Below are 129,687 nucleotides of genomic sequence, written 5' to 3' on the forward strand. Positions count from 1 at the left end.
AGGATGTTATCGAGCTTCGTGTTCCAAGCTCGAGGAGCTTGCCTCAACCCGTACAAGGCCTTTGACAACTTGTAAACTTTTGCCTCCTCGCCCTTCTTTTCGTATCCTTCGGGCTGTGAAACGAACACAACTTCTTTCAATTCACCATGCAGAAAAGCCGTTTTCACTTCAAGATGGTGGATTTCCCACCCGTTAGATGCGGCTAATGCGATTAGTAGCCTAACAGTCCCGATTCGGGTTACTGGAGCGAAAACATCATCAAAATCGATCCCGGGTTGTTGCACGTAACCCTTTGCAATCAACCGAGCTTTGTACTTGTTTATCGTTCCATCCGCATTTCTTTTAACTTTGAATACCCACTTCAACCCGATACATTTAGCACCCATTGGAAGTTCAACTAACTTCCACGTCTCGTTTTTATTTATCGAATCGATCTCGGCAATCATGGCACGAACCCATTCTTGGTTCGACTTAGCCTCAAAGTAGCTACTCGGTTCACCACTTGCTGCTAAGAGTAATTGCTCATAATCAGAACTAACCCGTAGTACGTAATCTTCTTACAACCTTCTTGGTAAAACCGAAACTCGGGTTGAACGCCTAAGACCCGTTTGGGCCTTGCTTTCACCCAAATGGACTTGCGACCCATTACTCATCAACTGAACTTGCGAGTGGGCTGAGGAAGCAGGCTCGTTATGACTCGGCTCAACGGAACCACTGGACTCGGGTTAAACCGATGATGGAGTTTCGGAGCTTGGGCTATTCGGGTTGCTTCCAGACGTGTCTTCCAAAGTGGGTTCGATTTGACCAGTTCCGTTGTCAACCGCACCCCCCAAACCAGAGTAAACATACCCGGCTCATAGTCATTCATCTCGACTTTCTTTACCCAGTTCCACCCTCTATTTTCTTCAAACACAACATCCCGCTAAAACAATTTTCCGGGTGCTCGGGTCGTAAAGACGGTAAGCTTTTGAACCCGTCTCCGACCCGAGATAAATGAGCTGTCTCGACCTGTCATCAAGTTTCTTTAGGTGTACACTATCAACCGTAGCATACGCCACACACCCAAATACTCGAACGTGCTCAATAATCGGTTTCTTTTCCTTGAAACGTTCATAGGGCTTTTGATCGACTAGGGCTCGGGTTGGGACCCGATTAATTAAGAATATCGAATGTCGGACCACTTCTCCCCATATATAATTCAGAACCTGCATCGCCTTTAGAATACTCCGCACCATCCCCATTAAAGTTCGGTTTCGTCTTTTACCACGCCATTTTATTGTGGCATGTACGGAGCGGTTAAATGCCGAATAATTCCACTTTCATCGCAGAACCGATTAAAATCATGTGAAGTGAATTCTCCTCCCCTATCGGTTCGGAGAGTTTTCATTGGTAAACCCGCCTCCGTCTCGATTAGGGCTTTAAACCTCTTAAAACTTTCAAACGCTTCACCTTTCTCCTTCAATAAAAATGTCCACATATATCGTGAGTAATCGTCTATAATAACAAAGACACACCTATTACCGGAGATAGTGGATGGGGTTATCGGACCACACAAATCGCCATGAACCAACTCCAAAGGTCGGGATGGTCTAAACGAGGTTGTGGCCGGAAAAGTATGACCGGTTTCCCGTCATATGATTACTCACCCCATTATCCAAATACCATACATCATCTTCGATCGGTTCAGTCTCATATTTCTTCGGTATTAGGTTTTTTTTCATTTAAGAACACAACTTGATGCATATACGCTGCATCATCATTATTTTCACGAGCTTCGGTTTTGTTTGCTTCTTGAATCTTACGAACTCGATCAGGGAAACTAGATGCAAAGTGACCCAAGTTGTCACATCAGTAACATAGAATCTTTGACCGATCCTTTTTCACCTTTTCTTTTCCCTGACTTGATGACCCTTGTTCGGTACTAGGGCTTCGGTCTTGGCCATTAGTTCGGCCTTGACCACGACCTCAACCTCGACCTCCTCGTCCTCGCCCCCTACTAGATTCAAAATTCCTATGTTTAGATGAATCATAATTACCGAATAAAAGTTTACCTTGGTCACCCCCTTTAATATCTTCTTCTCGGATTCGCTCCTCATAGGCCCGAAGTCAGCCTACAACATCTTCAAATCCTGTCTTATTGAGATCCAACACTTGCTCAAGCGAAGCAACCATCTGAATATACTTCGACCTCGGGAGAATTTTGAGAAACGTCTTTACCAACCTCGCTTCATCTATAACTTCGCCAAGATGCACAATGTTTTAAAAACCGGTTTAAAAAATAATATATCTTGTTTCTCGTCAGTTTTAAAAAAACAGTCCAAAAGTTTACACTTTTGAATATTAATTGTTGGGTTAAAAGTAATTTTGATAAAATATGGGCTGCAAATAATAAAAGTTTCTTGGACATAAAACCGGTTTGCTGGTAAAAGCCGGTATTTTAGAAAAAAACAGTAAGTACGATGTTCTAGCAAACTGGCCAAAAATACCGGGCTCAAAATATCATGCTGCTTTGCGAAATCCGGTTTAACCGGTTCAACCGACCAATTTGAACCGGTTTTTAAAACACTGCTAATTGATGATTTGATTTTAAAAAAAAAAAGGTTAATTTAGCAAAATATCTTAAACTATATTGTTAACTTTCATGAATTGTAAGTTTAATTTGTAATATATTATACTAGTTTTTATCCTTCGTATTCCGGGGTTGTTTTACGTTATTCGTTTCTAATATTTATTATTTTTTTGGATTTCAATTTTATTCATTATAAGGAAGTTAATAATATACTTAGGTTTGATGATGAAAGGGCTTTACAAATAAATGAGATGTTATAACCCGTTTAAGGGCTATCCGTGTTTGGTGAGACACATACTCGTGAATTCGAGCCAAATGCATGAGAAACATCCGTTTACAAATAATGCAATCTGTTGGCTTGAAAGGATGTGAAGAGCAACCAATAAGCTTTTAAAAGTTTTGTTTATATTCTTTAAGATTTAATGATACAACCAACCATATAAAAGTGGTAGGAGAGAGTAGATGTGGTTAATGAACATATATGCTAGCTTCAGTTTTAGTTCAAAATCGGTTCAAAGTCAAACGAGTCAGGTTGACTCAACACGTTTATTCTTAAGAAGATGAAATTTGAGCTCGAGCCAGCCGTTTATTTTAAAGAATCTTAGAATAAAATTTACCACCAAAGTTATAGATTCACACACATGCCAAACCCACTTACGAGACCAAAAAAATATACTATTATGAAACCAACTTGGTTTCCTAAACTTATATTGGAATGTTCGTAAAGGAAAATTAAACAACACTGTTTTGTAGGCTGCTTTTTTTTCTTTTTTTTTTTAAAGAAAATCAAATTAAATGATAAACAAGATATTATTAAATTAATTTATGACATGTTACGACTACATTTTTTTTGTTACACGATAACAAGTGATTTTGTGTGGTTAAACCATCACGTGCGATTACATTCATAACTGCTTGTGATCACAGTGATATTTTATGTGTATGTATGCTAATATCTGAAGTACCATCCCGCCGCCTTTGTGAAGGGTTCGTTAACGTAGTAACAAGCTCTTCAACCGATGGAAGGTGGGGCCATTCACTACAACAACCAATTAAACCTTTTCTTTTCTTTCTTTTTTACAATATCATAACGGTTATCATATTTTATTTAAATACACGTGTGTATATATATATATATATATATATATATATATATATATATAAATTTCATATATAATTCTTTATCAAAGTAAAGTACTTAACAGAATATCCATTTCCGTTTATTTGTGGTCGAAGGTTTATCCCTCTCGCAGGAGAGAACATATTTTGTTTTCATTTGTTCTTTTGTATTTAGAAGGAAACAAACTCCTATTATTCTAATGAACAATTGGACCAAGTTATGATTATAAATATCATATACTAAACTTGAAACTCATCATATATACATAACTTCAAGTTTTCTTTTTACTAGACCAATAAGAAAAATGGTCCTAAGTGACACGTCAGTTCAACCAGATTATGACTGTAAAGCGGAGCTTAGGGCGTTTGATGAAACCAAACTGGTGTCAAAGGACTTGTTGATTCTGGTGTAACGGAGGTCCCTCGAATATTCCATCTACATTCACCTGAAAACCATAGCTCCGAACAACCACAACTAACTCTTTCAACCAAAGACTTGGAAGGAATAAACGAAGATCCTATACGGCGAAAGGAGGTGATCAGGTAAGTGAAGAACACGTTGGAGAGTTGGGGATTCTTTCAAATGGTGAATCATGGAATTAATATTAATGATTTGGAGGAGATGCTAAAAGGAGTGAGGGATTTTCATGAGCAAGACATAAACAATTTGTTTCTTATTTCATAATAATCTCAAAAGTAATCACCAAAGTTATATATGTGAATGCAAAACAATAAATAAGGAAAATATATTAAATTATTTCATTCTATACTCCCCCGCAAGTTGGAGCATGGAGATTACAAATGCCCAACTTGTCCAGTAGCAACCGCAACTGTTTAGCACCAAGAGCCTTCGTGAGCAAGTCAGCAATCTGTTCTTTAGTATCAATGCATAATGGCTCAATATCCTTCGACTCCACATGTTCTCTAACGAAATAACAATCCATTTCAACATGCTTCGTGCGCTCATGAAAAACTGGGTTATTTGTTATATGTTTGACAGCTACATTATCACAAAATAATTGTGTCGGGCCGGTTTGGGAGACATCCAAATATTTCAAGAGCCATCGAACCCATAAAACTTCACTGACTGTTGATGCCATAGCCCGGTATTCAGCTTTAGCGGAAGACCTGGATACAACAGATTGCCATTTCGATTTCCAAGAAATAGGAGCCCCTCCTAGAAGTAAAACATAACTGGTTCGTGATCGTCTTGTATCTTGACAACCAAGCCAATTTGAATCGGTATACCCAATGAGATTCACCCCACCACTATTTGGAAGTAAACTTCCTTGACCATGAGTGGACTTCAAGTACCTGAGAACTCTTGTAGCTGCTTCCATATGATTCTGTCGAGGATCAGCAACGAATTGACTAAGAACGTTGACAGAATAAGTGATGTAAGGTCTGGTGGCTTGTAATAAAGAAGCCGGCCCACTAACCGTCGATACTGGCCAGCATCAACACGCACTTCTTCATCGTCTTTATCAAGTTTGGTGTCCTGTGCCATAGGAAAAGCACTTGGTTTACAACCCAACATACCATTATCTTCCAAAATGTCCATCACATACTTTCTCAGACTGAGGACAAGACCATCTTTGGTTCGTGCTACTTCGATTCCTAGAAAGTATTTCAGAACACCCAAGTCTTTGATGCTGAATTTTCTGTCAAGAAAACTCTTTGTTTCTTTAATTTTCTTTGATTTGTTGCCCACTAAAATAACATCATCTACATAAATAAGAGCTGCCACAAATGTACTTGATGTTTTAAAAATAAAAAAGTGAATGATCAGGCTTAGATTGTTCAAAGCCAAACTCGAGTAGAGCCGTTGTAAACTTTTGATACCAATTTCTAGATGCCTGTTTTAGCCCATAAAGAGATTTCTTTAGCTTGCAAACCTTTGTATCTTTCCCTTTGTCAAAACCTTGTGAAATCTTCATGTAAATTTCTTCGTCCAAGTCACCGTGCAAAAATGCATTATTGACATCCAATTGATGTATTATCCAGTTCTTCTTTACTGCAACTGTCAAAAGTGTAAGAATGGTGACAAGTTTTGCCACTGGGGCAAAGGTTTCATGAAAGTCAATTCCTTCCATTTGAGTAAAACCTTTTGCTACCAACCTTGCTTTATATCTTTCTATCTCCCCGTTTGGTTTGTATTTTAATTTGTACACCCACTTCGAATCTATTGCTCGTTTTCCTTCCGGTAGATCCTCAAGGGTCCACATACCAATAGTCTCAAGTGCCTTTATTTCTTTCTTCATTGCCTCTATCCAATTTTTATCCTGAACTGCTTGCTTAAAAGTATTTGGCTCATCATTTAACTGATGGCCGTTAAAAAACCTTTATACGAATCAGAAAATTTATCGTAAGAAATAAAATTGGCAATAAGGTATATCGTCGAGAACTGCTGGCTAGACTTAGGTGAAGTTTGATCGATAGATGGTGGGAGATTCACAACATAGTCTTTGAATCGAGCGGGGCGAGTTCGTGTTCGTTTTTCTCTGGTGGGCTCTTCATGTTCTGTTTCTGATTGGGCTGTGGGTTCGGTCACATTGGCTTGCCCAATGTTTTCATTTTCGACTGTGGGTTCTGCCACTTGGGTCGACCCTTCATTTTGTGACATATTGTCATAGTTTGTATCACTTTGCATGATAACATCATCTTCATGCATATTCTCGTTCATCTCATTATTTAGTCTATCGGTTTTTGGCCCATTTTCTTCATGTATGTTGCTCGTGTTTTAATGTGGAATTTGATCATCATAATACCATGTTGGAAACTCAAAAATTTCGGGTTCATCTTCCTCTTGATCAGTTTGTGGGTCATGAGGAAATGTGTTTTCAACAAACCTCACGTTTCTAGACACAATTATCTTGTCATTCTTTACATCATAAATCTTATAACCCTTGGTACCCCGTGGATAACCCAAAAATATTCCTAGTCTCCCCCGTTCCTCAAACTTGTTACCTCTCGTTTCAACGTTACGGTAATATGCAAGGCACCCAAAAACCTTTAAATTTTCATAATCCGGTTTTGTCCATAAACGATCTCATAAGGGGTCTTGTTTTCAATGGCTTCTGAAGGAAGCCGATTTATACCATAGGCTGCCGTCATGATGCATTCTCCCCAAAAACGGGTGGGCAACGTAGCTTCAAATCTCATAGCCCTTGCCGTTTCGAGGAGATGACGGTGTTTACGCTCCACTACTCCATTTTGTTATGGGGTATGTGGGCAGGTGGTCTCTAGAAGAATACCATGCTCGGTGTAAAATTTGAGCATTCTGTTCGAGGTAAATTCATCTCCATTGTCACTTCTAATTCTCTTAACAATCTTATTAAACTGTGTGTTGATCATTTTATGAAAACCAATTAAACAATCACTCGCTTTAGCCTTGTGTTTTAAAAGGAATAACCACACAGACCAACTAAAATCATCAACTATGGTTAAGAAATAGTTGGCACCTGTAAGTGAAGGAGTTCTATACCTTCCCCAAATATCACAATATAAAATCTCAAACAACTTTTCGTCTTTATTGAACTTATTGAAAAGGTAATCTGGTAAATTTGGCTCTATTGCAAGAATCACAAAGTATACCGTTTGTTCCGAAAGCGTCTTTTTTAACAAAATCCAAAAGACAAAGTTTTCCATACGAAGCTGTCCAAGACGCTTATGCCATAAATCATTAACAATCGTCATTGCTTTTTGCGCACTTCCCACCATGCTTATTTGATAGAGTCCTTGCTTGCATTTACCTACCCCAATCAACCTCCTCGAGTTCAAGGTATGCATAACACAAAATTCAGGGAAAAACGTTACAGCACACTGCAAATCATTCGCTAAATGAATGACAGATAACAGATTGCAATTAAATGATGGAACATGTAAAACATTCTTAATTCGTATTCCGTTGGGTAGAATGCATAACCCTCTTCCTTCCACTGGAATGGATGAACCATTGGGTATAGTAATGGGCAACTCACATGTGTTTTTCCGATTATTATTGAACCAATCAAGCCTATAAATTATATGATCAGTAGCACCCGAATCCACAACCCATTTGCTACTAGTGTCGAATTTACCTTGTATGTTGGCGATGGGTGGGACTTCGGTTTTAACCGAAGCTTCTTTAGTAGCAAATATTCCAAGAAATTGTTGATATTGTTTGTTATTCAAACCAGGAAGGGATTTTTACATATTTCCCCTTCCTAAACCTTTAAATTACATATTTCCTCAAAATACAAGTTTTTAATGCAAAATGTACAATTCTCTTTAAACATGGTTTGGAGAAATATGTAATTTCAAAGTTTAAGAAGAGGAAATATGTAAATGCCCCAACCATAAATAGGACTATTCTTGGCTTCATTGTGAGACATGTTGCCATAGTAATTTTTTTTTTTAACGAAGTAGAATAAACAATTTATTCTTTCTACTTTGATTTCTGGCACAACCAACAAACATCACTGTCTTCAATAATTGTGATTCATCTTCTCCCTCAAAGAATTCAACTTTAGCAGGCTTGTAAAAGAAAAAAACTTCACTTCACAACCGACAATTGTTTTGCTTGTCAATTTCCGTTTGCATGTCCGGACCAAATCAGATCTGGGTTTTCTTGGAAAAGAACAGTGTCGGTGGTTTGTTTTGAATAGGGTTTTCCGACGACAACAAAACGGTGGTTGTATATCTCGGTAACAATAAGAGAGCTTATATATGCGCAGCTGCAAATCTTGAAGCAACCGGTTGTATGACAGCCGGAGCTCCGGCGGCGGCGAGTTTAGGGTTTAGATTGGTTTGAGCAATGGAATACCTGCTCTGATACCATAAACAATTTGTTTCTTATTTCATAATAATCACCAAAGTTATATATGTGAATGCAAAACAATAAATAAGGAATATATATTAAATTATTTCATTCTATAAGACATGTAGGTGAAGAAGTAGTGGTACACTGGTACACGGGATTTGAGCGGAAAGACTAGGCGTACCTTAGTAACTTTGACTTATACGTTGCGCCGGTGACTAACTGGCGAGACACTTTCTACTGCTTCATGGCTCCGAACTCTCCCCAACCACACGAGTTGCCGCCACCTTGCAGGTTTTACTTATTAATCCACTCTTTCAATAGGGGTGAGCAATAATAAAACTGTTAACGGAACCGAACCAAAAACAAAACAAAATCGAACCGAAATTAACCGATATTTTTTTTAATCGATATATTCGAATTAATCAAAAAGCGTTATCGGTTATTTTTCCACCGGTTAACAGAAATTAACCAAACTGAACCAAACAATTCGTACTTTTATATTTTTCTAACTTTCATTCCTCCATTTAATGTATTTAATTTTTACACCATAATTTCAAGTATATATACATCCGCTGCATGTACTTCTAAGTGAAAATTTTAGCCCAAATATGATATTGGTTATTAAACGAGATTAACTGAACTAACCTGAAAACTGAAAAATTAACCGAATAAACCGAACCGATTCATCGAAACTGATTGGTTGAGGCTATTAACCAAACGGAACCGAATCATAGTACCATACACACCCTAGTTTTCTATCAAACCAGTATATGGCTATATGCTATACATATACCATCAAATCACAGCACACCAATAAAAGATTAAAATGACCAAGTAGGATTTTTGGAGTTATCAATCAAATCAAGATATGTTACATGTGTGTAAACCATTACATACTCTGATCAATATAGACGTTTTAGGTTATAGGAAAATTGGAAATAAATAATCCTACCTTTTATGTATTGGCCGATAATAATCCCATCATTAAAAATCACTAGCAATGGACCCACCTTTTAACTATTTTTGTCTCACTAGTCCTCCATTAAAAATACTTAACGTCGTTATGTTTTTTCTCTAATTTCAAACTGATGTTTTAAGGATTTTGATCGGAAGAACGATACGAGTCGACCGATGTAAAACTTATCTCCTATATAAATCTCCATGACGCGGGTACGAGGCTTTTAAAATTCAAATCCAGAAAGGTTAAAGGAAGCGCATAGCAAACAGAAGAGTTATGCAGATCGACATCGTCGGACTCTTGAGTTCAAAGTCGGGGACCATGTGTTCTTAAAAGTTTCACCTTGTCGCGGTGTGCGTAGATTTGGAATAAAAGGGAAGCTCAGCCCTCGGTATATCGGCCCGTTTGAGATTCTTGAAAGAGTTGGAGAAGTTTCTTACCGACTAGCACTACCGCCCCAACTTTCTCACGTCCATAACGTCTTCCACGTATCTTTACTGAGGGGATACAACTATCACCCGTTGCATGTCATTAGTTATCCGCTTCACACGATCCAAGAAGACTTATCGTATGAAGAAGAACCAGAAGCTATATTGGATCGCCAAGAAAGAGTAATGAGGAGGAAAGTCATCCCGTTCGTTAAAGTCCTATGGAAGAATCATTCCGAACGAGAAGCTACTTGGGAAACAGAAGAAACGATTCGTTCATTGTACCCTAATCTATTTGAAAAATAGATTCCTTGTTAGGAGCAACAGTGAACCTTGTTTTCTTGTTAAATGTACTAATATTCCCTTTTCAGTTGCTCTTTGTGATCATTTATGTCCAATCTACCAATTTCGAGGACGAAATTCTTTTAAGGGGTAGGAGTTGAAACACCCGGAAAATTTGACATATATAAAATGTATAAATAAAAAAAAAATATAAAATGTTTAAAATAATAATAATGTTTGAAAAGATATAAAATAAATAAGTAACAAAAATAATCTTGAAAATAAGAAATTTAAAAATTTCTTTGGACGTGTTGGTTGACATAAAATAATAATAAATAAATAAAAAGGAAAAAGAAATAAAAAAAATGGATTAATTAAATAATATATTATGTATAGAAAGATGCATGTAGTACGAACTGATATTAAAATAAAATAATAATATACTTACATCTAGAAGATTGGAAAAGAAATTTTTTGCACACAATCACTCAAAATCGTCCCTGCCGAAATCAGCCAAGTAGAAGGTTCACATACTGGCTATAAATTTAGAACATAGCTCCTTTCTCATCTCAATCTCCCTCACCTCACACTTCTTTATCTGTACTCTAATATTATCATTTTTCCGACAACAAGCGAGATACCGACAAAGAAACCAACGACACCGTTCGCTATCTCCACCAATTACCGCAGCAACCGACCACAAGGAGTGCGAAGACGCCGACACCATTTTTCATATCTACGCACACATTCTTAACTGAGGTAACCAAATTAAAGCTTTAACTTTTACTTTAAGATTCGTATGAACATATAAACCACTATACTTGATTAAGCTGAATTAATCGGAATAGTAAGGTTCTGAACATGGGAAATGTTTATGAAGATGATGATGTGTACATGAGTATAATGAAAAAAAAAGAAAAAAAAACTACCTCATAATAACACAAATATTAATGTATATATCACCATATACTTATACTTGGTATATTATTTGTGTTTCCTAGACAACGTTTCTTTTATATACTTTAAAATAAAATATCCAAGTCATTATTTTAATAAACTTGTAAGAATATAGTTTTTGGATGCTACGTGCGTTAAAACAAAAAGGTCATTAATTAAAAGATCTAATATGGTTTCAATATATTTTTGTTTGTTAAAATAAGTTACAGATTATTCTCAAAACAATAATAATAATAATAATAATAATAACAACGTGATTAAAACAAAATTGTAACAAAGGTGTTATAATCATTTGAAATATAAGGACTTTACTCTCTGGACTAATACACCAGTAGACATAAAGGTTAAAAGTATATATATATATATATATATATATATATATATATATATATATATATATATATATATATATATATATATAACCAAAACATAAACTACTTGTAGGATAGCATAATAACCCCCTGACATCATAGTGGATCATCTTGAAACGGATTCTTACCCCTCCCCTTGTTATTATCGTGCTCGATTGTTTAAACCCTATTGATGTTTCGCGTTCTTTTGGAACTCCTAAACGTCTTTGGAATATTAATCGGATCCAAATTTATTTTGCTTCAAGATCCGGTTATGGTCGTTTGAACTCAAATATAGATTTATATTGCATGCATGCGATAATTTTTAGTTTGTACTCAATATCGCATGTTGCGTTACTTGTTACACGGTATAGATATTTGTTGGCATTGTTTTTACTTTGAGAGCGTTACCTTTATTTGCTTATACTCTGGTACCCTGAGTTCTACGCTTCCTGTGGAGTGTCCCCCAGGCGCAACATTGTGGCATTGATGTTGTGTGCTCCTTCTGTGACAGAGAGATTAGTTCACGGCGTCTCTTAAGGGCAAGTGTGGCCCACAGCTATTAGGAGGCGTATGGATCGATCCTAGGATTATATGTATTTGATATTTGTGGATGGTCGGTGTATGCCAACACCCACCATTGCACTATTGGGTACATAGTTTGCAACCTATGTAGCCCCACTGGTATGTTATATGTTTCGGCTCAAGGGTATCATCTATATGATACGATTTACTTTATTGGCTTGCATACTTGCATCGTATCATTTTACATCATGACATATTATATTTGTTTTATATTGTTATAAATAAATTGTTACTTAATTATTGTTGATCTTTTACTTAATCAGTGATAATCTTTTACTTGAGCCTTTTATCCGTACTGGGCATTCGGCTCATTTTGTAAATCTTTTTTTTCATAGCAGGTTTACAGGTTACTCCGGGTGGGGGGTGAAGAGATAGAAAAAAAAAGAATTGAGCTCTAGAATTTAAATGAAAAATGTTAGCCATTTTTGTAGCATACTTTAGTTCACTCACCTAGATTTGACAATTATATAATATGCAACAAATAATTAATCCTACGGCCCTGTACTTTTGACATTTAATAGTAGAAATCTCTTTATGTTGGGTGTTACATATGGTTTTCAACCTTGGCTTCATTACTCGTTAGGTAAACCATGTTTCCCTTTCTTCTTCTTCTTCATCTCATAAGCTATTTTTGTGTCAGGAGTTCGATTTTGGGGTGTTTGGTTTGTGCCCCAGGCGGTGTTTTTAGCGGCTGAGGTTGGTTAAACGGTGTGGCTCTATGTTCATACTTTATTCATGAAACAAGAGCTGCATCTACAAACCCAAAACTGTTCTTGTTAGTTGAAGGCTATGGTATCGAATTAAGGATTGTTTTTGGACCTGTAGCATCAATGTAAGTCTTCCAAACTAATTATTGGTGTTATACCTATTTATTTGTTTATTTATTTTTGGATTTTTAGTATCTGGTGCTTATTGCAATCGCTAATCCATTGCAGATCCAAGGCTATAATTGTTGTTTATGGGTTGAGATTGTGCCTGCTGTGATTTAAGAACCAACACATCAAGGTAAGGTTTCAATTTAAATTCATTATATTTCTGATTACTAGAGTTATAAGTGATTGAGAAATTAAAAAATATTTTATGGTAATTATCATGTTTGTCGAAAGCTAACCGGAACAAAAACAAAATTCAAGAAAAATCAGATACACCGGCCAAGTAGAGGGTGCATGAAACTTCCATTTATGACACATATTGACAATCATATGATATTACGGGTTGAATAATTGACTCATTTACTTTTCTCAAATAAGGCTATTCGCGAGCCGAGTCAAAGAAACCTTGGGATTGGCTCATTTTAAACCGAGCTATCTTGGATCGGCTCAGTGTTGAAACAAAGCTGAAAATTTGACTTGAGCTTGGCTCGGTTTTGAACTAAGCTGGCTCGGTTTAGTGGTGAAACTGAGCTAAAAGTTTGACTTGTGCTTAGCTCAGTTTTGAACTAAGCTGGCTTGGCTTTGTTTGGCTCAGTTTAAAAAAAACAATCAGATAAATTTCAACCGAATACAAAATAAGCTCAAAACAAGTTCAACGAATACAAAAAGGCTTTTATGTATAATTGCAGTGAAGGTTCTACATCTTTTAATGTTTGTGAATTATTATTAGTTGTTTGAGTTTCTAATAACTGGTTAAAACACAGGGTTGTCATAACGTTGTGCGGAACACTAATAACAGTATTTCAGCTTCTGTGGCTAAAGAAATTGCTTCAAAACTTGAGGGAGATATGATTAATAATCTATGAACAAGTGGATTTCATCAATGGTGTCCCCTATGTTAGGTACCAGCTTCTAATCTAAACCGTTCTTAAAAATTATAAGTGCTCAACGGGCTGTATTAGTGGGTTGCGAGGTTGAACCCTGACACGAACTTGGAAATGTTACATCACAAGTTGATGATGCGAACTTGAAAATCATGTAAGATATGTGAACCCAAACATGGCATGAAAATACTTGAGGGAGATATGATTAATCTATGAAAAAGTGGATTTCATCAATGGTGTCCCCTATGTTAGGTACCAGCTTCTAATCTAAACCGTTCTTAAAAGTTATAAGTGCTCAACGGGCTGTATTAGTGGGTTGCGAGGTTGAACCCTGACACGAACTTGGAAATGTTACATCACAAGTTGATGATGCGAACTTGAAAATCATGTAAGACATGTGAACCCGAACATGGCATGAAAATACTTGTATTTATGAACACGACCTGTTTTTTGTTAAAATGATTTGTTTTTGTTTTTGCATATTAGTACTATAAAGTCAGAAATTTACGACGAGAAATACAAATCAATGCAAAAAAATGATTATTAGATTACATAAGTTGATTTTAGCCTTTTAATTTTTAAAGTTTGGCATAAAACAGTCAATTAAAAAATGAAATTCTACAGGTGTTCATGAATTTTAAGGGACTGGTAGGTTGTGGTCATATTAGGGGCATATTGGTCATACTGAAATGTAAGGGACTGGGAAAGGTTCTGGGCTTCTGGTCAATTTTGAATTTTAGATCAACTTTTTATGGGTCAGAACTATTTTTTGAGATTGTTGAGTTTTTTAGTCAACTTTAGATATAAGCTATTGATTATTCTACACAAAATATGTTTCAGAAAAATGAAATATGCGATCATGTGGTTTTAAGCGTTACAGAAGCAAAGTTTCATGCTTGTTACAACTCAGTCCACTTTTTTCTTCAAACTATATAGTTCTTAAATTTGGTTGGTTGTTGATGTATAACGTGTTTGCTATAATTGTTCTTGTTGTTGATTTTGTTGTTGTTGTAATTATTATTATTATTATTATTATTATTATTATTATTATTATTATTTGTTTTTCAGCCATGCATTGTTTGATATGGATGAAATCAAGTTTTTCAAGATTTAGTCTCACAGGTTGGGAAAACACGCGAGACAAAATTGGAACACGCATGTAGTCTCTCTACCTCTCTAAGTTCATTTGCTTCATAAGAAAATTGAAAAAAAAGTGATTTTTTATTTAACTTCTGTTTTACATTCTCATTTTGGTCATTATTGTTTTCTTCATGCTCGCAGACTAATAGGTGTTTGGCTGAGATTTGATACATAATGATATGTTGGATGGAAGTGATAACAAAAGAGGTAAAACTTTTTAATACATAGATATGTTTCATGATTAATGATCTCAAGCCCGAGCTCGAGCCTAAGAGTAAGCTCGTTTGAAAAATTACTAACGAGCCAAGCTCGAAACAAGCTAAGCTTAGAATTACTAGCATGATATATTTTTTTCATTTATTCCCTTAAAATGAGTCGGCGACAATATCTGCAGTAAGCATAGATTTGGCTAGCGGGTCCTATAGTTAGTTTGGGTTAAATTTGCTACTGATCGGGTCAGATTTTAATCTAGGGGTAATTAAGTCAATATGACACATTACTTGTTAACAGATTTATATTGGCAACAAAGGGCAATGTCGAAAATTCAAAGCTCTAAGTGCAGATTTTTAGTTAACTAAATGGGGGGCGATTATTCCCAAAACAATCTGGTTTTGTTGGTTCTTTGCAAATGAATAGTCTCTTGCAATTTTTAGGGGTTGCTTGCGCCACTCAAGCCTATACCATGATTATGATGATTTTTTTTTAGGAATTTAAATAAGATGCAGTACCAAGCACATAGAATATCTAGAAAGCTTTAGTTAAATATTGACATATCTTATTAATTTGCTATTAATATATTATATTTTGTTTGTTTTGAACAAATTTGTGTATTTAGTGAACATCTTTGTTTTCATTTTGGCAGGGCAATGAATTTTACATGCGGCAACGACAAGTGTGGCATCCTGTTTTAGTCGCCTTTTTGTGTTTTGTTCGTGATAAGATGAATGATATAGTTACTACATATACTATATACATTTTTTTACGTGTATGTAACTTACATATATTACGTATGTGTAAAAAAAAATTGAAAAAAAAAAATCGTTACACTGAGTTCTTTCTAGTTCTTAAAACTCAAAGGGGTTCTTATTTGAAATCTCCCCTATATATATATATATATATATATGGGACGGTTCAGTGGAGAAATGAAATTAGAGTGAGAAGTTGGAGAAGTCAATTTGAACCATTGATCATTTGTAATCAATGGCATACAATAGAAATGACCAATGTTTTAAAAACCGGTTTTTTACTCGTATCGGATCGGGCTAAAAAATGGTACAACCGGTTGAACCGAGTTATACCGGGAGGTTCAACCGGTTGAATAGTTTACCTTATAATTCTTATAATTACAACTTTAACTCCAAAAATAACCCAAAAGTAAATGATTTCATAATAAAAAATAATCCAAAAGTTAATCCATATTAAAAAATTAATACAAAAGCACTCAATTTTATTAAAACAGTCCTAAAGTTTATATCTTTGAATATTAATTGTTGGGCTAAAAGTAATTTTGATAAAATATGTGTTGCAAATATCAAAAATTTCTTGGACATAAAACCGGTTTGCCGGTAAAAACCGGTATTTTAGAAAAAACCACCGGTACGATGTTCTAGCGAACCGGTCAAAAATACCGGACTCAAAATACCGGACTGCTGTGTGAAATCCGGTTTAACCGGCCGGTTTGAACCGGTTTTTAAAACACTAGAAATGACAAAATTGTAATAACCAACACCTATTTATAACATAATTTAAGACAAAAGGGTATTCATGTCTTTTTAATATAGCCTTAATTAAATTAAAGAAACTGTTCCCGCTCAAATCATTTCTTAAAATACTACTTTAATATGCTACAACTTACTGTTTTTAAATCATCGGTTAAATATACTATATTAATAAACTTATGCTAGTCAAATTTTAAATAATTCTTACTAGTCAAATTTTGTGGCTGATTTTTATTAACAATTCATTGTTTTTTTTATACATATTGGTGTAACGTCAATTTAATTTGTATATATTATGAAATGTAAACATATATGGAAAATATTACATATAATTTTTTTATGTAGTGTTTAAATGCAAAATGTGTATTATGTTATGTGTAGGTTGGATATATGTTAATTTGAATATATATGTAGGTGTTTATCTGTAAATTATCTATTTTGTGTTTATCTGGAAATTAAGTATATATATTGTTAAGTGTAGGTTGTGTACGGTTTACTTATAGTTTATTATTGTTTTACTAATATTATGTTATATGTAGGTTATTAAGTTATTTAGTATATATTATGCTATTAGGCTCTTTAGTATATATTATGTGTAGATTGTCTAGTATTTGCTATACGTAGGTTTTTTTTTGTCTATTGTTTGTGAGTTTTTATCAACAAATTGAGTATATATATTGTTATGTATAGGTTGTGTAGGTTTTAATTTGAGTATATATTATGTTATGTGTAGGCTGTATGTGTAGGTTTTCATTTAAGTATATATTATATTATGTGTAGGTTATGTAGGTCTTAATTTGTAGTATAAATTATGTTATGTGTGGATTGTGCATTATATGTTATGCTATGTGTAGGTTGTGTAGTATATATATTTATGTTATGTGTTGGTTGAATCTTGTTTTATATGTAGTCTTTAACGTTGCTCGTACATTAATAGATGTTTTTCTTGAAATCAGTAACTTGAATGTGTTGTCAAGGATTTGATGATTTCATCATACGTTGTGTATTAAATGTTGGCTATGGAAACTAAAAACATAAATCAAAATATATAATAATATTAGACATGGAATTTTATCTTTAAAGGTAAATTACTTAGACTAAATTATTAATGATTTTTTAAAAGATACGGCTTCAATAGAAATCATAATAAGAAATTTAAATACATTCGTTTGAATAGAATGATATTAAAATATAGAATTAAAGCCAACTAGTGCAATTTAATAAAGAATATTAGAAATTATGTGTAACCTTTCAAATAATTATTAGTTACCTATGTATAAACAAAAGACTTTTTACTAATGTACCCCTATGATTAAAATAAAACAAAAAAGAAGAGATAAATTATGATTGGTTGGATCCACTTCTCATACTAATATGATTTTTCCATTGAACTCAACCCTATACACACACACGCACGCACTAGGTTTTATCTCTTGTATTACGGGGGTTGTTTTACATTTTTCGCTTTTTAATATTTATTTTTCAGATTTTAATTTTCTTTATTTTAAGAAAGTTAATAATATATTAAGGGCGCGTTCGTTTTACAGAATGAAATTGAATTGTAATTGGAGTTTGCATAGGATTTGAAATTGGAAGGAATTAGATTTGAAATCTGAACATTCCGATAGGAATTGGAATTGGAAAGAATTGAAATCCAATTCCATTCTTAATGTATTCGTTTGACAAATAAATTGTAATCTATCACCACAAATGAATTAAAATCGTTTTTTAACGATGATAACGGTGGAAACATTTTAGTTGTTTTAGATTTTTTGTTATTTATTTATATTTTGCGTTATTATTTTTAGTGGTTTTCTATTAATTAAGATAAAAAAACCACTCAAAAAAAATTCAAAAATAATAATAATAAAAAATTCATAACTCAAAATATAAATTAAAAAAAAAAGTAAAAACACTAAATTGTTTTATTCGTTATCCTCGCTAAAAAAAATAAACTTGAGAAAAGATTCTAGTGAATTCACTTGAAATCCTTTTAATTTTGGAAGGATTTGGAATCTCCTTATTTAAAGGAATTTTAAGGAATTGAATTCCAATAACAATTCTTTGACAACCAAACACACCAAAATAGATTAAGATTCCAATTCCAACGAAACAAACATGCCATGTCATGGGATTTTAATTCCAATTTCTTTGAATTCCCACGAATTCTGTGAAACGAACGCGCCCTTAGGGTTTGATGATGAAAGGGGTTTCACAAATAAATGATAAGGTATAACCCATTTAAAAGGTATCTGGATTTAGTGACCCATGGTGGATTATTTTTTTTTACTATAAAATTGTTTCTTAAAATTATAAAGAATATATATATATATATATATATATATATATATATATATATATATATATCGAATATTAATTTTAGTATATCCCTATTTTATAGGATTTTCATATCAAACATTTGATATGATTAATTTTTAATTTAATGAGATGTTATAACCCATTTAAAAGATCTGGGTTTGGCGAGACACCCATGAATTAGGGTCAAATGAATGAGAATCCTTCATTTACAAATAAAGCAATTTGATGGCTTGAAAGAATTTAGTGAGCAGCCATAGGGCTTTAAAGGTTTCATTTATATTATACTTGATTTTATCCCCCGTATTACGGGGGTTGTTTTACATTATTCGTTTTTAATATTTATATATGTATATTTTGATTTTAATTTTATTTATTGTAAGAAAGTTAATAATTAATATACTTGAGGTTTGATGATAAAATGATTTCACAAATAAATGATATGTTATAATCAGGTTTAAAAGCTATCTAGGTTTGGTGATACCCATTACCCGTTTTCTTTATTATAAAATTATTTTTTTAATTATAAATAATATCTTCTTTTTAAATAAAATAGGATATTAATTTTTAGTATATCCCTATTTTATAGGATTTTCAAATCAAATATTTTATAAGATTAATTTTTAATATAATGAGATTATATAACCCGTTTAAGAGATATCTGGGTTTGGTGAGACCTTTACCCGTGAATTCGGGTCAAATGCGTGAGAAACCTTCATTTTCAAATAAAGCAATCTGATGGCTTGAAAGAATGGTTGTTTTACATTTTTCGTTTTTTAATATTTATTTTTTGGATTTTAATTTTCTTTATTGTAAGAAAGTTAATAATATATACTTATGGTTTAATGATGAAAGGGTTTTATACATAAATGATATGTTATAACCCGTTTAAAAGCTATCTGGATTTGGTGACCCAGGACCCGCTTATGCTTTTTACTATAAAATTGTTTATTAATTATAAATAATATCTTTTTTCTTTTTAAATTGGATATTAAATTTTAGTATATCCCTATTTTATAGGATTTTCATATCAAATAATTGGTAAGATTAATTTTTAATTTAATGAGATGTCATAACCCCTTTAAGAGCTATCTGGTTTTGGTAAGACTCATACCCATGAATTTGGGTTAAATCAATGAGAGACCTCCATTTAAAAATCAAGCAATCTGGTGGCTTCCATAAAAGGGGGGAGCGACCACATTACGACACATAGGATTTTAGGGGTTTCGTTTATATATATTATAGATTATATATATATGGGAGATTTCAAATGAGAACCACTTTGAGTTTTAAGAACTCAAGGCAACAATTTTTCTTTTTTGAATTTTTTACACATACTTAATATATGTAGGTTACATATACGTAAAAATATTACATAATTTTTTGCGAACCGAGTCGACTTATTACGTATGTGTAACGGTCGTTTAAATTTTTGTAATCACATACATCTTTATTCTCTCTCCTACTTTAATTTTTTAATCACATTTAATCTCAACCGCATAATATAATCTACTTAATTAAATGTGTGGTCAAGAATAAAGTTCTTAAGTTCTTAAAACTCAATAAGGTTCTCAAAATATCCCTCCTATATATATATACATATATATACAGGATCAAATACATTTTATTCTTAACATGAGAACAGTGAGAACCAATTTGCTGTTATTATTAGGTTTATTTTTATAGGTGTTTGCTGTTATTTTTTGTTCGTATTTGCTAATTTTCGATTATGAAACGTTATAAGTATTTGCTAATTTATATTTTGTTGTTATTATTAGATTTTTCCTTTTGCTGTTATAAGTATTGCGAGAAGACAATTGAGCAGATCACAAATTTTCTTTTATTATTTGTTTTTATATATAGATAGGGGTATACTAGTAAAAAAATGGTTTGTTTTATATATGGCAGGTAATAATTCATGAAGAGTTACATATTAATTTATATTAACTTAGATTTTTTTTTATTTATTTAAATCTTTGGTTAATGTGTATGCCTATGATTTGAGAGTTTGATTCCATCGGTTGAATTGGGAATACGCCAATATCAAAATTAATTTGATATAGGTTATTGATTATGTTCTTGTTTGTCTCATGCATCAAACAAAACATACTCAATATAAAAATTAACACATAAAAGAAAACATACTACACAACATATATGAAACTCATACGTACGCCATACAGTTTATGAATGTATGTATTTACATAATTACATAGGCATGTACATACGTAGACACGTAGGTACCTACGCACGTAGGGACATACGTACGTAGGCATGTAGGTATATCCGCATATAGGGACGGGGGTAGGTACGCACCTTTGTATGTATATATGTGTGTATGTGCATACGTAGGTACATACGTACCTACGTATGTATGTGTTTACGTACGTACTTACATTTCATATGGTTACAAGAGGTTTTTACCAGTTTCGTCACTGTACTTGAAGAAACACTAATCGACCCCGGGCAGATTACGGATAATCTGGGGGTTAAATAGATGTTTCCCACGAGGGGTTAGACCCGGAAAAGATGGTTCTTCTGATAACCTGCAAAACAGACACCGTGAGCTCGTCACTGAGAAGGGGGGGGGTACCTCCTTGTGACCACCCTCCGGCGTGAGAATCAGACTAGATTGCTCTTGAATATAAGTGTATATTAAGATATTGCTAGAGCAGATATCAGGTATAAGATGTAAGATACAAGATAAGATGAGATGATCATACCATTTGGGGTATTTATAGCCGAAGGTAGGTTTCCAAGAGGGTATAGCCGGTTGAATAGTATTCCTGTTCTACCAACTGTGGCCTACGCACGTGCCATGCTGGTAGTTGGTGGGTAGGCAGCGGCTGACAGTGACCTGGCCTGCTGTGTACTATTCCTTTTCCACCAACTGCAGGCTATGCACGTGGTATGACAGGAGTTGGTGAGTAGGTAGCGGCTAATAGTGACATACAGTACAAGAGCATGCTGCTCGCCATACTGTTGTCAATGGGCTGTTGTATCTCTGGTCAGATCTTTTGCCCATACCTCGTCAGGTACAGTACAAAAGATCTTCCAGTATCGTACGGACTGGCTCATTTGGGTGGGAGTATTCCCCCTCCCGCCTTTGTGCGGGATTGTTCCCGGCTTTGCTCATTCCTTCAGGTGACTACTGAATTATTGAGAGATAAGTGCCTTGTGCGTGTAGCCTTGCTGCGCGGGTGGCCTTACCTGATGGCTTGTATCCGCAGCTGCGGGAACAGGCGGAGTACTTCACCATTGGGAGGCATTTCCTGCGGGAACAGCTTGCGTACTGCGCGTAAGGACGTCACGTCTCTGAGCATGGTGGGTCCTGCGGATCCAGTTGGTTTCTGCGCAGACGTCTCTCTTCAAGGTGAGTCCTGTGGGTCCAACTGAGCTCTGCTGGGACCTACCTCTTCAAGTCCCCCCAGTCCAATGTTCTTCTCATGAGTGTTTAATAAGTGACGTGAACTTTTGGACTTAAGCAAAGGGTTTTTGAAAAGGGTTTAGTTTTAAGGTTTTCCATGGGGATTCTTCCCGCGGAAGTCCTTATGTCACTTGCAGAAATTCCCGACTTTCCTGCTTGATCTTTGGGTATGATGCGGGTAGGTCTGTAACCTCCTCGCAAGTCAGGAGCGTTGAGTCACACTTGTGTGGATTCTCCATGAGGTTTTGGTAGTTTTGAACATAGTGATCAATTATGTTAAAACCACCAATTCCATCTTGAAGCTTCAAACAATGTAGTTCTCGACGTTCCCGCTATGCGGGGATGTTATTCCCGTTTCCGCAAGCATTGCCCAGAAGATCCTTCTTGGTTTCAATTCCCTGCGGAGCGCTAGGTATGTGAAGGGTTTTGCCTTTACACTGTACCCGCACTCGTCTTATGGTTACTTTACTTCCAAGGTATTCCTGGCGTCAATTCCCTGCGGGTGCTAAGTATGTGAAGGGTTTTGCCTTAACACTGTACCCGCACCCGTCTTATAGTTACTTGGTCGCCGAGGTATTCTTGGCTTCAATTCCCTGCAGGTGCTAAGTATGTGAAGGGTTTTGCCTTAACACTGTACTCGCACCTGTCTTACAGTTACTTGGTTGCCAAGGTAAGGGGTATTTTCCCGCTTACTTTTGAATCTTTTTGAAATTTTGAAATTCGAAGAGTTGGTGAAAGGATAAGAACAGTCCAAACTGTTGAAACGTCGTCCGACGGTTTCTTCTGACTGTGTCAGGACGTGCAGGAAGTTATGGTGACGTGACAGTACATGGTCATTCCAGACGCTTTTTCAGACGCGTGGGCGCGATTTTTCGGGCGCGTGGCCGCGAAATTAATGGCACGCGTCCTTTCAACAGCTGTTGCCAGCTTGCACTTTGCCACGTGTCATAGTTTCATTGCACCTGCGATTTCTCTCTCTTCCGCATTAAATTCATCGCATTAATTGCGATGAGTATATAAAGGGGGAGAGGGTCTTGTAATTCACACTTTCACTCTTCTCTTCTTGTAAACGATTTCCGGCGAATACTTTCTGCCAAGCATTCTCCTGAAATCACTCTTCTTTACCTCCAAACCATGTCTTCTACCTACGATTATGAAGCTGCTGCCGAAGAATCTGACGTGCACGTCGAGATCCCGACGTCTACGTCTGATAAAGACGATAAGAGCACTGCTGGCGAATGCCAGTGTGCTCTTCCGGCCGACCTCTATCGGTACGTCGTCCGGAAGTTCATGCTCGAGTCGTTCGAGCCTGAGTTTCCGGAGCCACACCAGACGGTGTACGATGCCCCCCAGGGCAAGATAGGGGTCTACGCTGCATTCTTCGTTTATGGGAATCTCAGGTTCCCATTGACGAAGTTTGTATACCGTGTCTTGGAGAGGCACGGCGTGCATCTGACGGAGGTACACCCGATGGCGATCGCCAAGATCCGCCACTTTGAGTGGGTGTGCCTCATTCTGGGCGTGGAGCCCCATGCTGACCGGTTGATGACGTTCTATTCTTGGAGGTGCATCCAGGGGTGGTACACCTTGGTCAATCGGATCAAGGGGTTGAAGATCTGCGCTACCGAGCGCAGTCTTCGGTCGTGGAAGCGTGAGTTTTTTTATATCTCCGCTCGCGTCATCCCCCTTGCGATGACCTTTAAGAATGGGAGAGCACTCCCCGCCCTTCATGCCCTCAACTACCAGGAGGCGCAGTGGTTCTCCAAGATCTCCCAGGTCCAGACTCCGGTATACCGTTTTGCGGAGTCTGGGATGGTGATGCTTGGGATGAGCCGGGTGTGGAAGGAGGCGTCACAGGTTCCTATCGTCCTCGAATACGGTTTGAACTCTGTCCCTTACGGTATGCTCTGTCTTCTTTGTTTATATAGGTTTGTCTTCTAACTGTTTCTTTTGTTTCAGAGGGGAACGACTTGCAATCGCTCCTGCATCCGCGGGAGGCTGATAGTCCCGCTCGGATGGGTACTCGTGCTCTAGATGAGAACGAGTTGCCCATCCTTGAACAGACGGCGGATCGGTTCGTGGAGGTCTACCCGCTAGGCCACGAGATCCTGAGCGCCAGGCGGCCAGGTAAGGAGTTATTCAACCCTCGACCCCTCAATGCTGAAACCTCTGCTGGAATTCCTCTAATCTTGTGTTCTGATGAGGAATCCGCAGATGGTCCTCCGTTGGTGCGGAAGAAGAAGGCTGCCGGCGGGAAGGGGAAGGCGAAGGTTGCCTCCACTGCCGATCCGGTGCCTCGGTCTGATTCAGAGACTGACAGCGAAGAGGTGGCGGGGAACCCTGGTGGTGATAAGACCACTGCTCCGGAGGCTGAGACGACCGTCACCTCCGAGCAGCCCAGGACAACGACGGTGAGCGGCGTGAAGAGGCCGGCTCCATCGGGTTCGTCCCCGCCTGTTCGCACTTTTAGGCTCAAGAAAACCCGTAAGTATAAACTTTACTTTTTTAACTTCATATCTTTCCGCCATTATACTTATATCTTCTTTGTACAGGCGTGGATGCTACCGCATTCCAGGGTGGAGCAGGGAGGAGCACCTCCGGACCCATGACGGTAGGCTTGGTCAACCTACCTGAGGCGGTGACCCAGGCGACTGCGCCTGCTTCAGTTGGTTCAGTTGCTCACCCAGTTGAGCCAACTGTTCCAACTGTGATGACATCTCCGCCGGCTGTCAGTGCCATATTTACTGAATCTTTCACTGAGCCGGCGGTGACTATTTCTGCGGGCTTCTCCGCAGCGGCGACCACGGTTGTGAGTTCACCTCCGGTGAGTTCACCTCCGTTGGTTTCTACCGCGGCGGCCTCCATGCCTCCTCCGACGTCGGCGGCTGCGGCCGATCCTTCAGGTATGCTTGGGGCTTCTCGCCAACCTCTGCCTCCTTCCCATCTGCCTGACCTCTTGGATGGATTTCCCTTGGGTTCAGGTGATGGGTTTGGCGGCTATCGGCCTGTTGTCGACCCTACAGGTGCGTAGGGTTCTTTTGGCCTCTTTTTTTTTTTTTTTTTTTTTTCTAACTGCTTTTTGTTTTTTGCAGTGTCGGATTCCAATGAAGTGTATGTTCCACGATGGAACATCCGCCGAGGAACAACCCTTCGCACGCCTGTGGAGTGCGTGGAGTGGGCTCGTCACGCAGCTCCCAGTGGTGCGTTGGGGGAAGCCATGGCTAGCTACCAGGAGGGTAGGCTAACCAATGAGCTTCGGGTTCTCCTGGCCCGGATGCAGCCGCGCGTCGAGCTGCTCTGTCGTGAAAACGACAAGTTAAAAGCAGCTCGCATCCAAGAAGTAGCTCAGGCGCGGGCTGTCCGGGAGGAGAATAGGAGGCTTACCGCAGTGGCTGCGGAAAAGGAGAAGGCCTTCAAGGCCCTCGAGGTTGAAGTTCAGGCCCGGCTCGAGGCCCGTTCCAAGGCTGCCCAAGCTGTTAACGAACAGCTTCGGCTGGCTAAGGAAACTGCACGGAACGCAACCGAGAGGGCCACCAAGGCTGAAGCTGTTGCTGAGCCTTTACGCCTCGAGAATGAGGAACTTAAAGCCAAACTAGAGGCGCTCCAACAGGCTCATGATGCCTTGGCGATGGAAGACGCCAAGAAGCTCCAAGAGATCTTGGACCAGAGGGGGGTGCTTGACCATACTGAGCGGAAGCTAAAGGGCGTTGAAGAGGCTGCGGCTAAAGAAGTGTTGCTTGCCAACCTTAACAAAAGTGAAGCCGAACGCGCCCGTAACCAAGCTCAAGCTGCCCTCCAGGAAGCTCTGGTTACCAAGGAATGGCTTCTTCGAGAAGCGTTGTCTCAGGTAAGCTTAGCTTCATAATGTCTTCACGCTTTTCTTTGTAAATAGAAAAGGTTTTGATACTTGTATATTTATTTTGTAGGTTGTGCATCGAGTCTTCACGGACACATCATACGACGATGCCATGAGCGCAGCCCTCAACGCTTCTCATGAGGATGGGGAAAAGGCCGGCTTCCTGCTTGGTCTAGGGTTCGTTGAGAAAGGCATCCCGCCTTCCAACTTCCCTTTGTATGATGTGGATACTGAAGCTGTTTATGACCAAGCAGTGAATCAGTATGCCGCCTTCCCGCATCCGGTGGTGGAGAAGGTGAACGAAGTTGCTGCTGCTGATGATGGGCTAGCTATCCTTAAAGCTTTCCTTGAACCGCCACGCTGATGGTGCTGGTCCAAGTGGAAGTGGTTCTGAAGCTTGATCCTGAAGATCCCTTCCCACTGTTAGGATAGGTTTAGCTTGTATAGATTTATATTTTTGTAGGCGGGTAGTTACCCGGCCATTCTTGTAATGAATATTATGAAATATAAATCTTTGTGCGGGTAAGCCCGCTACTTTCACTGGATGACTTGCTTTATAAACGTTATATGACTTGCTCATGCATACTTTAGTTTAAATTAGCAATTTTCCAAGTGTTTAGAATAAGTTAACCTTTGAACGTGGTAGATAATAGGTTGAAGTTTTGCTTCCTCCTTCGTGATTGTGCGGGTAGGACCGTCACTTGCACTTAGTAGGATGGCTAAACTTTACCTATATCTGACCTGCGTGGAGGTTTTCCTCATCTTTTTAGAAATTTTCTAAGTGTTTAGAATAAGTTAACCTTTGAACGTGGTAGATAATAGGTTGAAGTTTTGCTTCATCTTTCGTGATTGTGCGGATAGGACCGTCACTTGCACTTAGTAGGATGGCTAAACTATACCTATATCTGACCTGCGTGGAGGTTTTCCTCATCCTTCTGTTAGAAATTTTCTAAAGTATTTTGAATAAGTTAACCGTTCGACGCGCGGTAGTCAATAGGTTCGGTTTCCTCTCATGATTTGTGCGGTTAGGACCGGCACTTTCATTTAGTTGGATGACTAAAGTTTACCTATGACTGACCTGCGTGAAGGTTTGTCGTTTTTTTGGGTTTATGCGGGTTTTGCCGCCTTCCCCACGCAACGACTTTCCACGTAATTATGCGGTACGGGCATCAGTGTTGAATAAATTAACCGTTCGACGCGGTTGTTAATAGGTTAGTGTTCAGTTTCCTCTATCATGATTCGTGCGGATAGACCGGCACTTTCATTTAGTGGGATGACTGAACTTTACCTTTAACTGACCTGCGTGAAGGTTTGCCGTTTTTTGGGTTTATGCGGGTTTTGCCGCCTTCCCCACGCAACGACTTTCCACGTAATTATGCGGTGAAAACCGGCATATCCGTGTGGAAAGTTCATAAGTATAAATGTAAGATCATCAGCATCGATGTTCTAAGGAGAATCATTTCCATTAGAAGTGGCTCTGGGCCTTTTCTTTACAAATTTGGAATTAATCTACATGCAAACTGTGTAATTGAGCTCCCTTCCATGTTGTTGGGATGGGAGTGCCATCGAGCCGATATGCACCTGGTTCGGGATCTCGTTGTTTACGCAGTATGTAGTCTCCAACATTGAAGCTGCAATTTTATTCGTGTTTTCCCCAACTGGGGTTCTACACGCGTCAGCCTGCTCAGCGTTCGTTACGCCACGAGGTGCGCGAGCGTCCCATCTCTGACAAATGCTTCGACGATGTCCTTTACGTCTGTGCATTCTTCAGTGTTGTGGCCTTTTGTCCTGTGAAAGTCACAGTATTTGCTCCGATCAGCATTGTGACGATGTCGGATTATTGGAGCCTTTGGCCATGGGAGCTCCTCAGTGGCGAATATCTCGGTGACGCTTTTGGTGAGTGGCGTCCATCTGGAGTTCTGGTTCGACTGTACGTTATCCATTCCGCCTAACCGATGTTGCAAGCCGGATGAGGTGTCAAAGTTTACCATTGACTGCCAAATGCCTAGCTTCCGCTTTTTGTTTAGTCGGGCGGTAAGGACGTTGTCTTTTCTTGTTTTCTGGGTGTAGAGGTTTGTGCTCTGGGGGAGATCTCTACCCAGTTGCTTCTCCGTTTCCGCAAAGCGTTTAGCTGCTGTCATGATGGCATCCCATGTGGATGGCATGCCATCTTTACCCGTTAAGGTGCGGATGAGCTCTGGGTCGTTCGCGTCCTGGATGAAAGCAGCGCGAACAAGATCTTCGCTAATATTACCCAGACTTAGCTTCTTTGAGTTGAAGCGAGTGATGAAGTCTGGCAAAGATTCATCTTCCTCTCGAATGCATTTGAGGATTGTCCATTGCTCTTCGGTATACTTTCTTTGTTGGCTGAAGTGTTGGCTAAATTTCTGCTGGAAGTCTTCCCAATCGTAGATGTGGTGGACCGGTAGACGATCGAACCACGCTCTAGCTGCCCCAACAAGCGTCATTTGGAACATGTAACACCACGTAGGTTCCGTCCAACTACTGACGGTTGCCCCCGCTATGAACCTGTTCAAATGATCGTCTGGATCAGATATACCATCGTAAGTGCCGATGTTGGACATCTGTTTGGCACTTTTCAGGACGATTGCTTCCGCAATGTCCCTTGCAAATTTGGACGTTCCCGCCTTTGCAGCAGTTGGTGTAAATGTTTTGGAGAAGTCACGTGGGTTTCCACCTGCGTTTTTTGGTTTGAAGGTTTCTCCAAAACGCCTTCTCGGTTGGGAGTCCGTTTCCTTACGCTTCCCTTTCGCCCTATGACGAGGGTTTGCGTCACTATCGGATTCCTCCGAATCATTGTCCCAGTACTCTCCGAATTCCTCAGGCTGTTGGAGTGAACGTAAGCGTTCATCCAACTCAGCTTGGAATTCTTTTTGACGTGCTTCCGCCCACGCTTTAACTTCATCGAGTGTTTGGCGGGGGAGCCTCGTTCGTTGTCTCTCTAACTGGGTATCGGTGAATCACAGTGAGCGATTATTTACTGCACTTGCCCCAGCTTGGGTAACTGGGGTAGTGTTCGTAAAATTTACTGCACTTGCCCCGGCTTGGGTAACCGGGGTAGTGTTCGTAAAAACTGTGTAGTCTTCGGTATTCCCCTCAGTAGCTGGGGTTGTGGTTACCGGAGTTTCTTTAACCATCTTTCCAGAAGTTTGAAAAAACTGAAAAGAAATGAAGTTCTAGCTTTTATGCACGGATGGCGCCAATGAAGAAACACTAATCGACCCCGGGCAGATTACGGATAATCTGGGGGTTAAATAGATGTTTTCCACGAGGGGTTAGACCCGGCAAAGATGGTTCTTCTGATAACCTGCAAAACAGACACCGTGAGCTCGTCACTGAGAAGGGGGGGTACCTCCTTGTGACCACCCTCCGGCATGAGAATCAGACTAGATTGCTCTTGAATATAAGTGTATATTAAGAGATTGCTAGAGCAGATATCAGGTATAAGATGTAAGATACAAGATAAGATGAGATGATCATACCATTTGGGGTATTTATAGCCGAAGGTAGGTTTCCAAGAGGGTATAGCCGGTTGAATAGTATTCCTGTTCTACCAACTGTGGCCTACGCACGTGCCATGCTGGTAGTTGGTGGGTAGGCAGCGGCTGACAGTGACCTGGCCTGCTGTGTACTATTCCTTTTCCACCAACTGCAGGCTATGCACGTGGTATGACAGGAGTTGGTGAGTAGGTAGCGGCTAATAGTGACATACAGTACAAGAGCATGCTGCTCGCCATACTGTTGTCAATGGGCTGTTGTATCTCTGGTCAGATCTTTTGCCCATACCTCGTCAGGTACAGTACAAAAGATCTTCCAGTATCGTACGGACTGGCTCATTTGGGCGGGAGTATTCCCCCTCCCGCCTTTGTGCGGGATTGTTCCCGGCTTTGCTCATTCCTTCAGGTGACTACTGAATTATTGAGAGCTAAGTGCCTTGTGCGTGTAGCCTTGCTGCGCGGGTGGCCTTCCCTGATGGCTTGTATCCGCAGCTGCGGGAACAGGCGGAGTACTTCACCATTGGGAGGCATTTCCTGCGGGAACAGCTTGCGTACTGCGCGTAAGGACGTCACGTCTCTGAGCATGGTGGGTCCTGCGGATCCAGTTGGTTTTTGCGCAGACGTCTCTCTTCAAGGTGAGTCCTGTGGGTCCAACTGAGCTCTGCTGGGACCTACCTCTTCAGTACTCTTGTAAATAACAAGATATTCATCATCCATAAGATTTGATGAAACATTTGTAAACCTTCAAAATGATACTACACCAAAAATATTAGATGATTTTCAAAAGAGAAATTTAATTGTGACTTTAATGGGAAGATTTAGTTAACTAGTTAAGTAATTATGAGTTACACATTTGTTTTTAATGCTGGTACATAAAAATTACTAACATACCCTTTTTGGTATTAAAGTACATTAAAATGATGAAAATAAATTACAAGAGTGTCGTTTTAAATAATGACCATTGATCAAACAAAATCAATGGATGAGATTCGCTTCTCGCTGTAATACCACTTCTCACAAGATCTATCCCCATATACACACACACACACACACTTTTATTGGGGAGGGATAATTTAAGAACCTTTTTGAGTTGTAAGAACTTTAAGAACCTGATATGAACCACACATTTAATTAATTGGGTATTAAATTTGTGGTTATGAATAAAACATAATAAAATATTAAAAGATGAAAGAGAAAATATAATATTAAATAGGAAAATATATAAAAGTAAAAAAAAACGACAATAAAAAGACAAAAAAATATTTCAAATCATAGTTATTTATCACTTTTTCTAATTCTATTACAGATTATACTCTTTTTTTTATTTTAATATTGTTTTTTACTTTCAATATTAATTTTTTGAAATTTGATTATTACTTAAGTATTTTTTTTAGAATTTCATACTTTTTCATCACTTTCTCTTTCTTTGAAATCATTTTGGAAGATTTTCGATGATCCATTTTATACCTTATTGCTCTCTACACAAATGTTAGGAATTACATACACAAACACATAACTTACCAAACTATACAAATTACATAAATGACCTAAATTACAAAAATACACAAATTACATAAACTACACAAATTACCTAAATTACATACCAATTACACAAACCACTCAAATTACGATAATTTCCCAACCATGAAATACAAAAATTATATAAACTACCAATTGATAAATTACCAATTACATATACTACACAACGTACATGAATTATACAACAAAAAATGCGCATATTACATAAAATAAAAATTATACAAGTTACATACATTACTTAAATATGTACGTAAATTAAATACATTACAAATTACTCAAACTACCCAAATTATAAAAATTATACACGTTATATACACTGCACATATAAGTAAATTACATAAATTAAATATGTATTACAAATTACAAATTATTAGATTACATGAATGCAACTTATTATAGAAGTTATAAAATAATATATTAATGTAAAATTAAGGATATGTATAAATAATACTGGTAAAATGATATGTATATGAATAAAATAATACATGTAAATAATCACACTCATCAAAGTTTTATACATGAATATAAAATAAAAAAAAAGCATAATTTAATTATTATTAATGATTACAAGGTAACTAGCTAGCTCAAAGCCGCGCGTTATGACAGACATAAAGTTTTTCAGTTTTAATGTATTTGTTATAGAAACGAAAGATAATACCTAAAAGTATAGTCACATCATAAATAGAAGGGTATCAAAGCATGTTTGTTAATAGTCGTAGCATAAACAAATTGTATCGAAGCATGTTCGTTTTATAGTTTATTTTATTATGTAATGCTCAAATTCACGCTACCAAACTCACATGATGTTATAGGCATCAAACAAAAAATATAACTTATTTGATTAATTTGTTAGTTAATTAAGTAAAAAATTAAGAAAAGGCGTAAAAAACATAAAACAAAATTTAAAAAGTATAAAAAATAAAGTAAAAAACAAAAATCAAGGAGAAAATAAAAATATTTGATAAATTTTAATTCATGGAATAAAAAAACGTTTTATTTAACTATAGATATACTTATTTTTCAAATTACTTAATTAATAAATATTTTTTAAATTAAACAAATATACTAAATAAATACAAACAAATTACACAATTTACATAAATTAATATATATTTTTATATGAAACAAATTATACTAGCATATATACACACAAATTACAAAAATTAGATCAAAGATATATAACTACATCAAAACATTAATAACATTAATCATATGTAGCCCATTACACAAATATTTCTTAACTTATACATCAAACATACAAACTAAACACATTTCATATTACATGTATGAAAAAAATCATATCAAAGATTAGTTTTTTACATACTACTCAATATAGGACAAAGTAATTTCGTAGACTTATTATTCTAAGTTCTTCACTTATTTAAAATTTTTAAGTTTAAAAGTTTTATGTTAAAACAAATCTATAATGTAACCCAAATAAAAAATAATCGTAATTATAATTGTACCATAAGTAATTAACTGTATATAAAAAAATCATCTATAATGAAGCCATCAAGTAACGAGTGTAGATTTTTATTTTAAAGAAAATATAAAGAGAGAAAAGACATACATGTTTGTGTTTGAATATTAAATAGAGGAGAGAGACAAATTAATGTGATACCTAAAATATATCTTTATAATATTTTAAAAACTAGATGATGTGTTTTAATTTAGTCCACTAGTTAAGATTTTAAGTTCTTACGACTCATATTAGTTTTCAATTGAAATCAACCCCACTTTTCTTTTATAATATTATAAAGGAAAACAAAACTTATTATTGTGATGAACAATTCGAATACGTTACGGTTATAGATATCTACACTAAAATTTGTAATAGATTATTGATATATTAGGCTTTTTCTCTAGACGACAATAAAAATGGTCCTCAATGATACATATGACCAGAAAGCGGAACTCCATCTGCCTTCATTAGAAAACCTCAACTTGTTAAGTTTTATTGGTAATTAATCAGCTTTATTTATTAAAACCCGATTCAATAATATGACAAATAATAATTGATCTAATTAATTAATAAATGTACATCAAAACAAAAATGGGACACTTTAATGAATCCTGACAGGATCCGAATACAAAATCATATGAGAACAGTAATAATAAAAAATTTATTATTAACTACTGATGAGATAAATAATAATTCGAGTAATGGATAACCGGTTGAGACATCGAGGTTCAAACAAATGATGCAAGGTGACGAACCGAACGAGCAAGCGACGGTGGTATGCCTAAGCAGCGCCGATAGTGGTTGTCCCGTGGCAGCGACCGTATCTGGGTGGCGTCTAGTAGCAGCAAGCTAGCGGCGCCTTGGAGAAGCACGGACGGTGGGCGATTGTTGTGCAGCGTTCGCCGATAGTAGGAATGTGTTTACCGGTTTCCTTCTTGTGTTTCAAGAATGTGTAGATTTTCAATCATTATATGATTTATATTGATAGATTATAATTATCAATAATAAAACTTAAACGGGTCCCAAAGTCTAACTCGTTTCTGTAACATCCGTACTTTTGAGAGTAATAAATAAAAGGAAATTTATTATTAACTGTGTATCGTTAGTTTAATTGTGTGCGTATTTAGGTTTGGAATAAGATTTTGGTTGGAATGGGAATGGGTGGTGGGGCCCTTAGACCCCCTATATATATCCCATCTTCTTCTCCATTCCATTTATTTACACAATGCCCACACTCAAGAAACACACACACTTTCTCTCTAAAACCCGAATCCAAATCCGAGCTAAAGAAGGACGGATCTAGTGTATAAACGCCATCAAACACCAAGAATCACGTCCAGATCCTCGAGTTGTTTCAGATCTGAACCAAACCCGAGAACAAAAGGTGAGTTGGTTTAAAAAGGCTAAGTTTTATGGTTAGAATCGATATGCAAACTGATAGAACAATAGATCGGGTTGTAGGACGTAAGAAAAACATAAACTTGGTAAGTTATAACCTCACGGGGGTGTTATAGGACAAAAGATAATGTTTGGACCATGAAAAACACGGGTATACAAAGTTGGTACGACCTGAAACCCATACAAAGAGTAGAATCGGGTCTTAAGGAAGAATCTCAGAGGAAAATGGCCTTAAAATGGTAAAAACAAAGTAAAAAGGGGGTTTTCGCATGAAAGAGGGCTTAGCATCGCATGCCATGCGAAATCCAAGAATTTCGCATTGCACGCCATGCGAAGCGAAATCAGCATGCGAAGCGAAATCTCATGCGAAGCGAAATTCTCATGCGAAATTCCATGCGAAATTTCATGAAATCCATGTTAATCCATTTTCTGATGCGAAATGGCCAGCCAGGGGCTCTGCCCCTTGGACCCTGCTAGGGGCTGCCGCCCCTAGACTCCGCTACCAGGAGCGCTGCCCCCGGACCCCCGTTAGTTGAGGGTTTCATTAACTTAGATGTAGGAAGTAGTAGTAATGGATAATTGACACGCGCAATGTATTGTATAGTTAGCCGTGCACAACTAAGGGCATTACCATTAACGGCGAGAGAAACCGACTCCAGGTGAGTTCTAGCCCCTTTATCTGTTATGTTTTCGGGGCTGTGTGCATACTCCTATATTGTTACATAATGATTGTATGAACGAGTATGTATATATATATTTATAACTAGAAGATATGTAAAGTATGCACGTATGATAAAGGTATGGTTATTCGAGACAGAAGGGACCAGACCCTTATAATATCTGAGATGTTAGGGACCAAACCCTCATAATATCTGAGATGATAGGGACCAGACCCTTATAATATCTGTGATGTTAGGGACCAGAACCTTATAATATCTGTGATATTAGGGACCAGACCCTTATAATATCTGTGATGTTTAAGATAGAATAGCTTATGGTATACCATAAGGTTTTATGAAAGAAAGTATGTAAGAACGTATGCATGTATGTAAAGTATGTATGAAAGAAGTGATAGTAAATAAGGTATGAATACATATCTCCGGACACGTATGAGTATGGTATGAATGTAATGTATGTTAATTAATTAACTAGAACTCACTCAGCGTAGCTGACTTTTAGTATGCATATGGCACGAGCTAAAGAGACTGTCATCCATGAAGAAGTGTCATGACTATTTTATGTTAATATTTATGAAAAGACAACTTGTATGTAAAGACATGATTTGATGTTTTGTAATGTAATGCATGAAGTTTTAATTATTCCGCGAAAGTTTTTATTAACTCTGATTTTAGAACTGTGTTTATGAGTAAATCCAACACCAAAGTAGGGTTACCGGGAACGGGGTCTTACAGTTTCAACTCTCAATAAATAACTAATCTCATCAATCATGTGTTATTGCCGGTTAAACCATTTAAGCATATTTTAGTTCATTGCCCAATGTGTAACTCTCACGGGTCGTAACTCGGTCGCCTGCGATAAATTAACCAAACCGACCCATAATATCCAACACAGCTCCCAACAAACACAATTAACTCTTCCGGACATAGACTTTGAAGGAATCAATGAAGATCCTATACGACAAAAGGAGGTGATTAGGCAAGTGAAGGCTTCGTTTGAGGGGCTGGGGTTCTTTTAATTGATGAATGATGGGATCTCGGTTAGTGTTTTGGAGGAGATTTTAAAAGGAGTGATGGATTTTTATGAGCAAGACACGGAGGTTAAATAGCAATGGTACACAAGGGATCAGAGTGGGAAGACGAGGTTGGTGAATAAAGCAACTTTGATTTATACATTGCACTGTGACTAACTGGCGAGACACCTTCTACTGCACCATGGATCCTAATCCTCCCCAATCGCACGAGTTGCCAACGTCTTGCAGGTTTTACATTTTTTTCATCTATTTGGGAAAACGGAAAATTATCAAAATAGGCATGTTTGACCAAATTATCTTCAAAATAGTAAAGAAAGATAAACTCAACCAAATAGTATACCCAATAGAATTTCAATGTATAACCCAAATGAGCACCTCAAGGCACCAAGATAGTAAGGACAAAATGAGTTGGCACCTCTATTATCATCGCATGTATCTTAACTAGGCTACAAGGGAGCCTAAACATGTATAAATGAGCTAGCCAAGTGTCTTGTCTGCCAAGGCTCTAAAGATGCCTGACATGCTCTGCCACGACACCTTTCTAAACTAGACAGACTAGGCACAAGTGTAGCCCTTATTATTACGTTTAGACACATGTGTTGTCACACCCCAACCTAAGGCGGAAATGTCGGGGTGTGATCCGATTGCTCACAGCTCGAAGATACTTTCATATATAAAATGTGACAATATCTAATTAATTATTTTATTCAAATAATACACACCATATCCAAGTAAAGCAAACAATATAAGTACATGAATGTAAACTCAAATAATATTTTCTTGTTTATATCCTAAGGTCTTGTCTACGTGTCCAACTTCAGTCTTCAATACAAGCAATCTGCATATGCGTAGAAAATGGAGTTTTGTCAACAAATGAATGAGTAGAACTCCAGTAGCCTTAAATTTCGTTATGAAAATAAAAGTCTTCTGGACCGAACATTGAATCCGACCAGAAGTATGAGAAAACGTAAAGTCAAACTGGTTGACTGTTTTGCCCTTTAACGGGTTTTAAGTGAATTGACCAGTCAACACCCTTCAACCACTAAAATTGATTGAAGGTTATTGACTAGGGAATATGTATGAACGACTCCTATGTTTACAACTTACCCGGAAAGTGAAAGAATCGATGAGAAACGGAAGTCAAAGGTCTTAAAGCAAGCAAAGTCAACGAACAAGTCTTGTATCTTCAACGAATATGCAAAAACCAAGAGAATACGAGCTGAGCAGAGGGTATGACGGCTGTGAGGCTCCTCTAGGGTTTGTGTAAAAGTTTTATGGCAGGAGATTAAGGCTTGTTTATATAGGAAAAGTAATAACGACCTAAATATGGGTTTTTTACTCGTTTAAGCAAGAATGTATGATTTTAAGGAAAAAATCATTGAAAGATTTATAAAGATCTGATCTTGGGCAAGGGAAAACGAATTAGGAGTTGTATTTTAGTTATATTATGATTACTTGTTCCTTAATAAACTCAAACATGCCTAAAATAATCGATTTTATACCAAAACGAGCTAAGAGAACGAAATCGGCTTGCGATTCTGATCAGGTCAGCCACCGCGATGCGCGGCCACAAGGAGTGGAGCCCGTCGTGCGGCGCTCGGGAGGTTAGGAGGGGGATGTTTCAACTTTTGGCATATTTGGTCCTTGTGTATGATTAATGGTCATTTATTGAACTAGTTTTGTTATAAATAGGAATTGAACGTAAGTTAAAGCGCAAGGACCTAAAGGGAACATAAAGAGAACTAAATAACTAATAAATATTTGTTTTTGATTAATCATTAAAGTTCTAAAATATTTACGGTTGGGTCATACGTAACGAATGCGGGTTTGGAAAATCTGGAATGTTACATGTGTAGCCCCCAACTGAGACATTTGTGACTAATATGGTGTTGTCAACACACTTTTGCATGGAATTCCGTCCTTCGGTTGACATAGAAAAACCCTTAGATTTATAGACCTGGTCTTATCCTTCAGTTGACTTAATTTTATTTAATTCAAACAACTTTTTATTCAGCAAACTAATTAAAATCATAAGTATTATTTTTGAAACTAGGTTAAAACTAAGACAAGAGAGAAAAAGAATCATGCCTTGTAGAACTGTGACACGAGCCACAACCGCCTATCTATTTATTAGATACATATAATTTTCTAGTTTGTAATAAATGTTTTAACTTTTAACCATGAGAACTAGAATATGATGCAACAAAAAGTATAGTCATTAGATATATTATTTGATGGGAATTTTGTTACATATATATTTTGTTGGAGTATTCAAAACAAGTGATGAAACTGATGGTATAATGATATGAATATATATTTTATTTGATGGGACTTTTGTTACATGTATATATTTTTTTTGTTGGAGTATTCAAAACAACTGATGAAACTGATGGTATAAGGATATGAATGATAAAGAACAATTGGATAAAATATTTTCTTATAATTAACCAAAGGAAGGAGGCTCTTTAAATAGAGCTCATACAACGGTCTGACAAACGACTACCAATTATTCAGCTTTACCCTAACAACCTTGACTAGAACAAAAGAAAAGACTTATTCAAATTCAAAGATAAGAAGGAAAAATAGCACGTGCATGCAAAGCTTGAATCATATTTCATCACCCTCCCTTGATTCAAGTTTCATAACTCCTAGCCAGTGTCTATAGGACACATACTTCTCACGAACCCCAATGCCTTTGTCAACATATCAGCCAATTGTTCATTAGTCTTGCAATACTTTAAAGCAACCTGATCTTGATTCAACATCTCATGAATTAAGTGATACTCCAGCTCAATATGTTTAGACCTACTATGCATCACCGGATTTTTACTCAAACGAATAGTGGACCTGCTATCACAATAAAGCACCGTTGCTTGAGTTTGCTTTATTCCAAGGTCCTCTAGCACTCTTCTTAACCACAAAGCTTGACAAGTAGCAACTGTAGCTGGCTATGTATTCAGCTTCAGTGCTAGATAATGCAACCGTGAATAGTTCGTTTGAACTCCAAGTAACAGCTCCACTATCAAGGGTAAACACACAAGCTAAAATACTCTTTCTATCATCTGGATAGTTTGCCCAATCACTGTTAGAAAAACCAATCAACTCAATCTCGAATCCTTTTGCATACCAAATCCCAAACTTGAGAGTACCCGCCACGTATTTTAGGACTCTTCTTGCAGCTCCATAGTGAAACTTAGACGGAGATTGCATAAACCTTGAGATCATGCTCACCGCATAAGCAAGATCAGGTCGAGTATGGGTTAGGTAAATCAACCCACCACAAGGCTTCTATAAGTAACTTCATTACACTTATCAGCTCCATCTTCAATTTGCAATTTCTCACTTGAGTTCATTGGTGTGTTTTCAAGATTACAATTTGTCATGCCAAACTTTGAGATTAGGCTCCTTGCATACTTATCCTGACTCAATAACAAACTCTCCCTGGTTTGTTTCACTTCTAAGCCAATAAAGAACCTAAGTAACCCCAGATCTGTTATATCAAAGGCTTTTTTCATTCCTTCTTTAAAATCTGCAATCAACTCAACAGAAGAGCAAGTGCGAATTATATCATCAACATATAAGCAAATGTACATAACCTCTTCGTTGGATTCATTCTTAACATATAGAGTGGGCTCATTCTCACTTCTCTTGTACCCATTATTGATGAAGTAGCTATCAATCTTGGAATACAAAGCTCTGGGAGCTTGCTTTAGGCCATACAAAGCCTTTTTGAGTTTATACACATGGTTCTCCTTTCCTTGAATTTCAAAACCATATGGTTGTTCAACATAAATTTCTTCATTTAACTCCCCATTCAAAAAGGCTGATTTAACATCTAATTGGTGTACCTTCCATCCTCTTTGAGCAACCACACTCAACACCTCTTTAACAGTTTCAAATCTTGCCACAGGTGCAAATGTTTCCAAGTAATCAATTCCAGGAAGTTGAGTATATGATGGTTGGGTAAAAGTTAGTTAGTTTTATATATTAATTAGTTAATTTTAGGTAAATAAATGAATGAATATTGGTACTTCAAGCGTTGTTATGTGTTTTCAGGGACTCAGAAGTTGTGGAGCTTATTGGGAATATTTACGAGCTTGGAATGAAGATTTGGAAGTGAGAGATTGGAAGTGCAAGCATCATGAGGCAGTAAAGAGAAGAAAATATTTGTTTTTGTGATTTTGCATCTTCGGGAGATGCGAGGATGCTGGACATGCAACTTCGCGCGACGCGAAGTTGTAACATTCTGAGCCCGAATATTTTGTCTGTCGCGCGACGCGAAGATGAAGCCCATGGAAACTTCGCACGACGCGAACCGCCTTAAAACTGAAAAAATATAGGTTTTCTTTATATAAACCCATTAACCTCACCATTCGGATTATTACGACTTCCAGAGGCAAAAGAGGCTGATTGGGGCGACTTTCTACCATTCCATAGCTTCCGGTTCATCTTGGGGTTTGATTGTTCATCAAAGATAAGTTTTTTGACATCATGATCATGTTCGGCTAAATTTTCGTGTTCATTTTAGGCTAGGGTTTGTGTTTTCCAACCTAAAATCAGATTTATTATGCTTAATGATTATGAACTTGATTTGATTTATTGGTTTTATCTTGTTCAACTTAGTACTTGATTGTTTAAACAATTTATATTTTCGATAATTGATTACTGCATCACTTGTTTGGTTTTAGTCATCAACACTTAGGGTTCGGCTCTTGTGTCATTGAATTTATAATCATCAACTATTGTCACCTAATTAGTTTTCACAAAATATAAATTGGTAATTAGGTAGATCGAGTTCAATTGTGTCAACAATTCGGTTAGGGTATCGTTTGTCATCACAATCAAACTAATAGGTCTAGTAGTTACTGCGTAATCAAGACAATTAAATCTGGAATTAAGTTGAATATCACATTACCCGAACCTAGAATGAATACTTTTCATTAATATTGTTTACAAATCGTTTTAAAGTAATCGTTTAATTTTAATTAAATCTTTTTCTAAAATTGCTTGACATCGACTGTCCGCCTTAGTTTAATAATTAATTTAGTAACATTAAATTAGCACTTTCCTTGAGTTCCTATGGAGACGACCTTACTTACCCGTACTAGTTTATAGGTATTTAAGTCTTTAATTAATTGTTTTTGAGTAGACCGTGACAGCCTACGTCAAAATGGCGTCGCTTCCAGGGACTCAACGTGCTTAGTGCTAGTTTAGCTTAGTGTAAATTAGCGTAATTTAGTTTAAATTTTAGTTTATTTTCTTTTCTTCGTTGATTTTACAATGGGTGTGCCTGTTTGGTGTGTGTAGTTAATATTTTAGGTTAATGCATACGAGATTTTCCCGAGACAAGGGGGTGTTGCAATTTGATCCTGAGATTGAGAAAGCCGCAAGAAGAAACCGAGAAAATCAAAGAAAAGGTGAATCTTCAAGGCCAAGAAGTAGACATGAATCACCAGGAGAATAACCCATATCCAATCCCACATGTGTTTCAACCCGACAATCTTAACCCACCGCCTAATCAAGAACAACCCATTCCATAAAACCCTCCACTCAATAACCTACCACCATTAAACCAACCCAACCAACCACTAAACCAACATATTCACCAAAACCGCAAAGTTCAAAGACTGTATCACCTAAGAGATAATCGTTCCATAAGATCTGAACCGCAGCACAATCGGGTCGAGTTCGAGTACGAAAGGGTAGCTAATCGACGGAGGTTATTCGATTAGTTTGACGAGTTTGTGGATGAAGAGATGGAAGATGTGCGAGGGGGTCTATATCATGCAAGACAACAAAAAAAACCCCACCCCCAATCGAACACCCGAACAAGTTCAACAACCGAGAAACCGCCGAGCCCAAATGAGACAAGAGATTCCTGAGCCGCAATTTCCCGATTATGAGTTTGACGATGGGGTCCTGAGGGCATTCGTCCCACCACCTGTTCGAGGAGTTCAAAGTCACTTCATTCCACAAGTTGCCACGAACCCGCTTCCCATTGTTATCCCGGTTAGAGAAGGAAGAACGTTTTCGATAAGACAAAGCAACCTGACCAGGATGCATACTTTTCGTGGGAAGGCATCCGAAGAGCCATACCTACACTTGAGCGAATTTAATGCTATTTGTGCCACCATCTCAAGTCAAGGGTTCACTGCCGATGAAGTCAAGCTAGTGATTTTTGAGTTCAACCTCAAAGATCTAGCGAAGCAGTGGCTCTTATCTTTACCATCAGCGAGCATTTATAGGTGGCAAGATCTGGCTCAACAGTTTCTGGATGAGTATTACACACCACAAAGAACATCCGAGGCCCGAACCTCCATCAGAAATTTTCAGCAAGGATCGGGCGAAACATTCCATGAAGCTTTCACGAGATTCAAGAGGTTACTAAGGACTTGTCCTCACCAAGGGATAGCACTATGGGAACTAATCAAAGCAACGGGCTATCGAGCGACGATGTGCGCAATCTTCAGTCGACTACAAATGGGTTGTTTTTTTACCAATGATGAGAACGAAGATTGGCAACATTTAGAGCGGCATGCAATGAACTCGAATAGACAAGTTCAGTCGAACCGCATGATTAAAAGGGCGGTTGTGAAAGTCGTGGATAGTGGTGAGTCAGATGATCGTATGGCTAGGTTGGAGAAAAAGTTGGATCAATTGATGGGTATGGGTACAAAAGAAAAAGGCAAGTCGGGAAAAGCTTATCTCGTGTGTGAAGGTTGTGGAGGAATAGGCCATGTTGTGGCAAGTTGTGGAGTGATATTGGAAGACGAAGAAGAGGAAGAAGAGGAGGTGAATTTCGTTCAGGGTGAGAAAAGGTACAAAAATGGTAACATGAATTCAAACACATATCACCTGGGCCTCCGAAACCACCCCAATTTCAGTTATGGAAACCCGAACACGTAATAAAACCCGAACTTTCAAGGTAATTCGCAAAAAAACAGGATATCAGTCAAATCAGCGTCCATATGGGAACCAGAGGGGTGGCGGTCAAAGCAGGTATAATCAAAGAGAGTTTGGGGGTTACAACAAGAGTTATCAGCAGGGTCAGCAAAGTCAAGGGGCAGCTCAAGGGCAAGGAAGTTCTTCGGGTAACAAGGAAGTCTCAATTAAGGATGTGATGGACTTTCTGAAGCAGATGAAGACAGATTAGGAGGCTCAGAATAAAAGTGTAAATCAAAAGACTGGAGCTCCAAGAGAAAGCCAATGCTGCGAGGGACAAACAGGTGAGCCAGCTTGCTGAAGAAGTGGCTAGTTTTAAGAGAATTCCATCCAAGTTACCAAGTGATACCTTGAAGAACCCGAGCCATCAGAGTAGCAGCTCTTCGAACGGTAAAAATTCCCAAGTCAACCAAGTAAGTATAACGTAGGCTGTCGCGATCTACTCAAAAACAATTAATTAAAGACTTAAATACCTATACACTAGTACGGGTAAGTAAGGTCGTCTCCATAGGAACTCAAGGAAAGTGCTAATTTAATACTACTAAATTAATTATTAACTAAGTCGGACAGACGATGTCAAGTGGTATTTAGAAAAGATGAATTAAAACTAAACGATTACTTAGAAAAACTTTATGAACAATATCAATAAAAAGGTATTCATTCTAGGTTCGGTTAATGTGGATTTCAACTCAATCCCAGATTCAATTATCTTGATTACGCAGTAGTTACTAAACCTAGTAGTTTGATTGTGATGGCAAACAATACCCTAACCGAATTGATGACACAATTGAACTCAGTTTACCTAATTACCAACTTATGTTTGTTAAAACCAATTAAAAGATAATATTTGATGATTAATAGTTCAACGACATAAGAGACTAACCCTAAGTGTTTATGAACAAAACCAAACAAGTGATGTATTAACTAATAATCCCAAACACAAATTGTTTAAATAATCAAGCAAGAATTAAGCAAGATCAAAGCAATAACTCAATCAAGCTCATAAACATTAAGCATATGACTCTGGTCAGAAGTTAAAATACACAAAAACCTAGCCTAGAATGAACATGGGAACTTACCCGAGCATCAACATATCGATTAAAACACTTATCTTGATGAACATGCGAACAATGATGGAATCGGAAGCTTCGGGATGGCTGAAATTCGTCCTTGGGAACCTCAGCTGCCTCTGGAAGTCGTGATATGCCGAATGGTGAGGTTAATGGGTTTATATAAGGCAAAACCTATATTTTCTCGGTTTTAGGTCAGTTCGCGTCGCGCTAAGCTGCCATGGGTCTAATCTTCGCATCGCGCTAAGGATAAAATAGTCGGGCTCAGTAAATTGAACTTCGCGTCGCGTGAAGTTGCATGTCCAGCATCTTTGCATCACGTGAAGATGCAAACAAACTTCATATTCGTATTCGTCTCATTGAGAAACCTGAAATTCATATATTATGAATTCCGTAACTCATTTTCTAGGCTAAGATATGCCCTACTTTCCTGGTAACCCGTCTTGTTCAGTTTTCGCTTCGGCTTCAGGTTTCTCATCCAATCCTTTCCAGAATCCTTCTTAACCATCAATATATGTTCCCCCATGCTTCCATCTTCTCGAGGCTTGCTTAACCTTAATCTGGATGGCTCTGAATTAGCTCGTTTAAGCTCCTTAACTTCTAATGTCTTGAAAACACATAACAATACTTGAAGTACCAATGTTCATTCATTTATTAACCTAAATATAACTAATTAATATATAATAATAACTAAATTTTACCCAACCATCACATCCCCACACTTATCCTTTTTCTTTCCGAAAAAGACTTTGCAATGAAATCAGAATCAGAGATTATTTTTACAAAATGTTTCTTAGATTATCTTAATTAAGCACAAGAACACAAAAACCGTGATTGCCGATATTGTTGTCACTTAAACCCAACCGCTGATAGTTCAAACCTCCAATCATGTTAAGATTTAGTTCAAGTTAACATTCAGTCTAAATGTCTCACACCTAAAATCACAAATCCACCTAATTTGTTTCAGGCATGTCAAAGCAAAGATAAAATCATAATGATTATTTCTACCAGTGTAACCTAAAAACTTGTAGTTATCAAAATTTAATTTATTAGACAATACAGATGAATTAATTGAGCTTTTTGCATCTTAATCATAATTTAGACCTCACCCATGGATGTTCCCACCGTGGTTGCTAGCCCAGTGAGAAGCATGAAAGCTATTGGTCCTTTTTCATTAACGTTTATTAATCCTCACCCAGGGGCCTATCATTCAAGCTGCCAACTCGAAAGAAAACACATATTAGAATTTTATTTATTTTATTCTGGTCCTCATCTATAGATGTCATCTCCAAGTCACTATCCCAGAAGGAGACACATTAAATTATTGGATCCTTTTTACTATTGTACATACTTTTCATGCTCATTGCTTAATATGCCAATAAAATTAAATTTTAAGATTTACAAGGCTTTCCCTATACTGGTACTTATCCATTACCTTATGCATATTAGTTTTTCTATTTTCCTAGGTTGAGAACCCACAAGACTTCCTGATATTAATTTTATAGCTATATTTATTACATTTTTAGAAGCCTTTCACTACCAGCTGGGCCTATCGACACATCTCAAATTAAGTGTGTTACCATTTTTATTTATCTCATACATATAATAATTTTGAAAAACAACCCCCAATTTTTCTATCAGTTTCCATTATTGTGCAAAAATCTTAATTCAAGAACATTAAAACTTTTAAACTTTCCAATTTCTCCCCCTATCCCCACACTTGAGGCAAATATTGTCCTCGATGTTTAAAAATGTAACAAATAAAATAGGGATGGGGTTAAAATTCACTTTGACAATTTTAAAAACCAGGCCTAATGTGATGGTGGTTATTTATTATACATTCATAAAATTACACTTTTAACACAAAAACTAATAAAACAAATAAGGTTATGAAAACGAAATCACTTGATAGAAAAGAAAACTCCCATGTGCAACTCTCGTGCCCTCGGTGATCTCTCGGTGAACTCACCTCTCCAACTCTCAAAACAAAAATCTGCAAACTCTCAAATATGTAGAAGCATGCTTCTCACAAGTGTTAAAAATATAGGTCTTTTAAACCATTTGCAAAAATCATTCATTTTAAATTACCAATTAATATTAATTAACTTCATAACCAAATTTGTAAAACTAGTAAAAAATGTTAAAAGACCTAACTCACTTTCGTAGGAATCACGATTGCATTTAGCATATGCAACAAGCCCTTTAAACCCCCCCCCCTCCCCGGTAGCCCGGGTTGACGAGTATGGTCTCGTGAGGGTTTATAGTGAACTGCACCCACAAAGTTCAACTAAAACAAAAATATACACGTACCTGAATACAAGGCCAGATTGCCTCCCAATTAGCGCTAAGTTTTTGTTAAGGTCTTCAGCCGGACCGTTACCTCATTTTGCGTTTACGGTAGTCTAAGTGGACACTTTCCTACTGAGTTTCCTCTAAAAGCTTGGTAGTTGATATGCCTCGGTTCCTCTTCTTCTTTCCTGCTAAGTATGTTTTATGAATCCATACACGCTGACGTGAATGCACTTTTGCCCTTAGAATTTCTCATATACGCCCGGTGGTTAACAAGTCGAGCACACCCACTTTTGCTTTTGTTTGAACAACCCAACTTTGATCGAAAACGAGTTGAACATTTACCCACCGAGTTCCCGGAGTATGCTCGGTAGTTGAGGTGCATATGCCCTCCTTCTTCCTTGTGGTTGGCATATCAATATAAACAATATAGGCCCATTTCACCATGTTTTGTTCAGTGTCTTCCAAACTCACTTTCCTTTTCCTTGAACTTGAACCATCTCCCCAATCTTCATTTATGCGTGTGACCAAAATGGGAGAACGATTGGAATTCACCTCGGCTACTTTAATCACCAGTTCTTTAAAGGTTGCTATGTCTTCAATAGGGTATAAACTTTCAACTTCATGCCCTAAATGATCTGAACTGTGTCCCTCAATATCATCATCTTCAACCACAACCGCAACATTCATTGGCTCATTAGTAATTGACGGATTTGGTGTGGTATTAATCTCCACAACCTCTTCCTCCATTTCGTGCTCTGAAAGTCCCTGGACCTCATCTATCACTTCATCATCCACCACGAAATCACTAGCCAACTTCTCTCGTTCTCGTTTAATTTGGGCCACCTCTTCTAATAGTTGACTCATTAGTTCATCTTGGTCCGCATTAGATGTTTCCTGAAGCTCTAACATTTGATTTATAGCCTTACTCTGAGCTTCTTGATCTCTCTTCATCTCCTTCAGAAAATTCATAACGTCTTTCATAAACTTTTCATTGTTACTGGAGGAATCTTCTTGATCTTGCTGATAATTCCTTTGATAAGTACCACCATGATTATAATATTGAGGGACTTCTTCGTATATAGGTTGGGGGTACTCATCATAATAGTAGTCTTCCTCCTCTCGGTAACTTATAAAAGTTAGCGTCTCAGGCCCATCACTATCATATTCACTTGACTCAGGTTATATGAAGGTGGTCCATGGTATGTAAATGAATGGTAAGGATCAACATCTTTCACAAACTCGTATCCCTCATGTGGGTCATAAACCCAACTCCTTGTCATTGTGAGTTACCTACACACATGAAACACAGATATACCAAGCGTAAAATCAAACAAATAAAACTAAAAACTAAAACAAAACAAAACAAAACAAAACAAAATAAAACAAAACACTAAACTAGCACTTTGCGCGTTGAGTCCCCGGAAACGGTGCCATTTGACGTAGGCTTTCGCGGTCTACTCAAAAACAATTAATTAAAATCTTAAATACCTATACACTAGTATGGGTAAGTAAGGTCGTTTCCACAGGAACTCAAGAAAGTGCTAATTTAAAACTACTAAATTAATTTTTAAATAAGTTGGATGGACAATGTCAAGCAGTTTTTAGAAAAGATGAATTAAAACTAAACGATTACTTAGAAAAACTTTGTAGACAATATTAATAAAAAGGTATTCATTCTAGGTTCGGTTAATGTGATATTTCAACTTAATCCCAGATTCAATTATCTTGATTACGTAGTAGTTACTAAACCTAGTAGTTTGATTGTTATGGCAAACAATACCCTAACCGAATTGATGACACAATTGAACTCAGTTTACCTAATTACCAACTTATGTTTGTTAAAACCAATTAAAAGACAATATTTGATGATTAATAGTTCAATGACATAAGAGCCTAACCCTAAGTGTTGATGAACAAAACCAAACAAGTGATGTATTAACTAATAATCCCAAACACAAATTGTTTAAATAATCAAGCAAGAATTAAGCAAGATCAAAGCAATAACTCAATAAAGCTCATAAACATTAAGCATATGACTCTGGTCAGAAGTTAAAATACACAAAAACCTAGCCTAGAATGAACACGGGAACTTACCCGAGCATCGACATATCGATTAAAACACTTATCTTGATGAACATGCGAACAATGATGGAACCGGAAGCTTCGGGTTGGCTGAAAGTCGTCCTTGGGAACCTATTCTGCCTCTGGAAGTCGTGATATGCCGAATGGTGAGGTTAATGGGTTTATATAAGGCAAAACCTATATTTTTTCGGTTTTAGGTCTTTTGCGACGCACTAAGCTGCCATGGGCCTCATCTTCGCGTCGCGCTAAGGACAAAATAGTCGGGCTCAGTAAATTGAAACTTCGCGTCGCGCGAAGTTGCATGTCCAGCATCTTCGCGTCGTGCAAAGATGCAAGAAAACTTCATTTTCGGATTCTTCTCATTGAGAAACCCGAAATTCAAATATTATAGATTCTGTAACTCATTTTCTAGGCTGAGATATGCCCGTTTTACTAAAATACACTTTCCTGGTAACCTGTCTTGTTCAGTTTTCGCTTCGGCTTCAGGTTTCTCATCCAATCCTTTCCGGAATCCTTCTTAATCATCAATATATGTTTCCGCATGCTTCCATCTTCTCAAGGCTTGCTTAACCTTAATCTGGATGGCTCTGAATTAGCTCGTTTAAGCTCCTTAACTTCCAATGTCCTGAAAACACATAAGAATACTCGAAGTACCAATGTTCATTCATTTATTTACCTAAATATAACTAATTAATATATAATAATAACTAAATTTTATCCAACCATCAAAGTACCCTTAGGAGTGGAAAGGTTTATGATAATGGGGTAACTCCACCACCTTTTGTTGAAGGTGTGGTGGAGGACTTGGGGGAAGATGGGAAGAGTGACGATGAGGTTGAAATTAAACCGAAAAATAAACCAAAACAAATAAATAAAAATAAAATTGAATCAGAAACCAAAACGGGAACACCAACTGCCAAGGAGACGGGTTCAACTAGTAAAACCGTTCCGTTTTCTCGGGCATTGGTGAAACTCAAAACCTCATCGACACTACGAAAGAGGGGCCCATAGCAGGAGGAAATGTGGGAGATATTCAAACAAGTTAAAATCAATTTACCCATCATAGATGCAATTAAACAAGTCCCTGCATATGCTAAATATTTAAAAGACTTGTGCACTCAAAAATGAACTCATAAGTTGCCCAAAACAAGTTGATTTAACTGAAAATGTGAGTTCGATTTTCCCGGGTATCCTCCCACCCAATCTACAAGATCCGGGGATGCCAATTACACCATTCAAGTGGACGATTTTAAAATGACTAGGGCGTTGTTAGATCTTGGGGCTAGGGTGAGTATTCTCCCGGGAAGCTTGTATGAATAGTATGACTTTAGTCCACTTAGAAAAGCCAACACCACCGTGGTGTTGGCCGATTTGACGCTCAAGCTTTCTAGGGGAATCGTGACCGATGTGATTGTGATGATTAAAGGTTTTTATTACCCGGTTGACTTCCTGGTTCTAGTCTACGTGGAAGTTGACCTGAAACGGCAATCGAACGTGATTCTCGGTCAGCCCTTTTTGGCCACTGCGAATGCTTTAATTAACTATAGAACCGGGGTAGTGGACATGGCTTTTGGTAACAAGAATCTTAGGCTTAATGTGTTTTCAAACGTGTCTAACCCTCTAGTGAGTGACGAATGCTTCGCGGCTGAAGTCATTAACGGGTTGAACCCTCACGAAAGTGAGGATGATGCCACTGAGGAGTGTGCTATTTGTTGTAGGAAAGCAGTTGAGCATGCTTTGCAATTACAATAAGAAGAAGAAGAAGAAGAAGCGGTAGAATTATATGTTACAAGTATTGGGAAACCGCCATGGCTCAGCAAGTAGAGAGGTTGCCCGACACGATTGATTCGAAGTTGAGACCATAGTTGGAGAGTCCACCGATTGTTGAATTGAAAGAGCTCTGAGACACCTTAAATATGTGTTCTTGGGAGAGGGAGAGACTCTACCGGCCATCATCGCCGCGAATTTGGAAAAAGAGCAAGAGAAGGCGTTGGTGGAAGTCTTGAGAGAGCATAAGACGGCGATTTGTTGGACGATTGAAGATTTGAGGGGGATCAGCCCATCCATTTTCATGCATAAGATTATCACCGATCTCGAGGCAAAACCCACTCTTGATGCGCAAAGAAGGTTGAATCTAAACATGCGGGAGGTAGTGAAGAAGGAAGTTTTGAAGTGGTTGGATGCGGGCATCATCTTCCGGATCTCAGATAGCACGTGGGTAAGTCCAACACAAGCGGTTCCGAAGAAAGCGGGTATTCAGATAACCCGTAACGAGAAAGGTGAGGAAATCTCCACCCGACTAGTAACCAGGTGGCGAATTTGTGTTGACTATAGAAAGTTAAATGAGGCAACATCCAAAGACCATTTTCCCTTGCCGTTCATTAACCCAATCATCGAGAAACTCGCAGGTCATAAATTTTATTGCTTTCTAGATGGCTAGTCGGGGTACAATCATATTGCTATTCACCCCGATGACCAATATAAGACCACTTTCACGTGTCATACAGCACTTTTGCATTTAGGCAAATGCCTTTTGGCTAGTGTAATGCCCCGACCACCTTTCAAAGGTGTATGATGAGTATCTTTTCAGATATGGTCGGAGATTCACTTGAGATTTTTATGGATGATTTTTCGATCTTCGGGCCATCTTTTGAAAAATGTTTAAATGAATTAACTAAGGTTTCAAAAAGATGTGTGGAAACGAGTTTGGTCTTAAGTTGGGAAAAGAGCCACTTGATGGTTCAAGAAGGGACAGTTTTGGGACATGTCATCTCAAGTAGGGGGATTGAGGTTGATCAGGCAAAAATCCAAGTCATATCTAATTTACCACCACCTACTAATATAAAAGGGGTATGGGAATTTTTGGGTCATGCCGGTTTTTTCGGACGGTTCATTAAGAATTTTAGTGTCATATCTACACCCTTGTGCAATTCGCTTTTAAAAGATGTGCCATTTGTTTTTAACGAAGAATGTCTTAAAGCTTTTAATGTTCTAAAGAACAAATTGGTTGAAGCCTCAATCTTGTTGTCACCTGATTGGTCACTTTCATTTGAGATCATGTGTGACGCAAGTGACTTTGCAGTCGGGGCCGTGTTGGGTCAACGGGTGTATAAGAAGCCCGTTGCCATATACTACGTGAGCAAAACCCTTTCTGAGGGGGCTCAAATTAGTTTCACCACTACGGAAAAGGAGTTACTTGCGGTAGTATATGTGCTTGATAAGTTTCGATCTTACATTTGGGGGAGCAAGGTTATTGTTTTTTCAGATCATAGCGCATTCAAGTACTTGATGGAGAAGAAGGATGCGAAGCCGCGCTTGATCAGGTGGATTTTACTGCTCCAGGAGTTTGATGTGGAGATCCGTGACAAGAAAGGAAGCGAGAATGTGGTATCGGATCATTTGTCGAGACTTGTCGGACAAGAAGATGCGGAGAAAGATGATAGGGCCATCATGAGTCATTTCCGGATGAGCAATTGTTTTTTGTTTGAACTTTGCCATGGTATGCTGATATTATTAATTTTCTTGTTGCAGATACAATTCTGGAATTTTGGCCGAGGAAGAAGAAGCAATATTTTCTCTCTCAGGTAAAGTACTATGTGTGGGAAGATCCGGACTTGTTCAAAGTTGGAGCAGAACAAGTGATGAGGCATTTCATACCGGTGGAAGAGGTTCGGAGTGTCTTGCGTCATGCCCATTAATCAGCTTGTGGAGGTCATTTCAATGGCCAGAAGACAGGACATCGCGTGCTTGCATGTTGATTTTATTGGCCTACCATTTTCAAAGATGTAGCAGCATCTATTAAGAATTGTGTTAGATGCCAACAGATGGGGGGTATTTCAAAGAGGGACGAGATGCCTATGCAACCAATCCTTTTTTTTGACACCTTTGATGTTTGGGGGATTGATTTCATGGGCCCGTTCCGAATTCATTTGGTAATCTTTATATCTTGGCGGTGGTTGATTATGTGTCTAAGTGGGTAGAAGCAATCGCCACCAAGACGAATGACCATACCGTTGTTTGTAAGTTTGTCCAGTCTAACATTTTTTCACGTTTTGGTGTCCCCTGCATTATCATTAGTGATGGGGGTTCACATTTCAAAAACTTTAATTTTGGCAAACTACTTAAGCGGTATGGCGTAAACCACCGTATCGCCACTCCATATCACCCTCAAACGAGTGGGCAAGTGGAGGTTTCTAATAGGTAAATTAAAGAGATTTTACAAAAGAGGTAAGGCCCGATCGAAAGTATTGGTCGAATAAACTAAACGATGCTTTATGGGCTTACTGTACTGCTTATAAAACGCCTATTGGAACCACCCCTTACCGGTTGGTTTATGGAAAAGGGTGTCATTTACCTGTTGAGCTAGCCCATCGTGCTCTATGGGCGGTTAAGAATATTAGCCTAGATTATGAGTGTGCAGGTAAACAGAGGAAATTGAGCATATGCAAGCTGGAAGACATGAGAGATGAGGCTTATGAATATGCATCCTCTTATAAAGACAAGATGAAAAGAGTTCACGATTCTAAGTTAAGACGAAAGACGTTCGAAGCGAGACAACGAATGTGGTTGTACAATTCGAGATTGAAGCTTTTCCCGGGCAAATTGAAGAGCAAGTGGACGGGACCGTATCAAGTTAAGAGAGTTGGAAAGTATGGAGAGGTTGAAATTGAAGATTTTGATAATCAACTAAGGCAAATGGTGAATGGCCATCGTTTGAAGCTTTATTTGGAAGATGTGGATTTGAACAAAGAGATACATGAGTTGGAAGTTTGCTTCTTGGCGAATGAGCCGACTTATTCGGTTGATTGAAAGAACAAAGGGATGTCGAGCTGTAGACATTCATTTCAGCGCTAACCGGGAGGCAATTCGGCATTTGTAAGTTGTATTCCTTGTATATTGAGTCTAATTAGCTAAGTGTTTTCCTCAAATCGTGTAGTGTAGAGCAATGATCGAGTGTGGGGAAGTGGCACGTCGATCATAATTGAGAAGAATTGGTAAGCACATGCGTCGATAGAGGGAGCCCCAGGTAAATAGTGATTGGTATTTAGCCACCGAAGTTGGTGACGAGGGAAAACAGCTCAAGAAACTTAAAAGATAGATATTTTTAAAACACCAAAAATCATAAAAAAATTATTGTGAAAATGCAACTTCGCGCGATGCGAAGTTGCCTGGCTGTCATCTTCGCGCGACGCGAAGGATAAAAGAGTCAAATGGTCAAAGTCAAAATTTGAAAGTCAAAGTCAATTGCAACTTCGCGCGACGCGAAGTTGCCTGTCTGACATCTTCGCGCGGCGCAAAGATGCTCGGATGTGACAAAAAAAATATTAAAAACCGATTTCCTATCACTTTTACCACACAATATCTTATCTTTAACCCTATCCACACACAAAAATCCGGCTGCCATCCCTCCCGTCACCACCGTCGCCGGCCGCCACCATCACCACCGTCACTATTATTGAGTATTTTCATCATCTACATTTAATCCGATTGAAAGGTATGTCGTTTGTTTTATTTGAAATTGGTTTGTCTACATTATGATTCGGTTATCATGGATTGTTTGTGGGTATGGAATGCATGTTATTGGGTGTGTTTTTGGTCGGAATAGACGGGTTTTGTTGATTAAGTGGGTATTTGATTTCGGTTTTACAGGGTTGGGGCTTACCGGATTGTTGAAGGTTTGGCCGGATTTTGGTAAAATTAGTTGTGTTTTTGAAGAATAGTCATGTTTTTCAAAGTTTTGGGGTACCGGAATATTTTCTGGCGAGATGTCGGGTCGAGTTTTTGGAAAAGTTTGACAAAAGTTATCAAATTAGTTTGTGTTTTAGGACCGGATTTTGATATATGTTTGTGATATTGTTATTTTTGGGGTAATCGAGAATTTTTTCGGCGAAGTGTTAGTGAAAAGTTTTGAAAAATTTAACAAATATGTATGTCGGTTTGTTGAAAAATTTAACAAATTAGTTTGTAAGTTTAAAGGTGTTTTGTTGCTTTAATTGGTTTGTTAAAGTTGTCGGGTATGATATTTGGAAAATGACAGGTTATGCTTATGTTTTGGTTTTACATGCGCGGTTTGAGGTTTTGTTTTTATTTTATGTCTTTTAAGTTTAATTTGATTAAAAAAATTGAAAAATTAAAAAATACTTTTTCTTGTTAGTTAATATATAATTTAGGTTATTTTTAGTTGTAGTTTTTCATTATAGGGGACAATCGCGACCGAAATGCTATACGGTTGTCGCCTGAAGTTATTTTGACATAGACTTATTTGGTATATTTATCTGCAGATGTCGAGGAAAAGGTCCAAACAACAGCAGACATTTGATTATGCTTCTCAGCGATATATGCGAGCCCCGATTAGATATGAGGTTGACGAGATAGAGGTTTTCGGTGCTACAGTCGAGGATATCACAGGGGGGATGAGGAGGATCATATCATTTTACGATTTCTCCCCGGTAGTCCAGAAAGTGAGATGTTTGAGCAGATTCGTGACATGCAGTTGTTGAGACATTGTACGTTTGACTGGGGTGTGTTGAACTCAATTGGGCAGGATAGGAGAGTTAATGGTTACTTACCAGGACGTTGGGCCGATATTTTGAGATTTGATGAAAAGCAGTATGTGGAGTTGGTCTATGAGTTTTATTCTACGTTTCGACACAATACTGGGGATATTCGATGAGCCACATGCTGTGAGTTTTGCTTTGGGGAGGCAACTTTACCAATTCACAGTGCCCCGTTTTGCTGTGGTAGCAGGTTTATATGGGGATCATGAGGTTGATGGTCCCGATTTAGGGAGAGTATTCGGGGTTTCACCACAGGTTCTACTGCTTCTCATCCTCATTGGATTTCTACTAATGAGTGGCGAATTTCTGGAGTACTATCGCAGATGGGCTACATTCGAGCAATGCTGTTTCTTCGGCCATTCGGGATCCTGTTCACCGGTACACGCATCGGGTTATTGCTTCCACTTTTATGGGCCGACATTCGGGTCATGATAAGTGCACTAATATTGATTTGATGTGTTTGATGGCCACGGTTGGGAGTAGGAATGTTAATATGGCCACTTTGTTGTTGAGTTCTTTAGCTCGGGGAGGTCATAGAGCGGGTTCGACTGCGACTCGGTTGTTATTGGGACCTATTATCTCAAGTATTGCTAGGTTTTTGGGTGTGTTTGGAGGTTATTCGATCGAGTACTCCGAGGAGGGACCGGATACTGACGTTGTTACACTTGATGATGCCTAGAAGGCGAGCATGGTTACTTATGATGATCCACTGCAGTTGGCGGATGTGAGAGCTGCGGGTAGTTCGAGGAGGCAGCGTGTGGAGAGGCCACCTACCCGGCTGCGTCAGAGACGACAGCCTAGTCCACCACCGGTGCAACACCAGCACCCACAGCCCATGACATTGGATTACATGTTTGAGCAGCATTTACAGATGAAAGATGAGTTACATGGGCACACGAATGAGTTCCGGGAGTATAGAGATGAGTCGAGAGGATATTTTAGGACTATGTTTGATCATTGGAACATCCCGTTGCCGGGTTCATTGCAGCAACCACCGCCAGCTACTGGTGACTTTGGTGACATGGGTGGTGCTGGGTATGGTTATGGTGGAGGATATGGTGGGTCTGGTAGCTATGGGAATGTATCGGCTGTAGGGTATACTGGATATGGAGGATATGGAACGAGTGGTTTTTATGATGCCGGTGTTGGAGGTTCTGGAGCTGGTGGAGCCAGCAATGATGATGATGATGAGGAGGAGGAGGATGACGATGATGCGCGGTAGGTTTTGATGGAAGCAGCCTTACCAACCAATATTTTGGGTCTTATTTGCATTATTTCTTTATTATGTTTTTATTTTCTTTATGGGTTGTACTGATATAATTATTATTATTTTGCTTATTGGTAATATGGGCAGTTCGGTTGGGTAACTTAAAAGGGGCTTATTTTTCTAGGTGGTTGCTTGTATATTTTTGTTGTAGTTGAACTTTGTGGGTGTAGTTCACTATAAACCCTCACGAGACCATACTCGTCTACCCAGGCTACCAAGGGGTTTAAAGGGCTTGTTGCATACGCTAAATGCAATCGTGATTCCTACGAAAGTGAGTTAGGTCTTTTAACATTTTTACTCGTTTAACAAATTTGGTTATGAATTTATTTAAGATTGGTTGGTAAGTTAAAATTAATGGTTTTGTAAATGGTTTAAAAGACCTATATTTTTAACACTTGTGAGAAGCTTGTTTCTACATGTTTGAGAGTTTGCAGATTTTCTTTTGAGAGTGGAAAAGGTAAGTTCAATGAGAGATCACCGAGGGCACACGAGTTGCACACGAGAGTTATATTTTCTATCAGGTAATTTCGTTTTCATAACCTTCTTTGTTTTATTAGTTTTTTTGTTAAGGGTGTAATTGTATTTGTGTATATTTAGTAATAACCATCACATTAGGCCCGGTTTTTAAAATTGTCAAAGTAAATTTTAACCCAGTCCCTATTTTTATTTATTATATTTTAAACATTGAGGACAATGTTTGCCTCAAGTGTGGGAATGGAGGAGAAATTAAAATTTTTAAAAAGTTTTAATGTCTCTTGAATTAAGATTTTTGCACAATAATGGAAGATGATAGAAAAATCAGTGGTTGTTTTTCAAAATTATTATATAATATGAGATAAATAAAACGGAAACACGGTTAATTTGGGATGTGTTGGTAGGCTCAGCCTTGAGAATGAAAGGATAATTTGGTTGTAGACTTAATTGAATCTTTAAAATGCTTGATTTTTAATGGGAAACGCCTTCAGGGTTTTGTATGTTTAGCTAAGCCTGTGTAAGGACTGGAATGAAAGATTAGGCCATATTCAAGCCTTTTATTAGATCTGATCACCAAAAATAAATTTTAAATATGAATAGTCTATTGTACAATGCTTGGATAGGCTTAACGTTAGAGTATGCTAGATGGCTTGTGATATAAACCTAAATAAAAATACTACTAGTTTAAGTGGTTAATACTTCATAGGCGTATGATTTTATAACATTAAATCCTGTATTGATGGGATGCTCTGGGGTCCGGAGACCATGGGTTTGTATGCGGTTTATCATCTGGGTATGCATATTTCCTAAGTGGATTTATGTATATCAAATAAGCTTAAAAAGAGAAAACCCGCAGTTTATCTGCCAATTCATAAGTCATTAAACATGATCACAAAAAGTGTTTAACAAGTACAAATTCACTACTGACTTGATCATACACGCTGTTAGTCATATGGAGTCCCCATTCTCACATCTCATTACCATTAAGAAACGGACCACACGGGACACGTCATATGTAAGCCTACAGATGAATTCGTGCCTACTCACCTATGGTGGACTTTGGGGTATTGCTTGATAACAGGGGTATGTCATGTAGTGGGGGGCTATTTGCTAGTTGGTTACTTAGTTGCACCTTAATCGTATATTATGGCCATTCTAGTAGACTTTGATGCTTAAGTTTAGGTTTTGGTTTCGATAAAATATCCAAGATTGTCTTAGTTGTTACATATGAGCTTAAAAATTGTACGAATGTGCAAAATTTTGATCATCTAATTTTAAGGTTTAAGTTAAATTGGGGTGGTCTGGTTCGGTAAAACCATAAGGAAGCATGGTAAGGCGGTTTCAGGGCTTTGAGGTGTGGATTCCATTTTAATCATATGAACTAATAAAACTGTCACGCCTTATTTTTCCCGGTGAGTATTGAGGCATGGGTTTAAGTGGACAACAATATCGGCAATCGCGATTTTTTTGTTCCTTGTGCTTAATTAAGATAATCTAAAAAAGTATTTTGTGAATATGATCTCTGATTCTGATTCCATTGCAAAAAGGATAAGTGTGGGGATGTGATGGTTTGGTAAAAGTTAATTAGTTTTATATATTCATCAGTTAATTTTAGGTAAATAAATGAATGAACATTGGTACTTCAAGCGTTGTTATGTGTTTTCAAGGACTCAGAAGTTGTGGAGCTTATCAGGAATATTTACGAGCTTGGAATGAATATTTAGAAATGAGAGATTGGAAGTGCACGCATCACGAGGCAGTAAAGAGAAGAAAATAATTGTTTTTGTGATTTTGCATCTTCGCATGACGCGAAGATGCTGGACATGCAACTTCGCGCGAAGCGAAGTTGTAACATTCTAAACCCGTCTATTTTGTCCTTCGTGCGACGTGAAGATGAAGCCCATAAAAAATTCGCGCGACGCGAACTGCCTTAAAACCGAAAAAATCTAGGTTTTTCCCTATATGAACCCATTAACCTCACCATTCAGATTATTACGACTTCCAGAGACAAAAGAGGCTGATTAGGACGACTTTCTACCATTCCAAAGCTTCCGGTTCATCTTGGGGTTTGCATGTTCATCAAAGATAAGTGTATTGACATCATGATCATGTTCGGCTAAATTTTCGTGTTCATTCTAGGCTAGGGTTTGTGTATTCTAACTTAAAATCAGATTTATTATGCTTAATGATTATGAACTTGATTTGATTTATTGGTTTTATCTTGTTCAACTTAGTGCTTGATTGTTTAAACAATTTATATTTTCGATTAATGATTAGTGCATCACTTTTTGGTTTTAGTCATCAACATTTATGGTTGGGCTCTTGTGTCATTGAATTTATAATCATCAACTATTGTCACCTAATTAGTTTTCATAAAATATAAATTGGTAATTAGGTAGATTGAGTTCAATTGTGTCAACAATTCGGTTAGGGTATCGTTTGTCATCATAATCAAACTAATCGGTCTAGTAATTACTGTGCAATCAAGACAATTAAATCTGGAATTAAGTAGAATATCACATTACCCGAACCTAGAATGAATACTTTTAATTAATATTGTTTACAAATCGTTTTAAAGTAATCATTTTATTTTAATTAAATCTTTTTTCTAAAATTGCTTTGCATCGACTGCCCGTCTTAGTTTAATAATTAATTTAGTAATATTAAATTAGCACTTTCCTTGAGTTTCTGTGGAGACGACCTTACTTACCCGTACTAGTTTATAGGTATTTAAGTCTTTAATTAATCATTTGTGAGTAGACCGCGACAGCCTACGTCAGTATAGCCTTTAGCCACGAGTCTTACATTATACTTTAATCCTTTTCCATCCGGACCTATCTTGGTCTTAAAGAGCCATTTTAGACTAACTACCTTCCTGTCATATGATAACTTCACAAGTTCCCATGTACCATTCTTTTCAATTGACTTTATTTCCTCAACCATAGCATCCTGCACTCTTGCTTCTTACTAGCGTCTTCATAAGAATTAGGATCAGTGGCTGTGAGAGCAATTGGCAGGCATAAAAATCTTCTTCTACATCAATCTTTTTTGCTTCATAATACACATCATTTAAGACTTTCATTCTTTGACTTCTCTGAATAGGAATAAAGGGTATGGTAGGATTGCTTTGTGAAGTAGTATAAGTAGTGGAGGTATTTGAGTTAGATAAGGAGGCTGGCTGATTAGAGGAATAGGTGGAGTTTGTGTTATGTGTAATAGGAGATTGAAGAGGTGATTGTGTTGGATTTTGATTTTGAGTAGTAGATTGAAGAGGTGATTGTATTGGAGTTTGATTTTGAGCAGCAGCAGCAGCAGTAGTAGTAGTAGTAGTAGGTGTTTGAGGTTCAGATGAGAGTTCAGTTATGGCAAGTTCGTCAAGAATGATTGGAAACGGGTCAGTGTAATAAGTTTGAAAGTTGTTTGATAAAGAACTGCACCAATTTCATTTTTCATTTTCCATGAATGTGCCATACCTTCTGGTAAGGAACTTCTATGTGCCTGGATTATAGAGTCTATAGCCCTTGATTTGTGTAGAGTAACCGATAAAGATACACTTCTTAGACTTCTTATCGAGCCTCTTTCTAAATTGAGCAGGGATGAGACCATAAGCCACACACCCATACACCCTTAAATGATTAACAGAAGGCTTCTTTTGGCTCCAAACTTCATATGGTGTAATGTTTCTAACAACTTTGGTAGTGCCTATGTTGATAAGATAGACTGTAGTAGCAACAACCTCTGCCCAAAATTGATTGGGAAGATTCATTTGTTTCATCATACTTCTTGTCATGCCCATTATAGTCCTGTTTTTTCTTTCAACAACACCATTATGCTCAGGAGTATATGGCATAGTTAGTTCCCTTTAAATACCAAACTGTAACATCTCGGATTTTTCGTGTTTGTTTAAACCGATTCGATAATGTAATTCGGATCTTTTGAACTTGTTATAACTAATATTTAACTTGATTTAACTTATTTTATAATTCCATAACTTTCAATCATGCCAAATAATCCTTAGAAACCTTTAAAATCGCTTAAAACGGCTAAAAATCGCATTTTCGGGAACTACAGGGACTAATTTTGTCAATTTTTTTCTATTTTCGATTAAATTAACAAAAATTAAACTCCAAGAAATTTTATAGCTGTTATTTCGTTTTCTTTGTGTCCAAGCCAATTTTTGTTAGTTATTGTACTAGATTTTCTCATTAAATAGCTTATTTTGTTTCCTAATTTTAGCATCCAAATCGCTTATTTTTTGACATAAATCGAATAAATTAAGATCCAAGAAAAGGATTATAACTAAAATACAAGTCCATATTTATAAATTACTGATCATGCATGAAATATACAACTTATTTCATTGATTTGGTCATTAATATCGTATTTAGTTACTTAAACGAGTAAATCTTCCATATATGGTTCGTTTTTGATATTCTTATATAAACAAGACTCGTAATCTCTACCACAAACTTTACCTAAACCCTAAGAAGCATTCTCATCCATCACCCCTCTCTATGCCTCATAAAATCCTTCGGTTTTTGCATTATTGTTGAAGATACAACCTTATTCGTTTGACTGTGCTTACGTGTGGACCTTTGACTCATCGTTTCTGTTGATTCTTTCACTTTCCGGGTAAGTTGTAAACATAGAAATCATTATTATATATTCCCTAGTCAATAAACTTCAATCAATTTTAGTGGTTGAAGGTGTGTTGACTGGTCAAATCGTTTAATACTCGTTAAAGGACAAAATAGTCAACTAGTTTGACTTAACGTTTTCTCATAATGAAATTTTAAGGACAAAATAGTCAACATTCGGTCCAGAAGACTTTTATTCTCATAATGAAAATTTAAGGCTATTGACCAAAACCCGACTTTCGAATCGCTGTTCGGATTCTGGTCAGTACCAGCTCGCTTAAATCTTAAAACAAACATAACTTGAATTCTAAACGTCCGTTTGGATTGATTCCAACGACAACGAGTTCGTTTTTATTTATATTATCATATCCTAAAATCTCGGATTCTGAACTGTTTATATCATTTGACATGTAGTGGATGACTCGCTTATTCATTAACTCGCTTAATCGTGTTTATATTCGTTTGTCATTAATCTAAGGTGAGTTTTATCATTCCCCTATTTTACCACTTTTTCTAAACGTTTTGGGGACATATGCATACCTATCCGTATTTCGTACTATATATATATTCAAACAAATGCATACGTGTAATTGTGAGTGACTTAATCAAATATATGTGCTGCATGCTTACTTGTGTTAATATTCATTCATTCGTATATTGTGTTAATATTCATTCATTCGTATATTCGGAGAGGTCCATCATACTCCCATATATTGGGTTCTCATGCTATTGACCAACGCCCGATTCGCTTGGCAACGGTCTACATACTTGTTTATGGTTTGATTATATTTACTGCTTTTATCACATTATGCTTATTTATATTGACATGCAAAAATGGTGATATTTTCACTTAACTTTATGTTGACAAACTCTGTTTTCTACGCATATACATGTTGCTTGTATTGAAGATTGAAGTTTGGACACATAGACAAGACCTTAGGATATGATCAAGATAATCATTATTTGAGTTTATATTCATGTATTTAAATTGTTTGTTATAATTGAATAATGTGTGTTATACCCGAATAAAATAATTAATTAGATATTGTCACTTATATTCATGATAGTATCTTCGAGCTGTAAGCAATCGGATCATGCACCGCCATTTCCACCTTAGGTTAGGGTGTGACACAAACGATTCACAAAAAGAATTAAATTCATTAGAGGTGTGTTCACCACATCTATCAGACCTTAAGTCTTTAATTTTATGCTCACTTTCTTTTTCAACCATAAGCTTAAAGATTTTAAATTTGGCAAAAGCTTTTGATTTATCTTTAATAAAGTAAACCCAAACCATTCTAGTATAATCATCCATGAACATAGAACTTACTTCCACCCATGCTTGTTGCTTGCATGGCACCATAGATGTCTGTGTAGACAAGTTTCGATGGTTTGGTAGCTCTCCATGATTTGAATGGAAAGCTTTCTTTTGCTTGTTTACCTACTACACACCCCTTACACTTGTCTGCATGCTTAATGCTAGGTAAACCAGTAACCATGTGCTTGTCATGTAATAGCTTAAGGCCTTGAAAATGATAGTGACCATACCTCTTGTGCTAGGGTTATGATGATTAGGGATTGAATCAGACTGGTGCTCGTGCTCTGATGCCAATCTGATGGTATAACGATATGAATAGATGAATGAAAAAGATCAATTGGATAAAATATTTTCTTATGATTAACCAAAGGAAAGAGGCTCCTTAAATAGAGCTCATACAACGGCTTGATAAACAGGTACCAATTATTTAGCTTTAGCCTAACAACCTTGACTAGATCAAAACAAAAGACTTATTCAAATTAAAAGATAAGAAGGAAAAATAGCTTGGATCATTTTTCATCAGAGACACTTGGGGTTTGTCTATTTGAGTTCATCTCTGAGGCTCTTGGGCTCGACCATAATCACCTTTCGTAAATGGGTTGTGCGAGTGGACTTGCTGTTCTTGGTCATTATTATCCTTCTTGCCCACAACATGAATTAGCAATAGGCACCCGAGATAATACCAACAAAGATTTCATCACTATGATCTACTCGAAGATCATATTGGTGGCCTTTTTATCATAATTAATGGATTGATGTTCCTCCTATACTAGGAGCTCTTGTAGTGAACACAGAGATTATCTAAAAGTATCTCTCTCAAGGTTTCAAGCTTTAATATTGTTTTATTGGTCTATTATATATTGTAAACTTGGTATGACATGCTTGCTTTGATTGCTATAAACTTTTTAACGAGAATCAAACATATTCGAAACTATGATTTTTTTTTATTTTTTTTTGTTAACAACATATATAGTGTCTTATTATAAATCCATTAGGAGTTTGCAGTTGATTACGAACGACAAGTTTGTGAGTTCGCAACACAAAGTGGTGGCAAACAAGGTTGGGCCAAGAGTATCGGTGGGGTCATTCATTACCACAGATCCGGTTGAGACATCCAAGGTGTATGAACCGATCAGCGAGTTGCTTTCTAAAGATAATCCGGCCAAGTAAAAAGACGTAACAATTAAAGATTGTGTAGAGTGTTATAGGGCAAACGGAATTGATGGCATTAGCCCTTTTGCTTTTCATGATCGAACCCATTTAGAAGTCATTTTATGAATCATCTCAATGGGCTAAAGCTGCTATTTATTTTCAATCATATGGTAATATAATACACTTTTATAGTTTTGGTGTAATTTTTGTGTGAAATTTGTTAAACTGATTGGTTGGTGTGTTGTATGTATTTGCAAATTACTATCCATCTTGTCGACGCCCTGAGTTAACAATGTAGACAAATATCGAGTTATCGACGAAGAAATAGAATAAGCGCAGACAAATCAGGCATGCAAAAAGTTTGAGATGAATACATACCATTTTAGGCCTACGATGTGTTTAGTTTAACGGCTAAACTACTTCTAAATCCACCTAACATGTGTGCTGCAGAAATTGAACACTTGACCTCCAGGAGATTATCTAAATTACGATGTTGTTACTTGAGCAACCCAATGGAAATTCCAGTTAACATGAGTTGATTACTCAATAAGTATTAAGAGCATAAAAGCTATAGAAGCATACTATTTCTTAAAAAGCATTGTAAATATATATACTTTGGAAATAAGTTCAAAGAAGTCGTTATCTTGACTGACTACAAGAGAGAAGTCGTTTTGGCTCCTATTGTAGGTGATAATAACATTAATATATATTTTTCTTTTTATGTATTTAAAAGGATAGAAAACGTACTCCATTTATTCTGGTGAACATATTGACACGGTATTATGGTTATAAACAAAGTTATAAATATCATACATTGAAATTTGAAACTCATTAGTCATTATTTATCACTTCCTGAAAGAAAATGGTTCTCAATGAAACGTCTGCCCAACCGGACTATGACCGAAAAGCGGACCTCACGGCGTTTGATGAAACCAAAACTGGCGTCAAAGGACTTGTAGATTCTGGAATAACGGAGGTCCATCGAATATTCCATCTACCATCACCTGATAACCTCAACTCCCAACAACCACGGCTTATTCTTCTGACCATAGACCTGGAAGGAATCAATGAAGATCCTATACGGCGTAAAGAGGTGATCGAGAAAGTGAAGCGTGCGTTAGAGAATTAAGACCTGGAAGGAATCAATCATATCAACATTGGTTATCCTTAATAAAACTAGTTTTAACGGTTTTTATCCGCCAAAATGAACTAAAAATCAAGGATTTTATCAGTGATCAAACTAAAACAACTATTTGTTTCTAAACTAAAGATTCAACCATAATTAAGAGCTTATGTTTAATCATTGGATATTTTTATTTGACTAATATGTTTTCAGAGATATTTTGTTGGAGTATTCGAAACAAGTGATGAAACTTGGTGTCTCGTTATTGGAGTTAATCTCTGAGGCTCTTGGGCTTGACCCTAATCATCTTTTGGACATGGGATGTGCGGACGGGCTTGGTGTTCTTGGCCATTATTATCCTTCTTGCCCACAACCTGAATTAACAATTGGCACCCCCAATCATACCGACAGCGATTTCATCACTATTCTTCTCCAAGATCATATTGGTGGCCTCAAGATCTTTTATCAGAATCGATGGACCGATGTTCCTCCTATACCTGGAGCTCTTGTCGTAAACGCCGGAGATTATTTGCAGGCATCTCTCTCTAAGTTTATGCTATTATGTCTTTTATTGGTCTTTTTTGTTTAAAATTGATACCTCACACTTTGCTTTGATTTCCATAAAACTTTTGACAAGAATCAAATAAATATTAAAAATTGAGGTTTGGTCTTAGAAGTTTGAAGTTGAAAGCCTAGTGTTTTGATACAAAATCCATTTGAATTTGTAGCTCATTACAAACGACAAGTTTGTGAGTTCACAACACAAAGTGATGGCAAACAAGGTTGGGCCAAGAGTATCGGTGGCTTCATTCTTTACCACTGGTCCAACTGCGACATCGAAGGTGTATGAACCAATAACTAAGTTGCTTTCGGAAGATAATCCGGCCAAGTATAAAGGCATAATAATAAAAGAATATGAAAAATATGTTGTGGCAAAGGGACTCGATGACGTCTCACCCCTTTTGCATTTCATGATTTAACCCGTTTAAAATTCAAGATAAGAATCATCATCGCATGGGTTAAGGCATGATATTTTATATGTTATGTATAATGATATGGTAATGTAAGATGTTGACACATATTTATTATATTTTAAGTCTGATTTTCACATATTTGGTTAGCTTGGGACGGGTGGGGGTTGGGTGAATGATATTGATCAACACTTCGGGACCTAGAAGATACGTGATACTATTATGTTGACCCGTTAAAAGTCTTTTTAGAAGCCACAGTGAGACAAAACTTAGTGAACGAAGAAAAATCAACATATGAGTTGATTTGGATAAAAGAAAAGGATATATTGGTCCAATCTAATTATATAACGATTGATTTGAGCCAACACAAATTAAACAATGAGTGAAAATGGCCATCATGCAACACATGATAAAAGACACCCCACTGTTGTTTGGAGCCACCACTTATTAGTGGTCATATATCCACCACCTACACCGCCACCATCATTGTCGCTACCATCAACTAAATCATCATATATTCCGACGCGCTACTGCCCGCCACCTTAACAATTGGTGACACCAGTTACACCACCACCACAACAACCACCGATCCAACATGATTGCATGCATGTTAGTCCACATAACTTTTATTAATTCAACAACTTGATTTTTTTCTGCTTTCTGATGATCCATCAATTATATATATATATATATATATATATGAGAACCCCTTTGAGTTTTAAGAACTCGAAAGAACTCAATGTAATGATTTGTTTTCGAATTTTTTTTGCACGTGCGTAATATATGTAGGTTACATACACGTAAAAAAAATTACAGATTTTTTTACGCACCGAGTCGAATTTTTACATATGTGTAACGGACGTAAAAGTTAGTATAACTACTTACATCTTTATTCTCTCTCCTGCTTTGACTTTTTTGCCAAATTTAATCTCAACCACATATTCCAATCCATTTAATTAAATGTGTGGCCTAAAATAAAGTTCTTAAGTTCTTACAACTCAACGTGCTTCTCAAAAGATCTCTCCCCTCTATATATATATATGTATGTATGGGAGAAGTATAGTTTGAAAACCCTCTTGAGTTGAGAAAACCCGTGAAAACCCTATGTAACAGCGTTTTTTTTTTTTTGTAACATGTAATATATGTTGTTACATTTAATACAAAATATCGAAAACATAAAAAAAATGTTTTGCTATTTTTTTTATATTTTTTTAGTAATTTATATATATGTTGTGTAAGAAAACTTTAACATTTTTTATTAACTTTAATTATGGACCATAAGATTTAATTTTTAATTAAAAATATGTGATTGAGAATGAGTTTCTAGAGTTTTCACAACTCAAATGTGTTTTTATTCTAACCTAACCCTGTATGTATATATTTTCCATTTTGGATTTTCCTTAGTGGGGCCGGTATGAGTGCAAGTTAGTCCACATAACTTTCTTTCACTTTCTGTCACAAAACTTGTAATTTCGCAATTAACTTGTTTCACAAATTTAAAAATTAAGACAGTTAAAAATCACTTCTTAAAATCTTTTTTTTTTCGAACGGCTTCAAATTAAATATATATGACACTAGCAAAATTTAGAAAAAATTACAAATTAAGAAAGGGTTTTTAAGCCACTCGGTCCAACTTTAAATCTTACTCTTTTTATATAAAAAGAATTCAAGGTTTTAACCACTTGGTCAAATTGTTGAGTTAGATTAACTATATATAATTAAAACATGTGAATCTATATCTTATTAAGTTTATATTTGCAATTTAAGTTATATATATAAATATATGTAGTATACTTATATATATTAATAAGTTATATATATATAATTAAAAAATGTGAATCTATATCTTATTAAGTTTATATTTGCAATTTAAGTTATATATATAAATATATGTAGTATACTTATATATATATTAATAAGTTATATATAGAACTGATCATTTGGGGAGGAATTTTTAAGAACCATGTTGAGTTTTAAGAACTTAAGAACTCAATTTTAGGCCACACATTTAATTAAATGAAATTGAATATGTGGTTAAGATTAAGTCTGGCAAAAAAGTCAAAGTAGGAGAGAAAATAAAGATGTAAGTGGTTACACCAACTTTTGCGTCCGTTACACATGTGTAAAAAGTCGACTCGATGCGTAAAAAAATCCTTTAATTTTTTTACGTTTATGTAACTTACATATATTACACATGTGTAAAAAAAATTTGAAAAAAAAATTCGTTACACTGAGTTCTTTCGAGTCCTTAAAACTCAAGGGGGTTCTTATTTGAAATCTCCCCCGATCATTTAACAACAATATTAGTTACTTTTTAAAGTTTATATTTACTGTTCTTTTTATAGTAGTGTATGAGGAGCATGTAACTTCACATAACCTAGTTATTATTACTTCTAGAAGACAGAGACAATGGTCCTCAGCGACACGACTGCCCAACCGGATTATGACCCGAAAGCTGAGCTCACTGCGTTCGATGAAACCAAAACCGGCGCGAAAGGACTTGTAGATTCCGGAATAACTAAAGTCCCTCGAATATTCCGTCTACCTTCACCTGAGAACCTCAACTCCAACAAACACTACTAACTCTTTCAACCATACACCTTGAAGGAATGAATGAAGATCATGTGTGGCGTAAAGAGTTGATCAGGCACGTGAAGGATGCGTCGGAGAGCATGGGATTCTTTCAAATGGTGAACCATGGCATTAATATTAATATTTTAGAGGAGATGTTGAAAGAAGTGAGGGATTTTCATGAGCAATACACTGAGGTGAAGTAACAGTGGTATGTAAGAGATTTAAGCAGGACGACTGGACTCGCATACCTCAGCAACTTGATCCAGTGGCGGATCTAGAACCAAATGTCAAGGGTAACTTTAAAAAAAATTAACTGTATTTCATACAATGTAAACTAAATAGAAATAGAAACACAATGATAAATAAATTTAAACACACAAGCTGCATATTTCTCCCCTTCGATTTTTGAAAGCTTGAAACCGAGCCACTACATCATCTTCTTTTACTTTATCAATCGTTTCTTTTTCGACCATACAAATTAAAGCATTGCTCAAATATCTATCGCCATTCGATTGCGGAAATCCGTCTTGATAAGCTTCGTTTTAGAAAAACATATTTCAACGGTTGCGGTTGCTACCGATAAAACCAACGCTAACTTCAATATACGATAAACCAAAGGAAAAGTGGCGTGTTTTTCGGTTTCCACCATTACACGAGCAAGGTCACACATTCCACCCAATTTTACATATCATCAACAATATTTAAAATTAGAGTTGGAATATTTGAACTTGGTGTTGGACCGATATCATCATTGTCTTTTCTTTGGCATTTAAAAAGATTGCTAATAATACTTTGTTTACTCATCTTCCAAGTTCTATAAACAAAATTTAAACCATAAAATCATAGTCAATTCAAATTTAAACATAAACCCTAAATCCGTATTCTCTAATCAATTCAATTCAGCTCTAATTTAGACATAAACCCTAAATCTTTAATCAATTCCAATTTAGACATAACCTCTAAATTCCTAACCAATTCCAATTAACAATTTCAATAAACTATAATCAATCATTCAATTGCCTATAAATAATTTCACATTAACAATTTATAAACAATTATAATTTTAGTTAAAAGTTGAAGAATACCTAAATTGAGAAACTATAGGTCGAACCATGAAAGAGGGTTCGAACCGGTGAACCATCTCTTCTCGGCTGCAGCGTGGAGCGGTGGAGGTCACCTGTTCAGGTGACCGGAGGAGGAAGAGGGCAGACCAGCAGAGGGAAGCCTACTACAGCGCAGTGGTGTCTGGTCACGGTGGTGACTTGGAGTTTTTGATTAATTGAGGACCGGAAATTTTGTTTTAAGTCTAGCATATATTATTTTAAGGGTTAATGGTTTTTATTGGTTTGGGCTTTACACTTTTTTTTGGGCTTTAGTTGTGTTGAATTTTTAAATTGGTTGGGCTTAAAACCCATAGGGGTAATGTTATTTTTTTTTAGGGGTAATGAAACACAAAAACCGACCTAATTTTTTTTTTACACTACCGACGAGAAGTTAAGAGGTAACGGAGGCTACCCCGCACATAACACTACATCCGCCACTAACTTGATCCGTATGCTGCACAAGTGACTAACTGGTGAGACACCTTCTACTGCACCATGGCTCCTAACCCTCCCTAACCACATGAGTTGCCACCACATTGCTTGCAGGTTTGACATATATACAAGAATTATGTGTGTAAAAGTCTAAATAAGAAGTTATATGATTTTTGTTTGATTGGATATTGTTGTAGGGATATTTTATTGGAGTACTCCGTCTTTTGAAAATAATAAATAAAGGAAGTTTTGTTATTTAAATGTGTGTTGTTATTTAATTATGTTAAATAATAACGGGATTGGGTGGTAGATTAAGAAATAAATACATGGGCTTGAAGATGATTATGGGCCTAAGGTTTATGGGCTTGGAGTACTTAAACTCCTTATACCCCTCCTAAAATCCTAACTCTCTCATTTCCACCATCTTGTCTCCACACACTCAAAAACACACGCAAGCACTCCCTCATCTCAGTCGAATCCGAGATCCGAGAGAAACTGAGGTGGGTTTGTGGTTCATTCTTCACCAGATAGCAAGGAAAATATCCAAATTCAAGTATTATTCAAGAACCAATCCAATTCGATTCATTTTGAGGTACGTTTGAAGGTTAAAAGACTAGATTTTAAGGTCGATTTGCTATAGGATTTTCTTGAAATAACAAATCGGGTTATAACATGTAAGAAAAAGATAAACTTGGTAGTAAAAAGTTAACAGGTGCGATTTGGTATGAACAAGTATGTTCGGACCATGTGAGAACTAGTAGATGAAGTTGTTATAGCCCAGAACTTGTTACAACGATAAAACGGACCTTGGAGGGATAAAAGAAAACGAGTATAACAAAAAGGACGTGAAAATCGGTCTGAATCGTATTCCTGGGAATGCCCGAATCGATTATACTCGACTCGACTTGATCAGACTCGACTCGACCCGACCCGTAATCAGAAAATCCATTTTTTCTAATGAATTTTTAATGAAGCCTTATTAACGAATATAAATATTTTCCAAGCTGACCTGGCAGCTCGTCCCCAGCCAGGGGCTCTGCCCCTTGGACCTTGCTAGGGGCTGCCACCGCTTGAACCCCACTACCAGGGGCAACGCCCCCGGACCCCATTCGTTAAGGGCTTCACTAACCTAGAAGTATGATTTGGTTAGAAGTGGTTAATTGATACTTCAATTATTACACAGTTAGCCGTACGCAACTAAGAAGAGATGTTACAGTTAACTTCGAGAGAAACAGGATCCAAGTGAGTTTCTAGCCCCCTTTCTTTGTTATTTGGGGTTGTGTGCATACTCCTATTGCTTAGTTAATACACTTACCTTAGGTGATAAGTGTATGTTATATGAATGATTTGTGATTGATATATAAATGATGTACAATTGTATAAAGGGTTAGAAGTATATGGTTATATGGTTGTATGGTTACATGGGTGGCAGACCCTAATAATATATGTGTAAGGAGGGTGGCAGACCCAAATAATATATGTGATGTTATAGGGCGAAAGGTTCTTTAAAACGGAGGAATAATCATGTATGTATTAGTAAGCTAAAACAAAAAAGTATGAAAGAATGTAAGTATGAAAGTACAAAAGTATGAATGTATGAAGGTACCCATGAGTGGAAGATGAGCAGGCTAAGTATGTAATATGTATCTCCAGATACGTATAAGTAAGTATGTGAATGTAAAGTATGTTGTCTGACTTTTAGTATATACACATGCAAATAGGTTGAAGTAGCTAGCTTGAGGGAGGCACATGGTATTAGACTGAAGAGGCTGGCATCTTGGGAAGAATGTTATTATGATATATTTTGTTATGTTTTTATTTTGCAAGACAAATGGGAGTAATGTTAAGATAAGATTTGGAATGTTTTGTAATGAATGGTTGATGTTTTTATGTTCCGCGAAAAGTTTTAATTCACTCTGATATTTAACTCTGTGGCACCGGGTCCGAAGCCTTAACTTGAAACAGGTGATGAAACTCGGAGTTTGTTTATTTGAGTTATGTCTGAGGCTCTTGGGCTCGGCGCCAATCACCTTTTCGACATGGGGTGTGCTGACGGACTTGCTTTTTTTGGTCATCGCTATCTTTCTTGCCCACAGCCTGAATTAACAATAGGCAGCCCAAAGCACATCGACAGCAATTTTATCACAATTCTTTTACAAGATCGTATTGGTGGCCTCAAGATATTTTATCAAAAACAATGGAGTGATATTCCTCCTATACCAGGAGCACTTATAGTGAACGTTGGAGATCTTTTACGAGCATATTTCTTTCTCAAGCTTTAATTTTGTTTTATTGGTCTATTACAACATAAACCTAGTAACTTTTTAAAGATTAACAATATAACAGTGTCTTATTAAAACTTCATTGGTATTTTGCAGTTGATTACAAACGACAAGTTTGTAAGTTCGCATCACAAAGTGGTGGCAAACAAGGTTGGGCCAAGAGTATCGGTGGCATCATTCTTTACGACGGGCTCAATTCAGACATCCAAGATACACGAGCCCATCAAGGATTTGCTTTCAAAAGATAATCTGGCCAAGTACATAAGCACAACCATGAAAGAATATGTAGATTTCTTTAGAGCAACGGGACTTGATGGCACTTCTGCCCTTTTACATTTCAAGATCTAACTCGTTTGGAAGTCAATTTGATCATAAATCTTCCCTATAAGCTTTAAAACTTTTTATTTTCGTGTTATTCATATGGTTATGCAATCTATCTTAAAACATTTTTTATCTTGTTGTATGAAGTCATTCCTTACAAGTTTGACGTTCTTCTTAATATAGTGTACTCTATTAGACGTAGGATAGTTTTTCATCATTAGTTGATGTATTGAATGGTAGAAATTAGCCATATACGATAGAAATTTAAAAAAAAAAAAAAATCATATGGGAAGAGTCAATAATATCTTGAGCAGATCTTAGTTTCTTGATATCTTGATATAAGTTAGATAATATAATGGGAATGATGATGTATCAACTATCAAATCGTATACAAAGTGGAGATGTTGAATAAGTTAGCTGGACTTGGCGCATTTGTTCTTAACAAGATCGATGAAACTCGAGCCAACCGTTTATTTTAAAATAAATGTTACCACCAAAGTTACCTATTCATGCCAAAGCCATTTAAGAGAAACAAATATATAATTATGAAACCAACTCGGTTTTCTATAAAACTTATATTGGAATGTTCGTAAAGGATAATTAAACTACAGTTTGTGTATTTAGATTTTTTAAAAAGCTAACGAATAAAAGTTATTAGAGAAAATAAATTAAATATTATTAAACTGATTTCTTAAATGTTACAACTTTATTTTTTTTATTACACGATAACAACTTTTACTTTTGTGTAATTAAGCCATCACGTTTTTCTAATTATATCAACATGTGACTATTATATTTTGTGGATTGAGATTGTTTTTTTTCTTTTTCAGTTTTTCTAGTGGTGTATGAATGTTTGAGGTGCATGCGTGTCGTGTTATTGATATTACTCCACTAACTTAAAGCTGAATTATCACTTCCCATTGTCTTCAAAAAGAATGGAGTAAATGAGAAGCAAACACCGAAGGATTTAGATACCAACTTTCACAAAAGATAATTCTGAACACCTTTTGAATTATTATACCATTGATCAGATCTATAATACATAAACACCATTAGTCTCGCCACAGAAAGAAAGTTCTCCATGTGATGACCCGCCGACGTTATAATAAGTATATGTTTAATAGTCGGACAATAAGTATGTAAAAGGGAGTGAATTAAATAACCAGATTTGCATTAGGTTATTAGTGTGTATATATATTAGGTATTCATACAAGTTGAGGTGGACTCCTCATTAGGTAATATTTGTTTCCGACAAGATTCACCTATAACATGATCGGAAGTCACTTAAACATGCACGCTAGTACTCCACAACTTTTGCCACGTAAGCAAAGTCATAGGTGGACCCCTCAGAGTTCGGATTCAGCCGATCCAGACCCAGTGGGCTGCATCCGATTTTAAAGTTTAAACCACTCATTTTGATATCTTTTGAGTTGCTTTGCCAAATTTTATTGGAAATAATAGCACATGCTAATACCCTCACTTTTGGAGACAATATATCAACAAGTATATGGCCATGGTATTTTGTCACTTGAGATATGCTTTTTCTAGTGGTGTATGAAATGCATGCCTGCATGGTACTCCACTAACATAGTTATTATAACTTTCCAAACTAATATCTTCCAAAGGCAAAGAAAATGGGTCTCACTAGCACGTCTGGAATCCCTCCGGACTACGATCGGAGAGCCGAACTAAAGGCGTTTGACGTAACCAAAACCGGCGTCAAAGGACTTGTTGATTCTGGAATAACGGAGGTCCCTCTCCCTCTCTCAAGTTTTAATTTTGTTTCGCTTGTCTATTATGGTATAACCTTGGTAACTGTTAGGTTGTCAAGCACGCTACGATTGCCATAAAATTTAACTAACGGTGTGCAGAAAACAGAATTAACCGAGCCATAACCAAATTAACCAATAATACCGAACTAATATAGCTGAACTGTACCAAAAAGCGGTGAAACGGTTAAATGATTTTCTTAAAACCGACTATGTCGGTTATGGTTAACAATGTTTTCGTGCCCGCCAAAATCAAACCGAACCGGTTATATGCATTTTTTTTCACTATTACAGAGTATATATATGTTTCTTATTGCTATTTAGTATACTAATATATACAAATGTGTAATAACAACTTATTCAGTTATTCCATGGTCAAAAAATTTCAAGGTCATGCTATCAGGCCGAAATGATGCCTGGTTATATTGTTTTGAGCTACTAATTTCTAGCTAGACTCAAATTCACAGTAAACCGACCTATAGTTGACTTCCTATGACCTTCAAAACCGATTAATCAAAACCACCGTAGTGAATCAGTTATGGTTATCCATTAACCTGCATATTGATTATGGCTTTGGTTTGGGGCCAAAATTGACCCAAAACAATCCATGCACACTCCTAATCTTAGCCATAGCCATATATACTTGAAATTGGGTTTTCATATAAAATACTAAAAGTATAATGTATTAAAATATTGGCAATTCATGGAACTCGCCAGTTGATTTCAAACAACAAGTTTGTGAGTTCTCAGCACAAAGTGGTGGCAAACAAGGTTGGGCCAAGAGTATCGGTGGCATCCTTCTTTTCCACGGGTTCGACTCCAACATCAAAGATATATGAGCCTATCAAAGAGTTGCTTTCAGAAAATAATCCAGCCAAATATAGAAGCACAACGGTAAAAGAATATGTAGAGTACTTCAGGGCAAAGGGAATCGATGGCACCTCTACCCTTTCACATTTTAAGATCTAACTCGTTTAGAAGTGAATCTATGAATATTCGCTAAAGCGAAAACTTTTGTTTTTATGCTAGTCATTCGGGAATATTGTAATCTATCTTGAAACGCTTTTTCTATCTCATAAGATGAAGACATTGTTAATTTGTAGGTTTGATCTTCTACTTAATATAGTTTCTTGTTCTCTTATGAATGTTCGATAAGATATTAAACGATACAATTAATGAGCCGTACAGATTGTGAAGAAAACATCATATGGGAAGAGTCGGTATTATGGTAAGTTGATCTTAGTTGTTTGACATTCATTAGATGATTCGATGGAAGGAAGATATACCAAATCGAATATAAAGTGAACATTTTGGTGATTTGATCTTTGAAAAACGTCATAAACTATACAAATATACAATCATGAACTTGTGGTACTTAATATATTGAGAAAATTACTGTTTTCGTTTCTGGGTTTAAAAACGGAGTCACGATTAGTCCTTGAAAAAATTGAACTGCTTTAATCCTTGGTATTTAAAAAATGAACCAGATTAGTCCCTACATCTAACTTTCGTTTGCTTTTCCATCCAAAAACATGTGCAATTACTAATATACCACTGATTCATTATAAGAGTTAAAAACATCGATCTATCAATTGAGCCATAATTTGCTGGTTTCTTCTTCTTCTCTTTGATCGATCAATTGGAACAAAATTATCATGTAAAACACGAATTCCATCCACTGTTACACACATTTTTTTTATTTCAATATCGTCGGGCGCGGATCAGCAAACCTAACTGTCACCGGTTTCGAGTCCTCCATCACTTCGCCGTCGCGAATAACCGTTTTTCCACCTTCACCGACGGCGGTGGAAACCGGAAGCTAGCAAGAAGCTCGGTGAACTTAGAGATGATCGACGTGAAAGGATTCAGAGGCTTGGTTGATTCGTAGTCCGCCATGGTTGAGTTGTTGCAGGTTGAAGACACACGTTACGTTTGGTTGCACTTCCTTGTCAGTAAATTAGGCTTGATAGATTGATATTTTTAACTCTTATAATGAATCTGGGGTATATTAGTAATTGCATATGTTTTTTGATGGAAAAACTAACGGAAGTTAGATGTAGGGACTAATCCGGTTCGTTTTTTAAACCCCAAGGATTAAAGCAGTTCAATTTTTTAAGGGACTAATAATGGCTCCGCTTTTAAACCCCGGGGACGAAAACAATAACTTTCTCTAATATATTTCTTTTAATTATAATATGCAACTATATAATGAGGGAGGAAAGAGAAGGGCACTTACCTACTGAGCCAGCTTCCGCTTGAGTTCAGCCTCAAAGTTAAACAACTTAGCTTGACTCATTTACTTTTAAAGTTTTAAATTTTTTTATTTTTTTCACATATTTTTTAAAGTTCTAAATACAACAATTTTTCAAGTACATTAAATAAGAGAATATAGTTTTGGAGATTTTATAACACCAAAAATAGTATAAAACAAAATTTGTCGTTTTAGTCCATAAAAGAACCACATATCATTATCATGTATGAGTTGTCCTTCAATCTTGGCGACTAATTTTGCCCATTTGGATACTTCTATTCTACATAGGAAGCGTAGTTTTGTTTTAGTTTCTCTTCATGGTAATAATTGATACTCAAACACACATTTAATACATATCACTGCCAAATTTTTGTTTTCTCAAAATGAAAATGGCCGCCTCTACCTTCCAACCGGACTATGACCGAAAAGCGGAGCTTAGTGCATTTGACGAAACCAAAACCGGCGTCAAAGGACTTGTTGATTCTGGAGAAACGGAAGTCCCTAGAATATTTCGTCTACCTTCACCCGAAAACCTCAACTCCCAGCAAACACAACTAACTCTTCCCACCATAGACCTTGAAGGAATCAATGAAGATCTTATACGACGTAAGAAGGTGATTAAGGAAGTGAATGATGCATCGGAGAGATGGGGTTTCTTTCAGATAGTGAATCATGGAATCCCGGTTAATGTTTTGGATGAGATGATAAAAGGAATAAAGGATTTTCATGAGCAAGACACTGATGTGAAGAAGCATTGGTATAAAAGAGAGGTGAATGGGAAGAGTAGGGTGGTGTATAATAGCAACTTCGACTTGTACACTGGGTCGGTGACTAACTGGCGAGACACCGTCTATATCACCATGGTTCCTAACCCGCCACAACCACATGAGTTGCCACCACCTTGCAGGTTTTAAGTTTGAACTTTTCATTCATTTTATAGTTCTCTTTAGTATCTAACTATTCATTTGGTTCTTTTTGTATATTGGGATGTTGTTGTAGAGATGTTTTGTTGGATTACTCTAAACTAATGATGGAACTTGGAGTTTGTTTATTTGAGTTAATGTCGGAGGCTCCTGGGCTCAAACTAGATCACCTTTTCGACATGGGATGTGCTGACGGGCTTGCTGTTCAAGGTCATTACTATCCTTCTTGCCCGCAACCTGAATTAACAATAGGATCACCATGTCACACCGACAATGATTTCATCACAATTCTTCTCCAAGATGATATTGGTGGCCTCAAGGTCTTGTATCATAATCAATGGACTGATGTTCCTCATACGCCTGGAGCTCTTATTGTAAACGTCGGAGATTTTTTGCAGGCATCTCTCTCATTCCCTATTCTTTCTCCATACATAATTGAAATGGAAACTTTGTCTTAAAGTTGTATAGTTAATTGAAATACGGTCAATCCGTGTAACTTTTCAGCTGATTACAAACGATAGGTTTGTGAGTTCACAACACAAAGTGGTGGCAAACAAGGTTGGGCCAAGAGTATCGGTGGCAACGTTCTTTACCACAGCTGCAATGGAGACATCGAAGGTGTATGCACCCATTGGCAAGTTGCCTTCAGAAGATAATCCAGCCAAGTATAGAGACACAACATTGAAAGAATATGTAAATCACTATAGAGCAAAGGGACTTGATGGCACTTCTTCACTTTTGCATTTCAAGATCTAACTCGTCCAAATGTCAATTTATGAATCCTTAGTGAGTAAAAGCTATATTTTTTTATGTTCACCATGTCATTATGTAATTTGTATTGAAATACTTATCGTGTTGTTGCGATTTTCAGAAGAATTTAGTATGTTGTTTGGTTAGTATATGTTGGAAACTTCGTTTAAAATGGCTTTTCATTAATTTGGGACAGAATTATCCTTTATCTTTCCCCCAATTTCACTCGTTGTCCCTCACCTTCAAAATTGATCCTTTTTGTCCTTTATGTTTCAAAATCCGACACCCTTTGTCCTTTTCACCTAACCTGGTTAGATTATGTCGTTAAGTCATGCCAGCTGCTACTCACGTGAGGGCATTTCGGTCTTTTCAGCTATCCTTCAAATTTCCCCCAATGTATAAACGACCCTAACCCCCTGATCGTTCAGTAATTCATTTTCTTCATCCTCGCTCTTCGATAAGTTAGGGTTCAGGCACAAATAGACCGATCATCAACTCCGATGGGTGATTCGGGTTGGGTCGTATGCGACACAACCAAAGAATATGACCTCGATGCTCTATACGGTAATGTTGCGTCTTCCGCTACAATTTGTAACCCTAGGTGCGATTAACCGTTGATTAACTTAAAAAAAAATTTGCAGGCTTATATCCTAGTTATTTCAGTTTGTGCTTGCATACTGGTGGTAGGTTATCAACACCTCCAAACCGTACCTATGTTGGAGGTAAGGTAACGTTTGTGGACTTGATAGACATAGACAAGTTTTCAATTCATGAGCTTGATCTGATGTTGGATATGTTAGGCTACAATGGGACAATGCCAATGTACTACCAGTTCTTGCATCCTAAAAAGAACTTAGACAATGGCCTTGAACACCTAAGTAGTGATAGAGATTGTTTGGAGTTAGCTAGACATGTGGACGAGCATAAGATCATCCATGTGTTATACCACTCATGGTGTTAAAAACATAAAGGAATTGTTTACCTCACCAACTAAGTCTAAGTCCATCACTATTGAAGAGATTGATGAACCTGGACCATTTGCTATTGTGCCTTTAAAGTTAAATTAAGATGTTGGGCAATCTAGTGGGGCTGGGCTGGATGCTAGGCAATCTAGTGGGGCTGGGCTGGATGCTAAGAAATCTAGTGGAGCTGGACATGATGTTGGGCAATCTAGTGGGGCTGACAATGAGGACATAGATGTTGGTCATTTTAGTGGGTTTGGAAATGACAATCAGGATATAGATATTGGTCATTCTAATGGGTTTGGGAATTATCAAGAGGATGTAGACATTAGTGAGCAAAGTAGGCTTGGGAATGAGAAAGAGGATATACAAGAGAATAGGGTTGACAATGAGGATGATGATGATACGTATATTGTGGATGAGGAGAATAACATGACAGACCCTGAAGTGGACATGAGTGATTACAGATTGAATGTTGATACAGATGTTGAAGATGGGGATGATTTAGAACCACTAGATTTTGGTGAGGATGTAATAGACAATGACAAGTTTCTTAGTGGGTCAGAATCAGATGAGAATGAGACCAGCAATAGGAAAAACATTCTTCACAGTATAAGAAGATCCAATGAAAACATGTCAAACTTTTATCTTGGCCAGGTATTTGGAAGAAAAGAAGAGGCTAAGAAGTTGATTAGACAACATGCAGTTGAAAGCAGAAGGTTAATTAAAATTAAACAAGATGATCACATAAGAGTAAGGGCGGTTTGCACTGGTTCTAAGCTAGACTTTGAGGTTGATGACTGTGGGGTGCATGTTGCTAGCCAACAGAAATCTAAAAAAAAAAAAGAGAAAGACAAAGGGGCTAGTGGGAACAAAAAGAGAAAGGGGAAGGGGCTAGTGGGAACAAGAGTCGAAGTACATGATGGTGGTAGGGGCAAAAGGACACAGTCACATGCTTATCAATGTTCATGGGTCTTGTTTCTCTCCAAAGTAAAAGATTCTCAAAGTTGGGTTGTTAGGACATTAAATACCAACCACACATGCATTCAATCAAGGAATATATATGCTTGCACATCCACTTTTCTATCTGAACAGATGTTAGAACAAATTGAAGAAAACCCTAACATCCCTGTTAAAGCAGTACAAGATCAATTTAGAAGGAAGTATGGTGCTAGTGTTCATAAGATGAAAGCATACAGGGCCAAGATGAAAGCAAAAAGAAAAGTTGAAGGGGACTACAAGCAACAGTATTCTTTTCTTAGGGATTATGCTGCTGAGTTGGTTGATAAAAATCCAAGTAGCATTGTTAAGATTGAGGTTGAAGTACCATCAGCTCATGAAGCTACAACCAGACAGTTCAAAAGGATATATGTTTGTTTGGCTTCTTTAAAACAGGGGTTTAAAGCATTAGACAGGAATTTGATTGGTCTAGATGGTGCATTTATGAAAGGCATCTATCCTGTTCAAATGCTTACTGCAGTGGGTCTTGATAGCAACAATGGAATCTACCCTGTCTGCTATGCAATTGTGGAGTCAGAAAGTTTTAGCTCATGGACTTGGTTCTTAGAGCTTATGGCAGATGATCTGGAAATAGGAAGCAATTCAAGGTTTACTTTCATGAGTGACAGGCAAAAGGTAAGGAATTAAAGGTTCACTTGCTATTTGTCATTATGTTATTTGTTAACCTTTGTTTATGTTGAACAAGGGCTTCTTCAAGCCATTCAAACTTTGTTTCCTTGTGCTGAGCACAGATACTATCTTAGGCGCATCCATAAGAATATGAAGCTTGCAGGATATAGAGGTGTGCTATACAAAAACATGTTATACAAATGTGCTACTACAACAACCAAACCTGAGTTTCTTACTGCAATGAATGAGTTAAAGGAGTTCAACAAGGAATCACACTTGTGGTTGTCAAAAATAGCACCTCAATCCTAGTCCAGGTCACACTACTCTAGTTAGTATTTAAAGACTTTAGCAATAGTTTGTATGCTTGTGATACTTATTAGAGTGTCTGCTTATTATCTTGTGTAATCCTTTAACAGGATTGGCAATTTTTGATGTAATGATTAACAACGTGTATGAGGTATACAATGGCAAGATTGTGGAAGCCAGGGACAGACCCATCATATCTGCACTTGAGTATGTAAGGGAGTATTTAATGAGGAGGATTGTGACTGTGCTTGGGATTATTCATAAATGTGAAGGCCTGCTTACACCTAGGGCCACACAACTGTTTGAAGCAATCCAGAAACAAGCAAATCATTACAGTGTGCAGTGGAATGGAGGAGATCTATATGAGGTGAGTGGAAACCTACTGATCCACGTGTTGTCAACTTAGCAATGAGGACTTGTAGTTGCAGGGGCTGGGAAATTACAGGTATGTTGATTACATTTGGTTTGAATTTATTGTAGCAAGTTGCCTTGTTTATATGAAGACTTGTATTTGGTACAGGTATGCCCTGCAGACATGCTGTGGCTGCACTTTGGTTCATGGCTGCTAATGGAGGAAGGGTGGAGGTATTAGAAAGTTGGGTTCACTCGGTGCACACAATGGACAGGTGGAAGTTGGTTTACTCCTTTAAAGTAAATCCAATAAATGGGATGACTTTATGGACAAAATGTGAGGCTCCTACAACCATTGTAGCACCCAAGCACCACACCATGGCAGGCAGACCTAAGAAGGCAAGAAAGAGGTCAGTTGTGGAAAAGGATGATATACCAGCAACTGGCAAATTGACAAGGAAGAACACCTTTGGAGCATGTAGCAGGTGTGGGAGCACTGGCCATAATGTGAGGACTTGCACAGGCACACTAAAGAATAAGGGAAAAAGGCAGCTTAATGGGATCCTGCTTCACTAGATCTTCATTTGGTTATCTTGCTTTAGTAATGTCTTTTGGTTGTGTACTTTGAACCCTCTAATGATTTTGTGTATTTTAAAGTTTGTGGCAGCACTTGACTTTATTAGGTGTGGTAACTGGTTATGGTTATGTATTGTGAACAACTTATGTTATGTGAATTATGAGGTTTATGTTGATTTGGTTATGTTTGAGGTTATGTTAAACACTTTGACTTCAATAAGTTTGACTTGATTAAGTTTGACATGAATAATTTTGACTTTGTGTATTGCAATTGTGCACCATAGTATGACAAATGGTTGTGGTACAAACTTGTGCATTGTAGCACTTTCATTAATCTACAAACTATACATCATGTTGCTTGGACATACAAAAGACGTGCACTTTGCACCTAAAACCAACCTAAACCAACCCCAAAAGACGATAGCATCCAAAAGACAACTTAACTATCAACAGCCAACCCCACATCCAAAAGACTACCTATCAACAGCCAAACCCACAACATTACTTATCTGCACCTTGAACCAAAAGAAGATACAAAATAAACCCTATCCAACTAACAATCAGCAACTTCTTAAGCTTCATTGCGTCGGATTCACTTGCTTTCAGTTTCCCGACAAGCCTTTCATTCCCAACTTCAAGGTTGTCCCTCACCCTAAGCAAGCCCGAAATGATGTCAGCACATCTTTGACACTTACGATCGTACCAACCAACGAAACCACATCTTGAATTCTGGATTTTCACATAAAAACAAGATTTTAGACAAAGAATGTAAAAAACCCTAATTATCGTCAATTACCTGGTCAGGACATGAATAGAAACGCCGACCAGGATTCCTGTCGGTCCACGACGTGAGGATGATCGTCGTTTTCCCACAATTGCAGAGAACCATGGTCGGAACGTTTCTGGATTGCAGAGAGAACCTAGGGATTGTTGAAGGTGAGTAAATGATCGTCAGGGTGTTAGGGTGGGTATATATTGGGGGAAATTTGAAGGGTAGCTGAAATGACCTAATTGCCCTCACGTGAGTAGCAGCTGACATGAGTTAACAAGAAAATCTAACCAGGTTACGAAAAGGGCAAAGGGTGTCGGATTTTGAAACATAAAGGACAAAAATGATCAATTTTGAAGATGAGGGACAACGAGTAAAATTTGAATGAAAGATAAAGGACAATTTCTGTAATTCTGTCTAAACGTCTTAATTTGGACACAAAGAGATTTTTTTATATATAAGATATATAATAATAAGTAAATTTATAAAGTAACATTGGTAGCACCCACAATTAACATTAGTAAGGTTTTTGTCGTCTTGATGACAAAGAATATTATAACCTCAGCTCTAAATAGGGCTAGATGACAAAGAATATGATAACCTCAACTCTAAAGAGGCGGAGCACGGTTTACTTCGGTTTTAGGTGAAACCGAAACCGAAGTCCTCGGTTTTTTTAATATACAAACTGTTCGGTTTAGATTTTTTGATTTTTCGGTTTTCAATTTTTCGGTTTTTTTCAGTATCTGTTCGGTTATAGTTGAATTTGTTTTTCTAATTATGTGTAGACATTGAAAAAATTTTAAAAATGAAGATGATGACTTTAAGCTTGTAAGAATGTATTTGAGTACCACAAAAATTGACATATGTTACGTAAAATCAGACGAATAAAAAGTTGCTAGAATAGTAGAGTTTAAAATTCAACAAAGTTTTTAATAAAAAAACACTAAATGTTTAGTCCTGATCTTCACTCATCATATCATTCATCATCAAAATTTAGTCTCAGTCCTCATCATCTTCATAATCTTCATCACCATCAATCGGTTTTTTTCAGTTTTTTAAAATTGAAAAACCGAAACCAAAAATTCAGTTTTTCAAAAATACAAAAAATTAACCGTCAATTCATGCTTCAGTTCTGTTTTTAGGTTCAGTTTTTTCAATTAATTTGGTTTTGATTCCGTTAATTAGATTTTCTGTTCACCACTTTATTAATTACCATTGGTTTGTGGGTTGGGTGAGTGAGATACTCCAAAATATTTTAGGTCAAGGGATGAATATTATATGAGAAAAATATGGCTTTAGGTCATATTCATTCACTTGACTTAACAAAATTTAAGTTAAGAAACTTTAATGCAGAAAATAAATTAAAATCATGAAATCTATTAATGATTAAATTGAAATAACTTCACTTTTTGTAAACTTAGCCATAAGAACTTGAATCAGTTGCAAGTAAAAGGGTGAGATACGAGCAATAGCAATCTTATCTCTATCCTGAGAGATATAGAGGTTGCTCCCGACGAGACCCATACTTTAAAATACGATTTTTGTTTCATTATAAAAATAGAACATAAAGTGTATCAGTGGTAGGAAAGTGTGGGGAGAACAATATTAGAAACTAACTAGCAAGAACATTAGAAACAAAACCAAACAAAGGGGAGATCAATGCAAAACAAAAAGATCAGGCTAAGACAAATCTTTAACACGCCTAAAAATACCTAACAGTTATCTGGCATCTTCAAAAACTTCCATCACCAATCATGTTCTCGAAGAGGTGAAAGTCTAGCAAACCCAAGTCAATACTTTTGAATTCAATAAATAACTTAAAGCATACAACTCAAGAAAAGATTATAAGACTGCCGAAGTAAGGCATTCGATACCTTTGAATACCATTTAAGTAACTAAAGCTTGATGGATAACAACATAAGCAAAAGGGCGGTTTCAAAACAAACTTGAAAGACAAAAAGCAGTGAACCCTATGCCAGGAGATATAGCGGTTGCTCATAAAATCAGGAACAATATATAAAAAGCAATTATAACTTGGCTATAGTACATCAGTAGTGGGAGAAGATATAAACGGAAAAAGCGATCAGGAACCAGCTGGAAAGTAACTAGCACCAACATCTAGAAGGAAAGGTAAAAAAAAGGCAAAAACAGACCAATGCTTCTGAATTCAATAAATCACTCAAAAACATACAATTCATGAAAAGATTATACGATAGACGAAGGCAAGATGTACAATACCGTTGACTGCCATTTAAGTAACTAAAGTCAGACGGGTAACAACATAAGCAAAAGGCTGCAACTTCCTGACATTAAACTAAGATGTGACTAAACCAAAATATAAGCTGTGATGTGTGTTTCCCTTCATAACCTTGTACAAGAGTCTTTTACTTTTACTTCTATTGGTACCACAAATTCCACTCGAAACAGCTTCCACATTGTCTATTACTGCTTCCACAGTTAGCCACACACCTGAAGAAGGCTGCATAAAGAAAATTTGATACACATGCGCATTGTCAATACAGATTCTAAGGACCTCAAAATACAAAAACTAGGAAACAACTGTCAGTGCAAACATGGTTTAATTTTCGTAGGCACGTTGGATTCAAATATCCAAAACTATTGACATATTAACCTATGATAATCTGTGCTAGCAATGTGACAACTGGTAATTCTAACCAATGTTTTCAAACCCGGCCCGGACATCGACCCGGATGCCTTACCGGGTCAATGGTCGGACCGACCCGGGAGGGCGGACCGGCCTTTGACCCGGATGACGACATAATTAAGATTAATATAAATAAATAAATAATAAGAAGTTAACAGCCATTACATTTATATAACTAAATAAATATATATCAATATAGGATTAGGATTATGTGAGAACTTTTTGGGAATTGAGAACTATGAGAACCATTTTGGACCACAAAAAAACCCAAAAATAAAAAAAATCATAAAACAAAAAAAAAACACAAAAATAAAAAAAGTAAAAAAACCAAAGTTCTTATTTATCATCCCGGTTTCTAAAAAAAATTCTCGGTTTAGCTAAATTATACATAAACATATATGTATAATAAGTACATATATGATATATGTACACACATGTTTTTTTCCTATACACATATGTATAATTTAAGGTAAATGATAATGTACATATGTGTACATTACATAACTAGAGATTAAATGAAAGTATACATATGTGTATAGGTATAATACAAATTAAAAAGAAAAAAAAATTGGTTTTTTTTATTATACATATATGTATAATATGTACACACATGTTTTTTCCTATACACATATGTATAATTTAAGGTAAATGATAATGTACATATATGTATATTACTTAACTAGATAATCTGTATTAACCTATGATAATCTGTGCTAGCAATGTGACAACTGGTAATTCTAACCAATGTTTTCAGACCCGGCCCGGACATCGACCCGGATGCCTTACCGGGTCAATGGTCGGACCGACCCGGGAGGGCGGACCGGCCTTTGACCCGGATGACGACATAATTAAGATTAATATAAATAAATAAATAATAAGAAGTTAACAGCCATTACATTTATATAACTAAATAAATATATATCAATATAGGATTAGGATTATGTGAGAACTTTTTGGGAATTGAGAACTATGAGAACCATTTTGGACCACAAAAAAACCCAAAAATAAAAAAAATCATAAAACAAAAAAAAAACACAAAAATAAAAAAAGTAAAAAAACCAAAGTTCTTATTTATCATCCCGGTTTCTAAAAAAAATTCTCGGTTTAGCTAAATTATACATAAACATATATGTATAATAAGTACATATATGTACACACATGTTTTTTTCCTATACACATATGTATAATTTAAGGTAAATGATAATGTACATATGTGTACATTACATAACTAGAGATTAAATGAAAGTATACATATGTGTATAGGTATAATACAAATTAAAAAGAAAAAAAAATTGGTTTTTTTTATTATACATATATGTATAATATGTACACACATGTTTTTTCCTATACACATATGTATAATTTAAGGTAAATGATAATGTACATATATGTATATTACTTAACTAGAGATTAAATGAAAGTATACATATGTGTATAGGTATAATACGAATTAAAAAGAAAAAAAAAATTTCGGTTTTTTTTTTTTAATGAAACCAGAATGAAAAATAAGAATTTTGGTTTTTTTACTTTTTTAAAATTTTCGGTTTTGTTTGTTTTATAATTTTTTTAATATTTTTTTAGAGGGTTTTTTTAGTAGTTCAAAATGGTTCTCAAAGTTCTCAATTTGCCAATGGTTCTCTTAGGATCCTTACCCTATCTATCTATATATATATATATATATATATATAATTTATATATGTAAAAAACAAGATATGTTGAAAGTTATATTGTGCAATCTTCAGAAACTTATATTGTTTGAAAGTTTGAAGTAGTTCAAAATAATAACTTATAGTGCTTTTTCAATATATAGGATTTATATTCAGTTTACTGAACATCATTAAAGCTTTGGTTGGTTGGCTATTGTCATCTCGGAAGTCTGCCAGTGTTCGATTCCCTTAGTGCACATTGTTTTTGATTTAGTAAAAACAAGGTTTTACCGGTTGAACCGGCGGTTTACCAGTTCCGGTCGGACCGCAAACCGACAAACCCGGCCAGGTTATTAGAAAACTGGTATATGATGTGACCCGGACCGAAATACGTACCGGTTCCCGGTCGGACCGGTCGAACCGGCCGGTCCGGTCCGCGTTTCAAAACATTGATTCTAACTTCAATTTTGTTGCAAGGGCAATCTCAGTTTAACATAAAAGAAACTTTTTTATACATGACCGACTTTTATCATAACCAGAATGTTGTAAATTCTTTTGAAACGACATACTGAAAATTAGGGGCTAATTTTTGCGATAAGCGTACAATTACCTAACTATCCCCAAACTAATGGAATCAAATTATTGTGTATAAAGTGAAAGAAACATCTCAAAACATCATATTCAAAAGCTTGCAGTCTATCACATCAATATGAATCTAAACTAAAGCATAACAACTAAATATTGAATATCACAAGACACCACTAGCGTGTCATACGAGCCATATGACAGAGTAAAAAGACCACAAGGGTGTGATGAAAAGCGAAAACTGGACATATGGCCAAGTTTCACGGCTCGTATGATGTGTTTGACTAACAAAATAATAACTGATTTGACCACTAACAAAGTCCAATGTCCCGTATGACCATTTTTGCCCTACAATACAGGCCATATGATATAACAAACCCTAGTGTGCATTGTGCAAACTTGATTTGACTTCATACGGCTCGCATGAATGATATCACATGGCCTGAACAAAGTGGCAGGCACGCTGTGTACGATAGGATATGCATACAAACCGATTTAAAGTCCCAATAACCAAGTAAGGGTCTTAAGCGTATAACTACATAACTATCCCGAAACCAATTAAATCAAATTCAAAACTTGCAGTCTACCATCATCAATATGAATCTAAACTAAAGCATAACAATTTCATTAAATCATCAAATGAAGAAACCCTAAAACTAGAAAAACGTTATTCGAATCCATATCCGCCGTCTAATTATTACAAAAACACCACAACAAAATGCAAAACTCAGAAACCTAAATACATATTAAAAACGAAGGTTTGAAATAACATTTCCTAAACCAAGTCACCAACTGCAACAAATTGAACACCTGATGGTAATGTGTATTAGCCGCCTATTAGTCTATTTGTACAAAATAAAAATTAAATAAAAAAATAAACAGTTATGCCCCTAAAAAGGTGTAGTGATCCACTTCAAAAGCCTAACAGAGCACATGGCAGATATATCAAAGTAAGCCTAGCCTCAAACAATACGGATCAAGGATTTAACTTTACTCCAGTAACGCAAAATCAAATGAAGAAAACCTAAATTAACATGATTCGAATTATAACAAACACACTACACAACAAATTCAGAATAGGTTTTAAGAAAACCGCTATCTAATTATAACAAACACACTACACAACAAAATGCGAAACTCAAAAACCTAAATACGAATTCGAAACGAAGTCGTTTTGAATAATAATAGCATTACCGATGCTTACTTGTGTTAGGGTTCGTTGACTGACAGAGAGGGTTTAGAAGGGTTTTGTCAAGAACTTAAGAACTAATTATCACATTAAACTACAAAACTATCCCGAAACCAATTAAATCAAATTCTAAACTTGCAGTCTACCATTCATCAATATGAACCTAAACTAAATCACAAAAATAACACTGCATCAATACGAATCCAAACTATCTAACTAAAGCATAATAATAGCATTGCACCAATACGAATCCAAACGAACGAAACCATACCGATCTAACGCTGAATATTTAGCATACTCTTGGCCTCGCTCTGCTCCTCCAGCAAATCCTCGCTCGCATACTTACTCAACAACTCCATCTTCTTCTTCTCCAACACCATCCTCTCAATCTCCTTCTCGTCCGGCAACGGCACGTGCACCACAAACTTCTCCTTCTTCTCCTCCTCCTCCATCTCCCGCTCCCGCCTCTCCTCCGCCACCACATCCTCCTCCTCCTCAAACAATATCATCCTCGCCGCCCCACCCGCACCGACCTCCACAACCTCCCCGCTCTTCACCGCCTGCCTCGCCTCCTTCTTAATCTCCTCCATCCTCACCCACTCCGCCACCGCCTCCGCTCTCATCCGCTCCTCCGCACCCTTCTCCACCCTCTCCAACACCCCGTCCTCCTCATCCCTATACCCGTAATACCCCGCGTCAATCCGTTTAAAAATATCATACCGACTCCGCCTCTTCCTCAACTCCGGCGGCTTCTCAAACAACTCCTTCACCCCGGGAAGCTTCTTTGCCGCACCGAAGTACCGATACCCCGGCCCACGCCCACTCGGGTTCGGTACGTCCACGATATTCCCATCCAAATCAGTCATTTTCGCCGAATACTTATAATAATTCGGTCCGCCTAACTCGACAATTCTCCGTTCCCAGTGCACTTTCTCCCGAATAAGTTTATTAATCTCGTCGTTGAGGTCACGGAGGCGGTGTTCGCCTAAGCCTTCGTTTTGGATCTCGGAGACTTTGCGGCCAATTTCGCGCATGATTTGCTGACGCCATTTGTCGGCGTCTGAAAGGTCACGGCATTCGGACGCGAGGAACGGACGGCGTTCTTTGGGTTTCTTTTTTTCTTCGGCCTTCATTGTCACGAAACGATTCAGCATCGATTGGGCTTTCTCTTCGTTACGAGCCATGGTGGATTCAATTGGATTGAATTGAACGGAAATTGAAAGTGAAACCCTAGTAATCGGGGATTTTGTGTTTGTGAAGATGGTGGAAGAAGAAGAAGAAGAAGGGTTTATATAATTACATACGTTAATGTTAATATTAATATACACCTTGTATTTTTCTTTTCTTAATGTTTGGTCCTTTTACTTTCAATTTGCATTGATGGTCAGTTGGTCACACAATGTATTTTATTTATGGCATATTGGTTTTAACTTTTAAATAATCAAGTAAACTCTGGTTTTGGTCTATGTGGTTTGTTTAAATCTGTGATTTTTACTCCGGTAGTCCCGATCACAATAACCCCGTTAAGTCTGGGCGTTCACGTGAGAGGCAGTTTTGTCCTTTTTCTCCCCAAATAAACCCAGCTCTAATCCGCAAGCCCCTCACGTGAGAGGCTGGGTGTATCAGTACCATCCCGAGCTCATCCCTATTTTAGTTTCAGTTTGCATTGCTCGGTTTTGGTTTTTCGGTTTTAAGAAATTAGAAACCTTGTTTTTTTGGTTTTTTAGTCAAGTTTCGGCTCAAAAAGAGTTGACTGGAATTTATGATTTTGACTCTTAAGCTCGAAACTTTTAGCCAAAAGTATTGTTAACTACTTATTAATGAGCTTGAGTGCAAAAGTAATGTTAACTACTTATTTTGACTTTTGAGCTTGAAACCTTTAGCCAAAAGTATTGATATTATAGTCCGGCTTCGGTTTTTCAAGTTTAATAGAATTAAGGGTGTAAACGAGCCGAGTTGAGCCAAGCCTAGCCCGAGCTTAACTAGGTCAGAGTTCGGCTCATTTTCACTAGCTCTAGCTCGTATTCTTAAACTCAAGCACAGCTAAATAGTGAGTTTTTCAACCTTGAGCTCGGCTCATTTATTATTTATTAATAAATTTATATCCGCTTAAACTTATTTGTTATATATTTTGTTTAAAAAAAAAAACCTTAAAGAAGCCTAAGCTTGGGTCGAGCTCGGGTGTAGTACCTTAAACGAGCCAAAGCTCGGCTCGAGCTCGGTTATACAGTATGAAATTAGTACATACAAGTCCAATAATGATAAAACTTACAAATATACAAGGCTTGATAAAGCTCGGGGTACCTAAACAAGCTTCCAATACAAGGCTTGAGCTGAAGCTCGATTTCTAAACGAGCTTTATTTGAGGCTCAGGCTCGACCTCGAAAAAGTTTTTCTCGTTTCGAGCTTTTTATCGGTCCAAGTTTGAGTAGCTCGCGAGCTGCTCAGCTCGTTTGCACGCCTAGTTTTAAGGAACTTTTCAGTTTTACATATGGGTTCGGTTTGGTTATAGGTTGGTTTTCAGTTTTGCAATTTTTACAATTTGGTCTGGAAATTTCGGGCCCGAAAAAGATTGACCTGATAGAAAGATTTTGAGCTTAAACCTTTAGCAAAAATAATGAGTTTAGGGCACAATTCTAACAACAAACATTACAAACAAGTCCGATAAGGTTTGGTTCAGGTTTGGTGCGGATAGGCTCAATTTTGTTGTTTGATTCGGTGTGGTTCGGGTTTAGAACTAGGAATAACCGAAGCTAAATCATAATTTTCGGTTCGATTTGGTATGGTTCGGTTTTAGAACGAGGCATAACCAAAACCTATCTTTTTATTTTTCAGTTACGAACTGTAGAATCAAATTTTATAACAGGAGTAATTTACAGTTTTCAAACATTCGACGAGCCTCTTCAACCGTAACTTTAGCCAATTTCTTATGAACTGTTTGATAGCATAAATAAAACAAAAGGCCAATCAAACTCAAACTCATGCTGGAATATAATACAACTTATAAAACACATTTGCTTGATGATGTTACTAGAGGTGTTCAAGAAAAAGCTTCAGAAGACATGAAGCAAGTCGGTCTCATAGAGCGGCTTGATTGTCACATTCAATGTTAACAAGTCAACATTTCGGTTTGACTAGTTCCCACACCACTGAATTTTCTATAATGGTTATTAGTACTTCACATCTATGTAGATTTCAGACATCAATAGTTTTGAAAGCATACAGAGCCAACAAAGTATGAAAAAAGATGCAAATTTCGTAACCAGCAATAACAAAAGAAGATCATTATTTCTAACCAACAAATTCGTCCTACAATAAAACTCTAACCGTCTCTAGAAACCAATAACCGCAAAAGTTCATAAAATTGAAAACAGCAAAATGCAATTAAGCATATTCCTATTTACAAACTACAATGAGCTAACAATATCCCCATTGATCGTCATCTTTTAGCGTTTATTAAGCAGCAGGCGGCCTGAGTTCATGATCATGAGAAGTATCACAAGTAGATGGTGGTAGATACTGCCACATTGGAATGTAGCCATAGCCCGGGAAAACAGGCATCTTGTTTGCTCCTGCCTGAAATGCAGCTGGATGCGGTGCCATAAATCCAGGTGGCGCAATATTATTAGTCATAGCTTTCACCTGCTCCTCCATTTTTGCTTTCTCTGCCTTTAATACCAGTTTCTCCTCACGAAGCTCGTTCTTCTCTGCCTGTCGGTTTTGCCAAATTAATTTAAAACCTCACACCACATAATTTATATTTGTTATAACATACATAATACATTGACTAACCTTTAATGTTTTAATTTCTTCCAAAAGTTTGTCATTCATTTCTTTGTAATCCTGTGATTCAGATTTGAGTTGATTCAGAACTCGGATAGCGTCTCCAAGTATAGCTAACTTGTCAGTGGTGGCAGGTCGGTCAGGTTCCAAAGTAGAGCTTAATTCTAAGAACCTGCAAACAGAATCAACAATATTTCATCTAGGCAATATAATGATAATGTTTTTAAAAAAAAAATAATGAAGAAAAAGGTGACCTGTTATTCAACATCTCCCTTCTTTGCCTCTCACGGCATGCTTTGCTCTCGGCCTTGCTGCATGAATTACCGCGTCCCCTGTTACGTGATCAAACAGTATAAGCGCTTACATAATTACGAGAAGATAAATTAGAATCTTATACACAACATAAACAAAACCCCAAAAGGTACAATAATTAGCTTGCAACAAAAGCACAATTACAGTGGTTAAAAATCTAAATTAGACATATTTCTGTGTCTATTTTTTGTTAAAAAGGTAAAGTTATTAGCTTGCAACAAAATTACAATTACAATGAAAACTAATTCAGATACTAAAAACCGGCAACAGTATTTGCAGAAAAGTCATACTTTGTATGATATTACTTCTAGGTCTATAATCTTTATTTCAATACAAATAACCAATTTATGTTAGTAACCATGTCATTTAGACCAAATCTGATGGCACGGTTACTAACATAAACTGAAAATAGTACTCTGTTATACCTTTTTCTTGAGCATTCTTTCTCCACACGCTCCTTCTCTGGTGGTGCAAAGTTAACAAGTGAAGCATCTACTTGGACTGCAGCACTGCAATGCCAAATCAACTTTCAACCAAACAATTTTGCTTGCAACTCCATTGAAAACATTCACAATTCAACTTAAGTCTTCTCATAAAACTATAAACATATGTATTGCCCTAAACCTAACTAAGAATAGCTAGAATTAGACATACAATTAACTGTCTTTGACAACAACCAAAATTTTGCTGTTTTCAAATTAGTTAGAGAAGCAGAAATTATGCAACAAGTATATGCCATAGATTTCCAGGCGGAAGTTGCTACTTGCTAGCAACAACTAAATGGAATCACTTAGGGGTTCAACCAAGCCATGTCGCTCGCGAGCTACTTGTGATCGGATCCATAAACGCTCAAAATGAGCAGAGCCTTATCGAGCCCGAGCCTAAAATTTAGCTCGTTTAGCAATCAAGCCCAAATTCGAGCGTTGTATGGGAAGATTGTTTAGGCTCTTTGAACCAGTTAAGGATTAACTAGCCAAGTGTAATTTAAGTTTAACTCTTTAGAACTAAGGGTGCAAACAAGCCGAGCTGCTCTAACTCGGATCGATAAAAAGCTCAAAACGGGCCGAGCCTGAGCCTCAAATAAAGCTCGTATAGTTATCGAGCTCGAGCCTTGTATGGGAAGCTCGTTGAGTCTTAACAAGCCTTGTGTTTTTCTTAAGTTTTTACCTCTTTTAGACTTTCATGTATAATTTACACTGCATAGCAAGCTTTGGCTCGTTTAAGGTACTACACGAGCTCGAGCCAAGCTTAGGCTTGTTTAAGTTTTTCTCAAAATAATTAAAAGTGCGTATCAAATAATTAATAAATAAATAACGAGCCAAGCCGAGCCGAGCCTTAGCTTGAAAAAACAACTCACGGACATAGCTTAGGCTCGTTTAAGTTTTCCTCATAATAAATAAACATAATTAAAAACGTGTATCAAATAATTAATAAATAAATAGCAAACCTGAGCTTGAAAAAACAACTCACGAGCCTAGCTTAGGCTCGTTTTAAGTTTTTCTCATAATAAATAAACATAATTAAAAACGTGTATCAAACAATTAATAAATAAATAACGAGCCGAGCCTGAGGTTGAAAAAACAACTCAATAGACTAGCTCAAGCTCTCGCAAGTCAAAATGAGCCGAGCGCGAGCCTAATATCGGCTCGTCTCGTTTACACTCGAATTTAGGGCTTCTATGTATTAATTTCACACTGCACCGGCTTGCCGAGCTTTCATGTTTAAGCACTGCACACGAGCTCGAGCGAAGCTTAGGCTCGTTAAGGCATTTCTCAAAATATATATATATATAAATGTATATAAACTAATGAATAAATAATAATAATAAACAGTCGTAACACCTACAAGAATCAAATTACAGAAACGATAATTCAATTAAAACGAGTTACCTCTGATCAGCCCAGTGTAAGAGATCGGATGATGCGACGTCGTTTATGAGACTGTCGTAATCGATTAGATCCCAATTCGCATTCTCGAATGGATCCATTTGATGCTGATGATTTCGATACTGTCAATAGTATCAATTTAAAACCAAACCCTAGATGATGATAATAATAATCGAATAATAAAAGAAAAGTTATTAATAATAATTTGATTGATTATTATGATATTATCACGTTCAATGTAAAGGATTGGCCTCTCACCAATCATGGCCGCTCACGTGGAAAATGTTATATTTTCGAGGTCTGTGTGTATAGTAGTGGTCTAAATTGGCAGACGGCGGACAAAATGTTAGTTAAAATTCCAAGTCCACCGGGTTTTCATCCCACACCAGAGCATTCTGTTTCTGTAGCTATGTAACGATTGTTAAGTTGCAGCTGACAGTATGATTTTTCAAGGGAATGTCCAAGCCAAATTCTGAAGCAAGCGTGAGCCCGGTTAAGACAACATTTCTGGACAGAGAGCGGTGGCCTAAATACAAAGTACCCGCAACAAATCTGATCCTATTGAAAACAAAGTGCAGTTCTTCGGCATCGATGTGTTACACTACCCGTTGAACTCTTTTCAGAAACGTAACAACATCCGGAGCAAGGGACCCAAATGTATTAAAAGCAACATGTTGATTATCGGCAACAAGCTTTTTCGTACTTGGCAATTATTCTGAATTATGTCTTGAATGTAGTCTGCCTAAAATTATATGTTTTGTGTGTGTTATTAAGTTTTAAAATTATGTATGTTTTGTATGCATTACTTGTATGATATGGCATGTACGTTAAGGTCGTTTTTGTTAGGTACCAAAAGGTGGCTATGGCAAACGAATAGGGAGGTTGGGGTAGATAAAGGTATCTCTTTTTAAAAAAATGGTCAACGAATCTTTCAAATAATCTACTGATCAAATTCATTACATCGGGATATACTCGTTTAAAGGAAAACCTTCACCTAAAGACAATGTATGTGAACACTCGCCTGAAGGCACGATAGTGCGGTAAAGTAAACATTTCAGTTCAATGATCCAACTATTGAACGTCACATATTCCCCTAATCTCTCATCATCACCCGGTGCTATCAAAACTAAATAATGTGAGTAAAAATTAAACATGAGTTACATGAAACACAAAGTCTCTCTTTTATCACTTTATCATAAACTCGGTGATGGTAGGTAAAGGTATCTAATTTAGTCATCTTAACAAAGTGATGGCAAATATGAATAAATCTTGCCTTTAGTCATATGTAACTAATTGAATAGTGTAACAGTTGTACTTGAAAATTCTTATAAAAAGACAACCAAATCAATCTAAAGCATGTTTAAAGAGGGTTAGGTCAGGACAACCAAATCAGTCTAAAGCATGTTTAAAGAATGTTAGGCTAGTCGATTCAAAAGATAAAATTCCTAAAAATATTAGTGATGAAGATTATCAGGGCCAATTCACACAAGCATGAACAATTATAGTGTCATGTATTTGTGAATTTTAAGAATATTTATTTAAAGTTAAAATTAAAATTGTCTCATTTGATAGAGAGGAAGAGAACTATATTTGGCATCTATGTGGTTGGGGCGGAAGTAGGTTGTTTTCCTCCTAAAAAAATTAACCTGCTTTAAATACGTCTCTCCGTTGAAATTATGTTGTTAACACTGTTAAACTGAGTAGCAAAGTCGTCTCACAATATATATTAGTCATATAAGACGCCACAACGATCTGATGGAGTATAGAACATGTGTTTTTCATGAAACACCCCACACAATTTGGCTTTTGTTTACCATATTATGATTGTTACCTGATATTTTCGTTTCACCCGACTATTTATACTTTTATCTTCTATTGTTGTAAGATGATTTTAAGTTTTTTTTTATGTTTAGTTAATATCATTAATATAATCTTAGCATGTAACAAACATTAACATGCTATTCCAAATATTCATGATTAAATATGAATTATAGATATAGATTAAAAGTTATCTAAACAAAATTAAACGTGTAAAAACATATGTTCAACTGCAACAAAAAACAAAAGTTTATACAAAAAAAGTGTATCAACAATCTCTGAATGAACTGTAAATTAATGTTATATATGTAATACGCATTTTAATGTTATTAATTATATATTGTTATTTTTCTCAACACGTATGAGACACTAGTTTTAACTTAGTAAAATAGTAAAACCCTTAAATAAAAGCTTGTTGTTCTTTTTAATAGCTAAACACAACTATCAGTTCATCACGTCTGAGTTTAAGCCTAGTAAATAATAGAACCCTAAAAGAAGCTTCTGATGATGATTTATTTAAGAGTTACAAACATATTTATTAACTTTCGTCACGTCACCTTAATTCACATAGGAGTCCATCATTCAAATTGCCGACCGCTAGGGTTGTAAGCGAACCGAACTGAACGAGACCTTGTGATTCATCCGTTAAACTTTTGTCGGACAAACGAACGGTTCACGAACACCATACCGAACAAAAATTCATGTTCATGTCCATTCATTAAGAAATTTAGTTTGTCTGTGTCCGTTCGCTAGTATTGTAAACTAACGTTAACGGACACTAATGGACAACCATGAACACTAATGAACGTTAATGGACAAACAAACAAAAAAAATATCAAAATACTTAACATAAACCTTAATGAACATTACACAAACGACATCCAAAAATACTTAACACTTAACATAGTAACCAAGCACATAATCATATCAAAATAATGTTTTGGTTTTCAAAATCCACAAACTTCTATTGTTTAACGAGAAACAAGCTTCAAATTCTTCATTATTCAAGGAATTTCAACATAGACAACACTATTAAACAGACGTTACCGGACGTAATCGGACAAGCGTTAACGGACATTCACGAACAATATTGAACGAACGACTACTTTTTTGTATTTAGGTTATGCACTTTTAAAATTGTAGAGCCATGATGCCCACTCCAGCCAAACTATGTTGTTTTAACTGGGTTCATGCTGGCTTCAGAGTTTGGCTTGGACATTCCCCTAGAAAACCATACCGCCAACTGCTACTTGACAGTCGTTATGACGCTAGAAAATTGTAAAATAAAATTCTCACATTTAGAATTTTGTGGAAATTTATGAGTTTGTAAATTAAAATGTTAAAGAAATCATTAAATTATTTTTCAAAAAAAAAGGAAATCGTTAAATTAAAGTGGAAATAAAACGCATTAAATATACAGATACGAATAAATATTTTATATTCTAGGATGATTATCTTTCCATATTATTGTAACAAACCGGTCCCCTTAATCACGATAAAATGCTAGAAACCCATAGACTGCTTCGTATTCTTTCATCTCTTAAAACCAAACATGCCTTTCAAGCATCATTGCTGTCGAAAACATGGTCTTCTTTCGGACTCATGTTCCTATTCTCAACTTCAACTCCTGTAGTTTGGAAAAGTTCAACGTGTTCGATAAGCTTGTTTCGGGTGCGTTATGATTCCTCGATCGGGACCAGTTGGTTAAACTAAACTTCGCACGCAATAGAGTATGCAACGCCAAGATCTTAAAGAAAGTTTTTGGTTACTCGTTTATACGACGTGCGGCTGTTAAGATTAGAATGACTAGAAAAGATACAAGTTGGCCGATAATGTCACATACTTCATGGGATTCGTTAAAAAGTTTGAAACTAGAAAGCTACCCAAACATCGGTTGTTCGTATTTGGGATATTTCAAGAAATATCCCAAATACGAACAACCGATGTTTGTGTAGTTTTCTAGTTTCAAACTTTTTAACGGATCCCATGAATAATTTGACATGATCAGCCAACTCGCCCCTTTTCTAGCCTGTCTGATATTAATATTAACGACCAGTTCTTCAACACGTTGTTTAAACATGTAACTGAAAATCTTCTTTAAGATCTTGGCGCTGCGTACTCCATCGTGTATGAAGTTTATTTTAACCAACTGGGCCGATCGAGGAACAGATAGCGCATCCGAAACAAGCTTATCGAAGGCATTGACTTTTTCCAAACTACAGGAGTTGAAGTTGAGAACAGGAGCATGAGTCATTTAGAAGACCATGTTTTTGACAGCAACGAATGTTTGAAACTACAGGCGGTCTTTCTTTTCTTGACACGGTGGTTATCGAGTACACCGATTGTTGTGAAATACCACAAGAGAAGGAACTATTTGATGATCTGATGATGTTCAATGTTTTATGTAATTGTCGAAACACGAGATGAATCTGACCTGATACATGACGATGTTTCCACGGATTTCGAGATGAACGAACCACGTCTTGATCTTCTTCTCCGGCTAGTTGGGATCTGCAATGACTTTTTGGGGGTGTGGAGGTGACCGCTAAGAAATCTCCAGGATCTCTTGTTCACAGACACAAAAATATGGTGGTGGCTCTTATTGAGAATGACCAACCCCTAATAAGGAGGTGGAGACCTCCTTATATAGGGAGCCTCATGGCCACCATCATGGTACCCTAATGGGCCTAGCCCAGTTAGGGTTACCTCCACAAAACCCCCTCAGCCCAATAACATTGTATTAGTCCATATAATAAAATAAGCCAAACATAATAAATTTAGGGTCGTAAAACCGGGTTTAGTACCATACCCCTACAAGCCCCCCCAAGTCCAGCGTTGCTCCTGGGCGCGCAAGCGTTTAGGTGGAGCGTTGGACTTTATGAGGTGTGTTAGGGCGTGAGGCGGTTTTTTCCCCTTTCTTCGGCCTTATCTTTATTGTCTTTGAGTTTTGGGAGGTTTTCTTCATGATGGTGACGTGTTGTGGTTTTTATGATAATGACGGTGCACTAGCATGAATAAGATATAGCACGCCGAATAATAAAAGCCTGCGCGCGAGGCGACTTACGAGCTATGAGAATAATAAAGCTTGCGCGCGAGGCGACTTATGAGCTATGAGAATAATAAAAGCTTGTGCGCGAGGCGACTTACGAGCTATAAGAATAATAAAGCTTGCGCGCGTGAGGCGACTTACGAGCTGTAAAAATAATGAAGCCTGCGCGCGTGGCGTCTTACGAGCCATAAGAATAATAAAAGCTTGCGCGCGAGGCGTCTTACGAGCTATATGAATAATAAAGCTTGCGCGCGTGAGGCGACTTACGAGCTGTAAAAATAATGAAGCCTGCGCGCGAGGCGACTTACGGATCTATGAGAATAATGAAGCCTGCGCGCGTGGCGTCTTACGAGCTATAAGAATAATAAAAGCTTGCGCGCGAGGCGTCTTACGAGCTATATGAATAATAAAGCTTGCGGGCGTGAGGCGACTTACGAGCTGTAAAAATAATGAAGCATGCGCGCGAGGCGACTTACGGATCTATGAGAATAATGAAGCCTACGCGCGTGGCGTCTTACGAGCTATAAGAATAATAAAAGCTTGCGCGCGAGGCGTCTTACGAGCTATATGAATAATAAAGCTTGCGCGCGTGAGGCGACTTACGAGCTGTAAAAATAATGAAGCCTGCGCGCGAGGCGACTTACGGATCTATGAGAATAATGAAGCCTGCGCGCGTGGCGTCTTACGAGCTATAAGAATAATAAAGCCTGCGCGCGAGGCGACTTACGGATCTATGAGAATAATGAAGCCTGCGCGCGTGGCGTCTTACGAGCTGTTAGAATAATAAAGCTTGCACGCGAGGCGTCTTACGAGCTATAAGAATAATAAAAGCTTGCGCGCGAGGCGTCTTACGAGCTATAAGAATAATAAAAGCTTGCGCGCGAGGCGACTTACGAGCTATAAAATGATGATAATGACTGGCCCACAAGGGCCTCCTCCGCGCAGGATGAATATCCCGGCCTGTTTTCAAAATAATAATGGAGGCACAAATGGCCAGATCATAATAATGATGTCATAGGTGTTTGTGCGGCTCGTAGCCGAACCTGCAAAAACATGTCAACTAAAAGTGGATGTATTGCATGGTTCCCATCCTCGGGCAAATTATGAGGTGTGCCCAACCTTTAAGCTTGGCGCGTGGCCTATGGGTTTATGAGGATTCCCAACCTTTAAGTTTGGCGCGTAGCCATATGGGATATTATGAGGATTCCCAACCTTTAAGTATGGCGCGTAGCCATATGGGATATTATGAGGATTCCCAACCTTTAAGTATGGCGCGTAGCCATATGGGATATTATGAGGATTCCCAACCTATAAGTATGGCGCGTAGCCATATGGGATATTATGAGGATTCCCAACCTTTAAGTATGGCGCGTAGCCATATGGGATATTATGAGGATTCCCAACCTTTAAGTATGGCGCGTAGCCATATGGGATATTATGAGGATTCCCAACCTTTAAGTATGGCGCGTAGCCATATGGGATATTATGAGGATTCCCAACCTTTAAGTATGGCGCGTAGCCATATGGGATATTATGAGGATTCCCAACCTTTAAGTATGGCGCGTAGCCATATGAGTACAATCATGGTTGTTCTTATCCTGATTTGGATTAGACTGTTCATTTGTTATGTCGCTTACGCGCGGCCTGCGCAATGTCTCCTTTACTCTCACGCGCAGATGTGGTGCATGAGCGTGCATGATGCGTGAGCATCTAATATGCATGAGCGTACGTGAAGCCCAATAACATATGTGATGCGTGAGCATATGAGATGCGTGAGCATGTGATATGCGTGAGCATACGTGATGCGTGAGCATACGTGATGCGTGAGCATATGTGGTATGCGTGAGCATGTGATATGCGTGAGCATACGTGATGCGTGAGCATACGTGATGCGTGAGCATATGTGGTATGCGTGAGCATACGTGATACGCGTGAGCATGCGTGATGCGTGAGCATGTGATATGCGCCACGAGCATAGGTTTTGGCTGTCTTCATGAGCATGTGATATGCGTGAGCTGTGGCGTAGAGTAATCGCCGGGAGCGCGCATGCGATCCGCTGTGGCGTAGAGTGATCGCCGGGGGCGCCCATGCGACCCGCTGTGGCGTAGAGTGATCGCCGGGAGCGCGCACGCGACCCGCTGTGGCGTAGAGTGATCGCCGGGGGACCCGCTGTGGCGTAGAGTGATCGCCGGGGGCGCGCATGCGACCCGCTGTGGCGTAGAGTGATCGCCGGGAGCGCGCATGCGGAATCCGAAGTTGATCCACAGGGTGCGATTTTTATCCATGGTGGCGCGCACGATCTAGAGATTTTGAATATCCACATCAGGTAGGTTTTATGTAAAACCAACAGATCTAATAGGATTTATAGATCTATGAATATGAAGTGTGACTGTTGCTCAAACGAACCCAGATCTGAAAAAATCATAACTAGATTTGGTATATTTCACTTAGAAAAAACACAGATCTAAGGGTTTTCCCCAAAAGTTCGGTGGTATTTCTTCCTGTGTATTTCCAGATCTGGAAGTATTTTTTAGATCTACGGATTTTTGGATTTCCATAGAACGTATCTGAAAGAAGAGACCGTAGACCCGAGATATTGATGAACAGATCGGAGGGCCGAGACGAGAAGCGAAGCGTGGTTCATTGCCGTCCCACGGATGGCGCCAATGTCGAAACACGAGATGAATCTGACCTGATACATGACGATGTTTCCACGGATTTCGAGATGAACGAACCACGTCTTGATCTTCTTCTCCGGCTAGTTGGGATCTGCAATGACTTTTTGGGGGTGTGGAGGTGACCGCTAAGAAATCTCCAGGATCTCTTGTTCACAGACACAAAAATATGGTGGTGGCTCTTATTGAGAATGACCAACCCCTAATAAGGAGGTGGAGACCTCCTTATATAGGGAGCCTCATGGCCACCATCATGGTACCCTAATGGGCCTAGCCCAGTTAGGGTTACCTCCACAAAACCCCCTCAGCCCAATAACATTGTATTAGTCCATATAATAAAATAAGCCAAACATAATAAATTTAGGGTGGTAAAACCGGGTCGTAAAACCGGATGGCGCCAATGTCGAAACACGAGATGAATCTGACCTGATACATGACGATGTTTCCACGGATTTCGAGATGAACGAACCACGTCTTGATCTTCTTCTCCGGCTAGTTGGGATCTGCAATGACTTTTTGGGGGTGTGGAGGTGACCGCTAAGAAATCTCCAGGATCTCTTGTTCACAGACACAAAAATATGATGGTGGCTCTTATTGATAATGACCAACCCCTAATAAGGAGGTGGAGACCTCCTTATATAGGGAGCCTCATGGCCACCATCATGGTACCCTAATGGGCCTAGCCCAGTTAGGGTTACCTCCACAAAACCCCCTCAGCCCAATAACATTGTATTAGTCCATATAATAAAATAAGCCAAACATAATAAATTTAGGGTCGTAAAACCGGGTTTAGTACCATACCCCTACAGTAATGTTAAGTTACTTTCTTTCTGTTAACTATTGTTATTATTTGTGCTACATTATTGTTATAGGTGTAATATCAAATACCTATAATACCCTCCTGGAGATTTACTAACCGATATGACCGGCACACACAAGGGGCAGTTGTGGTATTATGAGAAAATTTATGCTATCGACAAGATTTGACTTTTTGGTCAAAGTCAACAGTAAGGTAGTGTTTTGTATGAAGTAATGATAGATGGAATGGAATGGAATGGATCATTCCAAATGAATAAAATAAAACATGTTTGGTTGGCATCCATCAATAGAATAAACCATTCCTTCCGTATATGAAATTTTTCATTCCTTAGTAAAATGTGTTTTTTCTTTCATTCCTTCAAGGAATGGAATGAAAAATTACCAACAATTACTATTATTATTTTGTTGTAGTATAACTATTATTAAATTATAATAATTATTATATTTTTATTATTATATCATATTATGCTATTACCGTTCTGTTAACTAACAAAAATATGTGTGTGCATAGTTACTATTTAATAAAAAAATTAATTTCATTCTTACGTGATAACCAAACAAGATAATAGAATGTTCATTTCATTCCTTTATCCATTTCATTCCCTTGTCCACTCCATTCCATCGTTCATTCCATTACCTCATACCAAACAAAGCATAAGTGTACTATCGACCTGCAATTTGACCGGTTCACTAAAAAGGGTAATTTTAGTAAACGGTTTTGACATCGTGAGAATTGATCAATGAATTCGACCCATTTATTAGGAATTGGTTAACACATTTATTAGTAAGTTGTTTACTAAAAGTAGGCCAATTATTAAAATATATAATTCTGACCCGTTTACTAAAACTGGTAAACATCAACCAACAATTTAACCCGTTTACTAATCAGCAAGGCAAGTAAATGGGTGGTTTTACTAAAATTTGGTATTTTGATCCGGTTACAAAAATGGTACTTATAGCATGTTTCAAAAAAAATAGTAACATTGGCGCGTTTACTATTTTATTTATTATTGAATGCATTAACGGAGATTATTGTTGCAAAATAAGGTTAGTGACTATTAGGTAAGTATTCGCCAACAAGGACTGCAGTCAGCAAGCTGAGGTGACACTCGAAAATTTTCCAGCATAATTTTTCCAAACCGAGTATAGAGACGGTTTAATATATGAACAATCCACATCCACTTTTTTACCTTCCACCATCCCTATTTTGACTTTTCGGTCAAAATTTGACCAAATAAAGTCAACTGGTTTGACTTTAATGTATCACCTTAAAGATTAGGCTTGCAATTAGTATTATGAAAGCACTAAACCCGACTCAAAAGTCGAAAACAAACGCACCTGAACGGCTGAACCCGACTTAGAGGAAACTCAATAAACCCGTAACCAAATAACATTAAATGCGAATGCGAAAGTTTTATAAGATCGGTAATCAGTTTGAGTAAGTGGGTTCGGGTTAACCTGAATAAAGTTGACCCGAAATGACCCGTTAACAGAAATTTGATCCGAAACCTGTAAATTTGCCCTGAAATAAAAAAATGCAGCCTTTTTTACCTTGTTTTTTGGCACGTAGGCTGACTCGTAACAGCAAACAAACTGAAATTTGTGATCTGTTCAATTTGGTTTGTGTACTTCAGATTAATTTTTGGAAACTTTAGCAACTTTCAGATTTGTGTATTATCTAAAACTGTGACCAAAATACCCTTGGAAATTAAAATTTGCCCGTAATGCCTCGAAACAAAAGCTTGATAAAAAATATGCAGTTTGACTATTAAAAGTCAAATCTGTACACAAATTTAATAAAAATTTCCCTAATCCCCAAAATGCCCTTGACCCGTAACTAGTTGAAAACATACAATTTAATTCTTAAACCATTAACTGAATTATAGCAAACAGTTTGTACAACAACAGATTAGACAGAATCTGCACCAGTTCACTTTTCCCTGATAACGAATCAAAGCGATAAAATAACTCATGCAGTCTCCTAAATCGCCCCTTGACCAAATCTGTAAATCTCACTTTTGACCTGTAACGCAATATGCAACCTTCAGTTTTTAAAACTGAACTGCATTTAACTTGGCTGAAGCAAATTTTGACTTCAGCAAAAACAAAAGGAAAGAAAAAATGTCGTCAAATTTGAACCGAATGACTTGTAGTCCGTTTTGTCGTTATAAGTTTTAACCCGCTTTAAGTCAAATATTCAAAATAACTCGTTTTGAATCGAACCCGTTTGCTATTGGAGCCTTGAAGTTATACACCTTATTATGATTTTCTGATCAATAATTAATATGTTGACATTAATACTTATTGTAGAAGGGGAAGGTTAACATATAAATTAGATTAACGTGCTAACTGTGATAATTAAGTAGTGTAATTATATATACAAGTGGTGTTGTAAAATATCGTAGGGTAATTACACTATGCTGTAATTAACTAAATTATAATTACACTATGCTGTAATTAACGCCCTGCTTGCGGTGCGCGCATATAAAGTATATATGTGTGAACCCTCGGGTGGGCAAAAGTAAAATTGCACTAATTTTGACGTTATTTTACCAATCTCGTGAAAATAACGTTAAAGGTGGCGGAAGGTTAATCAGGCATCATGTGGTGGCGTTGATAGCCGAAAGACAAGGGCACATGCACCAATCAGCCGGTGTCCCTGATGATTGAGTGCTATGTGCCTTATGTCCAAGGCTTGATGCAAAACTACTATCGAGCCGGGGGTCTCACCGGAAGCAGCCTCTCTATCCCTATGGGATAGAGGTAAGGCTGTCTACATCTTACCCTCCTCAGACCTTACCATAGCATTGCTATTGGTGGGATATACTGAGTACGATGATGATGATGATATAATTACACTATGTTGTATATATGATTACACTACTTGATTCTCACAGATATCACATTAATTTTATTTGTATCTGATCTAACCCTATTGTAGAATCTATCTTTATATATGTTGATTCTTTATCAGACTTTTAGTTTTGCAAGCTATCTTTTGTTTACTTTTACTATTAGTATGCAATTACATTTTTGTGGATTTTTTTTTTACCAAAATGGAGTTTAGGGGGAAAAAAATATTCATCAGAATAGGAAGTTTGAAAAGTATTTACCAAAATAAGTCTTTTTTGAAAACTTAACTTTTCTTAAATGTTTATGTTTTATCTACTTATTATAATAAATAAAAATGTGGTTGAACCACAAACCACCTAAGTAGCCTAATATTTTGCCAAGTGGCACTCTCATATTTTAGCCTTTAATTCTTAATTATTATATTATATTTATTAAATTAAATTAAATTAAAGATTTAAAACATTCCATAACCAGCCTTATCAATTATCCCTGTTGATGCACCAGACTCTATTGGATTTCAAATCGTTGTTCACATTAGATGCGCTCACAAGTTACACACCAAAACCCTATTGAAGGTCCAAATCGCCATTCAACATTTGTTTGCACACCAAATTTGGATCTTTAAATCGGTATGATTATATTGTTTTGCGAACCCTAAATCCCTATTCTTGAAATTGTTATACAAATCCCTACTCGAATATGTAATTTCTGATTATATGAAAATCCTAATAATTTCATATCTCAAATCCCAATCCCAATCGGTTATCACATCTTTATGTCAACATTAATCATGATATTGTATTTTCTCCAACTCACATTAGTGAATTGTATATTAATTAAATATAAAACTTACAAATTTCAAATTGGATGAATTTTCTTTTGTTATAATCGATAACAGATAATACTATGATTTGTAGAAACATATTCGAAAAAGAAATCGGCTGAAATGCCTAATATATATGTATATTAGGAAAGCTTTAAATCGTTTGAAATGCCTAACATATATTTACGGAAAAAGAAAGCTTTTAGACTCAACTAAAGTTTATGAATGCCTAATATATATATCAAATCGAATGTTTTTACAGGAATACATCATATTTAAAAAATAATACATTTTGTAATCAGTTAAAAAAGTAATAAAATAACAAACTAAAAGTGTTAACAGGTGTACCGAACATGGTCATGCTTCCAGGTCTATTTAAACAAAGATTACAACAACATTGTTCTTACACTAATCGTATAACATTAGAGCTATATAAGTTGTTGTATGCATAAAAATACTACAAGAGATTTTGATCCGTTAGATCAATTTGACCATATTCTAGCTAAGTTCTTTATTTGACCTTTTCTTATATAAAAACACAACCAATTACTAGATAGATTGGATGTATTTACTGAATCGTCAACCACTTCAATGATGAAATATAATTTAATCATACTATTATAATGTAGATAAACCAATGATAGCTTGATCGATGGGGCCAAGTTTCTTTAGAGTTGTTCACCATCCATACAAAAATTACATGGTAAACATGTTTTCTTTTATTATTATTATTTATTTATTTTAGGCTATTTTTAATATAAATGAAAACGTTGGATTTATGATACTTATTTATTTTTAGTTTAGGTGTTACTAACTAGATACGCACAACTATCCAATCAGTATAACTATCCTATTAGGCCGGTAATAATCCGGACATTCAACAGTCAGCCATGGAATTTAATTGTAAAGTTAATTGGGAAGCATTTTTGTATGTGCATGGAAACAGGTGGCCGTTTATATCTATATCCAGTATTTCACATTGGAAAACGATTATATGAATGGTTGGGATTTACAATTTGTTTGTCAAAATTTTTTGATCTGTCAATATTAAATACGATTAGTGATAATAAAACCGCTTTGTTTTTACTTACGTATATTTTTTTAACGGTTGTTTATTTAATCTTTAGCTTATTGATATTTTTTCTCAAACTTAATATAAATTTAATGTTAGTGTTATAGGGATACACCTTTTTTTATTTTCAAGTTTCTAACACTTGAAATTAGTTGTTAATTAAATAACCTTCATTTACATATTTAATGGTAAAACCCAATTTTGTTCAGATATTTCAGTTTAGGTTTTTCAGAGGTAGATTATGAGAAATTGATACATTAGTAATGGTTGTTTTTGAACTTGTCCTTGTCATTACAGATTCAGTTAATTGATTGAGCAAATTGCAGAACCATATAGAAGGATATCATGAGTTGTCTTCCAAAACTCAACCCTATTTCTCAACAATTGTAAGGTGGGATGCTAATTTCTTCATCAATGTAGACGATTATGCTTGCGTTACTCTCGGTTAGCATATCTTATAATAAACTGTTATTAGTTTAAATGATCACATGTTTGAAAAAAATTGTGTAAGTTGAAAACTCATCACATGTTTGAAAGCTACAAAGTCAAGTTTAAGGGGGTGTTTGTTTTTTCTTCAAACATCTTCAAGGGAGCTAATGTCTGCAGGCGCGCAGACATTACCCTTGAAGACTGTTTGTTTTTTTTTCTTAAAACAGATCTGAAGTTATCTTCTTTCATCTTAAAAGAAAAGCAAGGAAATCTTGCTTAAAACATCTTCACAAAAAAACCCTACTCTTCTCCCTTTGCAGCCACCCTCTCATCCACTGCTCCTACCACCGTCCGCCAACACCACCACCCACCGTACGCCGCCACCACCACCCCCGTACCCCGCCGCCACCGTCCACCACCATCCACCGCCACCACCACCGTCCACCACCCACCATCCATCACCACCACCGTCCACCACCCACCATCCATCACCACCACCGTCCGCCACCACCACCACCATCCATCACCGCCACCACCACCATCCATCACCCACCACCACCACCATCCATCACCGCCACCACCACCACCATCCATCACCACCACCACCGTCCACCACCCACCATCCATCACCACCACCGTCCACCACCCACCATCCATCACCACCACCGTCCGCCACCACCACCACCATCCATCACCACCACCGTCCACCACCCACCATCCATCACCACCACCACCATCCATCACCACCACCACCATCCATCACCGCCACCACCACCATCCATCACCCACCACCACCACCATCCATCACCACCACCGTCCACCACCAACCAAAACCATCCATCACCACCACCCATTATCCACCACCACCATCCACCGCCACTACCCACCGTCCGCCGCCACTACCACCATCCACCACCACCACCTTCCACCACCCACCAAAACCAAATCGGCATGGCAAGCAAAGACTAAAAACTAGATGTAACTTGAATAAATGACTTCTATCTTGTGAGATAAGTTTGACAGTTATGCAGACAGTATCAGCTTATAAAAACAAACAGTCTTATATTTTCAGCTTGCAGATCTTCAGACCACATCTTCAGTTGCAGACATGAAAACAGATGAAATCAGCTTGCAGACAGTTTATGTCTGCAAAAACAAACAGCACCTAAGTATCATCACTTGGAGATTGTCAGGCTTTCAACTCATTTTTTATTTCTTCAATTTAAATATTAAGCATAAAAAATATGCCTGACTGTTATACCGTCTTTTCTAATAAGTTTTAGTTATAACAAATTTGATCTATGCATTTGAAAACCTATTAAACCTTTTTTTCTTTTTCTATTTTTCATAATTTGTAATTTATTCTAACTATAATAATCTTTCTATCTATTCATTAAAAAATCAAAATATTTAAACTATTTCATATTATTTTAGTTGTTTACAATATTTATTTTATCCAACCGTGTTCACACAGGTTTCTAACCTAGTTTACTTATAGAGTGGTTCTTTTCTAGTTTTTTTTTTTTCATTTTTGTTTACAACATTGATAAACATAACTAAGGTTTAAAATATTTTAGGAAAACAACTTCTAAGTTATAAAAAACAGTGATTAAATAATTAAAAAAATAAAAGAAAAACAAATAATAATATAATATTTTTTTCTTAAATCATTATATATATAGATAAAAAACAGTGGCCGGTGCCACAAAAGCCTTTTTAAGTCTATTATTTTGACCATTTATATAAATACTTTCAAAGACTACACCATAGGCTCATTTGGTTCAATGGCTATGGCTACACTTTTAAAATACTTATTCTCTTTTTGTCATCCTTATCCCCGGGTTCAAGCCTCCAAGTCAACTGGTTTTTTATTATCCTTATCCCCGGGTTCGAGCCTCCAAGTCAACAGGTTTTTTATTATTTTTTTGTTTGTTAGTTAGGATACATTGTGTGTGATATTAGTTTTTTTTAAGTATGCTTTATTTATTTATTTATTTATTTATTTATTGTTTTTGAATATGATGATATGATGAAATTATTTTTTAGATTTGGTTCTTGTACCCATAATGAACCTAACAGATACCGACCGAATGCGTATCGATTCGCCATCGTAACGTTCGTATTTTTTTTAAATGTTAACTTGACGGAACTACTTTTTGGGTTTAGTTTTTAACCGTAATTAACGTAGCCAATACTAGCAAAATTCATGTTGACTCGCCGCTACAACACTCGTGTTCTACCGACCGGATAAACGTTGTTTTAGAAATGTTAGTTTTTTTTCATATCATATGCTATACGGATGTTCTGGATGTTTACTATTTGTGTTTTGGGTTTTAATGTTCGTAACAGTACGAACGGATAAACGTTGTTTTAGAAATGTTAGTTTTTTTTCATATCATATGCTATACGGATGTTCTGGATGTTTACTATTTGTGTTTTGGGTTTTAATGTTCGTAACAGTACGAACCTAACAGACACCAACCGAATTCGTGCCCGCCGCCGCAACGCGGCAGGTTTGCTGCCTAGTTTGTATTAAATATGAAAATATTAATTCAATTAAACAATTTTTACCTCCATATAAGAGAAAAATGGAGTTACAAATGATTACGTCTAATCAAACCAAGCCACGTGTACACAAATTACAATTGTTTGATCATATGACATAAAAGTTTTGAAGTTTAGTCTGCATTAATGCAAAAGATTAAATGCAAAAGATGCACACGTGTTAATATCCTATCGAGCAACTAACTATGCTATAGTAGGAGGAAAGCTTGAACATTCAAAAAAAAAAAAAAAAAATACAAAACCTTTTTGCTTGGCAACGAGTGTATATCTTGGCATACGTTACACCAAGTGATACCTAGTTGTGATTGGTCTTATATGATATGAAAGTGTATACATATATAAATAAGTTATATTTGAAAAATCTTTTAACTTATAAATAAAAATAACTATTTAAGTAAACAAATTGATCAGATTGATAATTACTTTGAAAGAATATACACAAGTTTTTTTAATAACGTTTTTTAACGACCAACGAATTTTCAAAATAGGCTACTGAGAAATTCATCGTATTGGGGCGCACTCGCCTTCGAACCAGGAAAACCCTTACCTAATGCCGACGCCAAGTAAACACTTGCCCGAAAGCATGACAGTGCGGTGAGATAAAACGTTGTTGTGACATCCCTCGATTTCGGGTCAAATTGTATTTGTTTTTATGTTGTAAACCGACCCGATTTATATCCCGAACATTTCGAATATATAAAATATTGGATTTTATGTTACTAAAACATTCCGGCTTGTCTAATTTGAAAAACCCCGTTTACGGATTCGAAAACGGACTTAAAACGCTCAAGATACATAAAAAACGAACTTCCGGACGCGAACCGACGTGCTGACCAGCAGCCCCATTTTTTTATTTTATTTTTTGTTGTTTTGTGACTTGTCTTGACCCCTCTTACATGCAAACCTTGATATCACACCCCATGCTTGACCCTTTCAACCCACCATATATATACACCCCTATCCCCTTCACTAATCCTTGTTCATTCATCTCTTTCTCTTCCAATTCTCAAGCATTCAAATGTGTTCTTCATATTTTTTTAGCAGCAAAGTCAAACTGACCATAGTCTTACATTATAATCAACTTGTTAACACTTATTTATACTTGAAGATTGTTATACAATATATATATATAATAGTACCCTTTGTACCTTCGGTGGGCATTTCTCCGGTCTCGGTCGGTTGAGTGTCCGGCCCATAAGACAAAGCTACATGGAGGACTCGTAGTAGTCCTTGATTATATATATTTTCCGCATCTAACCATCAAACTTGTTATACTTGTTTAACTTCTGCTCATCTTAGTTCTATTTTACATTTTGAGTTTCCATGGTTATGGGTTTGTAGAATCTAACCTCGGTCGTATCCCGAAACAAGATCCGAACCGGAAACCAAACTTTTGTTTAAAGACTTTGTTGTTGACATTTTGTATGTAAGACTTTGTTATTATTATTTATAAATTATTTTACAAGTTCTATGATGTTTGGACATGTGGTAACCATTCTTGGCCTTATTCCAAGATAAAAAAAAAACCGAACCAAACTGAACTAAACCAAGTCTACTCGCTTAAGACACACAAGTGTGTTTTTAACCATTAAAGCTTATATATTTCTTTAAAAATACTTTATAATTTGATTTTAATTATTTTCATAAAGTACTCGGAATGTTGAATCCAACTTGATCCTATAACAAAGTTTGGACTGACTAAACCGAACACTCACTTAACGGACGTTGTTAGTTCTAAAACAATAGAACTACATACTTGGTTAAGTCTCTTTAAGATTTATTGAGTTATCTCATACATTTATTATTTTGGGAAAGTTGACTTTGGGTTTGGTCAAGTCACCAAGACCCGAACCGACCACCCGAACACTCGTTAAAACCCGTTTTAGTATCTATATTATAAAGGGACTTGCTTTCTTGCATTTTTACCCACCTTATTACTTAACATAGGTTGAGTAAAATTAAGGGCAAGATACTTTAACCCGGTTTCGAGCAAACTTACATTTTTAAAGGACTGTTATTATAATTTCTTAAATATTTACATTTTAAACCTTAAACTTTAATTGTTTACATTTCTTATCATTTATTTTCGTTTAAAGACTTCCAAGACAACTTTTCTAATACAAGACTTCTTCTCCTTTAGGCTTCGTTCGTTAAACTCATCATTCCGGTTAATCTCCAAATCATTAAATCTTTCAAGTTTATTACTTGAACGTGAGTACTTTCATCCCCCGTTTTCACTCTTTTATATTTTGGGGGTGACATTGCAAACTTATTCAAATCCAAATGATTTATACTTGAGTCTTAAACCACAAACTTTATTGTATACTTTACTTAAATAAATGCTCGATTTGGTGATTATATGCTTATATGCTTAAGTGCTAATGTGTTTACCGCTTTTGGATTGTTGATTCATAAATCTGAGTACATCTGGCATCCCCTTATAGAAAGGTGTCGTTAATGTATTCTTATTAACGATTTCATACAAAATCCGAGTATATTTGGCATCCCCTTATAGAAAGGTGTCGTTAATGTATTCTTATTAACGATTTCATTTATCTAAATTGTTGCTATTATTTATTGTTTTGTATAGTTGTGGAATTTCATATTATACATCTATTGTTCAAAAACTATGAAATTGCTCACCAACCTTTGTGTTTGACAGATTCTATTTATGCAATGTTACAGGTTTGACTTTAGGTTGACTCGAGAACTTGAAGAAAAAACGTTATCAAGACTATTAGGATATTAGCAAAACGAACAATATATTATTTACTATGATTTGAATTCGGTTATTGTATGAACAAGTTATGTGACTCTTTGTGTTTTTATGAATTTAAATGAGTTGATTAAATATTGTCACTTAACAGTGTCGTGTGCGATGAACAATCGGTTGCGCCCCGACGTTTCCGTCAATGGTCGGGGTGTGACAGTTGTTCAGTTCAAGAATCCAACCAGTGAATGCCATTTACTCGCCTAGACTTACATCATCACCCGGTGCCTCCGAAACTAAAAGATGGAGTAGAGGTGGGCAAATAAACCGGTAAACTGAACTGACCCAAAAAATAAACCGATATCGAACTGGTTTGAAACCGATTATGTAGAAACCGGTTTGGAACCGATTGAAATTGCATGTTCAGAATCAGTTTGTAATTTTCTCCACCAAAACTGGTTCCAAATCGGTTAACCGAACTGAAACCGATCAAAAAAACCTAACCGAAACTGATCGTAACCTGATCAAAAATCTGGTTTTAACCCGAACCAAAGCCGATCATAAGCAAGTTTTGACTTTTATTATCTAAACCGAACCAGTTTTGAGTTTTAAACCGGCTTGTGCACCTCTATGGTGGAGGTAGGAATCAAGCCCATTGTGGTTAAGATCGAACCCGACCGGCCGGTCGAAGTGGTCCAACCAGGATTCGGTCCACCGGGCGGTTCGATTGAAAAGTCGGACCGATTTAACCAGTTTACTATGACAAAAATAATTTTTTTCTTGAAAAGACCTTTTTCCAGTCCAACCGCCATATTTGAGGAAAATTTGTTCGGCCGGTCTGACCGGTTCAACCAGTTAAACCGGTGAACTGGTTACCCATCCAAATCGCTGTCCGATCTAGTTACGAAAACATGGACCAAACCTGATCAAAATAACAAGTCCCTTTTTTTTGAACGACCAATCAAAACTTTATTAATATAACAACTATCGTTACAAGCAAGACACTAGCAACAAACAAAGAAAACCAAAAAACCACCCCCAACCGTTATACCACAATAAACACAAACAAAATGAGAAACACTTCTCGAACACCCGTCCGTTATAACATGAAATTAAAACCCCGCCACTTCTCCCATGTGAGACTTCGGTTCTTTCCTTGGTTCTTTACCCACAAAAAACTTAGCGCCTTAATCTCGCCAACCACATTATTAATATTAATCTGTTTACCTTCAAACACAAGAGCATTTCGCTCGCGCCAAATGCACCAATTCGTCGTTAAACACACCGCATTAAACGCTTTTGCTTTCTGCTTTGGGAAGTAGGAGAACCGATGAAATTCTAACAAGTCTTTAACCGAGAAAGCAAATATAGAAGACACCTTACCCCACGATGAGATTACACTCCATAGAGTTTGGGTGAACTGACACGAAATCACCAAATGCTCCGTCGACTCCAACTCTTCTTCACATATCGGGCATACCGCCGTCGTCACCGCAATACCTCTTTTAAGAAGCTCTAACAAAACTGGAATCCGGCCCATTTCCACTCTCCAAGCGTGAATTCCTACCTTTTTAGGAACCCAATTGTTCCATTCCATCACATAATTTTCATCATGAGGTTTAAGATCATCTAGACCCCTTATCAAACTTCTCACTGAAAATCCTTCATTATCGTCAAAATCCCACACCAATCTATCCATACCATCTCCCAACACCACCTGTTGACAACACATCAACAATAACCTTAGTTCACCCACCTCATTTCCCTCAGCAAGTTGTCTGCTCTAGCCCCAATTTCCACAAATTTCACCCTTATACATCACAAGCCTATGAGAGACCATGCAGCCTTTTCTAGTTTCGATTGCGAACAGTATTGGAAATTTTTCAAAAAATGGTGTATCACCCCACCAACAATCAAACCAAAACGAAGTATTATTCCCATTATTCACCTCCTTTTTGATCCTCTTTGACAAGTCAAGCCCGTATTTAAGAAGTTTCTTATTAATATTTACTATATATTTCCATGGTCTCGAGATCGAAACCTTCGCCGGAATAAATGACCAAGACCTATCCGAATGGTGAATCGCCCACACAATTTTCCTCCACATTCCATCTTTTTCGTTTTTAAATCTCCACCACCACTTCGCAAGCAATGCAAGATTTATTTCTTTTAAGGACCCAATCCCAAGGCCCCCTTTACGAGTCAGAGCAGTCACATGTTTCCACGCTACCCAATTTATTTTAGACTCCTCCTCTACGCCTAAAAAAAAAAACACTCTTCTTATCCTTTCAAGTTTTACAATCACCGCCTCCGGGGCTCTATACAAGGAAAAAAAATATGTCGAAAGCGAGTTTAGAACCGACCTGATTACCGTGATCCTACCTCCAATTGACAACCTTTTAGCTTTTCAATTTGATAGGCGTTTTCTAAAAATATCCACAATTGGGTCCCAAGAGTCGACTAAATTCATATTACCACCCACTTGTAATCCGAGGTACCTGAAAGGAAAAGTCCCAGTTCGGCATCCTAGATGAGTCGCCATTTGTATTCGTTCTGGTTCCTCAACCTGAATCCCATACAACCAGCACTTTGTAAGGTTACTTCTTAACCCCGACACTAAATAGAAAGCGCGCAAGATCCGTCTTAAATTTACCACATTTTCCTTTTCCCACTCCCCAATAAACACCACGTCATCCGCATATATAAAATGTGAAATTTTTGGACCCCCAAACCACACCTCAACCCGTTATAAATTCCAGCCCTTTCTGCTTTTTTCATGAACCCTGTTAACGCCTCCATTGCTAAAACGAACAAAAACAGCGAGAGAGGATCACCTTGACGAAGTCCTCTAGAACAAACGAATTCCGGAGTCGGTGAACCGTTCACAAGAACCGAGGCCCTACCGCCCTCCAAATGGACAGCCTCCATCTGCAAGGAAAGTTCATTCGTTTAAGAACCGATAACAAAAATTCCCAATTTAAAGAATCATATGCTTTTTCTATATCTATCTTGAAGATTAAACCCCTTTTTTTTTCTCCTGTTTTTTCACCAGCCCACCATTTCATTTATGATTAGCGGACCTTCGAGAATACTTCGATTTGCCAAAAAAGCCGTTTGTTCCACCGAAACCAATTTGCCAATGACTTTTTTCAGTCGACCCACTAACACCTTTGAGATCACCTTGTTTAAGCAACCGATGAGGCTTATCGGTCGAAAATCACCTAAGTTAACCGGGTCTTTTGTCTTGGGAATCAAGGCTAAAAACGAAGCTATAACCCCGAAAGACAACTGACTAGTGACAAAAAACTCATCGAACACTTTCAAAAAGTCCGATTCAAAACAAAGCCAACATCTTTTAATAAATTTAAAATTGAACCCATCCGGTCCGGGCAACCAATCCCGTCACAATCCCACACCGTGTTGTTTAGTTTTTGACGCTAACAAGTCCCTTTTATTTATTTAATAGTTTTATAAATATTATGTTTATTTCCAGCAATTTTGGGTGAGTCAAAAGCTATTCTATTCTCCCAAAGCCACCGTTTCTTCTTTCTTCCATATTCACAAAACCACGCAAAACAGCTTTTCCCAATCTGCAATACACACAACACACACATAATATACTAATAATAACATGAAGATCACGGCATTACTCGTTCTCAAATGCAACCCTGACGGATCATCAGATCCGATTATCCTCGCTAACGCCACTGACGTCAGTCATTTCGGTTACTTCCAGCGGTCTAGCGTCAAGGAGTTCATCGTCTTTGTTGGCCGTACAGTCGCTAAACGCACGCCTCCGTCTCAACGTCAGTCTGTTCAACACGAAGGTAACTGTTTATCTTATTATTCGATTGCTGATTGAATTAGGTTAGTTCGTTAGTTGAATCAGTTTGTTTTTCGGTTTATTTAGTTTCGTGTGGTGGTTAATTGCTGATTGAATTAGGTTACTTCGCTAGTTGAATCGGATCTAGGTTGTTATTCGGTTTGTTTAATTTCGTGTTGTGGCTGATTGCTGATTGAATTAGGTTAGTTTGTTAGTTGAATCGGATCTAGGTTTACGGATTGAGTTGTGATGATTTACATCGGTTGAAGTATATGAAATTGAATATTAGTGTTAGTAGGTTCGATGCGATTAGATGCTTACAGGTTTTGCTGATTTACTTGTTTGATTGAGATGAATCTGTTTCAGAGTTTAGGTTAGTCTATTGAAGTTGTGCTTTATTTGATCAATTGCTGATTGAACTAGGCTAGTTCGTTAGTTGAATCAGATCTAGGTTTCTGTTTTTCGAGTTATTCGATTTTGTGTTATGGTTGGTTGGTGATTGAATTAGGTTAGTTCGTTAGTCGAATCAATGAATCGTATCTAGGTTTCCGTTCTTCGAGTTATTCGATTTTGTCTTGTGGTTGATTGCTGATTGAATTAGGTTTGTTCGTTAGTTGAATCAATGAATCGGATCTAGGTTTTGTTAGTCAATTTGTTTAGTTTCGTGTTGTGTTTGATTGCTGATTGAATTAGGTTAGTTCGTTAGTTGAATCAACGAATTGGATCTAGGTTTTGTTATTCGGTGTGTTTATTTTTTTGTTGTGTTTGATTGCTGATTGAATTAGGTTAGCTCGTTAGGTGAATCAATGAATCGGATCTAGGTTTTAGTTGTTCGGTTTGTTTAGTTTTGTGCTGTCTTGATTGCTGATTGAATTTGGTTAGTTTGTTAGTTGAATCGGATCTAGGTTTACGGATTGAATTACGTGAACAGAGGCTAGCAGTTTAGCATCAATTTTTTGATGTGAGTAGATGTATCCTTGTTGTTCTTCAACATCAGTTTCTGATTTGAAGTTAACTTGAGTTGCTAGATTATGATTTCAATTTCATGAAATCATTATAGGAATCAGATCTAGGTTAAGGACTTGCATTATCAACATACCGGACCAATTTCCCACTATTTCTCGTGTTTGAGATGAATCTATCTTCAATTTCTTCAAGTTTATCTTATGTTTTGTGCTTTACAGGTTGTGCCGATTAACTTGTTTGATTGAGATGGATGATGAATTTGTTTCAGAATACAGATTAGTCTATTTGACTCAAGTATATGAACTAGAATATTAGCATCAATCTGTTCGATGTGAGCAGATGTTTCCTTATTGTTCCTCAACTTGAGTTTCTGATTTGAAGTTAACTTGTTTGGTAGATTACAGTTTTAACAGTTTCAGTTTCGTGAAATCACTATTTGAATCAGATCTAGGTTTTATTTGAAGAACTTGAATTTGCAAAATATTGGACCGATTATACTTTCTTTATCAATCTATCTATAAGTAGTCCTTTAAATCAGAAGAAAAAGAAGATATTAACTTGAAACTAGAAAAGCCCTAATTTCATTATATATTCTATCTGTAAGTTAATGTGATTCTGTGTTGATATTTGTTCATTGATGCTTGAGCCACCACTTGTTATTGTATAATCCATGATATCTGCATTCTTAATACTTGTTCATGGATACTTGCTTTCTTGATATGTTACATGAACCAGAAGTAAGGTTTTATTTGTTTCTTTTGTTAATCAGAATACAAGGTGCATTCCTACAATAGAAATGGTCTTTGTGCTTTGGGCTTTATGGATGACCACTATCCTGTTAGAAGTGCGTTTTCTCTTTTAAACCAGGTCAGCCTTATAAAACCTTCTTCTTCTTCTTCTTCTTCTTCTTTTATTATATCAATTCATTTATAACAGTAATTTAAAAGTTGATTAATTGTTGGTTTAGGTGCTAGATGAATACCAAAAGAATTTTGGTGATTCTTGGAGAAGTGTGCAAGCAGATTCCAGTCAACCATGGCCGTATTTAGATGAAGCTTTGACCAGATTCCAGGTTTTTATTATACACCTATAATAAACTAAATGTCTAAATTGCTCCTATAGTTGATAAAATGTACTAAATTGTTTTTTTTTTCTTTTTATTGATTACCTTTAAACTATCAGGATCCGGCTCAGGCAGACAAGCTGCTGAAAATTCAGAGGGAATTGGATGAAACAAAAATTATACTTGTAAGTGATTATTGATTTATTTCAAGATGAATTATTTGAAAATGATAGTAAGGGTAGTTTAGGGTCTTAGTTTTTGTTTCATATCATTATATCAAGGAATGTAAACAAACACAAATGAGACATGCTCGTGTTTGTTCGTTTAACTTAACCAAACAAATGGGCGGACTCGAACAAGCGAACGGGTTTTTCTTGTTCATGTTTGCTTGCGAAGAAAATGAGTGTGTAAGTGTTGGTGTTCGTTTATTCATGATATTTATGAAGGGTTCATGAACGTAAATGCGCATAACTGATATAGACAAACGAACGTAACTGAGTGAACAGCAATTGAAGTAAATGTGAACATCAATCTAATGGGCTCAGAAAACTATTAAAGCTAAACTATAAATTGTAATGGGCAAAAAAAGTTAAATGAATATATTAACAAAAGTAAACAACTGAACTTAAACAAACGTAAACGAATGAACATAAATGAAAGCAAACAAACCCACATAAACGAATGTAAACTAACGAAATTATAACAAGCGTAAACGAACGAGCATAAATGAACGAATGAAACACATGTTCATGTTCGTTCGTTTAACTAAATGAACAAAAAGAATTGTGTTTCCTTTTTTATTAAATAAACAAAAATAGAAAAACTTCTCGTCGACGGGTTCATTGAATGTTCGGCTCATTTACAATCGTTCTCATGAAGTATGTATAATGATCTACATGATCATTGCATATTATAATACAACATACAATTTGTATTATTCACTGGATTGAATCAGGCTAAAATCATAAACATTTATATTATGTAATCATGTCTTACATAATTGATCAAATCATCATCATCATCGTCATCGTCATCGTCATCGTACTCAGTAAATCCCACCAATAGCAAAGCTATGGTAGGGTCTGAGGAGGGTAAGATGTAGACAGCCTTACCTCTATCTCGTAGAAATAGAGAGGCTGCTTTCGGTGAAACCCCCGGCTCGATAGTAGTTTTGCATCAAGCCTTGGACAAAAGTCACATAACACTCAAACCATTCGGACGCCGGCTGATTGGTGCATGTACCTTTGCCTTTCGGCCATCAACGCCACCACATGATGCTTGATTAACCTTCCACCACTTTTAACATTATTTTCATGAAATTAGTAAAATAACGTCAGAATTAGTGCAATTTCACTTTTGCCCACCCGAGGGCTCAAACATATATACATTATATGCGCACACCGCAACCAGGGCATAACATAATTGATCAATTAATATATAAATTTTATTAATTGAAATACTATATTATAAGTTTCTGTTAATGCATAAATGTATTTTTTACAGCACAAAACTATTGATAGTGTCCTTGAAAGAGGTGAAAAGCTGGACAGTTTAGTCGAGAAAAGTTCAGACCTCAGCGCAGCATCGCAGGTTTAAATTATATATTCCTTAATAATTTAATCTCACCCTTGGTATTTCTGAGTTTTGTTTTATTAAAAGTCGCTCATATGATTTCTTTTTAATGATTGACAGATGTTTTACAAGCAAGCGAAGAAAACGAACCAATGCTGTACAATATTGTGAGATTTGAAATGGGATGCAAGGTATACCGGGTTGTGTTGGTTTGTGTTTAATATTTATGCTGTTAAAAGTTTTATGCTTAAGTAGTTCTTTTTGGATGAATGCTTGATACTCTTCTGTAATATATATGGTGGTTTCATTTGCAAACACAACTGATAAATAGACGCCATTTTATTTTTTTCTGTTTTTGTAAAGATAGCATATGTGTGCGTATAAATAGAATCATTAACGTTTGCGTGTTTAGTCGTTTACATTCTAAAAAAATGTATCTTTTGCATTCATTTCGTCAAGTACAAAGCATAACCTTTTGCGTTCGTTTTGTTAAATATTCATACGCCTGATAAACACGTTTAGCTAAACCTATGATGAAAGAAAACATATATTATCTATCATACATAATGGTTACCTTCAAAATACCATAAATGATCCTATTTATTGGTCATAAACATTAAATTTGTCAAAAAGAAAGTATAAACCAAGACTTAAATAGTTGAAAGCAGTAGAGAACTAAAATATTAATTTTCCAAAGAGAAAAGCAAAGCCATGTCATGTCATTTGCCTCGGGACGATTTGGTGTATATGGAAGACAAGGAATAATAAAGTGTTTAATGACAAACCGATTGTGGTGGAAAGCATTGAGGGAGAAATCAAAGTGCTTAGTCACTAGTGGATACAAAATAAATCGGGCGGGTCATCCTTGTCGTGGGAAGATTGATATCGTTTTAATGTGCAGCTGGGTTGGGCTGGTGTGGGTGTAAAAGGGTGTGCGGTTTGTTGTGGGCTGGGCTAGCCTCTTGCCAGGCCCTGCTTTGTTGTATGTTTTTTTGTTAATTTATAAAATTTCTTTGTTGGTCTTTTAAAAAAAATATTAACTATGATTAAAATAAAAAATATTTAACCTTTATTAAAATAAATTGTAAAACTCTTAAAGAAGCGTCTAATGATGATTTTTTTAAAATGTTAGTTTTTAACAACGAATTTTAAGAATTACAAACATGTTTCTTTACTTTATTGCATTCTCGTAATTCATATATGAGCCTCATCAAATATACAACAAAAGAAAAAAACTAGATATTTTTTAAATTTTGGAAAACTTCTAAAAGGAATAATCTTTGGAAAATATTGTAGATGCTAATGATTTGGTATAAACGCGTGAATTATCGTAAACCAAAATTCGAAATATAAATAACTGGGATAACTTTTTGTTAACAATTAAACGTTTCGCTTTATAAGGATTGAACATTTGTTTAGAATGATGAATTTCTTGCATTTAAGCTACCGCACTCATCAAATTTGGAGAGTCCTGATGCCACACCCTGGCATGACTATGTTGTCTTTACTGGGCCCATGTTGGCTTCAGAGTTTGGCTTGGGCGTTTCCTCAGGAAACCATACCGCCACTTGTCACTTGACAGTCGTGCCGGCATAAGAGAGAACCCCTAGCGTAATGGGCTTGGAATCCGAACTGCCAACTTTAAACAAAGCATACCTCAAATCTTTCATTTACAATATCCACCCAAAGTGACACAAATAGAGATCGAACTTGGGTCTCCTCTGGAGAACCCAAACCTTCATACCACTAGACCACAAGTGTTCGGACTCATAAAATACCTCCTTTAAAAAAAACAACGACTTTATTGTATTTAAATTACCATACTCTCCAAATTTAGAGAGCCCTAATGCCCCCACTCTGCCAGAGTAAATAAAAATACCTATTTACTCATAACAATAAATAAATTTGTACTAAATTGTTAATTAAAATGTTGAAAAAAAATCATTAAATTTATTAAAATTTTTATTTCGTTTGATTTCTTTCCATACAATTGTAACCTATCCCCTAGTCACCTTAAAAATGCTAATAATTAATAACCCATGATATGATTCTCTTTCCATAGTATTTGTAACAAGAAATCCTAAAATGCTAGCAACCCATTAAACCCATGCTCATATTCAACCTATACAACCACATAGATCGATCCAACAAGTTGTTGTGCTCTACCTTTGTTGCATGGAACCACCACCAACATCATTAGAGACATCTTTAGTTGAGATTAAGGTAATCAACCTTTCGCTTATGTCTCAATTTTCTTTCGATATATGATTGATAAGTTTATCGAAAACGATTAATGTTTTGTGTATGAGGAAGATGACATTTAGTTGGAACTACGCTAAATTCCCGTGTTCTTTAGTTATCATTTTGTGACCGTGTGTGAATAGCTAAAATAATTCCAATAATATGTTTAACGACTTAGTTTTGCTATCCAAAAAGGGCTAGCAGTGCAGCTGGTTACCCGGTTGCCTTATGTAGCTATATAAACACTACTTTTTAATGAAATATATTAATTTTTATTTATCAATAAATATTGTATTCGTTATAGGCATTTGCTTAGTCACAGTATTTTCTCCGCTATAGGCACTCAAAGATTATCCGGGGATATAGGGAAGAGTGCATTGTAGGAAGACCTATAGCGGAGATGGAATGCCAAGATAATAACAAAATTGATAATTGTAGGGCCAATATTCTATATTGTTTTTAGGATTGTATATGTCGTTTTAGTTTGTTTTTAGTCGGTGTAGTACGTACTCGGTACGTTTAGTTTGTACGTTTATTTTGTAAGTTTTGGAGAAATGGGGACCCTATAAAAGGTCACCTACCCATTTCTCTACACCAACTCTTCACTACTTCAAGAAAATAAAGTTTCTCTCTCTCCAAAACCTCTCCTCTCATTTTCTCTTTTTTGTAATAACAAACTAAGATCTAAGATCCGAGGGTCGTTGGTGATTTCCGCTAACCAACAACATGGATTGATCCGAGTCAAGTCTTGAGATCCATTTAGAGGACCTACAAGTGGTATCAGAGCTTTCGGCTCGACTTTTTGTGGTTTTCGGGTCAAACTTTTCGGGTTTTGATCTTAGTTTTTATTGGATTTGAGGTTGATTTCGTGTTACTCACCTCTTTTGGTGTCCCTTACACCTTGGAAATACACGAGAATTACCATATCTAAGTTTTTAGTGTTTTAAATTTTAGTGTCCGAGCTCAGATTCGGCTTAAAACTCAGATCTAGGCCGATTTATTGATTTTTAGATTAAAGTCTTTTTGACTTTTTGGAAGTTTGGGTGTTATATTCTCAAAAAAAAAAAAAAAAAAAAAAAATTCGCATCGGGTACTGTAGCAGTCGCTTCCGAGGTACTGTAGCAATCGCATCGCGGGGGGTACTGTAGCAATCGCTTCGCACGGGGGGGGGGGGGGTACTGTAGCAAATTGTTTCGCTTCGCACGGGGGTACTGTAGCCACCGCTTCGCTTCGCACGGTACTGTAGCAATCGCTTCGCATCGAAACACTGTAGTGACTCGGTACTGTAGCAACTCATGCGAAACACTGTAGCGACTCGGCACTGTAGCAACTCGGTACTGTAGCAAAAAAAAAAAAACCTTAAATTTTTTTTCTCTTTAAAAAAAAAAAAGAAGAATGTCTTACGAACCTAAGCTTGGAGGAAATCTGGATATGGGAGAAAGCCGAAAGAAAATGTTAAAAGGAGAATTCGATATGTTTACACATATTAAAGGAGAATCGGTTGCCTCTCTCATCAACAGATTTGAGTCGCTCGTCACCAAAATGAGAAATGTCGGTATCATCAATGGTTTGTTTCAGATCAACATGAAGCTGTTGAATTCACTGCCTTATACATGGAGCATCAATGTGGTTACCATCAAAAGAACCACAAACCTGTATACCATGACACTCTCAGAGTTGGCTTCTACCATCAAGTCTTTTGAAATAATGGAAGATAAGCTCCAAATGAACAATCAGTCCAAAGAAAATAAAGTTGGGACAAGTAATAAAGTTTGGACAAGTTCTGCCGGTAAAAGTAGTCATGCATGTCCTATCATTCCCGACACATCACTAGCTGATGAGGTAAATCACAATCTTTGTTCTCAAGCATGCATCAACAAAGTCACATACTATAGATATCATCAAGATGAAGTTTTGAAAGAAAATGCAAAACTTCGTCAGTTAAATGCTGAATATGGAAAAGCTGACAAGATCTACATTGAAAAGATTAAAACTCATCACGATGATGTAGCAAATCTTAAACTTAAAATTTTTCGAGAAGAGCATAATGTCATTTATTATAAAGACATAATTAATAATTTAAAAGAAGAGATTGAGAAATTAAAACTTGAAGTTTCTGATAAGAAAGAAAAAGAAAAACAAGTTGAAAGATTTGAAGCATCATCTGAGAAATTAGATGATCTTATTGGAGTCCAGAGAAGTACTAAAGTTAAAGCGGGGCTGGGTTATGATTACACTGCTGTACCACCACCATTCAATGATAACTACACTAGCTTGCCCCACTTTAGCTATAATACTTTTCCAGAGGAAGAAAAGGAATACGGGGTTGGTAGAATACCAAAGCCTGTGAAATTTGTTCCTGCTGCCTCTTAAACTGCCGCTCTAGTCCCATCATCTGATAAATCTGACATCAATGTGTCTTGTGTAGCAGTTGGTGATGTAAATGGTGGTGAATGTGGGACGGTTAACCTGGGTTGTAAGCTAAAAAGAGAGTTAGAACCACGTTTTGAATCATGTGTGGATCTAACCAAAACTATTAACAATCCAGTTTGTAATAAAGTTTGTAAATCCATGTTGGGAAGTTTAAAGTCAAGGTCAAATTATGTATTTTGTGAAAATTCAAGTGATAATAGTTGTACAAACGTTTGCAATGAAAATGAATGTTCTTCTTCTGACTCAGATTATGAAACCGTTTGTGATGAAACTTTTGTTGAAAAATGTGTCAACGAAAGTAGGCCTGTTGAAGTGAACATATCAAGTTGTTCATCATCAAGTTGTGAGACTGAGGATAATTCAAGTAAAAGCAAAGTTTTTGAAAATGAAAAGACAAGTACTTCGTGTAAATATGTTCCACCAAATAAACGATCATTTTCTCAAACAACCAATCAATTTAGAAATCCTCAGCCATACAACTTCTGTGACAACTACTATGGTCATTATCAACAAAATTTTGTTGATCCATATTACACAAATGTGTTTTATAATCATGTTCCTTTCCAAGAATCACCTTTCCCACTGCACCAACCATATTATAGTTCAGACGAGTTCTATGGCACTCCTAGGAGAAAGTGCTGTTTTGTATGTGGTCACTCTTCTCACCTTGCAAGACATTGCAAGCACTGGTTCTAGCAACAGCTTGATATTCAAAGGCGGCTTAGTCAGTCCCCAAAAGGAGCTTTTAGTAGCCCTGATTCAAGGACTGATCAAGCTGATAGTGAACCCAGTGAAATGGATGTGAGATCCAAAGTAAATAAAGTAAAACACAAAAAGAAACATTTTTGGAAAACCAAGAAGGATAAAATCAAAAAGGATCCTAAATACTGTAAAAGTTTGAGGATTCACCAAAAACAGTTTCAAAAGCAAGAAAACAGAAGTCCAAAATTGCCAAAACCAAGGAACAAGTTTTTGCTTGGATTCCTAAGGACCGCTCTTCATCAAGTGAGGCTCCAACAAGAAATAAATGGTTTTCAGGAAATAAAATCAAGTTTGGTCGATTTACGGTTGACCTTCCCGGGACAAAAGTATCTCGGGAACCTATGTCTATTTGAACGCTTAGTGCATGCAGGGTCAATCAAGGAGGACTATCAATAGTATTAGGTACTTAGATAGTGATTGCACCCGACATATGATGGGAGACGAACCCTTGCTATTTGATGCTAAACCATTCGATGGTGGATTCGAGTCTTTCATAAGCGACATAGGAGGACAAACTTCAAAGAAGGGAAGCCTTGTTTAAATGGTTCAACAACAACTTTCGAGCGTTTCTCAACTAACCTCGTCCAACTACTTCTCTCAAGTGATGGATCCAGCATCAGCTGTTGGATCTCGGTTTGAATCTCTTCAACTTAGTCATACAATGTGATAATGCATGCTTAAGATAGTCCATCTGACAACAACTTTGCTGACCTTTTCACTAAAGCCATCGATCATGCTCGATTTGAATTTCGGGTCGAATAGATCAGCATGATCAATTTTGATTAAAACAAACTATCTATCTTTTTGTATATAAAATTGTAAATATTTTTCAAATATGTCACAATTTTAGAGGGAGAAAATGAGTTAAGTTTAACTCACAAAAAAGATTTTCAATTCATCTTAAGAAAAGCATAAAAAAAATCATTTGATTTACCAAAAAGATTTTATATTACTTTTAAGAAAATCTAAAATGAATTGTCCCGTTTAGAGGGAGCTCCTGCTTAGAGGGAGTCGGATATTTAAAATTTTTAAAATTTTGAGAAATTGATCCGACCATTGGAAAATGATAAGAAATTATCTCTAACGATTCTAGCACATGAAAAGAGTAGATCAAAAGCCAACAAGATCATTGCTTGATGTGTAGATAGGCTTGACAAATGAGTAAGTGTCATAGTGATATAAACTTAAATATCTGCCTATGCTAGTGGTTACACGTTATGAAGCGGTTGTCGGCTCCAACTAAAGTCATATTAATGAAGGCTGAAATGCAATTAAACATGTCATACCCAAGCCTCTCTTTACCTTATCACAGTTGTTTTATGAAAAATCAGTGTCATTTTTAATTTTTATTGAGTCAAGAAAAGAGTCAAGTAAAGCGTCAAGAAAAGCAAGAAAAAGAAAAACAAAAGAGTCAGAAAAGAAAAAGAAAAATCAAGAAAAAGAGTCAGAAAAAGAGTCAGTTCTAGGAATTTTAACTTCTGCGTTATTTCTTCATTTATTTTGATTCAAGCATTGGACTTTCTCCTGCGCAATAATATGGTATTATCCGACCTAATTGTTAAGGCCCTGACTCTTCTACTTTGTTTTATTTTCTTTCTTTTGTTCAAGCCTTGGACTTTCTCTGCGCGATAATATGGTATTATCCGACCTGATTGTTATAGCCTGAACTTCTGCTTTATTTTAATCTTTCTATATCGAGTTAAGTGTACAAAGTTTCAAGTGCACAAAGTCAAAGTGTCAAGTGTGTTAATAAGATTACTGTGATCAAATAAGAAAGGTTTAAGTCAAGTTGAGGTGACATGTGAAAGCAAATTAAGCCCGAGGTATGATGGAGTGTGTAATTTGTCAGATTAAATGGGGACCACACAAGCATTGTGCCTAATTGTACCTTAATGTATCATGTTGACATCAAAATACTTGTTAAGTTTAAAGTGGACAAATTATATCTACAATCGACTTTGGGTTCTTGGCATAATAATGTCCAAATAGAAGTGTGATCTAGAACGTTAACAGATAATGTGATTCCATGTTGTGATCTTTCTCAGAAACATAATTTAGTAAACGTTTAAAGTAAATATTTTTGATATATAATATTAATTTCATCTTTACTCCTATCTTATTTTTGTTTTATTTTTTGTTTCAACTTCAAAATATTATGTATATATTTTCGTTATTTTTAAAATATATGAAAATGCCAAAAAGATTTTAAACTTTTATTATGTTCGTACATATTTTGTTAAACTTTGTTTCATTCAAAATCATGTGTTTTGTTGTCACGGTCGTTCATGTAAAGTTCGTTGGAAATCTGAGACTTAAACAGATCATTTACAAGTTGAGAGACTGAAATTGGGAGGGTCTGTGAACAAATTCTTCTTTGACCCTCGAGAGGGTCTGTGAACGAATCTTATTCGTTCTAAGTTTTGTGCAGTTTTACATGGGCAGGTAGATCAAGATCAAGTCAGCTTGGAGTTGCAGATGTTGAAGCACTTAAAAGAAAACGAGAACGTGAAAGTTGGTGGTTGAACCTAAAAATGAACTGATTGTATCTGAAGACAAGGAAAGAAACCAGTCGGCTCAAGAAAGTCAACAAAAGAAAATTAGATGTCGAGCCTCCCGCATCTGATGTTTCTAAAATTTGCTGTTGCCGATCCTTCCCAGAAAATAAGATAAGAACTGGAAAATAAAGAACTGTTCAAGATCCAATCTGGTTCAAGATCCTGGATCAAGACAAGTACTAAGTTTTAAGAAATAAAGACGAAGCAAAGAACTTGACGAAGGTTCCTCGACATACTCAATCCTAGAGGGAGATTGTAGGGCCAATATTCTATATTGTTTTTAGGATTGTATATGTCGTTTTAGTTTGCTTTTAGTCGGTGTAGTACGTACTCGGTACGTTTAGTTTGTACGTTTATTTTGTAAGTTTTGGAGAAATGGGGACCCTATAAAAGGTCATCTACCCATTTCTCCACACCAACTCTTCACTACTTCAAGAAAATAAAGTTTCTCTCACTCCAAAACCCACTTCTCTCCTTTTCTCTTTTATAAAATAAACCAAACAAACTAAGATTCGAGATCCGAGTGTCGTTGGTGATTTCCGCTAACCAACAACAAGGATTGATCCGAGTCAAGTCTTGAGATCCTCCATCTAGAGGACCTACAATAATGGTAATTGATA

At 36.7% G+C, this 129,687-nt stretch overlaps 5 protein-coding genes and 2 pseudogenes across 7 annotated transcripts; 4 read left to right on the plus strand and 3 right to left on the minus strand.

The window, feature by feature from the left end:
- Positions 1-3,993: 3,993 nt before the first annotated feature.
- Positions 3,994-63,793, plus strand: LOC143609410 (1-aminocyclopropane-1-carboxylate oxidase homolog 3-like; annotated as a pseudogene).
- On the plus strand, positions 8,759-72,514 carry LOC143609413 (1-aminocyclopropane-1-carboxylate oxidase homolog 1 pseudogene; annotated as a pseudogene). Its single transcript, XR_013149418.1, has 3 exons — positions 8,759-8,780; positions 65,018-65,339; positions 72,263-72,514. The product of XR_013149418.1 is annotated as a 1-aminocyclopropane-1-carboxylate oxidase homolog 1 pseudogene (transcript).
- A 4,279-nt stretch (positions 72,515-76,793) lies between these two features.
- Positions 76,794-78,232, plus strand: LOC143609416 (1-aminocyclopropane-1-carboxylate oxidase homolog 1-like). The gene is made up of 3 exons (XM_077084170.1): positions 76,794-77,414; positions 77,507-77,828; positions 77,935-78,232. Exons 1-3 carry the CDS (start codon positions 76,891-76,893, stop codon positions 78,184-78,186), a joined length of 1,098 nt encoding a protein of 365 aa, XP_076940285.1. The 5' UTR covers positions 76,794-76,890; the 3' UTR covers positions 78,187-78,232.
- A 6,940-nt stretch (positions 78,233-85,172) lies between these two features.
- Positions 85,173-90,042, minus strand: LOC143609417 (uncharacterized). Of its 2 annotated transcripts, none has more exons than XM_077084172.1 (2): positions 89,116-90,042; positions 85,173-85,242 (listed from the first exon to the last, which is right to left on the minus strand). In XM_077084172.1, the coding sequence occupies exon 1, from the start codon at positions 90,040-90,042 to the stop codon at positions 89,134-89,136; it is 909 nt and encodes a 302-aa protein (XP_076940287.1). In that variant the 3' UTR covers positions 85,173-85,242; positions 89,116-89,133. The 2 variants fall into 2 exon arrangements, with proteins under 2 accessions (XP_076940287.1, XP_076940286.1); XM_077084171.1 differs by having other exon boundaries at positions 85,210-85,252; positions 89,130-90,042.
- Positions 90,043-92,147: 2,105 nt separating this feature from the next.
- Positions 92,148-94,954, minus strand: LOC143609415 (transcription factor bHLH104-like). Its single transcript, XM_077084169.1, has 5 exons — positions 94,843-94,954; positions 93,379-93,462; positions 92,896-92,973; positions 92,651-92,813; positions 92,148-92,569 (listed from the first exon to the last, which is right to left on the minus strand). The coding sequence occupies exons 1-5, from the start codon at positions 94,938-94,940 to the stop codon at positions 92,315-92,317; spliced, it is 678 nt and encodes a 225-aa protein (XP_076940284.1). The 5' UTR covers positions 94,941-94,954; the 3' UTR covers positions 92,148-92,314.
- Positions 94,955-114,751: 19,797 nt separating this feature from the next.
- Positions 114,752-116,580, minus strand: LOC143609414 (uncharacterized). Its single transcript, XM_077084168.1, has 2 exons — positions 116,377-116,580; positions 114,752-115,369 (listed from the first exon to the last, which is right to left on the minus strand). Exons 1-2 carry the CDS (start codon positions 116,578-116,580, stop codon positions 114,752-114,754), a joined length of 822 nt encoding a protein of 273 aa, XP_076940283.1.
- Positions 116,581-117,238: 658 nt separating this feature from the next.
- LOC143609412 (VAMP-like protein YKT61) lies at positions 117,239-121,384 on the plus strand. Its single transcript, XM_077084167.1, has 6 exons — positions 117,239-117,479; positions 119,211-119,308; positions 119,409-119,513; positions 119,624-119,689; positions 121,008-121,094; positions 121,197-121,384. The coding sequence occupies exons 1-6, from the start codon at positions 117,284-117,286 to the stop codon at positions 121,245-121,247; spliced, it is 603 nt and encodes a 200-aa protein (XP_076940282.1). The 5' UTR covers positions 117,239-117,283; the 3' UTR covers positions 121,248-121,384.
- Positions 121,385-129,687: the final 8,303 nt, after the last annotated feature.

This window comes from Bidens hawaiensis, unplaced genomic scaffold (genome assembly GCF_021521415.1).
Source record: "Bidens hawaiensis isolate Kalapana, Puna unplaced genomic scaffold, B.hawaiensis_p1.1 tig00419619_1, whole genome shotgun sequence".
Taxonomy (NCBI): domain Eukaryota; kingdom Viridiplantae; phylum Streptophyta; class Magnoliopsida; order Asterales; family Asteraceae; genus Bidens; species Bidens hawaiensis.

Excerpts from the sequence above, each read along its gene's own strand:
- LOC143609417 (XM_077084172.1), bottom strand. The coding sequence starts at position 90,042 with ATGGCTCGTAACGAAGAGAAAGCCCAATCGATGCTGAATCGTTTCGTG.
- LOC143609415 (XM_077084169.1), bottom strand. The coding sequence starts at position 94,940 with ATGGATCCATTCGAGAATGCGAATTGGGATCTAATCGATTACGACAGT. Across the intron at positions 93,463-94,842 it reads TTACACTGGGCTGATCAGAG|TGCTGCAGTCCAAGTAGATG; the intron begins GTAACTCGTTTT and ends TTGGCATTGCAG. Across the intron at positions 92,814-92,895 it reads AGGGAGATGTTGAATAACAG|GTTCTTAGAATTAAGCTCTA; the intron begins GTCACCTTTTTC and ends TTCTGTTTGCAG.
- LOC143609414 (XM_077084168.1), bottom strand. The coding sequence starts at position 116,580 with ATGGAGGCTGTCCATTTGGAGGGCGGTAGGGCCTCGGTTCTTGTGAAC. Across the intron at positions 115,370-116,376 it reads GGTTGAGGTGTGGTTTGGGG|GTGGTGTTGGGAGATGGTAT; the intron begins GTCCAAAAATTT and ends TGTTGTCAACAG.
- LOC143609412 (XM_077084167.1), top strand. The coding sequence starts at position 117,284 with ATGAAGATCACGGCATTACTCGTTCTCAAATGCAACCCTGACGGATCA. Across the intron at positions 117,480-119,210 it reads TCAGTCTGTTCAACACGAAG|AATACAAGGTGCATTCCTAC; the intron begins GTAACTGTTTAT and ends TTTGTTAATCAG. Across the intron at positions 119,690-121,007 it reads ATGAAACAAAAATTATACTT|CACAAAACTATTGATAGTGT; the intron begins GTAAGTGATTAT and ends TATTTTTTACAG.
- LOC143609416 (XM_077084170.1), top strand. The coding sequence starts at position 76,891 with ATGAAAATGGCCGCCTCTACCTTCCAACCGGACTATGACCGAAAAGCG. Across the intron at positions 77,415-77,506 it reads GAGTTGCCACCACCTTGCAG|AGATGTTTTGTTGGATTACT; the intron begins GTTTTAAGTTTG and ends ATGTTGTTGTAG. Across the intron at positions 77,829-77,934 it reads ACGTCGGAGATTTTTTGCAG|CTGATTACAAACGATAGGTT; the intron begins GCATCTCTCTCA and ends GTAACTTTTCAG.